The following is a 143,726-nucleotide window of genomic DNA, read 5'->3' as shown; positions in this document are numbered from 1 at the left end:
GGTCGCAAATATCAGGAAGCTTCAGGAGAAATTCCGTTGCACTGTGCAAAATGGCTGCGAAATTTTCGCAGCAAAAGGACAACATTTTCGCAGCAAAAGGGTGATTTCGCGGCCATGCAAAAATCTTCCTTCAGCTTGGAGTGATCGGATTCCAATGGCTATAACTCCTTCATTTCAACTTCGAATCGCAAACCGTTTGAAGCATTGGATTGTTGACTTCCTGAGCTTCGAAACGACATATAGCATGCATAAATTGGACTCCAGGAAGTGCTCCAAAAGTGGTTGAAATGACTGTCATCAAGAATGCTTCATGGCAGATTTCTCTTTGCTTCCCCTCCTTGCATTCCGGATTTGCCTATGGAAAAAGACTTCAAAGCTTCGGTTCTTCATGTTTCTGAGCTTTCCATTGCTTTTCCATGGATTCCAAATAACTCTCCTCAATCTCGGATTGCTTTGGTGATCAAAAAGCTATCAAAACACCAAAACTTAACACAATTTGATTAATTTTGATTGCAAAGGTCCTTAATATGTTAATTGGGTTAAAAGGTAATAACTACTACTCAAAAGTGTTTAAAAGAGTTAATTACAAGCTATCAAATAGCACTTTTTGAGTAGTAATCAATATTTAACCCATTTTTTTGGTCTCTTTATTCTGAAGCAAAGATGGTTTCATAAAACATAAGTGCCTGGAATAGGGGGATGCCTTCTACATGTATGAGATGCCCAAAATAGTTACCAAAATAGAGGGTCGGGGAAATGACATCAAGATAAACATGATTAACACGGTGAATATTACAAAATCATTTGCTAGGTCGGCCTCTTGCACTATAGAGTATTTTGGTGGTGGGCTTGGATCCCAATCTAATTTGATAAGGAAACTGAAGCTTTACACTGGTGATTATGACCAATATGTTCAAACTTGTGCTGAACTTATGAGAACATGATGTTAACAGAGACAAATGGACCTGAGTTGATTGCTGAGGTGGCAAGCCGCAAGACTGGCATTCATGTCACCAAGCTTGGACAAAGTGATAAAAAAATGTTAACTAGACTTGTAGAGAGGCTGTATCAAAGAGTGGAAATGGCGGCTGTAGCAGAGGCAGTCTTGAGATCAAGGGCCAAGTGAGGAATGTCACAACAATCCACTTGTTCGTTCCTCTTATTGGGTCCAACTGGTGTTGGTAAGACTGTGTTTGCCAAGGCCTTGGCTAAACAACTCTTTGATGATGAAAATCTTTTGATGAGAATTGACATGTCTGAGTACATGGAGTAGTATTCAGTTTCAAGATTGATTGATGCTCCTGGATATGCTAGACACGAGGAAGGTGGAACAGAGACTTTTTTTTTTTAGGCAAAGGACCCTGCAAGTGGTGCTTCATATTATTACCATGAAAACATTGGGTTTTCACCAAAATAATGGGATTAGTCTATCAAAGACTTTTCCTATTAATGCAACTCAACATTTTGGATCCTACCTGGCATGCGTGAAATGTTATTTTGAATGGCCACCTTCAACACACGCCCAGGTGGAAAGACATGTCTTGTACAATGAACATAGGCCAAGGAGGCCTCCACTGGACTTGTCTTCATTGCTTCTCCGTAGGGGGATAGTTTGCTTTGGCATGCCATTTATACCCACTACTAGCAACCCATACCCATCATCATACCCGTATCTCATTCTTTCCTATCTACCCAAACCCACTTCTTTCACTATCCCATTTGTCTTTCCCGCTCCAACCCTCTTGTCGATGTTTTTCTCATATGGGTTGGAGTCCACAAAGTTTATCTTGGTGGGTGGCGTCAAATTCATTGGTGGGTTGGTGGACATTGAATACAGGTTGATTGTTGAGATCTAAACCTCTAGTTTAGGTGCATGAGAGCTTTGTCTGCCGCTACTAGTGTATTCCATATCTGGGAATTCATCACAATGGTTGTGCTCAGCTTTATGCAAGGATAAATTTCACACGTTTTAAGTACATTCTTGTTTCACTTCTGACCTCTATCTTACCAAATACTTCTGGACCAAGGTTCAGACGCTGAAGCCACTCGGTGTATTGTGTTCGTTTCACTTCACCTACTGGGACCAACTTAGGCTAGTTGGGCTCTACAACCCGCCCCGCAGTTCGTCGGCAAATTTGTGGAAGTTTGATGAAGAAATGCTGGAGTTAAGTGAAATCGACATTACGCTTCAGGATTTGTCGTACAAATTGTTTGATGGTTATGGGGATGACAGGCTTGCAAGCTTAAAATGCATGAGGTTAAGGAAGTTGGTCTATGTGTTCAATGAAAAGATAACCCAATTGATGTACATGCTACCTAAGAAACCTATTGATCCTCCTCTTGGAAAGACTAGCAACAGTTTACCTTCAGCAAAAACTAATCATCCTTCCATTACTTCTGCTATTTTTTTTTATAATCCAAGGGGAATGAGAAGTTGCCATTAGGAAGAGTGTACTCTTCAATTGCAGAGATTGTTGAGGAAATTAGACCAATCAAATTAAGAAGGTTATCTTTAGATGTTTGCTCATCATCTTCCATTGGACTTAGCTGACGTGTTGTAAAATTGGAAAGGAGATCAATTCAGTTTTCATATGGAGGAAAGTATAGAGCTGCAGCGAGCTAGAACTTTGAGCATACTGGAAAAACTATGATTTCTTCAAACCAATCTCAACAATACCCACAAAACAATTCCACTTGCATCCCAGGCCCACATGTGTGACTTCGATTTGCATGGGCACCCTCCTATACTCATTTTCAAACCTCATGTGTTACTGTATCCATCATCATGCACGTCTTTAAAAATTGATTTTCAAAATAAAAATCTTGTTTTGATTCCATAGTTTCTCATCCTTATAATTTTTAGGTCCCAAAAATCCCATTTTCAATAAAATTTGTTGTCATTTTCTTGGGCAAGCAATTTTCACATGTTCCTTGATTTTTAAAATGTTTTAAAATAAGTATGAATTTAATTTTTTTTAATTCCAAGTGATGGAATTTACAGAATTGATTCATGCAAAAATAAATTGGGCTTTGGTGGGGGCCCAATAACAATGATGTCTTCTTAAGAAAAAAAATATTTGAGTGAAGTGCAATGTTTTCCATTGGTGGTTTCTCATCCTGTTTAGTGATGCATGTGACATATTTTATACTCATTATCGTACACTAACCCGATTTCATGATAGCGCATTATCGTTTGTCGTTAAGATATGCACGCACTCTCACTTTGACCATCCTCTATGCATGTTTGGATTCTAGTGTAATATCATTTTCGGTATCCATGTTTAATCATCAATTGCCACACTTGCTTTAATTTATTCAGTAGAAACCTAATTCTTAGGGCTTAGAGGGGTGCTATGGTTTATTCTCGTACCTTCCCGATAAGTAACCTGACCTTCGAACTCATCTCTGTTTTCACAGATCGTCTTTTCCAAATAAGGAGTCATACTTAGGGTTTTCTTTCTTATTTTGTTTTCCCTTTAAAAATAAAACAAAAACAAGTGGCAACTCCAAGTCATTTTCTAAAAAATAAATACTTTTCAAATAAAAAGCGAGTTCACTATCGAGTAGAAGCGCATGTGCAAAAATGCGAAGTCCACAAAATGGTGACTCCACTAGGGATCGAACCCAGAATCTCTGGGGATTCACGCCTCATGATAGCATCATCATCCTTATACAACCATGAATGTCATTCTATGGATCCTTCATCTTACAAGACTGTAAAAGATCTGGTGTTTACAATTTCTCCAAGTCATGAAAATCATGACCAGAATCTATGATTCAGAAACTGAAAATCTCATTAAGGTGATAGAAGTACTTAAGGGCAAGTTTGGTGCACAACCTGAGCTTTTCATCCATATAGTCCCATACAAGACCAACAACACACTCACTATCATTGACAATGGATTTGGAATGACCAAGACAGATTGAACCGGATGACCAGACTAAGCAAGCACCTCCATCAGCTGTGTTTAAATTGCGTCTTAAGGATATACATGGTTTCAAATTCTTAACCATCATAGTGGCATCTCATCTGACTGTTTCATGAAAACCTCCACTGGTAGCTTTCATTGCCATGGGGTTCAATCCTCATTTGTTGTAAGTGAAACATTCGCTACACCCCATTTGAGTATAGAAATACTAGTACCGACTTCAACTCCAGTTCCTACCCCAATTCTTATTCTCACCCCTGCTCCAACAGCCCACTACCAACAGTTGAATCCATCTTGCTACCTTCTCCCGTCTTTCAATACCCACTTCTCTCACTACCTTCCACCACCCCTTCCATCAAGTGGCAACCCACACTTTCCATACCCACTGAACTCGTCTCCATACACACTAACATGCGCACCACTTTCAGTTTATCCTCTCATACCATACTCATCTCCATTAACTTAACTTATTCCTTCTTATACTTGGCGACATAGTAAGCATTGGTGGAACTTGTACCTTCGTTCTTCGTTTTCATGGGCAGCAATCCACGAGCTCTTAGGATTCCAAGCTCTAAAACACCCACCATCGGCTTCCACAGTTGCTTTGTCGCTGGCCGAAAGTCGTTGCACACCTGGGTTGCCTCGTCCAGCACATGATACCCACCCTCCAAGCATAGTCGTAGATTGATTTGCCCGTAATAGGGCCCACCTATGCCCCCGCCATCCAATGGGAACTATTTGGATGCCACGTAGCACTCGTCTATTCGCTGCTCAATGGCACTCACCGACACTACGACATGGCCGAGAAGTAGGGCCTTCTAGGTTGTGCGGTTTTCCACCAATAAGATCAAGTGGCCCTCTAGAGCCTCGCCAACAACGAAGACGAGGTCCTTATGCCAGAAGAATGATGAACTATGACCAACTCATTTACACCCCAGACCCATTATCTCTCTCTAGCATGGCATGCATGGCCACCTTTGGTGGGCCACCCTTAAAACCTACGTGTCTCGCCCCTATATCTTCATGCATGTCCTTATAATTTGGTTTAAAAAAAAAAAATCATGTTTTGACTCCACAATTTGTCATCCTTAAAATTTTTAGGTCCCAAAAATCCAATTGTAATAAATTTTGCTACCACATTTCTTTCCGACAAGCATCTTTCATAAATTCTCCATGGTTCTTAATAATTTTCTAATTTTCACATTTTTAATAAGCATCAATACATTTATATAATTCCAAAGATAATGGAATTTATGGAATTAATTCATGCAAAAATAATCTGAGCATTAGTGAGGCCCAACATCTGTGATTGAACATTTGTTGACTTTGATTTGCTTTGTGATGCATGTGATTATTCTGTATTCGTTTACTAACCCTCGTTTTCCATAAAGCAATTAGTTTGCTACTCAGGTACGCACCTTGTCTTTCTTGCTTATTTGTTTATTTCTAGAATAATATTCGTTTGGTATCCATGTTTAACCTATCAATTGTCACACTTGCTTTAACTAATTAATAGAGAACTAATTCTTAGGGCTTAAAGGGGTGCTATAGTCTATCATCGTACCTTCCCATTAGGTAACCCGACCCCCGGACCTAGACTCGATTTTTCAAACTCGTTTTTCCTTTAGGAGTCACATTTAGGGTTTTTTTTCTTATTTTATTTTTTTCCTTTAAAAAAAATGGCGACTCCAAACACTTTTTCAAAAAACAATTTTCAAAATAATAAAAAACAAGTTTGCCATTGAGTGGGAACGCATCGTGCGAAATGCGAGGTCCACAAAATGGCAACTCCATTGGGGATCATTAGAGGGTCAAGCTTGAACATAAGTTGAGGCAAATGTGGCGTTTGATTGGTTGATCAGTGGGTACCCACCTTTCTTTATGCTTTTGTTTGTTTGACTGTTGATTACACATTGAGAGCTCTTGATATCATTATCCTTGATGCATGCTTGGTTATCGTATTCGTTTGAGGCATTGTCATGTTGATTATATTGATTGATCCTTTCGCCTATCCTCACATATTGACTCTTCTTGTTGTATGATTACTATGCTCACCTTGACATGTACATTCTTGTTGTTGCTTATCTTGTTCATCTTGACATGTTTGATTCTCTTGGTTGTATATTATCATGATTATCATGGAGCATGCTATCCTTGTTAGATATTCATCTCGATCATCATACTTCTTATTTAGCTTGTGTGTAGATTTAGATGATATACATGTGCTTTGCATGACTATCTATTGCATGACTTCTCTCATTTCGTGTGATTGCATGAGTTGCTTATCTATGTGGGACACACACCTATCCCCTTATCTCCAATTCCCTAGTCTTGTTCGACCTTATTTTCCTTGGTCTCGTATTTGATATGAGACTTGTTACTTTGTTTGCTCTTCGACCGAGCTAGTGATTAGGAGTAGGGTCTAACGATGGGCTATATCTATGTTTGGGAGCATTTTGGAGGTGGCCGACACATTGATGCTGATTGGAGTCCGACCTTTGAAGACTTGTATAGCCTAGAGCTAGATTTCGGGATATTTGTGTGACTAGTATGTTCTCTCCCTACTTAGTTTGATAGGATTTTCGGACGCACTCACACCATTCACTACGCACTCTAGTTGACTATTGAGTGCTGAGAGTTATGAGAGCTTTCATTATAGGAAACCCCTAAGGATGTCGAGGTAGTGCATGTGTGGAAGTGATGACCACCTTTCATGGAAGCGCCTATCTCTTTGGAGGCATGCAAAGGGTTGCGTACCGTCGGAGGGTATGATCGCTTCTGCTAGGGACCCTTGAAAGCCTACCTTTCTTCTTTTTTTTAGAGCCACCTTGACCTTATAGGATAAGCTTAGATCATTTGATTAGGATTCCTTCCTCATAGGTGGGTGCATCTGAGAGCCTTTAGGGTCGCCTTAGTCACCACTAGGTCCAATGCTTTGTTTTTTGATTTCCAGTAAAGAGTGCTCAGAGATCAATACAAGTTTCAATATCATTTAGATCACTTTTTGTCATGTTGCCTTGGATTATGTTTTTCACTCGATGAGTTTAGCATGTTTTTTCCCTAGGGTTTTCGTCTTCCTTTCTTGGCTGAACACGTCCTTTCACTTTATTGTCACCCACTTGATGTTTTGGGATATGTTCATTGATCATGATCATCTTTTTACAGTGTACACTTGTCATGGGCCCAATACCCCATTCTTTGTAAAATCCTTTATTCAATTTTCGACTTGATGCTCATATTTTCATTATAGAAAGGTGAAGGGCACGTTTTCACATTTACACTTTTTTTCGAGAGGTTCACTTTGATCACCTTATCATTTTTTTTTTCTCTTTTTAGAACTTGAATTGAAGGTTGAGTTAAGGATATGTGGTTATAGATGGAGTATTGATCTTGTGATAGTGTGTTTCTCACACCTCTTTCATTTTGGATTATTGATAGGGATTGTCTAGTCACATTTGTAGTCATCTCTCAGTGGACACCTTTATGACTCTAGAGTTCTCATCATACATCCAAATTTCGAATTGCCACCCTAGGACCATGTGCTTGCATGTTGTATGGTTGTCTTTTAGGGTTCTATCTTGTGTCCTCCATCCATTTTGTTTTCATTGTAGGGAGTCAGTTTAGGAGTTGGTTGAGTATGGAGTCACATTCTTGGAGGAGAGTTGGAGGTCGATTAATCAGAGCAGATTCACATCAGAGTTCAGACAGTTCAATTGAGATACGAGCTAGTCTCTACACTTGCTTCTATTTAGGAGTTCATGGCAGGAGTCAGTAAACGTTTGGATTAGATAGAGAGTTCTCACTAGGATCCTCATCAAGTTGGCATGGTCACTGATGAGATAGTTCCTCATGTATCTCAAGCAACACAGGCTCTTCCACCTGGAGCTTCACTTGGTATTGCAATCCATCTGGCAGATCATTATGAGACCATTCCACCACCCACTGTCACAGTGGCACCTCCCATTGTTACTACTACTGATGATACTAGATTGGTCGAGTAGGAGGCCAGGGTTGAGAGGCTTAAGTCCAAGATGAGACAAATCAAATTGCAATATGGAGGTTTGACTTGGGATGATAGGGATGGCATACCGGCGGCTTGCTTGCCCGCCAAGTTTTGCATGCTAGACATTGAGCGTTATAGTGGGATTGGTTGTCCCAAGATCCACTTGAGACTATACAGCATAGTCATGAGAGTACATGGGATAGATGATGCATAGTTGGTGGCCTTCTTTCCCATGCACTTAGTGGGGCAGCTCAGAGATGGTTTGCCTCAATTGAGCCTTCGAGACTTCGCACCTGGGAGGATGTGGCTCATGAGTTCCTGACTCAATTCGCTTTCAGTGCTGACACGTAGATTTGAAAATTATAGAAGGTGTCTAAAACGACACCTTCAATGTGGCAAAAAGTGTCATAAATTTGTAAATATTTTTCCAACTATCATTTTTTAGGGATTTTTTTTTTTTTTTTTTGTAGAAGTTTAATATATATATATATAAACCTAACTTTATCTATCCTCGACAATCACAACTTCATGCCAACTATTTCCTATAAATTCCTTATGTGAGCCTAATTTGACTTAATCATCAAAGATGTGTAGTTAGGGTATTCTCTCAGTGCTTCTATATGTAGGGTTCAAGCATTAGGAAAAAGCAACATAAACAATCACACTATCATAAGAGGAGAGGATTATAGGGCACGACCATTATAGGCTCGAGCACCAACAATCACGTTTTTCATCGACCTTTGAAAATAAGTAAATCCCTTGTAATATCTCACAATTAAGTCAAAATCATTTAGTAAGCTAAGACTAGTCCAAAATCCATATTATGGTGCATGAAGCAAGATTGTTTATTTTGTAGATTAAAAATTTTGCCTCCGAAATGAATTGGATGTTTCCAACCAATAAATTTAATAAATATAAGGTGGCCAATATGTCGCGTTTATGGGAGAGGCTAACCAGTAGGTGCCAGGTCAGATGCGTACTGTTTCTTTGTCAGATCTGATGTGGCGACACGCACTTTTCTCTACTTTTAAGTTGCCTCCGAAAAGTAGACTTCAAACTTGAATTTCCACCTCATACCCACGTGTGTTCCATTAACACCTCACCCACACTACCTGCGTCAAGCAGCCGACTCCTGTTGACTGGAAATTACTGAAAAGTCCAAAAAATGATAACCCTTTAACCTTGCCAGACATCAATTAGACGTTAGAAACCATATATTTTTACGAGAAACTTAATCCATTGTCACCTCACCCCATTCAATTCTAAATCGAAACCGCTCATCAAAGGCGGCGGGCCACCAACCAGTCCAAATCAACCTCATCTTGCGGCCGAAAACTGCAGTCGTTCGTGATGAAGGCAAGGGGTGTGACGCACCTGATTTATATCGTACACGCATCCCGAGGGTCAGGATGCTGGACATTTTACTATAAATTCCATAATGCTGGTTGTTGAAGATGAACTCATTTCCCGTGATCTTGATATCGATTTTTGTGTAGTTTGGGGTGTTGTTGATTTGATTTCTGTGGTGGGTTTGGTTGAAGAAAGATGACTGTGGGAGCTGGGATCACTGTGGCTGATGGCAATCTCGTGGTTCTCGGAAACGCCATTCTTTCCGATGTGCATGACAACATTGTTACAACTCCTGCCGCCGGAGACTCCCTTACCAACGGAGCTTTCATCGGCGTTCACTCTGACCGCTTGGGCAGTCGCCGGGTCTTTCCTGTTGGCAAGCTCCAGTATGCTCTTCATGACCCTTCCTTCCTCTTCTTCTTCCTTGTTTTCATCTCCTGTGTTTATTAATTTATTCTTTGTGATTCTCTGTTTGGTTGTTGAGTATGCTGACCAAAAGAGAGAGAAATAGGATTTTGAGGGTCTGTTGAGGTGCAGGTTTGGTTTTTGTGGGTACCCGAAGAATGAATGAGGAGTTTAAATTTTTTGTTTTTCTTCTGTTTCTTACGTTTTCCTCACAACCAAACGGATCATAGACGAGTAAAAAGAAGGTTTTTTGTGCTTGTAGGGGGGTTTAAGGCTTTTGATGTAGCTCTAGTATTTCTTAAAAAACTGTGACCTGATAAGCTGATCTTGAGCCACTGACGATCTAGTACTGTTCTTCGTTTTTAGTTGTTATCCATTTTGATTTGTGTCTTATAGTTGGGGTTACGAAGGTATCTACCTTGTGGGTGAGGGTTAAATCTTGGATGAATGCATTGTAAGGGTTGATTTTGTGTTATTGATTTGCAGGGGTTTGAGATTTATGTGTGTTTTCCGCTTCAAGTTGTGGTGGATGACACAGAGGATGGGGTCTTGTGGCCAAGACATTCCCTTTGAGACCCAATTTTTGATTGTTGAAGGACAAAATGGTTCTCATTTTGGCGAGGGAAGTGAGATGGGAGCCGGCCAATCTGCTCTGTATGTCGTTTTCTTACCCATTCTTGAAGGCGATTTTAGAGCTGTTCTTCAAGGAAATGAACATAATGAGATAGAGATCTGCTTGGAAAGTGGTACGAAAAAAATGAAAAGATAAATCTTCATATTCTGAACATTTTGCTTGTTCTTGATGACTAATGAAAAAGAATGGTGGTTTGTTGCAGGAGATCCGGCAGTTGATGGATTTGAGGGGAGTCATTTGGTTTTTGTGGCAGCAGGATCAAACCCATTTGATGTCATCACAAATGCTGTAAAGTAAGTTACAATTTTTTATTTTTTTTTTTTTTTCGCAAATTAATTTTAAAAATTTTAGATCATTCCCCATGTTTTGCCCATAAGAGGTTGAATGTAGAAGTAGTAGAACCTCCGCATAGTAGTTTTCTCTTTTTACATATATAAAGCTTTAAATCATTAACATTTTGTTGCATCTCAAAATGTGTACAGGACAGTTGAGAAACATTTGCAGACATTTAGTCATCGAGATAAAAAGAAGGTACCATCACTATCTTTTCTCAATTCTCCTTATGGTTTGTAAAGAGGAAAATTTTTCAGAAAGGAAGCCATTAATGACTTCCTTATTGTTTTTTTGTTTTTGTTCTTTTGTTTTTTTGTGACAACTAAACAAAAGCAAAGATCCTGCTTCTAAAGTTCATTTCAGTATAAATTCATTCTATTTTCATAAAATTTCACATGTTTACAATTTATTGTTCAGATGCCCAATATGCTGAACTGGTTTGGCTGGTGTACTTGGGATGCTTTTTATACCGATGTTACTGCAGAGGGTGTAAGACAAGGATTAAAGAGGTATAGCTCTTCACCTCTTGGATACTGTTGAGATTATATGTTTAGCATCACAGAGTGAATAAAGTATTAATTCTTGCAGTTTAGAGAAAGGTGGGATACCTCCAAAGTTTGTTATAATTGATGATGGATGGCAATCGGTCGGCATGGATACCACTGGTATCAAGTGCAAAGCTGATAACACAGCCAAGTGAGCACTTGAACTAGAACCTTTTTGTTTTAATTTGTGCCATCTTTTCCTTCACTAACTATCGATTTTTGCCATTTTCTTTTTCTTTCTGTCATTCAGCTTTGCTAGCAGGTTAACCCATATCAAAGAGAACCACAAATTTCAGAAGGATGGTAAAGAGGGTCACAGGGTAGAGGATCCAGCTATGGGACTTCACCACATTGTTACTGAAATCAAAGAAAAACACTATCTAAAGTATGACTTCCTTGTCTAAAATTGTGAACAGTAAGGTTGCTTTTACTTTTTAATTAGCCATTCGTTCATTGTTGTTCTGAATATTTTCTTTATTTGTAGGTATGTTTATGTGTGGCATGCTATAACGGGCTACTGGGGCGGTGTTAGTCCTGGGATTACTGAAATGGAACTCTATGAATCTAAGATATCCTACCCAATTTCGTCTCCAGGTGTTAACTCAAATGAGCCTTGTGAAGCTTTGACAAGCATAGTTACTAATGGGCTTGGCCTTGTGAACCCCGAAAAAGTTTTTAGCTTCTACAATGAACTCCACTCATATCTAGCATCAGCTGGTATTGATGGAGTGAAAGTAGATGTCCAGAACATCCTTGAAACACTTGGTGCAGGTCATGGTGGCAGGGTAAAACTTGCTCAAAAATACCATCAGGCACTAGAGGCATCTATCTCAAGAAACTTCCAGGATAATGGAATTATATCTTGTATGAGTCACAACACAGATGGTTTGTACAGGTAGCTGATCTCCTTTAATCGCTTTAACTCAATTTTTACTTCTTCAACTAGTTAGAATAGTAAAGTAAAGTTTTGTTTCGAGGCTCCTGATTTGGTACTACCATGTATTGATGTAGTTCAAAGCGTACAGCTGTAATTAGAGCATCAGATGATTTTTGGCCAAGAGATCCTGCATCACACACAATTCACATTGCATCAGTTGCTTACAACACTATTTTCCTTGGGGAATTTATGCAGCCAGATTGGGATATGTTTCATGTAAGCTGACAACAGTGATCTTTGTCTATTTGAATTTCCAAGAATCTCCTTAAGCTGATGGATGTTAATATATAAATTATTTTGCATTGTAGAGCTTACACCCAATGGCTGAATACCATGGAGCAGCTCGTGCCGTGGGTGGCTGTGCTATTTATGTCAGGTACAGTCTTTGTTCAGAAATTTGTATTATGTCTTCTTGGACGTTTGAAATATTTTTCTCACTGTCGATATCCATACGCCATGCAGTGACAAACCTGGACACCATGACTTTAATCTACTGAAGAAGCTTGTACTTTCTGATGGTTCTATATTGAGAGCCAAACTTCCAGGAAGACCAACAAGGGATTGCTTATTCTCTGATCCTGCCAGAGATGGAATAAGGTAGAGAATAAATTAATATGAATTATAAATGGAAGAACTCTTGATTTTGGACTTCTGCTTAATACAGTTTTCTTGACATTTACAGCCTTCTAAAGATATGGAATCTGAATGATTTCTCCGGAGTCGTGGGTGTGTTCAATTGCCAGGGAGCTGGGTGGTGCAGAGTTGGAAAAAAGAACCTTATCCACGATGAGCAGCCTGGGACAATAACTGGGGTTATCAGAGCTAAAGACGTTGATTATCTACCAAGAGTGGCTGACGATGGATGGAATGGGGATACTATCATTTTTTCCCATCTTGGTGGTATGTACTGCATGCTTACAGCCTTTGACATCTATTATTAATCACTTATCGATCGATATTTTACATGTCTCTCTAACTATCAAACCTGCAATATGTCGGGGCATTTTAGAAGCTATTCAAAGTGGGCTATGATATATATCAAGAATATTAGTCTTAGAAAGTTAAATCCCGATTAAGTTCACTCACTGAGTGTCTCTTGATGCCCATTGCAGGAGAGGTAGTTTATCTGCCAAAGAACGCGTCTATTCCAATGACACTAAAGTCTCGGGAGTATGAAGTTTTTACAGTGGTTCCTGTTAAGGCATTGTCAAATGGTGCCACGTTTGCTCCCATAGGCCTAATCAAGATGTTCAATTCAGGAGGAGCCATTAAGGAATTGAAATATGAAAGGGAGAGAAATGCAACTGTGGGCATGAAAGTTCGCGGGTCTGGAATATTTGGTGTCTATTCATCATCTCGGCCAAAGAGAATAATAGTTGACACAGAAGAAATGAAGTTCGAATATGAAGAAGGGTCTGGACTGACCACCATTAATTTGAAAATTCCAGAGGAAGAAATGTACCTTTGGAATATAACTATTGAATTATGAAGCCTTGGCAGATTTCATACAATTTATCAGAGGGATTCAGACTAGCTTGTTTTGTGGCCATAACTCAATTCCAACCTGAAGCAGAGTACTTCCCCAGGGATTATAGAAGGGAATGATATCTTGCAGCAGTTTCATTTCAAGGAAGTGAAAACACCCAGAAGAGGCTATAGATCTTTCCATTCTGCTGTTTCTTTCTTTTGTTTAGTTCCTGGAAATTAACCAAGGTTGGATATTCAGTAGTAGTAATAGACCATATAGATGGTGGTGAGCCAGATTTCTCTAGTGAAGTACTAAATTCAAGAAAAATCTCATGTTGCAGAAAATCTTATTACCTATGTAGAAAACTATGGAATAGATGAACATTGTGTATGTAGAAACTGTAACTTTAGGAATATGTTTGACAGTGATTTTAGGAAGTATTTCTAGCATCTTTAATATTTTAAAGATAAAAATTTTGAAGTATTAGAAAAATTAGAAACACTTCTTAAAATCACTGTCAAACACATTTTAATTATTCATCAATGGTCGAATAATTGAACCGCTTGTTATGGTTTAAATTAATTTGAACCATATTTTTAAAATATGGTTTATGTACAAATTAGATATAGCGGTTTGAAAATGAGGTTTCTAGATGTGTATTAATGTCACCTTTTTTTAAAATGATTCCTAAATTTGTACTAAAGCCTTGGTTTTAAGATGACTTTTAGCAAATATTTTTTAAAAAGAAAATTTAAAAATAAGATACCATTTGAACATTTGATTCCAAAGTAAGCCTAAGGGTTACTTTCAACCCAAACTCCAAAGGTAGTAGTATACTTGGAAAAAATGTGAAAGGAAAATTTAGACATCAAATGATAATCCATTTGCAATAAATACTAGAAATATTTTCATAAAAGTTTATTAGATGTAACATGAAATAAGTTAAAGAGAAATGATAACATATTTTATTTCATACTACCCTTTTTTTTATCTCTTTAAAATATGTTAATTCTAATACTTATTTTACAAAATAAAAAATTTGATTACAAATTAAATTTTTGTTTTAAAAAGACTAAGTAAAAAAATATTTATAAAATAAATTGTAAAATAATATTTCAAAGTGATTCTAAATAGCATTTTTAACCAAAAATAAAAAATAAATTATTGATAAAATTTAAGAAACATATTACAAAATTTTAAAAATTATTTATAGTATTAAAAAATTATTTATGATGTTTTTTTGAGGAAATACTTGATAAAAGATTTTTCTAAAAACACTTTCAAAGAAAATATTTCTACTAAATACTTATTGAGTTAATACATTGTAAAATGCATTCTTACATGAGATGGAACTTTAGAATTTAAAGTGCATTTGAAAGTAATTTTAGAAAATATTTATAACATTTTTAACACTTGAGAGATTAGTCTATTATGGTTAGGGGGCGATGAGAGAGAGTGAGAGTGAGCACGCGAGCGATGGCGATGAGGGTGAGAGCAAAGCGGAGAATCGTGGGAAAAGGAAGGGAAGTAGTTTTGTGGTGGAATTGAAGGTGTTCAAAATAGAAGCCGAGGAGAGAAAAGGCAAGATCCAAGTTACCATTGTGGAAAGCAAGGGAGGGGTCTCATCTTGGGTTCGCCTGGGGTCGACGAGCGTAAGGTTTTTTACAGAAGGTCTGGTTCAGTGCATAAGGGATGACAAAGAAGGAATATGGGAAAGGGGATGGAAGAAAAAAGGGAGGAGTTACTCTCTGGTGAGAGAGGCTAACAGGGCAGGGTGCTTCCTTCGTTTAGGGGTAATCAATATGGAGAAGATCAGATATAGCATTTGCATTCCGAAAGGCAAGGGGGAGAAGGGGGGATGGGCTTCCATGGTGAAGTCCTTACGAAATGTGGGATTTTGGTTTGATAATAAGGAGAATAATCAAGAAGAGAGGGCCACGGGCAGGTCGTATGTGGAAGTGGTAAAAGGACCGAGGAGCAGGGATGTTACAAGGGTCAGAGTGGAGGGAAAGGGAGAGGAAATAAGAAGTAATCTGAGTAGATTGGAACACTGCTTGGTAGGAAAATGGAACTCTAGTTCAGCACAAGAAGAGGATTTGGAGAGATTAGGATGGTCAGTGGCAAGTGCGTGGGGGTTGAAAGGAAAATTAGGCTTGGCAAGACTGGGAAATGGACGTGTTCTTCTGGAGTTTGAATTCGATGAGGAAGCTAGAAATGTCCTCGCCTCTGGGAAGAGATCAATGGGAGGGCTTCAGATGGGATTGGAGCGATGGAGTCCGAAATCTGGGTGTTCAACAAAGGGGGAAGCTCAGAACGAAGCTTGGGTAAGGATTCTAGGTATCCCAATTTCGCTATAGGTTCCGACAATTTTAAGAAGAGTGGGGGAAGCGTGTGGTGGGTTTTTAGGCTTTGATTCTCATAAGGAAAGGATGGAGGAACTTGAGTGGACTAGGGTTTTAGTAAAAACGAATGGCGATGAATTGTAGAGTTCGTTGGAGATCGGGGTTGAGGGGGAGACCTACGCCATGTCCTTATGGTGGGAGATCTCGTCGTCGCTGAGGAAGAAATAGGGGGACAATCGAGACTGGTCTGGGCGACAGAATGGGGAGGTTAGGGATGATGGTGTCACACACGTTGGGATGCGCGTGGGAGAAATGTTGGATGCTTGGCCCGAGGTGTAGCTTCGATTAGACAATGTGACTGGAGGACAGGTAAGAGGGGCAGGAAGTGAAGAGTTAGAAAAACGGGCCCATTTCGGGCCGGTGACTCGTCCCACTTCTAGATCTATGGGTGATGGGTTGATTTCATCTAGCCCGGCTAAAGGTCTCGTGGGCTCGAAGCGAGCCAATGGGCCCTCTACGCAAGGCCCTTTACTTTTAAAGGGGGCTACGCCTGTTGGTGTTAGGCCAGCGTGTGGGCCGTCTGAGGGGCAGGCCATAGATGGGTTGAAGCTTTTATCTCGTGGGCCTACAATCACGCTTGGGGGTAGTCTTGGGCCTTCTCAAGCCCAACTCCACGATAGAGGGCTCTTTGTGAAGTTTTGTGCCTCAACCCGTCTGGCTTACAACTTGGAGATGGAATTTATAAGGTGCCAAGAGAAGGATGAAAGGAGGAAGCAGCAGCCAGAATCCCAAAGTTTAATGGCAGATTGTGCGTTAGTGGAAGAAGCTTCAAGGTATGGGTCTGATTCAAACTCGTGGGGTTTAAGGGTTGCGAAGTTTTCTCATTCTTCTTCTTTTTCTTTTGGTCGGACTCTGGGGGGGAGTTTTACAACCATTCTGGGGTGATGAGGGAGAACCTTTAGGAAGGAAACATGCTGAGCTTGGCAGTTGTAGGGGGGTCCATAATGAGTGGCAAGGGTTGCTAGGATTTGGTTGAGGTTAATTGCGTCGCAATTGAGGTACAAAACCCGGAGTGGAATTCAGTTCGGGTTGAACCCCAAGATCTCAGGGGTGAGAAGGAGATAAATTGGGAAGAAAGTAGTCTAGCCAAATTTAGTAAGTTTTTGGGGTTTCCAACATAAGGCTTGGAAAAGGAAATCCATGGTTTTTTTTTTTATCAAGATTAGAAAAATGCAGGAAAGTATACACAACAAAGTATGTTGGAGAAATCGAAATTCGAAAGGGAGCTCAAGAGGCTGGAGTGATCAATCAATTATGAGGGGGAAATTAAGAAGAACTGTCATCTTAAAGGTAGAGGGAGTCAACTAACGATTGGATAATGAATCTCAAATTATTGAGCTGGAATGTGAAGAGTGCGAATGACAGTAATAAAAGGAAAATAATCAAGTCTTTTGTTAGAAAACAGAAGGTGGACTTGATTTGTATCCAGGAGACAAAAATCCAATTAATGTCTGAAGGAGTGGTGAAAAGTTTAGGGGCGGGGAGATTTTTAGACTGGAGAGCTTTAGAAGCTTCTGGATCAGCAGGAGGTGTTTTGATTTGCTGGGACAAAAGGTCTATAGAAATATTGGATTGGGAGGAGGGTCAATTCTCAATCTCCTGTAAATTCAGAAATGTTGAAAATGGGGTAGTCCGGGTGTTTACGAGAGTCTATGGCCCTTTCACCAAAGAGGATAAGGAGAGCCTATGGGATGAATTTGGGGCAATTAAAGGAATTTGGGGAGAACCCTGGTGTGTAGGGGGTGATTTTAATATTATTCTATCCTAAGGGGAAAAAAGTAGACAAAGGAGGGTTACCTCTACTATGAGGAGGTTTGCTCAGGTTATAGATGACCTCGAGCTTATTGACCTCCCCCTGCAAGGAGGATCATTTACTTAGAGTGGAGGTCTTCATAATCAAGCCTGAGCCAGGTTGGACAGATTCCTTGTGTCTCCCAGTTGGCTTGATCAGTTCAACAATGTGATCTAGAAAAGACTGTCTCGGCCCATCTCGGATCACTTTCCTATTCTAATTGAGGGGGGTGGCATAAGAAGAGGTCATTCACCATTTAGGTTCAAAAATATGTGGCTTAAAGTGGAAGGGTTTAAAGACCTCATGCGGAGTTGGGCAAAGGATGTTGATTAGAGGAAGGGCTGGCTATAAGCTGGCTACAAAATTGAAGATGATTAAACAGAATTTAAAAATCTGGAATAGGGAGGTGTTTGGGAGTTTGGAAAGTAATAAATTTGCAGATTTACAGCAAGTGGAATACTGGGATCAGGTGGAAAGTGAAAGGAGGTTGACAGAGAAGGAAATCTCTATTAAAAAAGAAGCCAAAGAGGGATATGCTAAGTGGGTAAACCTGGAGGAAATACACTAGAGACAATTATCAAGGAAGTTATGGCTAAGGGAAGAGGATAGAAACACGGGTTATTTTCATCGTATGACAACTGCACATCGAAGGAGGAACTCCATGGACAAAATAAAAGTCAATGGGATATGGTTGTCAAATGAGCAAGAAGTAAGGACAGGGATTGCAGACGCCTTTAAACAGTTGCTAACGGAAGACTCGGAGTGGAAGACAGATATAGGGGGGTTAAACTTGAACCAGATCAGTCAGCAAGAAGCGGAAACCTTGGAGTTTTCCTTCACGAAGGATGAAGTTCATTCGACCCTAATGGATATGAATTGGGACATGGCTCCAAGTCCAGATGACTTCATTGTGGCCTTTTGGCAATGCTGCTAGGAGTTCGTGAAAGAGGAGGTTTTAGAGATGTTTAAGGAGTTCCATGAGCAAAATTCTTTCCTCAAGAGCCTCAACAACACGTTTCTGGTCCTTTTACCAAAAAAATGAGGGGCGGAGGAGCTAGGGGATTTCAAGCCTATCAATCTTTTGGGGGGACTGTACAAATTATTGGCCAAGGTGTTGGCCAATAAGATTAAAAAGGTGATTGGTAAAGTGGTTTCCCCATATCAGAATGCATTCGTCATGGGTAGGCAAATTCTGAACACCTCCTTAATTGCAAATGAGGTGATTGATTCTTGGAAAAAAATGGGAGAGAAAGGCCTAATTTGTAAATTGGACATTGAGAAGGCGTATGATAGCGTTAATTGGCATTTCTTGATGAGGGTATTGCAAAAAATGGGGTTGCGGGTCTAAGTGGAGGAAATGAATGTGGAGTTGTATCTCAACTGCTAAGTTTTTAGTTTTGGTAAATGGAGTGCCTGTTGGGTTTTTCTCTAGCTCAAAGGGGCTACGTCAAGGTGACGCCTTATCCCCATACTTGTTTGTCATGGGAATGGAAGTGTTGAGTGTTCTTATTAGAAGGATTGTGGAAGGGGGATTCATTTCTGGGTGCAACATCTGGCGGGGTAGTGGGTCGGTTGCCAATATTTCTCACATTCTCTTTGCGGATGACATAATAGTGTTTTGTGAGGCAAAAAAGGAAGACATGACCTACTTGAGCTGGATCTTATGTTGGTTTGAAGCTATTTCAGGGTTAAGGATAAATCTGGCTAAAAGTGAAGTTATTCTAGTAGGGGAGGTGGAAGAGATACTTGAGATGGCTGTGGAGCTTGGATGCAAGGTAGATCAGCTACCCTCAGCCTATTTGGGGCTGCCCTTAGGGGCGCCCAATAAGGCCTCTTCCGTGTGGGATGGGGTGGAAGAAAGGGTGAGGTGGAAACTTGCCCTTTGAAAACGACAGTTTATCTCCAAAGGTGGAAGAATCACCCTCATAAAGAGTACGTTGGCTAGTATGCCTTTGTATCAATTGTCCCTTTTCTGTATGCCTAAGATAGTGGCAAGAAGGCTAGAAAAGTTGCAAAAAGACTTTTTGTGGGGAGGAAGAAATATGGAAAGAAAAGCCCACTTAGTCAATTGGGAGATGGTGTGTGCGGGTAAGGAGAATAGGGGGCTTGACTTGAGGAAGCTAGTCCCCTTGAACAAAGCCTTGCTTGGAAAATGTGTTTGGAGATTCGCTTGAGCCAAAGACAAGCTGTGGAAGCAAGTGCTTACGACGAAATATGGGCAAGAGGAACTTGGGTGGAGGACTAAGAAGGCAAATGGGGCGTTTGGCGTAGGGGTTTGGAAGGAAATTCTGAAGGAATCTTATTGGTGCTGGGATAATATGGCTTTCAATGTGGGAAAAGGCACCAGAATTAGATTCTGGACTAATCTTTGGTGTGGGGATGTGGAGTTGTCCCTAAGGTTCCCTCAACTCTTTGTTGTGGCTGCTCATAGGAAGGCCACAATGGGAGAAATATGGAACCAGAATTCTGGTCAAGGAGGCTGGAATTTAAGGTTTATTAGAGACTTCAACAATTAGGAGTTGGACTTGGTAGGTGAATTAATCCAAGCCTTAAGGGGCTAAAGAATTACCTTGGAGGAGGACTCGGTCTCTTGGAAAGGAGGAAAAAACAGGCAATTTGGTGTTAAGAATGTGTACAGCTTACTGATTAGCCCCATTGTCTCCATTTTCCCCAAAAATGGCATTTGGGTGGATAAAGTTCCAACTAAATTAGCTTTCTTTGCGTGAGAAGCCGCATGGGGGAAGGTTCTTACCCTTGATAAACTTCAAAAGAGAGGATGACAGCTTCCTAATCGATGTTTTTTATGTGGTAGCGAAGAGGAAAATGTAAATCATTTGCTCATTCATTGTACAGTAGCCAGAGTGCTGTGGGAGATTGTCCTTGGTTTATTCGGTGCCTAGTGGGTTTTTCCAGAAATTGTAAAGGATGTACTACTTAGTTGGAAGGGCTCGTTTGTAAGTAAAAAGAGGAAAAAAAATTTGGAGATCCATTTCGTTATTTATTTTTTGGACTGTTTGGAATGAGATGAATAGATTAGCTTGTAAGGGGGGGGGGGGGCGGGGGGGGGGGGGGAGTTAGCGATCTAGAAAATTAAGAATTCTTTTGTTTGTAATGTATGGGGTTGGGCAAAATTGTATAGTGGAGCGGAGCCATGCTCCTTTATAGGATTCTTGAAGTGGTTAGCCTCCATTTAAGGGCCAGTGGACATTTTGTCTCTTTTTGGTTGTGAGGCCTTTGCCGCCTTGTATACTCTACATATGTTATGCGGCTTTTTTACCTTATGTTAATATATTACATGTTTACTTATATAAAAAAAATATATTTAAGTATCATAATAATTAAAAGCTTTTTACAAAGTAACTAACAAAAAAACTTCCCTCCCACATGGCAAAACCCAAAACGATGCGTTTTGGAAGAATCAGAGGCGATTTAAATTCTGTCGGCAAATTTTCACTCTCTTAAACTCTTTAAGTGATTTCTGCCCAAAAACCCTTTCTAAACCCACAGGTAGGGAAGCACAGGGGAAAGCCATGTTTGGGAGGCAGCTGGTGTCCATTCTCAGGAGGAACAAGCTTCAAAATTGCTTTTTCAATGAATCTTCTTCTAGGGTTTTGAATGGACGGCCCAGATTATTTTCTTCTGAACTTGGTGGTAGTTCTGGCGCACAAAGAAACGCCTTGTATGGCTTCAGATCATTGATCAAGGTTCAAATTCTCCTCATTTCTTTGACTTTGTAATTATTTATGAATGTTGAATGCTAATCGGGCATCTGAAGCTTTGAATTTTCGGAATCTCACGTTTTTGGATGGGTTTTGAGTTGATTCTTATGGGAAATTTTCTATTAGGTATGAGCTGAGAGTGTGTTTGTGTCATTCATAAGATAATTCTATCTGGGAATTATGAACTTTTACTGAAATGGAGATGACCATTTCAATATTTTACTCAGTACAAAGAAAATCATAAATGACATTAGTTTTACATTGGAATCCTGATGATAGCTTCAAGATTTGATGCAAGCAGAACACTTTGTATTTGTGTTTTCTCTTCTATTGAATTGTAACATCTTTAACAACCATAAACTATTGGCTTGGTATGTGCCTTTTTTGGCAATATGTAATTGTGTTTGAATGAATGAACTTGAAGCTTCCTGCTTTGGTTTCATACGGCTGAGCACATTGTTAAGGATAAGTTTGTTATGGGTTTTCTTCTTCTTTTTCTCTTTTTTTGTAGGATTTTCATAAACCATGGTTGAGGAATATGTCCACCACTGCAACTGCTACTGTAGAGAATAAGGAGGGATTGAAATTACTTGTAACTGCAGGGCCCCGTGCTCAGAAAATGGTTGGGATATGGCTTTTTGGTTCTGCTGCATGGGTGTTTAGTATGGTCGTACTTGGCGGTGTTACACGACTGACCCGATCTGGTCTTTCAATGACTGACTGGAAATTCACTGGTAACCTCCCTCCCCTATCAGATGAGGACTGGTTGGCTGAGTTTGAGAAATATAAGCAATCTCCTGAGTACAAGCGGTTAGTGCAAACTCCAGAACACGTATTTGTAGTATCTATATTTGTTTTATTTGCTAAGCATCTGTACTTGGTAGCACTATAGGAAAATTCTTGTGTTTGCAACTTCAATTTTGTTTGTTTCCAAAATCTTCTTGGAAGCTTTCTGAGGCTTGCTTTTAAATATACTGTTCTTTGATAATTCCTGGTAGAAAAAAATCCTTTGTGTCTTAAAGGGTGATTATATTTTTTGACTCTAATATATGTCAGTTACACCTTTTAATTTGAAGTTTCTATGTATTGCAAACGGGAGTGGAAGTTCAATTGGTCTTTAACCTCTTGCCTCTTGCAGTGTAAACAAAGGGATGAGTATTGAAGATTTTAAATTCATATATTGGATGGAGTATGCACATCGTATGTGGGGAAGGGCATTGGGTATCATGTTTGCTCTGCCATTTTCATATTTTCTTCACAAGGGATACATTACCTTGCGACTTGGACTGAGACTCTCTGCTCTCTTTGGCCTTGGTGCTGGGCAGGGACTAATTGGCTGGTGGATGGTTAAAAGTGGTTTAGAGGTAGGCAGCACTTAATTTTCTCTTTTATTACTGTTATTTTGCATTAGAAGTTTTTATTAGTGTTAAACACATTTTTTTTCAATTTTTTCCTTGTAGGAGCCAGCATCTGAATATGCTCAGCCAAGAGTAAGCCCTTATCGTCTCACGGCTCATCTTACTTCAGCATTTGTTATTTACTGTGGCCTTCTCTGGACCGCTCTTTCTGTTGTTATGCCTGAACCACCTGCTGAATCAGTAGCTTGGGTTCGTGGGGCTGCAAAAGTTAAGAGGCTCGCCCTTCCTATAAGCATCCTTGTCGGCATTACTGCTGTTTCAGGAGCATTTGTTGCAGGAAATGATGCCGTACGTAACCTTTTTCCTTTATCTAGAGGATAATACTACTTTGTGTTTCCTTTAGAGCATATTGTGATGCGATGTTCAATTGCATGCTAAATTGCCAGGGCCATGCATATAATACTTTTCCCAAGATGGGTGACAATTGGATTCCAGATGATATTTTTAGCATGGAGCCATTCATACGCAACTTCTTTGAGAATACATCAACAGTGCAGGTATTGTTCCACACTTATTTATTGGGTATATATATAAATATTTGTTTGGTAAAACAGGAAACCGGAAAAAAAAAAAATTATAATGGGGAGAGAGGAAGTAGTTGGAACTGAAAATATTTCAAAGAATGTAGAGGAAAGTTTAAAGGAGAAAATTGTGTTTTATTTTTTCTTCAAACCTCTTCTTCTAGCATAGAATTTTGGATTAAATGGAAAAAATTTGAAGGATTTTCTCTTATTATTTATTTTTCCTATCTTCACAAAGAAATTAGGGAAAACAAGGAAGACCCTTATTATTCTCTTCCATCTGTTCCTGGAACCATGTACACAGTAAAGAACCATGTGTTTTAAACTGTTAGTTACAATGATTTTTGTAATTGCTGGCATTCTTTTGATTACCTTGACTCCTCATGTGATATATGATTTCAATTCATCGAACAGCCATATCAACCACTGTTTTAAGGGCCAAAGTTTTGGCAATTGTTTCCTACAATTTCTCGACAACCAAATGTAGGTTTTGGTGGAAATTGGTCCTAGGTTCAGCAGGACATCAGATAAATCAGTATGTAAATTTTTTTGTTTGGATTTGAAAGTCAATTTTTATTAGTTTGTAAAGAAGCACAATTCCATAATTTTTTTCTTGTGCTATCTTACAATCGAATGCTTTGCAAACGATTAACCCTGCCTGCTAAATTTCAGATGTTTCTAGAAAGTCATCTTTTCTGAACTTTGTCATTTAGAGTGAGTTTGGTTGTGTTTCTATTTGAAATGTTTTTAGCGAAAATGTTTTCTCTAGAAGTGTTTTTTAGAGAATTACCTATCAAGTGTTTCCCAGTAAACATCACAAGTGATTTTTCTACTTTTTAAAAGTGTTTTCTAAATTTTGCCAAACACCTTTTTTTTTTTTTCTAAACATGTTTTTTTATGCTAGAAGTGTTTTCTAAAAACACTGCCAAACAGGCTCTTAATCCCTATTCTGTTTCCTGTCTCATGCAACTAGGATTATTACTGAGATCACTTCCAGAAACAACCAATAGAACATTAGTGGGAATGATGATGCAGTTTAAATCCTATAATTACTTGAACTCCTTAAAGATGCAGACTTAATGTTGAAATTTTACTCATGGAAAGCCAACAGTTGTGATTTGATCTTTCGCAAATTTTCAAACAGTAAATTGTTATAACAAATATTCATTTTCTAATGTTTACAGCTTGACCACCGTATCCTTGCGACTGCAACATTAATGTCAATTGGCATTTTGTGGTGGTCAACAAGAAAATTGGACATACATCCAGCAGTACGATTTTTAATTGGAAACACCATTGGCATGGCTGCTCTTCAGGTATTTGTGTGCCATTGAGTTATTTGCCCCATTAATCTTAGGCAAATTCTTTCAAATGCTGGTTGCTTCTTGAGTGTAATATTCTTTTAAGTAATAGTTAACTCCACAATTATCACATGGGTTTTCCAAGATTATTAAAAAGTCCTAGTAGCTTAATACTTCAATTTGATTCGGTCTTGCAGGTCACTTTAGGGATATCAACTCTCCTATCATATGTACCTGTTTCACTCGGCACTGCACATCAGGCTGGAGCTTTAACTCTTTTGTCGCTCATGGTCCTCCTTAATCACACTGTACGGAGGCCATCAATGTTCCTTCTCAAATCTCTGCCTCCGGTCACAAGGACACCTTGATCATTTTAGGTTTTGATTTTGGATTGAATGTCAGGCATTTGAATTGTCATATTATTATTTTTAACCTCTGGTTTTTCAAGATCAGGCTCCATTTTTCCTAATAATTGAGGGGAAATTTGTTAATGAAGGTTGACCTTCATTTGCACTCATGAAGCGTTTACAAGAATAACAAAGCTGTAGCTCTATGTAAGGCCATTTATCCATTATCAATTCAGTAATTCGTCCTTTAATTATGGGTGAAGCTTTTCTTGTTTTTTTTGGGATAGGAGTCGAGGATCTTCATCTGGTAAAATGTGTGATACATCCTAGTCTATCACATAGACAAAGAGAGTGTTTGATAAATTAATTTAATGACTTTCAGTGACTTAATAACTTAATTTAAATCAGCTTCCAGATGAAGCTGTTTTAGCCAAATAGCATGTACTTGTTAAATAGAAGCACTGCTTCAGGTCGTGGGGCTGAAAGCATGAAGCTCTGCCGGTTGCAGCAGAAAAGAAAGAGCCATGACATTCTCTAACCTGAACCGAGTAATCGTTCTGAACTGAGTAATAGTAGAATGTTGTTCATTCTTGAAATCATTAAATGGACATGAAAGATCAAACTGATCAGCTAGGTCAACCTTTCGCACAATCGCAGTAATAAGACTATACCACAAAATTCCAATAATATTTGTCACCCTGTTCTCTGGGGGAATTCAAAATCAGAACAGGGAAAAGCAAAGTTGTGCCACTTTTTAGAGAGAACAAAACTTATCAGGTTCCCTCAGATTATTAGACATAAAGGACCAGATGATATGGACTACCGGCTGCTTTAGCATCTTTAAGCAAAAAAAATAAGAACCCTGCAAAGAGATAGCTCATCATAAAAATTCACATTGATCCTTTTAAATTCCAAGGAACCCAAAAAGATGACTTTTTCCCATTTAAAGCCTCCAAGTAACAGAGCAAAGACTTCAAGTTAATTGTAAAGTACAAATATCACTAGCAATCTGCTCCTTTCGCTCAAAAATGAATTCTCTACAAGAAAGGATTTTCCATAACCAGAAGTGACAAGAAATTTGAACTACAAGGTAACTAGCGGCCTCGACCACGTCCACGTCCACGCCCACGGCCCCGACCACGCCCCATAGGCCGTCCTGGATTTATAGAGGCATTAAAAAAAAATTTTAAAAAGTATTAATCTATCACAAGGTATATAAGTCAAAAGGGAAATATGCAATACCAGCAGTTGGCTTCTTGGGCTTGACCCTAGGTGTCTCTTCCACCAGCAATGTCTCCAGATTTATGCTGTCGGGAAGTATATAATACCGAATATTGTTGCCCCTCACACTCAGGTGATCCATAGTCACTGGATTTTTCCCCTTCAGAGTCAGTTTCACAGTCTTCAAATGTGTGTTCATACTAATATCCACACCTATAACATACAAAGCAATACCATCAGCAATGATCTCTCCAATCATCTTTGATTCTAAATAGTTTTTGTCATAACATGGACTTACCTACTTCAAGTTACTAGAAAAAATCATCAAACATAAGCAAACAACTAGAAATACAGGAAAAGAATATCATATCATAAAATTTCAAGATATTAAATATTAGAGAGAGTATCATACATCAGCATTGTGCCACATTGAGATATGCATGAAATACATCCATGTGAAACTAGGGGCGGCATCAATAGAGGAAAAGATGAGGAGTGATCAAATGCAATTTTGTCATGTGTATCAAAATGGAAATTATAAGGGAGTGATTTAAAGCAAGCTGAAGGCACTCCAACAAGAAGAGGAAGATCATAAAGAACATGGACTGGTGCAATAAGAATATGGTCTATCATTGAACAGATTATATAGCCTTAGAACTGAATGGCAGAAAAAAATTTCATAGAACTAGCACCAAGCATGGACATCAAGATTTTGGTGATCCCAGCTCACCAAATAAAAAATTTATTTGGATCTTAACAATTGACATGTGTAAACATTAGGAAGACCACAAAATGGAGTTTTGCAAAATAAAATAAATAAAAGTCAAGCAAATCAAAGTTAAAAGGAGAATTATAAAAATATATTCTCCTAGTGCCAAATCTCACAAAGGAATAAAACAAACTTCTTAAATCAAGACATCAAATTCCTTTAATAAAGTCCTCTTTTTGCACCACTTTTAAGAAACGAAGAATGTTCCAGGAAAAAAAAGGGAATTCCTACAAGATGAAAGGGGGGAAAGGCTGATTTGGGGTAGATTCAAAATCTATCGAAATCTTGGTAGAGGTCGTCAAAGAAAGGGTCCGTATAGTTCTGGAAAGGGGTTGTGGGTTCTCTAGTTGGACCAAGAGAGAAGGGTCCTTCCTTTGTGTTGGAGGGATTGGAATTGTGATGCCAATGGAAGAGGGAAAGCCCTTAATGAATGGAAGGGGGCATTTGGTACAGGTTAGAGCTCCATAGCAATGGAGCAGGGGGGTATATTCTATACTCAGCTTGCTATGTGAAGGCAAGGTGGTTCATCCTAGTGTTCCCAGAAGGTAGGGGGGTTTCCAAAGGGTTGGGCAGTTTTTACCAACAAGTCAAGAGGTTTCCTGGGGGTTGGATGATTTTACCCACAAGTGTTGAAGCCTTGGGGTGGTTCCTCTTCCTTCAGGAGGTGAGGCAGCCTTTTCAAAGGTTTTGAGGAAGTCTCGCTTTGAAGTGGGTGATGCTGTGTGGTTGGAACTAGGGGAAGAGGATGTAACAAGATAAAGGTTATGCAAAGATGTTTGGTGGGCAGATGGGGGACTTTTTTACATAAAGCTCTGAATATAAAGATGCTAAAGAGGTGGGCTTAGTACAACTAGAATCTAAAAAGGGATTTACAGGTGGTTGCATTGGGGGGATCCTTGCTTCTGTTTGAACTTGAATTAGCTACTAATACTGAGATGATCCTTAAACAGGGGTTGAGGAGATATAGGCAAAAGGACATGTTCTTAGATAAATGGGTCCTAGAGACAAGTTGTCATAGAAAAGGAATTCGTGTGAAAGAAGCCTAAGTGAGAATAGAAAGGTTGCTAGTGCATTTTTAGGATAGGAATTTGTTCAAAAGGCTGGGAGACTCTTGCAATGGCTTTGTTGCAATAGATGAAAATTTTTGGCGAGCAAGCATTCTTGTGAAAACTAATGGGAGAAAGTTGTTAGGAACCATATAGGTGGTTGTGGGTTGCTGGAGTTTTTCTATTCAATTATGGTGGGGGATTATGCCATGGATGCAGTAGGGGGTTCCAAGTACTGCAAACAGAAGGTTGGAGGTCTGGGAAGGAGTGATGGAGGATCATGTGCCAATGAGAGTGGGGGACTTCATTCTTCATGCCATGAGTAGAAGATGTGTCTTCTTCTCGTGCAAAGGAGGCTATGAAAAGCATTGGTTTCTTAGTGGGATGAGGTGGGAGAGCAGGGTGGGGTTCATAGGAGGTCTTGGGTAATGTTTGACAATGGAGTGGAGGCTGGTCATAAGGGAGAGGTGGTGTGTGATAGCAAAGCCCAACGCTTAATGGACTCCACTAGTTTAGAGGCCTAAGCTGAGAGCGACAAAGTGATGGTTTCGGATTTAGGCAGCAAAGAGGCTAGTGGGCTGGGAAATTTTGATCGCAAATGCTGAAGTGGGCAGGAAAGCTTCTAATGGATTAGGGCTTGTGGGCTGAAGGAATAAAACTAATAGCCCAAAGGTGAGCTTTTATATTTTGGATAGGGTGGAGCGACCAATTCCTTAAGGCCCTCAAGGAAGGAAGGGCCAATAGGATGTGGGAGATAAGGGCCCCCCAAAGCCAGCTTAGGGAAGCTTCTACCCATGAGCTTTCCTGCAGACCGTGCAACGGAGGAGGATGGTGTACATTAGTAGAGTGCTATTACGGAGGCAAGGCTATTTCAATAGTCTAAGGTGTTTCACTGATGGCAATGGAGCCTTCTCCAACCTGTTTTGCCAGTTTCCTAGGTGTGTGCTCTTCCTCTTGTTATAGCTTGGGGGGTGGGGTTTCCCATTTTTTTCTTTCTTTTGAGAGTGGGTTTTGTCCCTTCGGAGTGTTTAGGAATGAAGAGGGGCCAAAGGAATCCTCTAGGGGGCTTGCTATCTCTACCTCCCTTTGAGAATTGTCCTACAAGATAATAATTCAATGGAGTTCCTTGAGAATAGATTGTGTCACCATGGGGCCTCAATGGGTGGTGAGTTGCATAAGGGCAAAGCGATAGTAAGGGGAAGACCATAAGCTTAGAGGCGGGGATGGATTTTTGTGCTAACTGGCCAAAAAGCAAGCTGATTATGTTTAGTAGGTTTGTGGGGCTACCAACAGAGAGGTTATTTTGCCTTTTTTTTAAATGAAAATTAAGGATTAAGGCAAAGAGGAAGAATGTCCCTTTTGCAGTGAAAGGTAGGAAGACAAATGCTACATATAAAACTAAGAGGGAGTTTTTGGAATTTTTTAATTAAATATAACAACATAGTAAGAAAAGTAGGGAAAAAAGGGAGAAGTGGCAAGAAGGGTAGGAAATAGCTCCTGTCCCTCAATGAAGGTTAAAACTTTGTGGTGAAATGTTAGAGGAGTTAATGGTAAGAAAAAGCAAAAGGTAGTTAAATCCCTAATAAGAATGGAGAAGGCTGACGTGATTTGCTTGCAAGATACTAAGGTGCCAAAGATGTGGTTGCACCTAATACGGAGTCTAGGTGTTGGGAGATTTCTAGTGCAAAGTTGCAGAAGCAAGGGGGTTAACTAATGGTATAGCACTCTTTATCTTGTTATTAAAAATGGAAGTGGGAGCATTCTCTGTATCTTGTATCTTGTTGTTTTACAAGCTCTAAATATGGCTTTCTCTAGGTGTTTACTAGTGTGCATTTTGATGAATGCACACTAGTAAACACCTAGAGAAAGATGCACACTAGTAAACACCTAGAGAAAGCCATATTTAGAGCTTGTAAAACAACAAGATACAGGGAATGCTCCCACTTACTAGTGTGCATTTGTCTGCCCTTGGGGGTGAAGGGATGATTTATGGCATAATTGGGGGAGGAGATTTTCAGAATAATTGAGGATTAGAAACTGCAAGAGCTCCTATAGAATGGAGGGCCTTCTACTTGGTGTGGAGGCATGAACAACTAATCTATGTCAGGGTTGGATCATTTTCTATTGTTCGATGATTGGGAGAATCATTTAAGTGGGCTCTTGCAAAGTGTTTTGCCGATATCAATCTCTGGTCATTCACCTATATGGTTAGATCAAGGAGGAGTGAGCGAGGAAAAATCATGCTTTAGATTCAAGAATATGTGGCTTAAAGTAGAGGGTTTCAAAGATCTTATTAAAAATTGGTGGTTGGGCCATAGGTTCAATGCCTCTAGCAATTTTATTTTGGCTTCCAAATTGAAAGCGTTGAAAATGGACTTAAAAACTTAGAATCGGGAGAGGTGTTGGGAATGGTGTCAATCAGGAAAGTTGATGCCCTCAATCAATTAGGTTTTTGAGATGCAAAGTAGAGGGAAGCTCCGCTAGTTGAGGAAGAGGCTAAGGCCAAAATAATGGGTGTAGAAATCTATAATAAGTGGGCAAAGCTAGAAGAAACCTCTTGAAAGCAAAAGTCGAGAGTTATACCTATGGGAAGGAGACAAAAACACAAAATGCTTCCCCAGGACAATAAATGCACACAAAAGAAGAAACTTTATTACTAGAAGAAGAGTGAATAAGCTTGGTTAACCAATGTCAAGGAGGGGTTACCTAACTCTTATTGAAGCCATCTTGATGATTTTAGAGATTGGAGACCTTGTATTAGTAGGATGCCCTTTGCTTTTTTGAGAGGGAAGGAAGCTAGAAGCTTAGACTTGACTTTTTCAAAGGACGGTATCTTTGCTTTCTCTGCTTTGAATAGGGATAAAACCCTTTTTTTGATAGGTAAATAAGAATTGTATTTGAATAGGAATAAAACCCTGGGACTAGATTGGTTTACTACGGCCTTTTGCTAGTTGTGTTGGGACTTCTTGAAGAGTAATGTGTTGGGATTCTTTGAGGAACTCTTTGAACAAGGGCTCTTCGAATGAAGTTTATATGCTATTTTCTTGGTCTTAATCCTTAAAAAGGGAGTAAAAGATTTGAAAGATTTTAGGCTAATTATGTTGGTGGGAAGCCCATGCAAATTACTAGCAAAGGTGATAACAAATAGACTCAAAAAAGTGGTGGGTAGGGAGGTCTCTAGCTCTCAAAATGCCTTTGTAGAAGGAAGACAAATTTGGACACCACTTGTATTGCAAATGAGGTCATTAATTCAAGGTTGAAGGGTTGTTCTAATGTCGTTTTATGCAAACTCTGCATTAACAAGGCCTATGATCATGTAAATTAGGGTTTCCTACTTGTTGGTTAAAAAAAAAAAGGGTTTTGGCCAAAACTAGATTGGGTACAATGATTGATGTATTTCTACAGCTAGGCACTCAATGCTTGTTCAATGTAAAAGATGCCAAATTAAAGCCCCAACTCCACCTATAAATAGGTATTCAATATAGGGATTTTGGAAAAATAAGAAAGAAGACCTTAAGTCTAATCTACAAAAGAAGTTTTGCAAGCTAAAACCAAACCTTAAACATTCTTCAACAAGCTTATGGAAGAATATCAAGTACAACATCTTTATCATTTATCCAACTCTAAGATCAAAGATGGATTAAAATATCTCTAAATTTCCTAAGACTTTCTAGAGAATAAAAATAAATTCTTCACAAGTTTACTCAAGAACAAGCCTTTGTTGGGACTCAAGTGAACACTGGATCAAGAACATGCATTTATTGCCCTTGAATCAAAATCAAGATATGTGGTCAAATCAAAGGAAGATATTCTCTTTGTTATCACAAAGATTGTATACATACTATTTGTATTATAACTAATGCAATTAATTTATTTTCTTGCCCACTTGATTTGCAAAGCATGAAATTTCTATGTACAAAGTTCTAACATGGCTAATGGAACATCTCTACCTCTATCGCTTTTGCCAATTTAGAGTTCCACCAAGCTAAATGGCCTCCAAAAGCACTTAAGCCACATATGTCAACAAGGGAAATGAAAAGATCAACACTGTCCAATTGATACATGACACCTTTATAGGTCCATGACCTACAACAAATCAAAGACAACCATCGCACTTTTGACACAAAATGGAAATGTGCAAACTCAATTGATAAAACCAATGGAAGAGCACAACAAACGCCAATCAACCATAAATTTGGCCTCGTTAAGCGCAAAGAAGCAAATTGTCCCTTGTGTATGGATGTTCACCAACATCAAGGGAAACAAAAGACAAATCCCTTCATTTCATCTCTAACACTAGCTCCAACACATTAGTCTCTCTAGGGGTAAAGAAATAAGTCTCATACCAGGGAAAGATCTTCATTGACTTCAAAGGAATCAAGAGATAAATCCACTATATCAATTCTGACACCAACTCCAATATGGCTTTTTGAGAACAAAGGGCTGAGGTTCCCATAGTAGGGAGAGACATTCAGTGGCCTTAAAAGTCTTGAGAGATAAAACTTCTCATTCCATATGTAATACTAACTCCAACGCCAACTTACATTTTGAATCACAAACTAGATTGCCAAGGAAAGAGATCTCATCAAATCACTCTAGCTCTTTCAGTTCTTCCTACTCTATGGTTATGCCAGTTATGACAACTAGGACCACCTCAATATTTGAACATTGGTTAAGATGACCCATCTCATCACCAAGCCTAGGAGACTACAAAGGATGACTTGCAAATCGCTTCTCTCATGAGCTAGCTTAAGGTGCCAAATGTCATTGAATTAAGCCAAGAACTTACTCACCATTTAGGTTCTACACCTTACAATGGTGCACCACTTGTGTCCTTGTCAATGCAAGTAGGAATTCAAAACCTCAAACCTATTTTGGAGGCCTCATTATCTATCCACCTACTTAACACCATCAAGGCTTAATATCATGGTCCGTCACAAAGTACAACTACAATCATGTACTCTAAACCTTACAATAAAATGGCTGACAACTTGCACATGCCCTTAGGCTATCAACTTCCGATATCTAACAATCGGATAAAAAGGGAAATTCAAAACAGCATGTTATCCATTTCATTGAGACTTGCAACAGGTTGGCACTAAAAAGAAGATGCCGCTCAAGGTAGACAAAACTCACCTATCAGCAGATGTTGCACTTGCACATTTAAGGCTAAAAAGTGTGCTACAACAAGCTTGGGCTCCCCAAATTGACATGAAGCCCACATAGTCCAGCCAACTGCACATGGCTCTACAACTCAAGTCCCATCCTCATGTCTATGCACAAATTGTCATTCTTCAAATTCCAATGCCTCAACGAAATTCATATTAGAAAAAAAACCGTTCAAAATCCACGACCCAGTAGCAGCAATTCATCGCATTTAAAACTATAAAATTTCAATAGCATAAGCTCAGGATTCCTCATTATGACACTAGACAAACGAAATTGAGACACCTGAACATGGTTCCGAGCATTCAAACACAAAACCAAAAATTCCAGTAAAGTGATCATGAATCACAGCCCGAAACCACTAAATGACCTCGATTAAAATCTTTTTCATTCAATAATGAACAGCATATATCAAACCAAAGGAGAAAAGCACACCAAAGGGTTTGAACAAAACCCTAGAGACAAGCACAGAAAATGCTGGAAGTTGAAAGGAAGAGAGAGACCTGTGATGGTGCCATGAACAACGGTACCGTTCTTGAGCTCAATTGACACAGTCTCGTTGTTGAGCTTCATCAAAAACCTGAAATTTCGTATCAAGCTAGGTCAACAATAGTTAATGAGAATGAAAACAAGAGAAAAACTGAAAAATAAGCAGACCTGACGAGCTTCATGTTGGCGGAGAAAAGGATTCAAAAGCTAGGGCTCAAAGCAAAGCAAAGGCCTGTGAGCAAGGAAGACGGTTCTCCGCTCGGCCTAAGGGATTTTTGAATTTGCCAAACGACGCCGTATTATACTTTGAATCCTCTCTATTTTTCGTTGTCTTTTTCATTTTTTCCACACATTTCTTTGTTTTTGTTCATGTTTAGTTGTAAAATAACCCTAGGTTATGCTTGGTTCACAAAAAGTAATAAAGAAAAAAATATATTGCTCAGACTTAATTAAGATTAATTACAAATTTAAATATTTTTAAATTATTTAATTTTTATATTGAAAACTTAAAATAAGTTAAATAAATTTAAAGCAACATATAAAAATAATTTATTTAAATTTAATTTTTTATTTTTTTTTTCACTTTTTCTCTCTATTTTTTCTTCTCAAGTTTTTCCTCAAATGTTTGAAGAACCAAACATAACCTAAAAAAAATCAAATATAATTAAAATTATTTAAAAATTTACATATTTTCAAATTATTTAATCTTTATATCAAAAAATTAAAATAAGTCAAATGAATTTAAAACATGATATAAAAATAATTTATTGACTTTATTTTTATTTTTATTTTCACTTTTTCTTCCCTTCTATTTTTCCTCCCTATTTTCTTTCTCTCATATCTTCCCTCAAATTTTTCAAAACCAAACATGGTCTTAGTATTCCTTTTTTATTACATAGAAAAACATTAATTGATTAATTAACTAAGGGTGCAATTTGGGTTTAATGACAAGGACTTGAGCTTAATTTTATTTGAAATTTCAAAATTGGAGCCCAACCAAGACTAGAATCTACTAGAAAATCAAAGTGAGATCATGAACTTAAAATCTCACCCAAAAGTTGACATAGTGGTTAGAGGATTTGGAAGTTTTAAGTCTTTAAATTATGAGAAAATACCTAATAGCTTCTCTCTAATTCACTAATGTGATATAATCACCTATGCATGCTTTATCATATCAAAACTTAAATATATATATATATATATTTGGATTTGAAATGACTATTTGTTTTTTTAACTATAATCTACTAATAAAGACTTGGTTAGGCTCCAATAATAGATTATTTAGAGGAAAAAAAAAAGGGAGCAAATGGATGGGGATATCGGTTTCAAGTTTACATAAGGTTTTATTTTATGCTCTTATTTCAATTTCTAAAGAAATTTATTAGTAAAACATAAATATAAGATAATGATGATGATGGATTATTAGTAGATTAGAGGCTTGGTGAGGCTCTAACTTTGAAATTTCAAATAAAATTGAGTTCAAGTTGGGGTCATTAAACCCAAATTGCACCCTTGATTAATTAATGTCTCTCTATGTAATAAAAAGGGAAAATTAGAGCATTTGTTAATAAATATGCTATGATAAAGGGCTTCTTTCAGTGATTTTAAGGCTATCTATCAATTGCTGGAAGTTGGAGAAGATATCTCTTTTTGCCATACTAAACATAAAACATTTTTCACTCATTTTTGACTCAATAACTTTGAATTATTAAACACTTTTTAATTAAATTTATATAAAATTATTAAAATCATTAAGTACATTTTAATTAAAATTATAGAAAATATCTATAATTTGATGCATTTTGACGCCATTGTTCAAGGAGTTGATGCATTTTATAATCAAGAAGACATATAATGACCAAAAAAAAAACTGTTGTTTACATTCCACAACAAAATAGTATAGCAAAACGAACAAGTAGAACTCTCGTAGAAAGAATGAAAGTCGTTGAAGACTACAAGACTACCTAAAACATTGGAATGAAGCAACCAAAATTGTATGCTATATAATTAATAGGTCTCTATCAATAGCAATTGAGATGAAGACACCTATAAAGATGTGGACTAGTAAGCCAAGAGACTATTCCTCCTTACACATATTTGGGTATCCCACTTATGTGATATATAATGACCAAAAAAGAAAAAAATTGAATCCAAAATCCAAAAAATGTATATTCTTAGGGTATGCTAATGGAGTAAAAGGGTATTACTTGTGGGATCTCATTGCTCGCAAGGTTATCATCACTAAACATTTCACTTTTATAGAAGACATGCTACAAAGTGAATAAGGAGATAGCACATTAATGAAAAATGCATATACTACAAGTTTCATTGAAGATGAATAGTTAGAAGAAAAACAACCAAAATCTTTTGAAGTAATTTCAACACACAATGAACAAGTACCTATCGAGTTTGAGACACTTGAAGTGTGACAATCAACTCAAGAAAGAAAAAAACCTTCTTAGCACTCAAAGTTCATTATAACAACTAATGTTACATAGTGTCTCCTTATAGAAGATGGAGAGCCTTCATATTATTAGGAGGTCGTAAACAATTCAGATTCATCTTTATGGGTGACAACAATACAAGAAGAGGTTGAAGTCTTGCATAAGAACCAAATATGGAAACTTATGCCACTACCACCTAAAGAATAGCTATTGGAAACAATGGGTTTATAAGATCAAATGTGATAAAAATGATTAAATGGAGTAGTATTGTGCAAGACTAGTGATTAAAGGACAAGTTTAGAAAGAAGGTATTGATTTCAACAAGATTTTTTTTCTAGTTGCTTGACTTACATCAATTTGAGCAGTCATACCTATGTGTGCTAAATTTGATTTACACCTTGAATAGTTAGATGTGAAAATTGTGTTTCTTCACAAATAGCGTAAAGAAGAAATTTATATGCTCAAATGGGAAGGTTTTGAAGAAAATGAGGAAAAAAAAACTTGGTTTGCAAGTTAACTAAATCTCTATAGATCTAAAACATACACTAAGGACTAGAAAGGTATTCATATAGTAATGAAGGGTTCTTCAAGTTCTTTTAGCCAAAAGAACTTCAGGTGCTTTTAGCCAAAAGAACTTCAGGTGCTTTTAACCAAAAGAACTTCAAGTTCTTTTAAACAAAAGAAAAAGAACACTACAAAGTCTACCAAGCACAAGGAAAAGTTCATGGGCAAGAGAAAGAAAAAGAAGAGCAAAAGTCAGAACAAGTGTTTCCATTGTGGTAAGAAAGACCACTAGAAGAAGGAATGCCCTAAATGCTTGAAAAGACAATCAAGTATGCATCATTCCCTTCTAGTTAAATCATTTTTGGTATTAGATTCCACTAAATCCTAGTGGATAGATTTTGGAGCCACTAATCATATATGTAATTCATTATAGGGGTTTCAACTAAGGAAAAAGTTGAATGATAGGAATATCTACCTAACCTTAGTTTTTGAAGTGAAAGTTGTTGTATAGGTAGTGGGAGATGTTACCCTTATCTTTTCCTATAGTAGTTTTTTTAGTATTAAGAGATTATATTTATGTTCCTAAGTCTATGAAGAATTTGATTTCGATTTCTAGTTTATGTAAACTAAATTATTCATTTTTTTTTTGTAATAAACAAGTTTTTATTAAATTGCATGATTTGTTTATATGCTCAAGATCATTGATATATAACCTTTATTGTGTTTCTTCATCATCTATTTTTCCAAGTAATGAGATTTGTCATATCTCACAGAAAAAAAAAAAAAAAAAGAACCCGACACATACACCTAGGTCATATTAATCTATACAAGATCCAAAAATTGGTTAAGTCTAAAATTTTACCATCCTTAATTCCAAAGGATCTTTCAATATACAAATACTGTATAGAAAGAAAAAGGACTAAGAGACCCTTTATTGCTAAAGGATATAGAGCCAAAGAGTGTTTAGAGTGCATACTAACATGTGTGAGCCTTTTAATGTCCATGCACGAGGAGGGTGTGAGTATTTCATTATCTTTATGGTTGATTACTCTAGGTTCATATGTGTTTACCTAATGCATAAGCAATTTGATGCCTTGAAAAAATTCATTGAATTTAAAGCGAAATCAAAAAACCAATTGGATAAATGTGTCAAGGCTTTTCAATTTGATCGAGGTAAGAGTACATGTCTACTTAGTTCAATTTTTTCCTTAAGGAGCACGAGATTATATCCCAATTGAGTGCACACAGTAAAATTGAGTAAAAGAAAAAGAAATCGAACATTGATGGATGGTGAGATCTATAATGAGTATTTCATCACTTCCTATATCCTTTTAGGTATATGCCTTGGATACTAGGACTTATCTTCTCAACCTTGTGTCTTCCAAGTCGATATCTTTAACTCTTATAAAGACGTAAAAGGTTGCAAATTTAGTTTGCAACACATTCACATTAAGGGTGCCCAACACATGTGTTGAAATCAAAGATAAATAAATTAGAAGTAAGGTATGAGGTATATCAGTTTGTAAGTTATCTAAAAGGAATTAAAGGGCATTATTTTTATGGTTAGGTCAACTAGAAGGTATTTGTTAGTACAAATGCCAGATTCCTAAAAGAAGACTATATGATGAGTAACAAGGCAAAACGTGATATAGATTAGAAGACACTTAAAGATACTCCCACATTACCACAAGAGATTATGGGCAGGGGTTCCAACACCTACCATTCTAGTCAATTCTAGTACACTAATGACTCACTGTAATAGGGGGGTTGTTATGCAAACAAATAGGTTTATGTATTTGGGAGAGTCTTTCAAGGGGATTCTAGAGGAACATAAGACCGATGCCACAAATTATGATGAAACAATGAGTAGTGATAATATTATTCTATGGCAAGTAGCTATGAAGACAAAGTTAGAATCTATGTATTCTAATAGAGTTTGGGATCTTATAAAAACACCTAAAAGGATAAACCTCATAGGGTTCAAGTGGGTCTACAAGAGGAAGAAATGGGTAAATGAAAAGGTTGAAATGTATAAGGCTAGATTGGTAGTGAAGGGTTATAGTTAGAAACTTAGTTTCAAATATAAGGAAACCTTCTAACCAATAGTTATGCTCAAATCCATCAGAATACTTTTATCCATTGTGACACATCTCAATTATGAAATATGGAAAATAAATGTCAAAACAGCGTTCTTAAATGGTGATCTTGAAAAGAGCATCTATTGATGCAACCATACATATTCATAGCAAAATGTTAAAAACACCTCGTGTGCAAGTTACATAAATTCATTTATGGATTAAAACAAACATCTCACTCATGGAATAGGCGTTTTGATCAGACTATCAAGACTATTAATTTTGATTAGAATGAGGATGAGCCTTGTGTGTACCAAGAGACATAGGGAAGCATAGTCGTGTTTTTGGTCTAGTATGTCAATGACAGTCTACTCATTAGGAATGATGTAGAGTTATTGTTATCAATTATAATTTGGTTACTTACTCAATTCCAGATAAAAGATCTGGGCGAGGCACAATATATTATCGGGATTAAGGTCCTTCAAGATCATAAGAATAGAAAGATTTTATTGTTTCAAGCCACCTACATTGACAAGTTTTTAGTCAATTATGTGATGCAGGACTCCAAGAAGAGTATGCTACCCTTCAAGCATGAAGTGCCTTTTTCTAAAGATCAAGGTTTAAAATATTGGTAAATATATATATATATATCGGTACTTGAATTTTATGGATATATCATAAATATCGGTGGATATTTTTACACAAATATCGATTGAATATAAATGATTCAAAATTAATGGAAATGCTTAGAAAACTTTAAAAAAAATGATAAAATAAGAAATAATACACATATTAAAGTTATTTTATAAGTGTAATTGACATAAGTACGATTAAAGGTAATATTTATCAAATTTTTAAAAAAAAAATAGCTTAAATTCTTTTAATATATTTATATTCATTTATTTTAAAATTTTTAAAATACTTTTATGAAAACATGTTTTATTACATTTAAATGAAAAATTAATTAATTTATATAAAATATTTTATTTGAGATTTAATTTCTAAAATTGTATTAAAAATATGTGGTAATAACTTTTTTATTAACATTAATTTATTTAAACAATTAAAATTATTAATAATTTGTCTTATCAAATTAATTTTAATTTATAAAATATTAGAACATCCTTAATTTTTTATATTCTAGCAATTTTTTTTGGGTAAAATTATATTTTTAATATTTTAAAATAAAAACATTTAAAATTAAATAAAATTGAAAGGATAAATATAAAAGAAATTTAAGAGTGGAGTGATGATAATTTTAAAAAATAGGATTAATGAGATAAATATGAAAAGTAGTTAAAAATAAAAGGATAATATAAAATAAAATGATAATATAAATTTAAAAGGAAAAATAAATTGAAAATGGATAATTAAAAAATAAAAATAAAAAACATCGAGAAAAAAAATGGCATTACCAAAAAAAATCTGCGATTTTTAAGAGAAATCGCCAATAAATCGTGAAAAAATCAACAATAAAATCACGAAAAAATGGTGATTTTTTAGGAAAATTTTCTTCACGCACACGTGCTCCCCATTTTTTATTTTTCAACGAATTTTCGGTTTTATACCGAAATATTGGCAATATTTCTAATTTTTTGCTAAAAAATTCCCCAATCAATAATCGGTGGCCGATTTCATTACGACCACCTCCGATATCCAAAATATTGTTGATATTTCGACAATATTTTCCAATTTTTTCATCACTGCTAAAGATCAGTGTTCTAAGATGATTAAGGAAAAAGATCTTATGAAGGCAATATCTTATACTTATGCAATAGATAGTCTTATGTATGTGATGCTATATACTAAACCAAATATTTGCTTTGCAGTAGGAATGGTGAGTAGATATCAGTCTAATCTAACCATGGAACATTAGACGACAGTTAAGGATATACTCAAGTATCTTCGAAGAACGAGAGATTATATATTGGTGTATCATTACAATGAGTTGTTACCCCTTAGATATACGGATTCAGACTTTTAGTCTGATAAAGACTCTCATAAGTTTACCTCCGAGTTTGTATTTACTCTATGTGGTGGGGTTGTTAGTTGGAGAAGTGTGATACAATCTTGTATAGTTGACTTCATTATGGAAGTCAAGTATGTTGTCACTTCTAAAACCGTAAAGTAAGTTATTTGGCTTCAGAAGTTCTTGATGGGATTTGGGATAGTACCCTTAGTTGTATCACCCTTGATACTATTTTGTGATAACAATGGAGTAGTGGCATAGTCTAAAGAACCAAGAAACCACTGGAACAATAAACACATTGAGATGAAACATCACTTGATATGTGAGATAATAATGAGAGGAGATGTGGTTACATAGAATATCATTTGCAGAGAACCTAGTGGATCTCTTCACGAAAACTGTCTACTAGTCTTTGATGGTCATAGGGATAGTTTAAGTGTTAGATTTGTTCCCATCATACTTTAGGGCTAGTAGGATTTGTTGGGATTGAGCCTTAGAAAGCATAACATGATGTAATATATAGAGATTTATTTATAAATTATTTATTTATGTTTCTTAGTTTCCCTTTACTATCCCTTTTGCATTAATCAATTATTTGAGCAAAAATGTCTCACATTTCTTGTATTGTATATGACTTGGGTGCATTAGGAGTTCCATAAAAGATTCAAATCATAGGTTCCTTACAGAGTGATGAATTGTTCACAGTCGATTAATGGATTTGGGTAATCCATTTGAAACTATAGTTTACCATCTCCTAATTGGAGGAATAACATGTCTTGGCTATTAGGATGTTTTTCTTATGATGAGTGCACTAGTTTATATGACATACACTGAATAAGATGTATGGTGAATCATAATGTAAGGCTATCTATTGTCACGATTTACCAAGCTACTATATTGCATGGATTGGAATACTAATGAGAACAAAAGGCAATAAAGGGAAAAAAGGAACTGAGTACTAATGCTACAAACTTTAAAGGATATTGAAACATAAAAATTCAAAAAAAAAAAAAGTTTTATACTCATGAAATTGAACACACATAATTAGTTAGAATCTCTCTTTTAAGAGTAGGAAAAACATAAGATCATTGACATATTTGAACAAAGAATGAACAACTAACTCTAAATTTGATTATCTAGCTATTAGGTAAAAAAAAGACTTGGTGTGAGGTAGTCAAACATGAGGACATCAATTAGACCAAGAAAAAACTAGAATTAGCTCATTTTCTTATGGTCCTCCTCCGAGTATGGCATTCTCAATATCCCCTCTGCTTAGTGCATAATTGAATATCCTCTCTACATCCTTCTCCATATTTCCCTGTCCACTTTCCAAGTACATGCAAGTTAAATATAATATTCATGATCCACATGGTGGTTGCAAAAAACAAAAATAAGAAGGAAATCCAAAGAAAAATAGATTGTAACCCAAGTGTAGAAACAACACAAAACAACCTCTTTAGGTAGTACAAGATACTTTCATTACGTACTATGTCTTTTGACTGAAATTTTGTTTGGTCTAGGTTGGGTTTGCCATCAAACCCTAACAAGCAATAGTTTATGGCATTGGCAAAAAAACTGTGCAACCCAACCCACCTCCCACACCCTTTCTCACCCCATATGCATGCTCGTGGAGGGAACAAGTCGAGAATTGATATATGCCACAGTTTCCAATCCCAATTATTTGTCTAGGAAAATGCTTATTGACACAATATGAACTATACAATTTTCTTAGTCGAATAAACACAATGGACAAATATAATTATCTGCAAATCCATGGATAGTTAGTTACAATTTATATCTATTTGAAGAAGTCAATTGCAGAGCCCATTCATGTTATTTAGCAATACACTTTTGTCTATACAATCTTTTCCAACAATGAAGATGACCTCAAATTTCAGCCATGAACTAGCAAGAGTGAATGACATAATCACAATGGGCATCTCTTTTCTAAATTCCTCAATCCTCTCTCATTTTTTAACCAAATGTAGTTTTGTAACCTTCCAACATCATAACACCAACAACATTCTCATTTCCTCTTCTATGATTTATACATATTCAATTAAAATTATTTTCCTCATGACCAACACGCATCAAGAAACCTCCTCCAAAATAGCCCACCTATTCATTTGCAAAGAATCCAAATATAGAGGAGCTTGATTTCAAGCCTTATTTTAAGCCTATTTTGATTGAAAATTCACTTCTAACTTTTTTATTTTGTTCTCATGCAAGTTGCAAAATCATTTAGGCTATGTTTGGTTTCTAAAAAAAAAAAAAAATTGCAAGAAAGAAAAATAAAAATAAAAAAATAAAAAAATAGATCAAAAGTTGATAAATTATTTTTATTTTTTATTTCAAACTTATTTTACTTATTTTAATTTATCAATATAAAGATTAAATAATTTAAAAATACATAAGCTTCTAACTAGTTTTAATTATAGTTGATTTTATCTATATATCTATATATATATATATATAGATAAAATCAACTATAATTAAAACTAGTTAGAAGCTTATGTAATCAATTATAATTAAAACATGTTAGAAACATATGTATTTTTTGTTGTTTTATATATATATATATATATATATATATATATTTCATCAAACAACCAAACATGAGTAAATTATTTTCCTTTACATTTTTTTCTTTCCTTAAAATATGTTTGGTTCCTAGAAAATACTAAGGAAAGAAAAAAAAATGTTAAAGAAAATGGTTCTCTCATGTTTAGTTTCACTATAGAAAAAATATAAAAGAAAATCAAATATAATTAAAATTAATTTGAAATTTATATATTTTTAAATTATTTTATCTGATATAATAGAGAGAAATAAGTAAAATGAGTTTGAAGAAATATATAAAAATAATTTATTAAATTTAAAATTATTTTTTATTTTTCTTCATTGTTTCTTTCCTTCTATTTTTCCTCTCTATTTTCTTTCATTTGCATCTTCACTTAAAATTTTCAGTTCTCGGAAAATTTGAGAGAAAATGTGAGGGAAATAAAATTGAGAGGAAAAGTAATAGGAAAGAAAAAGTGAAGGAGAATAAAAAAATAGGTTTAAACTCCATAAACTATTTTTACATCCTTCTTTAAACTTATTTTACTTATTTCCATTTATATATTAAATAATTTAAAATATATATAAATTTTTAACAAATTTTAATTATGTTTATTTTCTTTTATATTTTTTATGGTGAAACCAAATATATATATAAAAAAACATTTTCCTTAACATTTTTTTTTATTTCCTTAGCTATGTTTGGTTCCCGTAAAATCCGAGGGAAAATGCAAAAGAAAGAAAATAAAAAGGAAAAGTAGAAGGAAAGAAAAAATGAAGAAAAATAAAAAATAGATTAAAAGTCGATAAATTATTTTTATTTGTTACTTCAAACTCATTTTATTTATTTTGACTATTGATATAAAGATTAAATAATTTAAATATACATAAAATTTTAATTAATTTTAATTATATTTGATTTTCTTTTATATTTTTCATAAGACAACCAAACATAAAAAAATTCATTTTCCTTTGTATTTTTTTCCTTTCCTTAGTATTTTTCGAGAACCAAGCACAATTAATACTTTCTGAGAACCAAACATTAGTATTTTATGAGAATCAAACCTAACCTCAAATTTTAAAAACAGGATATTCCGACTAAATTGTAATCAAATTATTTAGAAAACCAATCTTAAAAAGTATTTTGCAAAATTTGGCCAAATTATTTAAAAATTAAACATTAAAAATTTTCAACTTCAAAGTCATGAATATAATAAATGAAATAATCCAAACCCACATTATAAAACCACCAAACCACTTCAAAAAGCCACCAAAGGCCTGATACAGACATTGGTGACAACGAGTGAGAGCTGGGGGTGCCACTTAGGCTTTTCCACTAGCCAAATGGCTCGATCTTCTTTGCTAAAAAAAACCCCGAGATTCTTCAACCATGTCTCCGCACAAAGAAGGCTGGGAGTGTACAAGGGCTACTTCTTCTCCTAAAGCTTTTTAAGCCTTGCATCTTCTATAGCAAAGGAGAGCACTGCACCAAAGAAGCTTGAGAACTAAGGTTAGGGTTTTTATGGATATGGAATTTGGAGAGAATTTGGGAAAAAAATAAGGCTTTATAGTGGAAGATTTTGGCGAAAACAATGTGGTATCAACACTAATGAACTTGGATTCAAAATAGTGGGCATTCATTTTTGGATTTTATATATATATATATATATATATATATATATATTTTGAATAGAAATCTTTTGTGGATTTTAAGAAAAATTTTGGTGATTTGGACGGAGCCTATGTAATGACCAAGTATTTTAGGCCACTTTGGAATTGCAAGTTTGAAAAGTCTTCTATTGGACGATAATCGAAAAGTAAAAAAAATAATTATTAGAGAATGTGTGTCAATTTCTGATTGACAAAATTCGAAAGATTTTATTGATCAATTAAGTGGGTTGAATTTTTTGTACCACGTTAGCTTTATGGTAGAAGACTTTTTAGGATCGTAGAAATTGAAAATTTCCAAAAATGAAAAGCAAAAAAAAAAAAAAAAAAAAAAACGGAAACAAAAAATGAAAAATGAATTAATTAAAACTAATTAAGTAAAAAATAAATTAAATTGATTAATAATAAATTTGAGAAAATTAAAATTATTTGTGCTGGTGTTTGATAATTTATTGTGTTGTTAAAAAATGGATTAAGAAGTAAAAACGAATTGGATTGAAAAAAAATACAATATAATATGTTATAATAGTGGTTTTTTGGTCTCTAGGGGGATTAAAAAGCAAGGAAAATTAAAATTAAAAATAATAAAATTTAAAAAAAAAAAAAAACTTGTATTGTCAGCGACTGTGAGATGAGAACACGCATTTTGCAATATTATAAGATAAAAACATAAATTAAAAATACAATATCTATATCATACAAAGTTTACCATATAAATGTATTTTATATATCTATACCATACAAAAATAATTTAGTTAACCAATTTATTGTTTTGATAATTATTGATTTCCTATTGTAATTTAATTGTAGAATATTATAAAATAAAAAATCTACATAATATAATGAAGTAAAATTGATTCAAATGTAAATGTAATTTTTTTATACCATGTAAATGCATATCCTTCATTCCGTATTATTAAATCATTTATGATTATTTGAAAAAAAATGTTTTAAATAATTATTAATTTTCTAATATAATTTAATTTTGCAATATTATAAGATAAAAACATAAATTAAAAATACAATATTTGTACCATATAAATGTATTTTATATTTCTATACCATACAAAAAGAATTTAGTGAACCAATTTAATATTATAAGATAAAAAAATCACATAATTTAATAAATTAAAAATATAATCTCTATATAAAATAAAAACATTACATATAAATATATTTAATATCATCATAATATTATCATTATAAATTCTCCAAATTCATATAAACATTATTTTTCAATTCTTCAATTTCATAACATTAGATCTAAACATTACACTGCATACATGAATTTCCTAATTTTACCAATTTAAATACATGTAAATCAGTTTAATATTATAAAATAAAAAATTACATAATTTAATAAATTAAAATATAATCTCAGCATAATAAGGTAAATCAAAATTTAAATATATTTTTAATTGATTCAAATTATGTACTTTTTTAATATAATATCAAATTATAAATCAAATTAGCCAACAAAATGTAATTTATCAATTTATATAATTAGATTTAGTAAATTAAAAATATAATCTGGTGTGACTATGGCAGTATGGGTGTGTTGATTTAAATAAAGTAAATCAAACTTTACCTTAAAAATATAATCTTCACTATGGCAATGTAGAGGTGTTTTGATTTAAATAAGGTAAATCAAACTTTACCTTAAAAATATAATCTTGACTATGGTAGTGTAGGGGTGTTTTGATTTAAATAAGGTAAATCAAACTTTACCTTTATTATCTATTGGCTTCTTCCCCAAGAACCCTTGCCCGCTATCTTCTTCCCCAACACACCATGCCAACCATGATCTACAGCCTCTTAGATGACTCGGACTTTCCCACTGCTACCACATAACCATAATCGGAGGGAGGAGGGTTGCCTTGTTGGCGTCCAATCACTGTTGTAGCACTAACAGTGCACCAAAGATGAAAAATCTACACTCCAGCAATGGTGGATTTAGGGTTAAGTAAGTGATTCTTCAATCGTGTCTTTTTTTAAAGGTTTTTGAAAGGGTCACGGGTTTGTTTCAAATTTTCACGGGTTTTCTTTTGTAGAGGAATCTCTAATTTCTTTGAAAATTTTGATTCTTGTTGTGATGGGTTTCTTTTGTAGGGAATCTGTTGATTTTTATTTTTTTTATCGAGTCGACTGAGTTAACTCGAAATATCAGTCGAGTCATCCGAGTCCAACTGATTCAAGATTGAGTCTAGGTATAAATTGTATCTGGTATCGGAATCGTCACGGCCGACGTCGAGGCGGATACGACTTGGCTGAGTCGTACCAAACTCGACAGAGTTTTTGAACCCTAGTTTAGCAGCATACATGCTAGTGGATAAGGCGGATATTTGGTGGGAGACCATGAAAGATGGTATACGACACTAAGGTGATGACTTTGGAGGAATTTGAAAAAATCTTCCTAGACAAATATTTTGGAGAGGTGGCTAAGCATGCTAAGATGATGGAATTTGAGCACCTGATCCAAGGAACTATATCAGTACTAAATATGAATCTCATTTTTCAAAGTTGTCTAAATTTTCCATGGGAATGATTAGTGAGGAATGAGAGAAGATCAAGAGATTCCAATAGCGATTGAGGCCGACTATCAGAATAAATTGGTCTCATTGGCTATAAAGGATTATTCTAAGCTAGTTAAAAGAGCTTTATTGGTTGAGTAAGACATAGAGAACACTTATCAAATTCGGGAACAAAAAGAAGATAGAAAATGGAAGCAAAAAGTGGGAAAAAGTTCCTAGAAGAGATCTTAGAGCCAATAGCAGAGGCAAAGAGGTCAACAATTTGAGAGACATTCTTCGTTCTATACAAAAGGTGAGCATGGTGCTCAAAGGGCGACTACTGTTGGAGTATGTTATGGTTGTGGGGTAGGAAATCATTTATAAAAGGCATGCTCATTAAGGGGCGAGCCTCAAAGAGGCCCCCAGCAACAACCAACATTGCATTTCCAGTCCCCTTAGTTTCACATACCCTACTATCAGATTCCGCAGTTAGCCCTAGCAATGTAGAGAGCCAAGACAACCACTATGACTAATTAGACTTTATCTTCTTAGGGATTGAGTGCTTAAAGTAGGAGAAAGCAAACAACAGGCAGAGTTTTTGCCTTAACCCCAATAGGGCCATAAAATGATGCCATTTTGGTGGAAAGTATGATTTTGATCTATAGTACTTGGGTATGTGTTTTGTTTGATACTGGTGCAATTCATTCTTTTATTTATGCATCTTATGCTAATGCATTGGGGTTGAAAATGGAAATGGTAGAAAATTTGTTACTTACCGAGTCTCCTATGGGTACAAATTCTAGAGTTGATAGAATATGCAAGGGGTACGTTATTACCTTGGCGAATAAAGCACTTAAGGTGAATTTGAGGATTTTGGATATGACTGGGTATGATGTTATACTGGGAATGGATTGGCTGATAGTGTATAGAGCGCTTATTGATTGTCATCACCGCAAGATAATATTTTGTCTGCTAGAGGGATTTAAGGTTTACTTTGTTATGGGAAAGTGTGCCAATTTGCATTTTTCGTAGTTTGATTCGTTTTATCAGTTTGTGTTGAGGAAAATATCAATAAATTTCCTAGTTTGCCTTCGTAGTAAGGAGAAAGCCCAGAAAGACATTATAGAAATTCCAGTGGTGAGGAAGTTTTAGGATGTATTTTCAGATGGGCTACTAGGTTTATCGCCACATAAAGAGTTTGATTTCTCTATTGAAGTATATCCAAGAACGGATCATATTTCAGTCGCTCCCTATAGGATGACCCCTCTTGAGTTGAAGGAACTGAAAACTCAGTTTGAGGAATTGTTGAGTAAGGGTTTTATTCGTCCAAGTACATCGCCATGGGGAGCCCAAGTATTGTTTGTGAAGAAGAAATATGGCACGTTAAGGTTATTTATTGACTATAGGAAGTTAAATAGAGTTACTATGAAGAATAAGTATTTTAGTAAGATTGACTTAAGAACTGGGTATCATCAATTGAGGGTTAGAAAAGAAGATGTCCCCAAGACTGTCTTTAAAACGAGATATGGGCATTATGAATTCTTAGTCATACCTTTTGGGTTAACTAATGTCCCTGTTGCTTTCATGAATTTAATGAATAGAATATTTCGTGCTTACTTGGATCAGTCTGTGATTGTTTTTGTGGATGACTTCTTGATTTACCCAAGGAGTTTGGAAGAACATAAGCAGCATTTGGTGACCACACTTAGAATTTTAAGAAGACACCAGTTGTATGGAAAGTTGGACAAAAGTGAATTTTGGCTTACTGGAATGAATTTCTTAAGCCACGTGGTTTCTGAGGTAGGAATAGTAGTGGACCATTTCAAGGTGGAATTTGTGCATGAGTAGTAAAGGCCTACTAATGGGTTTGAAGTTAGAAGTTTCTTAGGTTTGGCTCAATTCTATAGGAGGTTTGTGAAAGACTTCTCTAGAATTGCAACATCGATGACTCAGTTGACTAGAAAAGAAGTGAAATTTGATGGAATGATGAGTGTGAGAATGTTTTTTAGGATTTGAAGCGAAAATTGACCACTGCTCCAGTGTTAACTACTCCTATTAGTAGAGAGTTGTTTATGATTTATTGTGCTGCTTCTATAGTGGGGCTAGAGTGCGTGCTAATGCAACAAGGTGAGATGATAACTTATGCCTCAAGGAAATTAAAACCACATGAGCGGAACTATACAACACATAATTTGGAGCTTATAGCAATGATGTTTGCCCTTAAGACTTGGAGTGGAGAGAAGTTTGAGGCGTTCTTTGATCATAAGAGTTTGAAATATATATTCACTCAAAAAGATATGAACTCTAGGTAGAGAATATGGATGGAGACATTGTAAGATTATGATTTTGCTCTTCATTACCATCCTGGAAAGACAAATGTTGTAGAAAATGCCTTAAGTAGGAAGAGTTATGGCCAGTTGTCTAACTTGTGGTTGAGAGAGTTTGAGATGCATGCAATTATTGAGGATTTTAAGTTATGTCTTGGTTGGGAAGGACAAGGTCCATGCTTGTACAATATATCAACTAGACCAATGATTATCCAAAGAATAGTGGAGACCCAAGTTCATGATGAGTTTTTAGAAAGAGTTAAAGCCTAGTTGGCAGAAGTGAAGACGAAAATTGGTTTATGCATGTAGATGGGAGTGTGAGATTTAAAGGAAGATTGTGTATGCTAAAGGATGTGGAGTTGAGGAATGAACTTCTAGTAGATGCTCATAGAGCAAAGTATACCATCCACCTTAGGAGTACCAAAATGTATCAAAACTTAAAGAAACAATTCTGATGGAGTGGGATGAAGAGATACAATGCTCAATATGTAGCCAACTGTCAAATATGTCAGCAAGTAAAAACTAAACACTAGAGTCTGCAGGGTTGTTGCAACCTTTACCTATACTTGAGTGGAAGTGGGATTATATCACTATGGACTTTGTGATAGGGTTATCAAGAACTAGACATAAGAAAAATGGAGTTTGGGTGATTGTGGATTGTCTTACTAAGTCAGCTCAATTTCTAGCCATGAAGATTACTAACTCCATGAATTCTCTCACTAAGTTGTATATACAGGAGATTGTGAGGTTGCATGAGATACCTTTGTCTATAGTGTCTGACAAGGACCCTAAGTTCACTTCTCAATTTTGGTAGAGTTTACAAAGGGTTTTAAGCACCCAATTAAATTTTAGCACCGTTTTTCACCCTCAAACAGATGGTCAGTCAAAAAGAGTAATCTTGATTTTTAGAAGACATGTTAAGGGCTTGTGTTTTGGACTTTGGAGGAAATTGCCCTTGTGTTGGACAGAATTGGGTGAGAGTAGTTTGTTGGGACCTGTGATTGTCCAAGAGACTACAAAAAATATACAATTCATCAATGAAAAGCTTAAGACCGCTCAAGATAAATAGAAAAGCTATGTAGACCAAATGAGAAGAGCTTTGGAGTTTGAAGAAGGGGATTAGGTTTTTATTAAGGTGTCCCATCGAAGAGGCATATTTCGATTTGGGAAAAGGGGGAAGTTAACCCTTAGATTTGTGGAACCGTTTCAGATCGATAAGAGAGTAGGCCCAGTGGCATACAAGTTAATCTTGCCTTAATAATTGTCCCACGTACATGATGTCTTCCATGTGTTAATGCTAAGGAAGTGTACTCCAGATCCAACTTGGGTAGTTGACTTGCAAGATGTTCAAATTATCGAATATACTTCTTATGTGAAGAAACCTTTGCAAATTTTAGAAATTGGAGAGCCTAGGTTCAGGAACAAGGTAATTCTTGCAGTCAAAGTGTGGTGGCAACACCATGGGATGCAAGAAGCCACTTGGGAACCTAAGGAAGAAATAAGGCGACACTATCTGCAACTCTTCTATAATTTTTTAGGTAAGCTCGTTTAAATTTTAAAATGAAATTTCTTTTAGGGGGGTAGAATGTAATGACAGGGTAGTTTAGGTCATGTTGGAATTTCAAGTTTGAAAAGTCTTCTATTGGACGGTGGTTGAAAAGTAAAAAAAAAAAAAAAAAAAAAGTGATTGGAGAACATGTGTCAATTTTGGATTGACGGAATTCGAAATATTTTATTGGTCAATTAAGCGAGTTGAATTTTTTGTGCCACGTAAACTTTATGGTAGAAAATTTCTTAGGATCGTAGAAATAAAAAATTTCTAAAAACGAAAACGAAAACGAAAAATGAAAAATGAAAAATGAATTAATTAAAAATAATGAGAACTAATTAAGTAAAAAATAAATTAAATTACTTAATAATAAATTTGAGAAAATTAAATTTTTTGTGTTGGTGTTTGATAATTTATTTTGTATGTTGTTAAAAAATTGTTAAAAAAATGAAGTAAGAAAGAAAAATGAATTGAATTGAAGAAAAAGAAAAGAAAAAAAACAATATAATATAATATGTTATATTAGTGGTCGTTTGGTCTCTGGGAGATTAAAAAGCAAGGAAAAGAAAAAAAAAAAAAAAAAAAAAAAAAGCTTGTAGAGGGCGTTAGTGACTGTAAGAGGAAAACACACCACTGTTCTTTGGCTAGCCATTTCGACGGCCAAATGTGCTTATTTTCATGTGAAATTTTGAGGGAACACTTTACTCAACACAAAGAAAATTCGTATGATGTCGGATTTCGTTTTCAACAGTGGGATTATTAGATCTGTGGTAAGGAGACTTAACCCTAAAACTTTTATTTAATGTCTTTTTCTTTAAAAAAAAAATTATAAATCTCATTGTTGAAAGTTAAATAAGTAATATTTATGATACGAGAAATTTTATTGGGTGATTTAGGAATTTTCCTTGAAATTTTTGTGTTATAAATAATTGTGGAAAATAATTGCATTTGGTTACTGGAATTTATTGGGATTGTTGAGAAATAATACAATTTTAGTATAAATTATGTTTAGTTGATATTTGAATTATGGAGGATTTATTTGGTTGTTTTTGGTAATTTAATTGTGGAAAAATAATTTTATTTGATTATTAGAATTTATTGAGATGGTTGAGAAACAATGAAATCATGGTATAAATTGTAATTTTATTTATATTTGAATTAGTGAGAATTTTATCTAATATTTGTGATACTTGTGAATGAGGATAATTAATCTCATTGCATGTCATATACATTATGGTTGTGTGAAATGCATATATATATTGGAAAATTGAGAGATGAGAGAGAACGAGGGCGATCCTGTGAGCGAAGGCGGAGAAGGGGAAAGCAGGGCGGAGAATCGAGGGAAGAGGAAGAGAAGTAGCTTCGTGGTGGAATCAAAGATGTTTGAAGTAATAGCTGAGGAGAGAAATGGAAAGAGCCATGCCATTATCTTGGAAAGCAAGGGAGGGGTAGTGTCGTGGGTTCGGCTGGGGCCAGCGAGTGTGGGGCTACTCATAGAAGGACTGATCCAGTGCGCGAAGGATGGAAAAGATGGAAGATGGGAGAAGGGATGGAAAGAAAAAGGGAGGTTATATTCCCTAGTGAGAGAGGCTAACAAGGCCGGGAGTTTTATTTGCTTAGGGGTGACGGACATGGAGAAAAGGAGATTTGGTATCTGTATACCGAAAGGGAAAGGGGAAAAGGGATGATGGGTTTCTATGGTGGAATCCTTATTGTGGGTAGGGTTTCGGCGCGAGGAAGAGGTAGTTGATCAAGGGGTAGGGGACTCCGGGAGGTCGTATTTGGAAGTGGTCAGGGGCTCAGAGACCAGGAATACCTCAAGGGCAAGAATAGAGATAAAGGAGGAGGAGATACGAAACAATGTAAGCAGACTAAAGCAATGTCTGATCGCTAAATGGAACCCTAAATCAGCACGCGAAGAGGAATTAGCGAGTCTGGGGTGGTCAGCGACAAAAGCGTGGGGATTGAAAGGCAAATTAGACCTGGCTAGAATGGGAAAGGGTTGTGCTTTGCTGGAATTTGAGATGGTGGAAGAAGCTAAGAGGGTTCTTGCCGAGGGGGTGAGAGCAGTTGGAGGGATCCAACTGGGCTTGGAGATGTGGAGCCCGAGTTTTGGATGCTGTGCAAAGGATGAAGATAGGAATGATGCTTGAGTGAGGATCCTGGGTCTTCCTATCTCACTGTGGGTGCCGTCAGTCCTGAGGAGAGTGGGGGAAGAGTGCGGCGGGTTCCTAGGCATCGACCCTCTAACGGAAAAGAAAGAGGAACTGGAATGGGTAAGGATTCAGGTAAAAATGATCGGAGGGGCCTTGCCGAGCTCAGTGGAGATTGGGGTAGAGGGGGAGATATACGTCGTCTCCCTGTGGTGGGAGATTCCGCCGACAATAAGGAAAAAACAAGGGGATACTGGAATGGGCAAGGATTCAGGTAAAAATGATTGGAGGGGCCTTGCCGAGCTCAGTGGAGATTGGGGTGGAGGGGGAGATATACGTCGTCTCCCTATGGTGGGAGATTCCACCGACAATAAGGAAAAAACAGGGGGATGGTCGTGATGTTTTTGGGCAGCAGAGAGGGGAGGTCAGGGATGATACTGATCCACGCGCGGGATGGCGTGTGGGAGAAAAATCGGGCGCTGGAACCAAGGAACAGCACCGGTCAAAGGAAGTGACGGGGGAGCAGGTGGGGGGGATGTGTTTGAAAATCGGAGCCTTAACGGGCGGGTGGCCCGACAGTGCTATGGACCCATGGGCGATGGGTCTTGTTCGTCTGGATCGAGGCTTGGCATTGTGGGCCGAAAGTGGGACTGTGGGCTAGTTATGCAAGGCCCGACTCCCTTAAAAGGGGATGTATGGGTTGCAGATGGGGAAGGGTGCGGGCCGGCTGAGGGACGGGCCCCCAAAGGGCTGGAGCTCCTATCCCATGGGCCTGCTATCTCGGTTGGGGACCATTTGGGCCAAAGGCAGTCTAATAACATGGGCATAGGATCTGAATAGGACTTGGGCCTAAAGATAGAAATGGAGTTCATCAAGTGTCGGGAGAAGGAGACTTGGGATAAGCAGATGCCGGCTCCCCAGTGCTCCATGGCTGAAAGAGAGATCGTGGATGAAGCCTTCAGGTATGGGTCCTATTCTAATCTAAGGGTTGGGGAATCCTCTTCTTATTCTTCTCCTCTTTTTGGTCGGACTCCGGTGAGGGAGCCTTCCGACCACTCTGGGGTTTTAAGGGTGAGCCGCCAGAGAGAAAACATGGTAGAAGGTGCAGCTACATGGGGGGATATAGCGAGGAGAGAGGGTTGTTGGGACCTGGTTGCGATTGACTGTGAGGCCCTAGAGGTTCAAAACCTGGATTGGACTCCAGCCATGTCTGGGCCCCAAGTTCAAAGGAGCAAGAAGGAGTCTGATTGGGAGGAAAACAGCTTGGCCAAGTTTAGCAAGTTGTTGGGATTTTCAATAGAAGGTCTGGAGAGGGAGATTCTGGACTTCTTGTCCAAAATTAGGAAAAGATGAGAAAGGATACATAGCAAAGGGTTACTGGAGAAAACAAAATTTGAGAGGGAACTCAAAAGGTTGGAATGCTTAGTCAAATACAAGAGGAAGGAAAAGAAGAACAACCTGTTGAAAAGCAGATGGGGTCAATTACTGTTGGGTTAACGAATCTCAAGCTGATGAGTTGGAATGTGAGGGGTGCAAATGACGTTAATAAAAGAAGGATTATTAAGTCTGTGGTTAGAAAACAGAAGGTGGATTTGATGTGTATCCAGGAGACAAAAATCCAATCAATGACTGATGGGGTGGTGAAAAGTTTAGGGGTGGGGAGATTCTTAGACTGGAGAACTCTTGAAGCTGCTTGAGTAGCTGGAGGGGTGTTGGTTTGTTGGGATAAAAGGTCCTTGGAATTGCTGGAGTGGGAGGAGGGCCAATTCTCAGTTTCTTGTAAATTTAGGACTATGGAAAATGGGACAGTCTGGGTTTTTACGAGTGTATATGGCCCCTTCAAAAAAAAGGATAGGGAGTGTCTTTGGGATGAGCTTGGAGCAGTCAGAGGCCTTTGGGGTGACCCATGGTGTGTAGGGGGTGATTTTAATGTTATCTTCGCTCAAGAGGAGAGAAGCAGGTAAGGGAGGGTGACCCCAGCTATGAGGAGGTTTGCTCAGGTTATGGATGACCTGGAGCTTATTGACCTCCCACTTCAAGGGGCTCTTTCACGTGGAGTGGGAGACTTTATAATCAAGCCTAGGCCAGGCTAGATAGATTTTTGGTATCTCCCAGATGGCTTGATCAGTTCAGCAATGTGACTCAGAAGAGATCATCTCGACCTATCTCAGATCATTTTCCAATCACAATCGAGGGGGGTGGTAAAAGAAGAGGCCCTTCACCTTTCAGGTTCGAGAACATGTGGCTGAGAGTGGAAAGATTTAAGGACCTTTTGAGGAGTTGGTGGCAGGAGATGGTGGTCAGTGGTAGGGCTAGCTATAAGTTGGCAACAAAACTGAAGGGGATGAAGCAAAACTTAAAAATCTGGAACATGGAGGCGTTTGGGAACTTGGAGAGTAATAAATTGGCTGCCTTACAGCAAGTGGATTATTGGGACCAAGTGGAAAGTGAGAGGAGGCTGTCTAAGGAGGAATTTGCCAGTAATAAAGAAGCGAAAGAAGGCTATGCTAAATGGGTCAAGATGGATGAGATCCACTGGTGACAACTATCAAGGGAGTTGTGGCTAAGAGAAGGGGATAAAAATATGGGGTATTTTCATCGAATGGCAAATGCGTATCGAAGAAGGTATACAATGGAAAGAGTAAAAATCAGTGGGGTCTGGTTGTTAGAGGAGCGTACAATGAGGACCGAAATTGTTAACGTCTTTCATCGGTTATTAACGGAAGACTCGGAGTAGAAGGCAGACATAGGGGGTGTCAATCTGAATCGGATTAGCCAGCAAGAGGCGGACATCTTGGAGCTGCCATTCATGGAAGAGGAGGTTCATTCAGCTCTAAGGGACATGAATGGGGACAAGACTCCAAGTCCGGACGACTTTACGGGAGCTTTTTGGCAATTCTGTTGGGAGTTTGTGAAAGAGGAGGTTATGGAGATGTTCAAGGAATTCCATGAGCATAATACTTTCCTCAAGAGTCTCAATGCCACGTTTTTGGTTCTGATCCCTAAGAAAGGAAGAGCGGAGGAGCTAGGGGACTTCAGGTTGATCAGTCTGTTGGGTGGATTATACAAACTCTTGGCTAAGGTGCTGGCCAATAGGATTAAAAACGTGATTGGTGGAGTGATTTCCTCAGACCAGAACGTGTTTGTCTCGGGTAGGCAGATTTTGGATGCGTCTCTAATCGCAAATGAGGTGATTGACTCATGGAAAAAAGAGGAAAAGAAGGGCTTGATCTGTAAGCTAGATATTGAAAAGGCGTACGACAGCGTCAATTGGCAATTTTTGATGAGGGTAATGGAGAAAATGGGCTTTAGGACTAAGTGGAGGGAGCGGATATGGAGCTGCATATCGACTGCCAAGTTCTCAATTTTAGTAAATGGGGAGCCAGTCGGGTTTTTCCCTAGCTCTAAGGGGCTTCAGCAAGGCGACCCTCTATCCCCATATTTGTTTATCATGGGAATGGAGGTGCTGAGTGCTCTTCTTCGGAGGGCTATGGAAGGGGGCTGCATCACGGGATGTAGAATACAGAGGGGTAGGGGGCAGGCTGTTAATATCTCTCACCTTCTTTTTGCGGACGATGCAATAGTTTTCTATGAAGTTAAGAAAGAAGATATGACTTTTTTGAGTTGGACCTTATGCTGGTTTGAAGCCGCTTCTGGGCTGACGATTAATTTGGCCAAGAGCGAAATTATTCCAGTGGGGGAGGTGGATGAGATCCTTGGGATGGCTGTGGAGCTGGGCTGCAAGGTGGGTTAGCTGCCTTCAACCTACCTGGGGCTGCCCCTGGGCGCTCCTAATAAAGCGGGGTATGTGTGGGATACGGTGGAAGAACGGATGAGGTGGAAACTAGCCCTATGGAAGCGGCAATACTTGTCTAAGGGTGGTAGAATCACCCTCATAAAGAGCACACTAGCTAGCATGCCATTATACCAGCTGTCCCTATTCCGTATGCCTAAGGGAGTGGCGAGAAGACTTGAAAAATTGCAAAGAGACTTCTTGTGGGGAGGGGGAAGCACGGGAAGAAAAGCACACCTAGTCAGTTGGGAGAAGGTGTGTGTGAGCAAAGAGAAGGAGAGGCTTGGCTTGAGGAAAATAGTCCAGTTGAACAAAGCCCTTCTTGGAAAATGGGTTTGGAGATTTGCTCGTGCCAAAGATGAAATGTGGAAACGTGTTCTTGTGGCAAAATACGAGCAAGAGGAATTTGGGTGGAGAACTAAAAAAACAAATGGGGCATTTGGGGTTGGGCTTTGGAAGGAGATTATGAAAGAAGCATATTGGTGTTGGAACAATATGACTCTTAAGGTGGGAAAAGGCACCAAAATCAGGTTTTGGAAAGACACTTGGTGCGGGGATGTGGAGCTGGCCCGGAGATTCCCTCAACTCTTCAATGTGGCTGCCCAAAAAAGTGCCACTGTGGGGGAATTATGGGACCAGAATGCTGGCCAAGGAGGCTGGAACCTAAGGTTTTTTAGAAGCTTCAATGATTGGGAGCTGGCCTTGGTTGACGAATTGTTGCAAATCCTAAGGAATCAAAGAATTACTTTGGAGGAGGATTTGGCCTTGTGGAAGGGGGGAAAAAATGGGAAGTTTGGTTTCAAGGATGCGTATGGACTGTTGACCAACCATAGTACATCTCTGTTCCCCAAAAAGGACATTTGGGTGGAGAATGTGCCTTCCAAGTTAGCGTTTTTTGCGTGGGAAGCTACTTGGGGGAGGATCCTTACTATTGATAGGCTTCAAAAGAGAGGATGACAAATCCCTAACCGGTGTTATTTATGTGGTAGTGAAGAGGAAAATGTTAATCATCTTCTTATACATTGTACAGTGGCTAGTGTGTTGTGGGGGATTGTTTTTAGCCTGTTTGGAGCCCAGTGGGTCTTTCCAGAAACTGTAAAGGAGGTGATTATCAGTTGGAAGGGTTCTTTTGTGGGCAAAAAGAGGAAGAGAATATGGAGATCCATACCGTTGTTTATTTTTTGGACGGTGTGGAAGGAAAGGAATAGATTAGCATTTAGGGGGAAGGGGAGGGAGCTAGCTATACAGAAAATTAAGTATTCTTTTGTCTGTAATATGTGGGGGTGGGCAAAATTGTATAATGGTGCGGAGTCCCTGTCCCTTATAGGTTTCCTGGAGTGGATAGCCTCCAGTTGAGGGCTGGTGGGTTTTTTGTTGTTTTTTTTTTTGTCCTTTGTTGTGAGGCCTTTGTCGCCTCGTATACTCCCTGTATGCTTCGCGGCGTTTGCCTTTGCTAATATATTGGTGTTTATTTATTGAAAAAAAAACATTATGGTTGTGTGAAGGAAAAATAAAAATTGTGAAAGGTGCATGAAATGAAAAAAATAAAATAGTAATGAAAAGTAAAGGTCCATAAGAAGCGAATTAAGAAGGAAGTGAGATCCCTAGGGTGAAAGACCCAAAAATCTACCTTGGAAAGACTTCAAATGGGGAGTGTATTTGGGTACGAATGCGTATCCTTCGGTGAAAGCTTGAGAACGACAGTGCACTGTATGATTGTGTGTCACATATCCACATACATTTTATTTAATTGTTAAAAATTGTTAAATTGTTATAATTATATAAATTAAAATATTTGAGTTGATCAATTATGATGAAATGTTTATTTTATGTTAACTTGAACCTTAGTAATTTCAATTAACCCCTTGGGTATAAGACACCCTACTAAGCAATGTGGAATACTCACCCCTTTCTTCTTAAATCTTTTTAGATGCAGATGTAACTCTTGATGATCAGTGGATGGGATAGAGAGGGCTTGAAGATGCCCCAATAAATTTTGGAGCAACTTAGAGGATTTTGTTATCATTGGTTGTGTTAGGTTAGTGGAACATGTTCTAATAGATTTTTTTTTTTTTAAATTATGTAATTGTTTATGGACTATATTTTGAATTAAACTTGCTCTATTGTGAACACTCTTGTTAGACTCTGGTTAGAGATCTTATTGATATTAAATTGTGTTGTTCTTGAGTAGTTGTTGTATTTTGATAAGTTGGAATGTTAGTTGGAGAGAGCTCTAATGTGTTTATGTTTAGAAAAAAAAAATTAGAGCGTTTTGATTGACTGCTAATTTGGATTAGGAGGAACCTTTAGGGTCAAATGATGTTGTTTTGAGTGTTATTTTTTATTTTACTTTTTATCCATGTGGCAGATTTAGTTGGCAAGAGAAAAGGGCAAAATGGTAAATACACATGGGTCAAAGTGCATGAAACTCTAATATTTTCTTATGATAATATGATATTTAAATATGAAAAGTTTTATTTTTTAAAAAAATTAACTAATAATTTTTAAGAACAATTTTTTTTAAAAAAATAAAAAACCTTTACTATATTGCATTTTAAAAAATAATTTCAAGGTAAGTTCATATTTGTTATAACTCTTAAAATTTATTATTATTTTATAAACTAAAAATGGAAATAGACCAAAAGGTGCATGTGGATTTTTTTTTTAATATTCTTAAAAATAAAAATTATTAAAATACAATTGTTTAAAAAATAAATACAAAAAATACGATCGATTTTTTATTTTTACACTAAACTCATCTTTTTAAAAGACGAATTTACTTTTTATATTGAACTTGTTTATTTTAAAATCAGTTCAGTTTTTGTATTGAATTCATCTTTTCAAAAGATGAGTTTCCCTATTAATAAACTTGTCTTTTCAAAAAACGAATTCACTTTTTTTACATTGAACTCATTTATGAAAAAACGAATTTATTTTTATGTTGAATTTATCTTTTTAAAAAACAAATTCTACTCAAAATTGAAAAGTACCATAATTTTAAAATTATGTTTTATATTACGACTTTTTAAAAAATACACTATTTTTGCATAAAACCAAGAATGTGTACTTATTTTCATAATTTCTACAGTTTAAGTACTTATATAATTTAGTATGATCGCATACAAATGAAAAAATTATACTTATAAGTAGCTTTATTTTTAATTGTTTAAATTAAGATTAGAATTATATTATGAATTTGTCGTCACCACCCTTTCATTAAAAAACAAATATTGAAAGTAAATATAAAATATAGTCAAGAAGAATATGCAAAGGGTTTTTAGATTAAAAAGTTCGAAAAAAAATCAATTTTTGAAATTTAACTTTTTATCTTTGTTTTTATATTTCATTTGGACAAAAATATTTTTATTATTTTTTTAAAAAATAACTAAAACTTATATATAAATACTTTTATAAAAAGACATTTATACCAAATGAGTTCGTAAAGCATGGGAAGGGTGGGAGTCACATGTAAATAACCGAAAATGGGGTCCATCCCATAGCCCAGATCAGAAACGGTAACTGAAATCTGTAAAAAGAAATTCTAAAAATGGTAGGCAACCGCCGACTTTGCCGGGAAAATTCTTCACCTAGCGCCTCTCGGCTCCTCTCCAACTCTGTCTCATCTCCTTCTTCATCCAAAAACCAGACAACCTTCTATCTCGCAATTGGGTCTCACTCGGCCAGTACAATTCAATTACGAGTTTGACCTCCGTTTCTTTAACACTTACCTTTATCTTAGATCTACTGTCACCTCACTTTGGAATTTTGCGTTTGAATCAAGGCAATGAATGTCCATCAATTCATTCGTGGGTCAGATCAACGTCAGTTTTCTCTCATAATTTATTGCATTTAATTCTGCCAAATGCCCAAGAGAGGAACAGGAGACTCATAAATTTCTGAATTGCTTTTAATGATTTGAGAAACATTCTACCAGGAAAAAGGAAAAAAAAAACTATGGGTTTCTTGTTGGGATTTGTGATTTGAGAAGTATTTGTGCCTCATAAGTTTTGTTTCTTCGGTAACAAGAAGTACCCAGGTGGATTTGTCCTTGGGTTTTACATAAAGAAGGATGGACTACAGGTTACAGTTTGTTGGGCTCCAATCAAATCCAGAAGTAAGTATCTCGAAAAGCCAACCTGGCGCAGTAGAATTTTGGAGACCCCCTGTTTTTTGTTTGCTGAAAGGTATGAGACTGTGAGTGGTATGATGATTTCTAATGGAAGGGTGTTTGTTATGACAGATGGAGATGGGATCATTAGAGGAGAGATCAAATCATGAGCTTGAGGATGAGAGTCTCATAAGTCCAGCAAAAATTGGGCAAAAGACAAACTCTTTTCACGCACCACAATTGGGATCTTCTTGTCGAGATTGGCGAATTTGGAGCAGTAAACTTTTGGGGAATGCTGTATTTATGAGCATCCGGGTTGTTGTTTTCTCCAGCAAACTCAACTTGCTTATGCCTTTTGGGCCTCTAGCAGTCTTAGTCCATGGTTTGAGTGACCATAATGTGAGTTTCATATGTTTATATACTGTCTCTTGCATATATTTATTACATATGGAATGAATTGAGTGATTCTTTGCTGATTTGCTATGGTGGTTTACAGGGCTGGGTCTTCTTTCTAACCTTGTTAGGGATAACACCATTGGCTGAGCGTTTAGGTTATGCTACAGAGTAAGATCTAATTCTATTTCCCCAATACTATCTCTTTGCATAATACAGGTTGGATTGCTAATATGGCCCAACCATTACTTTCATACAGGCAGCTGTCTTTCTATACTGGGGATACAGGTAAATGTTCTGTTATATCTTAATTTTGATAAATTATATTTGGCATTCTCTTTTCTGTTCTCAAAAGTGCCATTGCTAGATGTCATAGCTTGATAACTTTTTGCTGGACAGTATAGTTGTCTGCAGTATCAGCTGAATCTTGGTTGGTAATGCTGTTTAATCTATTTGTTTATTTGTCTTCCGCTTTCCATTGTGCCCTTACATGGTAAAAAATAAATGGGTAGCTTGGATGCTCTTGTAATTGACACTGTATTACCAATTGTAGCAGTAACCAATGAACGGGTGAATTATGAGAATAGGTACAAAAGACGTGTTGTCGGAAAGGAGTGCCTGTGGTTTCATCTTTTACAGTAGTTTGCCTTTTGGAATGTTCTGGTGACTTTTCTGTTATTTGTCAACTACATTTTCTGATCTTCTAATTTCTAAGCATTTTTTAAACCTTTCCAAAGGACACAACTAGCTACTTCAAGTAGAAATGGCAAGTAGTAAATCACTATTGCTTTAATTGTTGGCATTGAACTTATTAGTTATTACTTTACCTAGTTGCTGCCTCATAATGGCCATGAAAGTACACTTCATTGCTTTTCTTTTCTGTTTTCTTTTCTGCATTTCTTACATAATATGCATATGTGTGCCTGTTTGAGCTTGTGCTTGGAACATTTAGATTTACATTTATCTACAAGCACAGCCAGTTATATTGATTATTTTCGTCTATAGAATGACAACTTCTGCCTGAGTTCATTTTTAATCAATTAACTTGGAAATTGCAGTTGGGGGTCTTTTGAATGCTACTTTTGGAAATGCAACAGAACTAATTATATCAATTTATGCTTTGAAAAGTGGTATGATACGTGTTGTTCAGCAGTCATTACTGGGCTCAATTCTGTCAAATATGTTATTGGTGCTTGGATGTGCATTCTTTTGTGGTGGGATTGTTTTCAATAACAAGCAGCAGGTGTTTAACAAGGTAGATATCTGAAGAATTTTTCTTTCATTTTTCCAGGGCTCTTGTTGCTTCTGGTATTGTATCCTTTATGCTATAGCTGATTTAAGTTGCATGCAGGCAATTGCTGTTCTGAACTCTGGGTTGCTATTGATGGCAGTCATGGGCCTACTCTTTCCAGCTGTTCTACACTTCACACACACTGAAGTTCATTTTGGGAGGTCAGAGTTGGCTCTTTCAAGGTTTAGCAGCTGTATTATGCTTCTGGCATATGCTGGCTACCTTGTTTTCCAGTTAAAGAGCCAAAAGGATCTATATATGTCTATTGCTGAGGTTGGTCCCTTTTTCTTTTAAATGTTTTCATAATCAAGTTTCTTGCTGTGTTTTTTTCTTTTACTAAACTATAGAATATGTTATATTTTCAAAACTTAATAGATGTAACTAAAACTGGTGCCTGCAAACTACCAAATATTTTGAACCAATTAATACCCTCATTCCAGAAAGTTTATCATGTTTTATAATTTGTAGGACCAGCGATTTTACATACCATATATACTTTGCAATTTCTGGATTCTAGTTTTGTACATGCTTCTTGTAATTTAATCTTCTTAGAATAATTTAGGAAGACATATGAAGAATCAAAAAGTGGCTCCCGCAACATTATAAAAATGGACAGAGTTTGGATTGCACCTCTCATCTTGTCAAATTAATTTGAAATCAAAAGTCATCAGCTCCTTGTTGGAGATCTGTAGGAAGGCTTTGGAGGACTAAATCTCACTTCTAGTAAATTTTATTTTGCCTTCATTTCTCCTTAACTTTCTGGAGAATGTGAATGCTTTGTGTCATCCCTGCCTCACAAAGGATAAAGTTTGGCCAATATGCGTCTGTAGGTGGTTGTGGGTGAAGGAATCATAAGCCTTGGTCTTACATTCAAGTGCTCTGTCCACCTTGTTACTAAAGATTTTCTTTATTAGAATCTGTAATTGCCAGAGAAGTAAAGCAGAATTGTGAAGAATAGTTTTTCTTCAACTCAAGAAAATTTGGCCACATGTAGTTGTATATATGGCTCAATGCTATAGCTCAATAATTTATATATTGAAAAAGATCACTTAGCTGGTTTGTGCAACTTGGCTTTGCCTTTTGATGGTTATTTCCTTCTTCATATCCCTTTGTTATGTTATTTAATAAAGTTCTTTGCAGTTTGGATTAGTTCCATCAGCTCATTCATTAATTGTATGAACTCAGGGAGGGACTCTGCCTGAAGAGGGCTCAGATGATGATGAAGGTCCAGAGATCTCTAAATGGGAATCAGTAATTTGGCTTTCGATCTTAACTGCTTGGATAGCAATCCTATCAGAATATCTTGTTGATGCAATAGAGGTAATTCTTTTTGCCTCCCAACAATTTCATTTCCTTCATTGATTATATGCATAAAGACATTGAATAAAAGTGGGCGCAACCGTGGAATAGAGGAAGGATACAAGACATCTAATAAAAGGGGGCATAAGATATATATAAGGGGGGCACAACTTACATTTCCTTGGTTGATTATATATATAAAGTCATTCAACAAAAGGGTTGATGTAGAACAATTGAGAGAAAAATAATATGGGGGAGAGAAATAGAAGGAGCAAAGAGATAGAAGTAGGAAACAGAGATCCCAAAGAAATTACAAATATTATTACTAAAAAAAGTTCGAAAGTATTTAATATCATTGGACCTAGATATAGATAGACAATCCTAACTCTAGTACTAATTTTAATAATCTTAACTCTAATAAAACTTTTATCACTAAATAACAATCTTAAAATAAATAATAAATAACAAAACCTGTCACATATTATATTTATGCCTAATAAGTGCATTTAACATCTTTATGTCCATCAAGGGATCACAACCCTAGCATAGTGAAAGTACACAAGGATATCCAAGAAACAAAATGAAAGATAAAACATGAACTTTTAGAAGGATTGAGCTGGTCCTAAGGAATAAAGTATTGATTTTTATTTACCTCTAATGCTTCAAGGAGCTATTTATACAAAAGTAACTTAAAAAAATATATGTTTTACATGGTACAGTTCAGTTCATTATGATTTTTTTTCCTTGTTTAAACAAAATGTTAGCTTGGAATATACTATTAGACCTTCTATCAAACTTATGAACATCAGTCATTGGAAAAAAACTATATAAGATGATTTGATGTTGGTCACATTCAATTTCATTTATCAACTAGCAGTCCCCTTCCCTCCACCCAATGGTTTCTTTGAGAAAGATTACCGTATTATCAATTGTTATAGAATGGAAGTTTTACACAGCCACTTTATGTTTGTCTTTGTGCTAGTTTACAACTTATGAGCTTTCTGGTTGCATGTTTATAATGCAGGGTGCATCGATTGCGTGGAAAATGCCTGTTTCATTTATTAGCGTGATTTTGCTTCCAATTGTAGGGAATGCTGCAGAGCACGCAAGTGCTATTATGTTTGCTATGAAAGATAAGCTTGTGAGCATTTTCCTGGCTTGCATTTCATGTGTTACTGTTCTTAATTTCCTAGAACTCACCTCAGCTTTTCTGCAGGACATTTCCTTAGGAGTGGCAATAGGGTCATCAACACAGATATCTATGTTTGCGGTAGGTACTCAGCATTGCATAGGTCCAAGTACATTCCATATCTTATTGACAGTTCTTTTCCAGGTTAATCACATGGAATTTTTGCTAGCACTAGACTTTCTTCTGGGTGTGACTCTATAATATGATATACAAATGTTAACAAGACTTGGGAAGATAAATAATTTATGGGGTAGGAAGGTTGCTGATTAAACGGTGGGTATCTATATGTATGTACTCATGAATGTATTATGTGTTATGCATGTTTGTAAGTGTATAATATACTTATTTATCGTATAAATTTGTTCACATGCAATGCACATGATCAACAAGTAGTCTTCTAAATCTATACTGCTGTAATTATTGCAGATTCCCTTTTGTGTGGTTATTGGGTGGATAATGGGCTGCCCCATGGACTTAAATTTTCAACTTTTTGAGACAGCAACACTTTTTATAACTGTTTTGGTTGTGGCCTTCTTGCTTCAGGTTTGTATTCAATGAAGGAACACAGATCTATATACTTTGATAGTGGTGTCTTGTAGATATTCATCATTATTTCTCTGTTTGGTTATTTCACAATAACTTACATATTCCTCTTGTTTTGTTTGCAGGAAGGCACTTCTAATTACTTTAAAGGACTAATGCTCATTCTTTGCTATCTAATAGTTGCAGCAAGTTTCTTTGTACATGTCGATCCTACTTTAGTAGGTCAGTTTTTAATCAAAATTTTTAACTGGTGTCCATGTGGACGAATTAAACCCAAATATATTCCCTGTGATTCCAACAAAGTTCTCAGCAGTTATTGAAAAATTGTACATAGATGTCCTTGCTAGCCAGCATGGGGGATGGGGGAAGAACTAGGCACTAGAGAAGTAGGATTTAGAAAGTCTAGATTACTCTTGTTTTTTGTCTGATGCCTTTGGTTTTTACTAGTCAATAAAGGTTGACCTAATTGACTTGAACCATCCTGTAATTAAGGTAACTTTTTCTGTTACTATATTGTTTGCAAGAGATTAATGTAGGAGCTTTTGCTATGGACTACTATTATTGGTAACACTTATTTCTGTTTCATCTGGGTGGCCTGGATTAGTTGAACCATCCAATCAAAATGGGGTTCCTTCAGTTGATTTAATAATTTCCACATTCTATTCTCTCTGCTTGAAACTTGTTATAGTTTTTCCAGAATGTAACGTAATGTGATTTTGCAGAACATAAAACATAGTGAGTGAAGCTGTGGATTCGTGAGGTGGATCTCCTAAAGCTGCAGCCCTTCACTCCTCTGTATATATTTCTGACAAACTGTTCCACCTGCATAGCTTTCAGTTTCAAGCTTCTAATTGAATACATTCTTTGCCCTTGGAGTTTGTACTTTGATATTAGTTTTTCTTCGGTAAACTCAATTGACCAGGTGTTTGGTTGATTCTATTGTCCTTAAGCCCCTACTCTGATTAAACATTCACTTAGATAACTGAAATTGTGTATCTTGTATAAAATACTGAGAATTTTTGTCCATCTACAGGCAGTTTAGAGGTCTGATAGGAAATTGATTGGCTCCAGAGTTCTGTCGCATTAAAGGATAAGGGAGACATAACCACAACTAAAACTGATGGTATATGATTGGATTTAGAACTTAATGAAATGACACTTTCTTCTTCTTCTTCTGGTAGTGATCTAGTTTCCTCGTCGCTATCTAAAAATGGCTGAGCAGTTTCCTTCACATTACTGGATGGTTGACTTGAATTTTTCAGTTTCAGACCCTTAACATTGAGTCCACATACCACATTAATATGTTTACTGTGGGACGCTCGCAGGTCTCATAGGCCCATCTGGATCATAACCTGAAAACATAAGGCCAAGTACCTTTGTCCATCTGTCCAAAGGGAAGTAGACGACACAAAACCAACTGGGGAAATGTGCCGCCTGATAAGCATTAATGGCAACAGACATTAAGTGCCTTGATCAACACAACAGTTATGGAGCTAAAGCGTCAGTCTTTAAGGATCAAAGCTTGACAGCCTTTATGAGCCAACAATCATTCACTTAAGGAAGATAACACACGATCAAGAGCAATTAAAGGCACCATTAAGACATCTGAGAAGCCATTACAATTGAGCAAGAATAAATAGCCACTCTTGAACCATAAGAGGGGGTATGCTGCCATTTTAAAAAAAAAAAACTCTTTTCTTGCTCCAGTTCTTTATCTCTTTAACTTAAGCTTCAAAGGGGCGTGCCCAGAAAACCCATCTGGATATTCCTGTGTGCAGGTCAAACTTTTCGTCTACGTTTCAAAGGCTAGCTAGAAAGTCCTCATTGGCCAAGCACCAACATACTGGATGTATGTTCTGTTGTGATAGTTGTATATACTCCATGTCACTTGGATTGAAAAGAATATCAGCTCTTTGTCTGTTTTCAGAAGTGTATATTGGTGGGGTTTCTAGAAGGGTTTTTGTCCAAGTGATCGTAATAACGAAGTTGTTAATCAGGAACTTTCGAGGCAAGAATGATTATAAGACAAAGAGAAGAACATAATTTGAAATGGTTGGAAGCAATTCAGAAAAGTTAAGCATATAACTATATAAATAAGAAGTGTGTGTTGTAGATTAACTCTAAGATAGTTATTATTCACAAAGTCCAATTCTTGGAGGCATAATATTAGACCTTTGTGAATATGGGAACTCTAGCTCTTTACGGTATAGAAGATTTTTCAAATGGTTTGTGTACAAGCTACAAACTCCTGATAAGCCCTTCAATCCCGTTGACAATATGGTAGCCTCCAAGAAAAAGCCAACCACCTGTTTTCGACCATAGTGATAGGGGGATGGATTTTCAAAATGGACAAATTGTCTAGCGGTGGCAACAAATAATACCAGTGACTCAGATGGCTTTTGCTCCTACCTACCCAAACTTAACCGAATTGCAGTTGCCTAATATTTAATTCTTGAATTTTCTCTTATCTTGCCTGTATTTCACCAAGTTCTTTGATTTTTTTCTTTATGTTTTTACTTGCTTCTTAAGGAACAATCAAATCTACAAGATGACAGGCATTGGACTTTATGGGCTTGCATATGAACAATGGCTTGAAGTCGGCCCCTAGGAAGAAAAAAGGAAAAGTAAGTTTACATGCTTGGTGGTCCAACGTATGAAAGTCTAAACGATGATGTCACCACTTGGTAATATATACCAATAACAAATGGTTTTCATTAGGTGTAACAAAAGTTTCAGAATTTCTTTTGCCTTCTTAGTTGTAATTTTTTTTTCCCTTTAATTGGTATATATTACCTATAAACCAAAGACCAGAAAAACTTAGTGGGCAAAATGATACGGTAACGGGGCAGGATAAGAGCGACCCAATTAGGGAAGGGCACGTTTTAACCATCCATTTTGTGATTTGATGGGCCTCCTCATTTTCATGTAACTATAAACTTGGCTGTGTTGCTTATGACATAAGGGACCTGTTTTTCTGTTAAAACCTCCTTTGAGAAGTTGGATCCAAAATTGCTAAATTTTTTGAAGGAGAGAGATATGGGAAGTGAAGGAGATGATCAACAGTCTCCATTACTGGGAAGCTACGCTTCATCTTTTGATCCAGAGGAGTCTTTCCAAAGAACAGGTAAACTTTGAGCTTGACTCTGCTCATGAAGTTGTTGTTTCCATTTCTTACTTTCTTCTTAGGGAAGGAAGCCATGTCTTCAGATTCTATTTAGTCTTCAGAAACTCTCTGAAAATGCAGGCAATGATTGTTGAGTCCAAAATATTGTCTCTGTCTTGAAATATAGGAAAATGAAATGATGGGTGGAAACCAAAATTTATGTTTGTAAAGTTGGATGTTGGGATTATGCTGGTAAAGAGAAGTGCAGGTGTTGAACAGGGGTTTCTCAGAAAAACCAGGTGTGCTGCACCACCTGGGTAGGAGGTTATTTTTAGAAGGTGCCTGGATAGTGGGTACACCACTATTAGAGGTTACAAATCAAGGTGGTATGTATTATCTAGGCAGGGGAGACTAGATAGCAGCAGTTGCAGTGAGATAGAGGAGGGAGGGTAGTGGGAAATGGGAATCCAAACCACAAATTTAGGCGGTATCATCTAGGCAGGGGCGTGATGGGGGGTCTGCAGTTGGGATACAAAATACTCACTTAGGAGGTAACATCTAAGTGGGAGAAAGATGGAGGCTCTGTCCAAATGGCAATCGCAATTAAGGGGGGATACAAACACCAAATGATGCCAACTCTCTTACAGTTGTGACTGCACTCTCTCTCTCTCTCTCTCTCTCTCTCTCTCTCTCTCTCTCTCTCTCTCTCTGTGTATGTATAGATCTTGTGTCTCTTTTGTCTTAGGCAGAACCCAAAAGATGATACAAACAGCAAGTTGGCCCCAACCCCATGATGCAAACTTGATTTTGTAATATCTCTGTGTTGCACCACAAGGAGGCTTTTCTGATTATGGAAAAAACTGTTACAGACTCCCTTACAATTTTCCAACTCTAGCCATAAATTTCTTCATTGACTTATATTCAGAAACTCATTGTGATTATGACTTAATTTATTAGAAATAAAATAAATGATCGGACCAACAATGAAAGTGTACTATATCATATTGGCTATATCTATATTAATTTAGGTTGAAATTTGATGTGAAGGGACCCAATGGACTGCAATGGCACACGTGATAACAGGAGTGATAGGGGCAGGGGTACTGTCTCTTGCATGGAGCGTGGCTCAGCTTGGGTGGATTGCAGGTCCACTGATGTTGATAGTATTTGCAGGGATCACCGTTCTTTCTACCTACCTTCTCTGTGACTGCTACAGATCACCTGATCCTGAACATGGCCCCACCAGAAATAGCTCTTACACCCAGGCTGTTAAATTCTATCTAGGTGAGCACCCACAGCTTTGGGCTCCTCCATAAAGACCACTTGCTACCCACAATGAGAATAGGCCCATTTTTATTTTCTACTTCAAACTAAATACATGCTAAGTTTGAAATTTCTTCGTATAAATAAATAAAAATTAAAAATTAAAAATTAAAATATTAACCCATTAACATGCAAGAAAATCAATACATCCTCTGTTTTTATTTTTTATACATAAGATTATTATTTTTAAAAAAAAATCATTTTCACATCCACTGTTGAAGCAAATAATCACTATACCCAATTGATTGCCCGTCCCCTCATTTGGTAACACTTTCTCCCTCCACAAGCCTTTCCTATGCGTCCCAAACTCTTCCCATTAATCAACCACTGCCTAACCTACATGGGTTGCTTTCAGTGAGAGGGTCCATGTTGATTAAAATTTTCTTCTGCTTTGAATAAATTTTGCCTCTATTCAATTAAATATACACTTCTGACCTCAAATCAATTAAACCCAATTAAAATCAAGCGTTATGTCAATCTATATGGTCCACTAAAAATATTTTTTAAATTTGATTGGCAGTAGACTTAAAATAAACCATCCGATCTTTCCCTTCCTTCACCAGAAACACCTATGGCTGGCCAGCAAGCAAACAAGAGTTTTGGCCTGGCACATGGGTGATGCTGATGCCAAATCTGCGAAAAGTTTAACGAAAAAGAGTGCTACATGTTTCAGGAGACAAGAACCAACGCTGGTGCGGACTCTTCGCCAATGAGAGCCTCTACGGAGTTGGAATCGCCTACAACATTACTGCTGCCTCCAGCGTCAGGTATATTCATCTCCAAACCCCACATCACTTCTCCATACTCCAAATAATGCTCCCCTACTGCAAGAGCTTTGTGTACGGTAGGAGAGTTTCCCTTTATTATTATTATTATTATTATTATTTGTTTATTTAGCCGTTAGTGATTAGTCGCGGTTGCAGTCAACCGTTACTCATTTTCGGTTTGTGGGCTGGGGCTGGAGAAAATCAACCACGTAGAAGACAAGCCAGGCCCAAATATGATAGGACATGGGCCTGGAACGGTCAATACTAAGCCCACTCTACCCACTCCATTCGGATATGGGAAAACGACAAATTGTAGGCCACGAGGCGAGTAATAGTAGTCGACTAGTCGTAGGCTGTGCAGAGAAAAGTCAAAAATGGACAATAGAGAGGATGGCCCATCTGGATGACTTGCTTTCATCGCCATCTTCCGAATCCAGGGAGTGATTCCGGGGACATGTAGAGGATAAGAAACGTCAAGGTATGTGATGGCACATGGGTGTGAGTTGTGTCATGGTGGGAACACTACTGTCACCGTAGTCAAAGTATGTGTAGGCACTTACTATTATTGGTTTCTTTCCATAGAGTTTTGACTACTGTTTTTCATCTTATCGAGTTCCTGCAGTCAACAAGGTAAGTCAAGCCTTGAATCTATTCTATATTGTTCCTGAATACATGGGCTACAAACAAATACTTTAGAACTGCTCTTAAAGAAAGATTGATGGAGGGTTGGTCTGAATTATCACTTGGGAGGTTAGCCACATGTTGGAGGACGAATAGTTGTTGATGTCTATATGAAAGCAAGACAACAGTATCCTCAATTGAAAGCTAGAAACTGACAAACAATATCTGCCTTTGTAAATGCATAGTTGCATTCTAAGTTTGTGAATCTCAAATGCTTCAGGAGAAGATAAACAATATTTGTGCCCACCTTTAGCTTCCCTTTTATTCATAAAGGTAATAGTAATATGATGATCTCATCATAAAGATATTTCATGAAGAAAAGCTTCTCAAAGGCAGAAATGTAAAAAGGGGGCATGGGCAAGTTGATAAGAGAGAAAACTGATGAGGGATGTTTTCTATTCAAATGATATTGTATGCTGGAAGAACTCATTAACCTATTTTAAGGTCCCTTTGTTTTTAAATAGAAAAAGTAAGGCCTTGAAGATGGTAATAACAGAGTTTTCAGAATGCTAAAGACAAAAGGGGAAAAAAATCAATGAAAGTCAGTTGCAAAGAAGCTAACCTTTGCAGTGATAGAATGGAAAAAATGAAACAAAAGTATCAATTAAGAGGAGGTTCTAACTTTAGGGAAAGAAGGAACCTCTTATGGTCCTTGGACATTGGAATGCTTGCAAATGTATCAGACAAAATTTTTGCATTTTTTCAAGTGGATTTCTTTGTCAGTGAAGGAGACTACTCACCAACCCACTAGGATCCAGTGGCATGCTTCTAGCTTTTCACAGAAAAGCAGAGGCAAGAAAACAATCTCAAAGAAAGGCGAAAGGATAAATCTCAAAGAAGAACATGATAATTGATCCTCCTATCATTTGGAGGAGGATCTTGTTGACTTGGCACCATATATTCTTGTGGACTCTAAGTGCAAAAAGCCTACTAAAGTTGGATCCATAGAACTTTGTCTTTAAAAAAGCCAAACTTGTGTAGATTCCCTTGAAAAGGCCTCAAAAAATCTCCTATGATGAAGAGAAATTACTTGTAAGGGTATGATGAGATTTTTTTTTTCTCCCCTTTCTCCATAAGTAATCAGTATCACAACTTAGTAATTGATGAAAAATAATTAAAACAATTTCTTTATAAAATTGTTTCCTTTAGTATATGTCAATCTTCAGGATTGGAATCAGAGTGGAAATAGCAGCCATCTTCTCAACGATGGTAAAGACTTTTAACCTTGTATTATCATTTTTGGTGGGTTCTTTTCATACTACTATGCCATTTAGTTGGTAAATGTCGTTTTACAAGTACTAAGTAAGTTTGTTGGTCAATGCTGCCTTACGCATTCAAGAGTCGGTAGAATTGGAACATTATAAAACTAAAGGAACCTATGCTTAGTTTCCCATGCTGATGGAGGAAGCTTACACTACACTGAGGATATAGTTCCACACATAAGGTGAGAGGGAAATTAAAGCTGGTGTTATCCTGCAGCTGGTGCAGGAATAGATTCAATTTCACTGAAGTATGTATAGCATAGTCTTTTTGTTTAATTATAATTGGTCTTAGGTTGTTCATATTGGATATACAGGTAGCAAACTTCATTGTTTACTCTGAATTGGATAAACATGGCAGTCCAGCACTCATTCGAACTGGCTAAAGGTCCCTGTGATGATGATGGGCGTCCGATGAGAACTGGTAAAGGCCTTCTAGGACTAGTTATTGGCTTATCGCTTGTAATTCAATATTGAATTTAGTGCCAATGGGCAAGGATTTATCAACCAGGAACTTTATGGAGTTGCATCGCTCACATAATTACTGCTGTTATCGGAGCTGGGGTTCTGTCTCTGGCATGGAGCACTGCACAGTTGGGATGGATAGCGGGGCCAATTTCCTTGTTTTGCTTTGCAGTAGTCACCTATGTTTCTGCATTCCTCCTCTCCGATTGTTACCGATCTCCTCATCCTGTTACTGGAACTCGGAACTACTGTTACATGGACGCTGTTAGAGTGAATCTTGGTAGTACAAAAAAACCAACCTTGTCTACTTCTTTTAGAATCTCTGTCTCATCCTCATTTTAGGCTTTGTTTCTAATAGATTTGTCTCCTTTATATGCCTCCTGATTCGGTTTAGTGGTAGTTCAGGCGGAAAAAGGCAATGGTTCTGTGGTTTGCTTCAATATGTGAACTTGTATGGGACTGGTACTGCTTATGTAATTACCACAGCAACCTGTATGAGGTATTTCCTTCAGTGAATGCTGGGATTTCTATATTTGTTTTTCAGCCCATGATTTGTAAATACTGTTACTTGGATCTCACCCTAATCAAGCACACTGAAGCATTATCCTGTATCGGAAGATCTAGATAACACACTTTTTTAGAAGGATCTTTAGAGGCTGCACTAGTATTGTGTGCATACACTACTACTTTTTCCCTTGTTGGTTTCTAGTTGATTTCATATTTGACACTGTCCCTATAATTTTTCTGTTCCTGGATTGATGCAGAGCAATTCAGAGATCAAACTGCTACCACAAGGAAGGGCATAATGCTTCATGTGCATATGGAGATACTTTCTATATGTTGCTATTTGGAGTTATTCAGATTGTAATGTCTCAGATACCAGATTTCCATAACATGGAATGGCTCTCAATTGTTGCTGCAATCATGTCCTTCTCCTACGCTTCCATTGGATTAGGACTTGGCTTTGCAAAAGTAGTAGGTAACATTGTCAATCAATTTGTTATTTTTGTGAAATTACATGATGCTACTGTCAAGAAAAAACTCAAACCTGTTGATGACTTGTATCAAGATCAGATAGATATTCCATTATTCATCACCCAAAGTTAATGAAAAGTATGGTTCATGGAGCTGGCCGACCAGACATCAGGTTCTTGTGCGTTTAATTGCAGAAAATGGGATGATTAAGGGCAGTATTGAAGGAATCTCAGCTTCTAATACAGCTGACAAAATATGGTTGGTCTTTCAAGCGCTTGGAGACATCGCCTTTGCCTATCCATACTCATTAATTCTTCTTGAAATACAGGTTTGTCTTTGGTTGACATCTAGAATATTTTTTAAAACAACATAAAATAACTTTGTATTATGAAATTGGTGGAATGAAGGATACTTTGAAGGCCCCTCCACCAGAAAACAAGACCATGAAGAAGGCCTCAATGTCTGCAATCCTTATTACCACTTTCTTCTACCTTTGCTGTGGATGCTTTGGATATGCAGCCTTCGGGGATGATACACCAGGAAATCTCTTGACAGGTTTTGGATTTTTCGAACCTTACTGGCTCATCGACTTTGCTAATGCTTGCATCATTCTTCATCTTGTGGGTGGTTATCAGGTACACTACTATTTTATGTCAAAACTAGTTGAACTTCAAAAATATGACTTAATCCCCTGTTTTCTTTATGGATGGAAATACTTACTCACATATTCCTATTCCCAAATATAGCTTCATTTTAGGTAATTCCACCAGAAAATTTTATGAACTTACAGATTAGAATTTTGCTTCCTTTTTCTAATAGGTATTGACCTTTCCACATTATTTAATATGTTATTTTTCTGTCTAGTGGTACTCTACATATTTCTCATTTGTTTCCACAATTCAGATTGGTAATTATTACAAGTCTTTTTTGTTGATACACCTTTTTTTTTTTCTTCTGTTAGGTGTATAGCCAGCCAGTGTTTGCATTTGTGGAAAGATGGGTTACCAGAAAGTTCCCAAACAGTGGATTTGTGAATAAATTCTACACCTTAAAACTCCCATTGCTGCCAGCTTTCCAGATGAATCTTCTCAGGATATGCTTTCGAACTACGTATGTTATATCTACAACTGGAATTGCGATGATTTTCCCTTACTTCAACCAGGTTTTGGGATTGTTGGGGGCACTTAACTTTTGGCCTTTGGCTATATATTTTCCAGTAGAAATGTACTTAGTGCAAAAGAAAATAGGGGCTTGGACAAGAACATGGATCATTCTTCGGACGTTTAGCCTTGTGTGCTTGCTTGTATCAATACTTACCCTAGTTGGGTCTGTTGAAGGAATAATAAGTGCCAAGGTAAGCTAGAAACTAGTTTATGCTAGTGGCTAATGATTTATGGGAAGTTCTGCTGTCCATAAAATGAAGGAAAAGCTTGAATACATAACCATTGGAAACAATGTCAATGTAGTATAGTATTTCATAGAATAGGAGCCTTCTATTTGACTGGGATCAGAAGGAGCCTACCATTGTAAAATTTCATATTGGAATACAAATGTATTGTATCATTTGTCTATGCTCTTCTTAACCCAGTTTACAGCTAGCAGAGCCTGTAATCTAGCATTATTAAAGACCTTTGTTAAGTTCAAAAATCAAAACTGTAAAATGGATTAAGACCGTCAAATTGAATAGGCTACTGAATTAAGCTATCACATTTAACCCAGCATCAAACTTGACCATTAGGAACAGTCCGTCTGTATGACGGATTAATATGAATAATTCTGCATCAAGGGTCACCATTTAGTTGATGGGCAAGATTGCCATCAACCAGTCCTCATTCTAATGTTCTTCTACTCTACCTTTATGAGTGATCTAGTAAATTTCTAGAATGTCTGAAGATACAAAATATATTTCAGTTGTTTCATCCCTATTTACCCTCCTTTGAAGCCAAATTTATTCAGCCTAAGATCATGAAACCAACACTGATAAACAGGTGGCTTTGAACTTCAACCAACCAAAACTGAGCCTCGTCATCGATCATCTCTAAAACAAATGATCACATCGTTGAAAAAGCATATAGCTCTTCTTTACGTGTTAGCAAAACAAACCATGTCATACATCACAATCTCATCACGTTTCTAACTTTGACCTACTAAACTTCACATTCATATGACTAATCAGAGTCCAAACTTAAACGGAACACCAACTTTAAAAATACATAAATGAGGGCTCCATCTTTATATTTCCTTATAAAAAATGTTATAGGGTTGCATGTTAACTCACTATTTCTATATGATTTTCTTGTCTGTTAGCAACACCACTTCTCTACCTTATCCTCTCCTCTACAATCCCCTCAAAAGTGATACAGGCCCTTCTAACCCTTCTCCATCCTTGTTCAATGTTAAAAGATAAAAATAACTCCTCCCCTAGTCATGATAACGTAAATTGTGAAAAACCAGCATCTAATGTTAGTTATAAAAGTCAAAAAGTAGGATGTGGGATTACTCTGTGTTCCTGGGAAATTATGAATTAGGCTTGAGCAAATCTATTTCCCTTAGTTGGAATTGGTATTCTGGACGCAAAATTATCAAGGACAAGGGAAAGATGTAACATCACTTTCATTTTCAATGGGCAGAATTTGGACGAAACCTCACTGCTGTTCTGTTTTGAAATGGATCAAAAATCTAATCATATTCATTACTCTGATGCTTCCTATGACCAACTTCAAGTTGAAGACTGATCAATTGGACCAAAAGGAGGATCCGGGTCAAATTAGACAAGGATGAGTCTGAACTTTCTGGTTCTACTTTTCTTCCTCTTGGACTATTCGGTTGGGTGGCAAGATGGTTAATAGGACACACAAACTCGTCTCTTTCCTAATTCATCCCTGTTTGGGGTCCAAAACCAGGCCCCATTACAAATTTTCAGTGACAAGTCATCTGATTTTGTTGATAAAGTCAAAGAACACTTGTACATTGTTTAACTTTCTAAGATCAACTATGCCATTATGCACCAACACTGCATTCATAATGGCTAGATAGGACTGCTTTTCTATCAAGGAAAAAAACTTGTTTTCTCCACTTAATGATTCCAATTAATCATTCAACCTACATAATGGCATGTCATAATTTTTTTTGCTTGAACTCTGTCATTATGTCTCATCAGAATGACTTTCTTGGAAGATACAGCAAGACATGGAACTCATCCTTCATTCAATTGTCAATTTTGATGTCTAGAATCCAATGTCTGCAACTTTGTACCTGTGAATCATCCCTTGTTTCCTTCGGACAGTGTGTGAGCCTAACAGTCAGGGTGTGTATCTGTCACATGAATACAAGGAGGCCATGGGGTAGTGGGATATGGGTTGATCTTTAGGTAAGAGGATTAGTCGACCTAACTATGGCTTGTATTATTGCATAGATCCTATATTATTACATAAAGGAAAATAGATGGTTGTTCTAAGTTCATATTATATTGGTGGATTCTCATGTCATGTTAACAATGACGAAACAAAACTTAAATTTTTTTTTATTAAATTTACTTTCTGCGTCAGAATTTGTCAACTAGTCTTTTTATTGATAGAACACAATTAAATAAAGCCCTAACCTAAGTAGTGGGTCTCAAAATAGCAAAGCCTGGCAAATGGTTTCAGAACTCTAGAAAGCAAAGAGGAAACTTGACATTTTGACAATAGTTTACTACCACTTTGGGCAGAGCTTACCACCCAAATTTCTCTCCTCTCTTCTCTCTTGAAATTTGTTTCTCTGGAGAGGCTGGGTTCTTCACAAAGCTGATCATCAGGGATGTCTCTGAAGGCAATGGAGGAAACAGCTGGAGATCATGAGACCCCATTACTGAACTCAACCTATGTTTCAGGTGTTCAACCAGTGGAATCTCCTACCAAGAGAACTGGTTGGTATATGTTCATTGCTTTTCCCCCTTTAGATGATATAATTCAACTTCCAAAAGGAATGATTGAAGACCCTGATTCTGTATACTTGTTTTTGAAGAAAGGGGCTTATAATGATTCTGAATTTGATTGAATTTTTAAGGGAGCCTGTGGACAGCAGTTGCCCATATCATAACTGGAGTGATAGGGTCTGGAGTCCTATCCCTTGCATGGTGTGTGGCTCAGCTGGGGTGGATTGCAGGTCCTGTGTCCATGCTGTTATTTGCATTTGTCACCCTTCTTTCTACCTTCCTCCTTTGCGATTCCTACAGATCTCCAGATCCAGAATGCGGCCCCGGCAGAAATCGCTCATACCTGGAAGCTGTTCACATCAACTTAGGTAACTGCATACTCCTGCTACTCCATTTCCCATTCTTGATTTCAGGGAAGCTCCATTTTAGTTTCTCTTTTGCCAATTTTCCTGTTTGATCACCCAACAACAATCCACTTTAGGCGAGTTAGTTTAAATGATGAAAATTAGGTTGGAAAGGACAGTAAGGTGGGTGCAAAGGGGGGATGAACGCACCCACCTTTCAGGGAAAAGGTCAAACCAAAAAGAAAGTGATACCTATTTCATCCTAAAACATTCGACCAGATCCCCCTAAAAACCGTACGTGCGGGTCTCCTAATAATCAGGAAGTATCAAACTTTTAATTTTACCCTGCAAAGTTTATTATATAGATTATTAAATAAAAGTAAAGCTACAAAACAACGAGACTCGGGTATAAAGCATTTAAATTTTATTTGCATACATGAAGTATTTCGATTGATTATGCATTTTCGATAATGAACATCTCTTATGACAATACCTTTCACAAATACTTGGCTGTGATTCTCCTTTAAGTGTTTCTAACTATGGCTGGTCTGAGATTAAAGACTAGTTGATGCTCATTTTTAATGTTCCATTGTTGGTTCACATGGGTTGTGTGGTTTCAACTTGTTAATTTCTAAAAGGGTGGGTTGCTGTAGTAGCAATTCAAACTTACAAAAATGGTAGTAGTTTCAAAGTTGTATGGTTTCTTCTCGTTTGACTGACTGAAATGTATGGTAGTGAAGATTCCACGTCCTTTGTTAGAAGGAAGTGACTGAGATAAGGTGATGCCAAACCCACCAGTCACTGCCAAAACGCCAAATCCAAGGACTTGCAGTTGTATACCTTGCACTTCACCATGTCATTTCCACATATCAACTCCACCTTAAAGCCTTTGATAAAATTTAAAAAGAAAAAAAAAATTATACAAAAAAAAAAAAAACCTATTTTTTTTTATATCTTGACCTTAATTATTTTTATATATAACTCTTATTTCTTTTTTTTTTCCCTATTTTTCATATATGTAGGCTATGTTTTATTCTAAAAAATGAGACGAAAAATGTAAAAAATAAAACTAAAAAATAAAAATATGGAAAGATAGAAAAAGTGAAAAAAAAAAATTAAAACTTAATAAATTATTTTTATTTGGTACTTTAAACTCATTTTACTTATTTTGACTAATTGATATAAAAATAAAATAATTTTAAATATATAAGTTTTTTAATAGTTTTAATTATTTTTTATTTCTCTAGTATTTTTTTTATAAGATAATGAGAAAGTTATTTTTTTTAACATTTTTTTTATTTTTTTAATATTTTTCGAGAACCAAAACATAACCATAAAAATATCCTCTATGCAATGAATATTTTATAGGATGTGCATATGAAACAGTGGGTTTTAAATAATTTCTTATGAAAGAAGAAAGGCCAACAAGAGCCAAGGAAGCAACACTGAACCAATAGATTGTTGGGCCCAAAGCCCAGTGGAGTAGTGATGTGTACAAAAAGAAAAACACCCACATACACACACAAAATGCAGCTGAGTCATGTTCTTAGTTTTATACCTTCTGATATTATATGGTATTTGGATACATTTTTTGGTGTTTTTAAAATTAAAAAATAATAAAAATTCTCCTGCCTTAAAAGGAGAATAATTTTTATAAATTATTTTAAAATACAAATATAAAATTTTTTTATTGATTTTGCTAGCATATTTAAAAAATATATATATAAGTTTAGTTCTTTTTTAAAAATATATATATTTTCTTTTCTTTTTTTTTTTAATTAAAATTTTTTCTTTGCTATTTTATATGAGTCCCATTGATTTTCAGTTATATATGTTAGAAGGAACAATTTATAAATGAAGCTAAAAAATCCTCAGCATCTTGAATCAAAATCACCCTGAATGTTATGAATGTTTAGTAATTCTCAGGAGTTCTCACCCATCTTGATTCTTGAGGATTTCTTCAGCACTGCCCAAAACAAAATTCCAGAGTATCTGGGTTTCTACAATGATCAATGTACATTGATGTTGATCATAGGATAATGGAGTCTATCATGAAATTCATTATTATGAAAATGAATGAGTGGGTATGGCAGTTTATGCTTGAGATGGCATTTCAGGAAGCAGGAGTGCATGGGTGTGTGCCCTGGTGGTGTATATAAGTTTATATGGGATTGGAATTGCCTATACTATTACGTCTGCTATCAGCATGAGGTATGTTCATTGTTCAAGGGGCTCCTGCCATTCCCAGTATGATTTCCCATCTTCTAAACAGTGAAGATTCTTGATGCTTTCTCCTTTTTCTCTGTCAAATGGATGCAGGGCAATTAACAAATCAAATTGTTATCACAGAGAAGGGCATGATGCTGCTTGTGCATATGGAGATAATTCTTTTATGCTAGTATTTGGAGCCATTCAAATTGTAACATCTCAAATACCCGATTTCCATAACATAGAATGGCTCTCAGTTGTGGCTGCAGTCATGTCATTCTGCTATTCTTTCATTGGATTGGGACTAGGCCTTGCCAAGACCATAGGTGAGGTTGCTGCTGTTGTTTGTTCTAGGCTTGTTGGCCTTGGAATACCACTTTCTGCGTGCTTAATCATTCAGCTTTTCTGGCTATGTTGTCATGCAGGAGATGGGAAAATCAAGGGAAGCATTGAAGGGATCTCGACTTCCACTGTAGCTGAAAAAGTATGGCTGATCTCCCAAGCCCTTGGAGACATTGCATTTGCCTATCCCTACTCCTTAATCAGCATTGAGATTCAGGTGCTACACAATTCAAATTCCCAACTTAAAACAGCATTTAATCTTTTAAGAAACTGAAACCAATGATGAAACTTGCAATTTAAAACATGAAGGACACTTTGAAGTCACCCCCACCAGAAAGTGAGACCATGAAGAAGGCATCAACTCTGGCAATAACTGTCACAACCCTCTTCTACCTCTTCTGTGGAGGCTTTGGATATGCAGCCTTTGGGGATGACACACCAGGAAACCTCTTGACAGGGTTCGGGTTCTACGAGCCATACTGGCTTGTTGACTTCGCAAATGCTTGTGTGGTGGCTCATTTGGTTGGAGGGTATCAGGTACTACTATCAAACAAGGCCTTGTTCATTCTTCTAATCACCAAAACAACAGCCTGTACAAGCTGTAAATGCTTGTTTTTGTTGTTTTCAGATATACACCCAACCACTATTCGGAATGGTGGACAGATGGTCTGCCCAGAAGTTCCCCAACAGTGGATTTGTAAACAACGATTACGTCTTCAAACTGCCATTGTTGCCAGCATTCAGAGTGAACTTGTTCAGACTCTGTTTCAGAACAGCTTATGTTGGAACAACAACTGGAATAGCCATGATCTTCCCATACTTCAACCAGGTTTTGGGGGTGATAGGAGCCATGAACTTTTGGCCCTTGGCTATATATTTTCCAGTGGAAATGTACTTTGTGCAGAGGAAAATTGGAGTCTGGACAAGAATGTGGCTTCTTCTTCAAATATTTAGCTTTGTTTGCTTGGTTGTCACCGTTTTTGCATTCGTTGGATCAGTGGAAGGACTTATAACTGCAAAACTAAGCTAAAAAACACCTAGAACAATTTTTTCTATACATGAAAAATGATCAATAAGGCTGGCCGCTGTTGATTTGTCACTGCATAGGCCCTTGATACACAATACAAATTGGGGTGGTTTCTCTAAGTTTTAATGGAGGAGCCTTCTGTTAGTTGGGATTATTGTAATTAACCCCTGGTTTGAAATAAAAATGAACAAGAATTCTTGATTAATCCTTGTCATTTTTATTTTTTTTTTGGTAATCTGTTTTCTTTCTTTATTCCCTGTTTGCTGCATGGTTAAAATATTTTAGCTTTTGCAAGTGCCATGAGAAGTTGGTATTGGTTTAAAAGAATTCATTAAGATTTTTAGCTCAAGTTTGAGTGATGATGCTTCCGCATTCGTTTCTATTAGATTTTAGATCAATTTAAACTTACTTATAATTTTCCTTGTAGAAAATAAATGTCACCTAAGAGACAACCATAACATTCAGGGAAAACATTCTTCCAGAAGACTTCTAATCTTAAAACTTTCTCAACAGTTCTTTCATGCATGATACCTTCTTTACCTTCTAGTTGTAACTAAAATTATTACTAAGTTCTTGAAAAGAGAGTTATATATGGAGATTGAGATTTGGGGTTTAACTTTGGACCCAAGCCGACCCAAATTGAGATTGAGTTTCAACTCAAGTCTAACCCAGTTTTGGAAATTGGTTTTTAAAGGCCGTCCAAAGGAGCCAACCAACAGGATCAAATTGCACCCCTAATTATAATTAATTTACCTTTTTGTTTTTTCCCTCTCTATTAGATTTGGACGGAACCCCTGAAAAGGAGACTCTAAAAGAAAATACCCCAGGCACCTAGTGGACCAAATGGGAAGAAGAGGTACTTGAGAGCAACACAACACCATGCCACCAGCCACTCTTGTCGCCCAAATATATAGAATTGTATAAAGTCCCAAACGTAGAAAAGAAAACAAAGAAAATGAAGATTGCCTACAAGAAACAGGGGTGCCACCCACACGTGCAACAACCTTAAACTTCGGAATTTGATAAAAACCAAGAGGAGCGTCCTCCAGTGGAATTGTGAATTGTGTGAGCGAAGCAGCATGCCACCCAACCCCTGCACAACCAGAAAACAGTCAACCAGAGAGAGATGGAGAGAGAGAGGGTTGACCAAGCGTCTTGTGGGTGAGCTACCGGCCCATCTCTCACACGCTCAGCGGCGTTGAATTCTTTAATGCCCTCATGCACCTTTGGTGGCATCTCTCTTCACTTCACATTCCATGCAATGCACCCCATTCTAAATTTCTAATATATTATCTCCTCCCCCTCCATCACTCACCTCACTTCCTATCTTTTTTATCACTTGAAAACATACTCAAGGGTTTTTTCTTTTTACGATATTCTTAGTTTATTATTCCATCCCATTCTCTGCTTTCTCTGCTCAAAACCCAATTAGAGTTTTTTCTTGAGGGCTGAGAAAATAAGGAAATACCCGGAGATGGGTCGGATCCCGTGTTGCGAGAAGGACAATGTTAAGAGGGGGCAATGGACACCGGAGGAAGACAACAAACTCTCTTCCTATATCGCCCAGCATGGCACCCGCAACTGGCGCCTCATCCCTAAGAATGCCGGTTTGTGTTCTCTCCTCTTTACACCTGTCTCCGAGGGTTAGTGATTCAAATGTGATTCTACTAAAAATGCATTTGATTTTCTGTTTCTCTTTTTTCTACTCATAAGGTCTCCAGAGATGTGGGAAGAGCTGTAGGCTGCGATGGACGAATTACCTTCGTCCTGATCTGAAGCATGGCCAATTCTCGGATGCAGAAGAACAGACCATCGTGAAGCTTCATTCAGTTGTTGGCAACCGGTACATGAATTGCTGTCATTCTATTTTCCTATTTTCCTTATTTCCTTAGGTATTTTACTTACCTCTTAAAATGGGCATTGCAGCTGGTCATTGATAGCAGCTCAGCTGCCTGGCCGCACCGATAATGATGTTAAGAATCACTGGAACACCAAGCTGAAAAAGAAGCTTTCAGGCATGGGAATTGATCCGGTCACCCACAAGCCCTTTTCCCATCTCATGGCCGAGATTGCCACCACGCTGGCTCCTCCACAGGTGGCTCACCTTGCTGAAGCGGCCCTCGGCTGCTTTAAAGATGAAATGCTCCACCTGCTTACCAAAAAGCGTATCGACTTCCAGTTTCAGCAATCTGGCGCTGCACCAGGAAACACTGCAGCCACTTACACTGCCAACAAACAAGATGAAAAAGATGATACCATTGAGAAGATCAAGCTGGGATTATCAAGGGCCATGCAAGAGCCTGCAATGCTACCCTTGAACAAGCCTTGGGACTCCAATGGAGCCACTTCCGCAAATTTTGCTGGGGCCTGCAGTGGCTTCCCCATATCTGTCCCTGGATTTCAGTATGGCCCATCACCGTTTGGAAACGAAGGCGATGGATCACCATGGAGCCAGAGTATGTGTACTGGGAGCACATGCACAGCAGGGGACCAGCAAGGGCGGCTGCATGAGAAACTCGAGGATGAAAATGGGGAAGAGACTGGGGGTGGAAAAGAAATTAGACACTCGTCCAGCATATTCAATTCAGACTGCGTCCTATGGGATTTACCATCTGATGATCTGATGGACCCTATGGTTTGAGAGAGCTTATACAACAGCAGAGGGCAAGAAAACCTACTTTATGCAAAATAATATACTTCTTATGGCAATGATAAGTGATAACTGATGCAAATGTAAATAAAAGTTCATTTTATGGATTATGATCAAATTATCAATAAAGGCATAATTTCTCAACATTATTTTCAATCAATGTGTTTCTATTATTTTCCTCTTCTACTCAATGGTATAAGGTGGATCAAGCAAAATATGAAGATGATGAAGATGTATCAGCCAGAACCTGCAAGTAACGAAGTGAAGAAAAATTAAAAACTAAGGCATGTGACTAATTTACTAAAATACAAAGTACAGCATGTGTAAAGTCCCGTGTGAAGATACCTCAAGCTGCTCTTCAGAAAATGAATCTTTCTGAACATTCCAAGTATCAGCATGGGTCCGACGGAACTCTGCAACTGCTTTTGTAACAGTAGATTTCACAGGTGATGGCTCTCTAACAAAATGAGCCAGTAAAGTAACATGTTCGGGCAACCAACTGAAACAAAATTATGAATACCATTAATGATCGCATAAAAAAAAAAAACAAAGAATATCATTTGAGAGAAATCAGCAATTAAGCAATTAAAAGGTCTTAGATTTGTAGTTTCACTCAGTGCACCATATCTTGAAGAGAACATAGCATAAATTCATACCAAAAGATTATTTTGAGCATCCAACCAAGAGCTAAAATTTGGATAGGCAAATATTAATATTGTTCAATAAAATTCAAGCCTCTGCCAAGCAGAATTGGATAAAAAGATGTCTGTAGTACATAAAACATCCCAATTTTATTTAACATAATTGTTCAGAGGCTGCTTCATAGTTGAAATTGCAGACATCCTTCTTAAATCTTTGTTTGCTGGTTTCTGACTTCTTTTGAGAAGGAAGATTCTCTTGTATGGATTTCATTGATTGTTTCATGGAGACTCGAGGCCTATTGTTAATACCATTACAGTTTCTTTTCCTTTTCTTTTCTTAGTAGTTAGTTATGTACCTTCCCATGTATGTGGTTGACACCACCTTTTGATTTTCTTGAATAAATTTTCTTAATACCTATTTTTGTCTGAGCTAATGTCAGAGCCTTTGCACAACATAGTTTCACTAACTGTTATTGTCATTATAAGCAATAACAATTTCCTCCTATAAAAAAGTAATACAAATGTTTAACCATTATTGTTGAAAAAAAAAATGGTCATCAATAATTTCTCTTTCCCAAAAAATTTTGGAATCTTTTGATTCATCATCCCATAACTAATTTGAATTTAAAGTAATACACCATAAAAATAAAATAGGCAGTAAGACCTGTTATGTTTAACATGTACACACCTGGGCATGTCATAAGGAACTGATAAGACTGAAGCTGCCAAAGCAAGTACAGCACCATGTATAGAAGCTATGGACTGACCAGGATTCAAATTTCTGCATTTGTAAATTTCCTCTATCAGAATATGTAGTTACAGACGAAAATTTTAGTGCTAGGAAAGAAAAATGCATTAAGTATCTTATGCATGTGGGATGCGCATGTACAGACTAAAAAAGCAAATTTAAAATCTCATACAGATAAAAACCAAGAATCTTCTATTAATGTTCCACATGCACAAATTGCATAAAAGACATGCACCTGACAAATTTCATGTGTCATAACCTATGATGTTAACCAATTAATTTTATGCAACTATAGAGCAAAACATTCAGATGGACCTCAGTAAAACAAACAGAAAAAAAAAACAAGAAGGATCTCAGAAATTGTTTCACCAAAAAGGTGGGGTACAAATAATGCACCAGAAAGAGGTCCTTTCCAGAAAATAAATTTCACAATGCAAAAAAGTTAAACAAGATTTGCAAGCTCAAAACTTGGGCACAGATCATTTCTTGCAAAAAAAAACTTGTCAGCTATGACAATATCTAACTCAAGCCTCCCAGAATCCTGGTGGCCAGAACAGCACTGATTATGTCTTGTTTAAAAAAATGAAGGATGAATTTTGACTCAAGAAGAGGGGTAATGATGACCAGATATGTTGGAATTGAAACATCCACTAAGTGGAAAGAGTGAAGTAACCAACTAAAGGAACTAAGAAACATGGAAACTACCTCTGTTTTCGCTTCCTCTGGATATTCTTTGCCTCCATGTAAGCTCTATCACGAAAATCTCTAGCTAGATCTTCATCCCCACCCTTCAACAAACCTGCTAGAACTGCTGCCGCATGCTCTCTTACCTGAGTCAACAATTAGCAATTTCAGCTGTAAGTGACCAAATCCCATCTGTTGCCCAGGGACTCTGGTGTGTCACAAAGAGCCATAGACACCTAGAAGTGATTTAAAGTACTCTCTTTCTGGGTTCTATGGCTTCTGATCAAGGATTTCAGTCCATCAGATCATCACTGTTAATAATGCTACAGTGCTACCATACCATGAAGAAAAAGAAAGAAAGAAAGAAAGAAAGAAAGCAATGTACATTATCAAGTAACAGAAACATTTAAGATAGTTAGGAACTTGATTAGTAGAATAACATGGTACAAATGGCCTGTAAAATGAATATTTGCAATGTCTCGCACAACTATGTAACCATACTTAGTAACATTTTGACTGAGAACAGATCACAAGACCATTCTACATCAAAATTTAACTAAGCACTCAAGCCAAGAACTTGCCTCCACTTGATTGTCAATCAGTAGCTCCTCGACCGTTTTCCATATTTGTTGTTTCTCCACCCTTGAGAGAATGAAAGTGTGCCTGTCATAAAAAGTGAGTACAGCATTATTTGATCCACATTATAACAAAAATATTCTTAAAACTACATGCTAGAATTAACATCCATAAAATAAATCTATAATCATAATAATATATCAAATAGAGTTACAAGGTAAGGAAGGAAGCAAGATATGTGTGACTAAAAAAGTCATTTTTTTCAACAAAGGAAATTTAATCATTTTTTTCAAGGAAATTTAGGCCCTATTTGATGAACGTTTTTTAAAACAATTTTGAAAAGCAATTTTTGAAAATTGTTCTTGAATATTTTGTAGAACAAAAGTCTATTTGAGAAATTGAAATGTTTGTAACCTCTTTTTAATGTTTTTAAATATGTTTTAAAAATAATTTTTATATCTAGTGTTTTATGTTTAATCATTCTCCATGTTTATATAATTATTTTTTAAAACAAACCTTAGAAAATAAGTGAAAACAATTAAAAACAACTAAAAAATGTTCTCGAAAAATACCTTGTTTTTTATTTTTAAAAACAGAAAGCAAAAAACAATTTTCTTGTTGTTAAACATGTTATTCCCATTTTTTGTTCTAGAGAACAAAAAACCATTCTAAAAAACAGTTGTCAAGCATGACCTTAGTCATTTCTTCCAAGGAAGGAGATTCACACTGATACAAAGAACCTCTTTCAGACTCACTGACATACTCAATATAAACCTTACCATCCAAATCTCAATGAGACCAGAATTTGGAAAACACACAATGCCACAATGGAGTTTCCTGTTCATCTGTGTGGTAATGAGGGATTGACAAAAGGTGGTATATTCTCCAAAATGAGGGTATGTATGAGTGCTTTTGGAGAATGAGGAGGAGAGGAGAGAGTTTAGGTTATATGAGGACAGAAGCTTAATAAGGCACTGTTTGGGAATGCTTTGGAGGCTTGAGGCTGAAGGGCAGCTAATGAGGATTAGGAGAGTGGGAAATGATCTCTAAGCATATATTCTACAAATAGGAGATGAGCTAAGATTGAAATTTTGGCATGATGTCCATGAGGAGCCTTCTTGAAGGCAACTTTCTTGGATATATTTAGGATTGTGAAAAAAGGATAGGATATGGTGGCGGAGTATGCTCTAAGACAGGAGGCTGTCAGAACCCAAAATTCATCAAGAATTTCCAAGATGAGAAATTCGAAGACATGGACTCTTTTTTGGATGCAGTTTGATGGAAATGTGCTAAAGAGAGAATAATTACAATTAAATAATTTTTCAAGGTGTTGATGGAGAATGAAGAAGTTTAGTTTTGGGGAAATGATGTTTGAGGCAGCATTGCTCCTTTCAAAGTGGCATTCTTCATTTGGATGGCCACCTGGGAAAGGATCCTGAGCACTGATCAGCTGGTGAGGAGAGGAAGGGTCCTCCAAAGTAGTTTTGTGTCTGTAAAAAGGGATAAGGAAACAACCAATCACCTCCTGGTCAACTGGCTGATGACCCACAATCTTTGGTCCATGATTTTTTATACTCTTTTGAGTTGTGTAGATTCTTCTCAGGATGTGCATGGGGTTCCAGCTAGCTACCATAGCAAGTTTGTCAAGAAAAACATCAAGTGCAGCACTTTGTTTGGTGTGTTGTACTTGTAAAGAGGGTAATAGAAGAACATTTGAGAGGTGGGTGGAATTACTACAATGGAAACTAAAGGATCTTCTTGAAACCATTCATTATGGAAATGGTTGACCCTATAACTGAGGGGAGTAGGTCTTTTTGTTAGATTCATCACTAATGTGTATTGCCGTTAGAAAAGAGAGGCTTTTTTTCCTTTCTTTATTCTTCTTATTTTTTTCTCTTTTTCATTTTGAGTATTGTAAGTGCTTCACCTGTACTTGGGATGTGCTCCTCAGAATTCCTCTATAAATGAACATGTTGGAAAACCAAAACTGATATGGAAAGAAATAATTTTGTAAAGCTGTAAATTATTTATTAGTTGTCAATCTTTGTATTTTTAGGAAAGTAATTGTTAGGAGTTATTCTTTCCTTTCAATCAGTGATTTAGTTTCCTAATTTGAAGGATTTGTATATGTTGTAAACTCTATAAAAGAATAATCTCAATGAAAGAAAATTATTCCCGTGAAACCCTATTCTTCAACTTGGTATCAAAGCTAGCAATTTGCTTACCGAAATCCTTTTTCTTCCTCTCTTTCAATCCCTGTTCTCTGAAACCATGTCAGATATTTCAAACGAGTCCACTACTATTCCTCAACCTTCTCTGAACAATCCCATTATCACTGATTCGTCAAAAATCAGTCCTACCACCTCGGAATCTCACTCTGTCCAAATCACCACAATTCGCTTGAATGGTGACAACTTTCTGAGATGGTCTCAATCAGTTTGGATGTACATCAAAGGACGAGGAAAGATGGGCTACCTGACGGGTGAAAAGAAGGCTCCTGCAGTGGATGATCCGAACTATGCTATATGGGATGCTGAGAATTCCATGGTGATGACATGGCTTGTGAATTCTATGGAAGAAGACATTAGCTCTAATTACATGTGCTATCCAACAGCACAAGAGCTTTGGGAGAATGTAAATCAAATGTATTCTGATTTAGGGAATCAATCACGGATCTTTGAATTAACCCTCAAACTTGGTGAGATACGACAAGGGGAGGACAACGTCACAAAGTACTTCAACTCCTTGAAGCGGACCTAGCAAGACCTTGACCTCTTCAACACCTATGAGTGGAAATCTGCCGAGGATGGACTTCATCATAAGAAGACCATGGAAGACAATCGGATCTTCAAGTTCTTGGCTGGCCTTAATGTCGAGTTTGATGAGGTAAGGGGGAGAATCATTGGAAGACAACCCCTGCCTTCAATTGGTGAAGTTTTTTCAGAAGTTAGAAGAGAAGAGAGTCGGAGGAATGTGATGTTGGGCAAGAAGGGACCTGGAGTTGCTATTGAAGGTTCAGCCTTGGTTACCACGGGTGGAGGCTATAATAAAGCTGCTGCGTTTCAACGTAAATCAGATGAAAGACCACGGGTTTGGTGTGATTTTTGCAACAAACCTCGCCATACTCGTGAGAACTGTTGGAAAATCCATGGGAAACTTGCAAATTGGAAAGGAAAAACAGGTGACAAGCCAGGCCGAGCCATTATTCCTACTGCTAATGAGGCTGAGACCAGCCCCTTCACCACTGAGCAAATGGAGCATCTTCTTGCGCTGCTGAAATCCAACTTGACATCCGGTACTTCTAGTGTTTCTTTGGCACACACAGGTAATGAATTATATGCTCTATCTTGTTGTTTTAAATCTACTCCATGGATAATCGATTCTGGAGCATCTGACCACATGACCAATTCCTCAAACATGTTTGAATCCTATTCACCGTGTCCTGGAAATAAAAAGGTTCGGATAGCTGATGGTAATTTCTCACCTAATGCAAGAAAAGGTCTAATAAAAATCTCTGAGGAAATAGATCTTAAATCTGTTCACCATGTTCCTAAACTTACTTGTAATCTCTTGTCTGTTAGCAAATTATCTAGAGATTCTAATTGTTGTGTTATCTTCTATGAATCCCATTGTATTTTTCAGGACCAGAGCTCAGGGAAGGCGATTGGCAGTGCTAGGATGATCAATGGTCTCTATTATTTCGAGGATAATTTACCTAGTAATAAAATTGCTCAAGGACTAAGTAGTATTAGTTCTCTTTCTGTTCGTGATCAAATAATGGTTTGACATTGCAGATTAGGCCATCCTAGTTTCTCTTATTTAAAACATTTATTTCCAGTGTTATTTCAAAAGGTTGACCATTTATCATTTCAAGGTCAAGATCTAAGTTAGACCCAAGAGCATAAAAATGTGTTTTTGTAGGATATACTCCTAATAAAAAGGGTTACAAATGTTTTAATCCCCTTACAAATCGTTTTTACACAACTATGGATGTTTTCTTTATGGAAAATGTCTCATATTTTACCAAAAATTTACTTCAGGGGGAGAAATTAGTGTAACCAAATTTTTGGGAAATTGTTGAACCTTTACCTAGTGTAATTCTTGATATCTCTCTTGAAAAAGAAAATAAGGAAACTAAGTCTACCGAATCCAAATCTGAAATTGGTCTATCAGAAGAAGAAATACTACGAATGAAAAAAAAATAGAAACAATCTTGAGCCTGTGGTTTATTCAAGGAAAAAAGTCTCTAGAAGAAGTAAAGACCAGCTGATCATCCCAGCACATGGTCAACCGAAAGCCTTGGGCCATGGCTCTCTAAATGTCTCAGGTAACCCTCCTTCTATTCCTACTCATATACATGCTTCTTCTTCTTCTGTTACTGATCTAAGTTTACCATCACACTTTGGTCCAAGTCCAGAAATATCTGCACCCGAACCCGGTTTAGGATTAGCCCCAATTGTTCCTGCACAGGACCTTAACCTTGATCTCCCTATTGCTCTTAGAAAGGGGACCCGAGCCTGCACTAGACATCCCATTGCCAAATATATCTCCTATAGTAACCTTTCTGACAACTATAGAGCATTCACTACAAATATTTCAAAACTTGTGGTACCTAGAAATATTCAAGAAGCACTAGATGAACCGAGTTGGAAATTGGCAGTGTTTGAGGAAATGAATGCCTGAAAAAAGAATGGCACTTGGGAGGTTGTAGATTTACTAAGGGAAAAGAAAGTTGTAGGGTGCAAATGGGTGTTTACAATAAAGAGTAAAGCAGATGGAAGTGTTGAGAGATACAAAGTCAGACTTGTGGCAAAGGGTTTTACTCAAACCTATGGGATAGACTACCAAGAGACTTTCGCCCCCGTAGCTAAAATAAACTCGATTAGAGTTTTTTTGTCCCTTGCAGTAAATTCCAATTGGCCCTTACACCAATTGGATATTAAAAATGTCTTTCTTAATGGAGACCTAGAGGAAGAAGTGTTCATGAGTTCTCCACCAGGTTTTGAAGAAAGTTTTGGAGTTGGGAAAGTGTGCAAATTGAAGAAGTCCTTATACGGACTTAAGCAGTCACCTAGAGCTTGGTTTGAGCGCTTTGGCAAAGTAATAAAGCATTATGTATATACTCAAAGTCAAGTTGATCACACGATGTTCTACAAACATTCAAATGAAGGTAAAATAGTCATCTTAATTGTGTATGTTGATGATATTGTGTTAACTGGGGATGATTGCAATGAACTAGAGAAGCTAAAGGGGAAACTTGCTGAGGAATTTGAGATTAAGGACCTGGGGGCATTAAAATACTTTCTTGGGATGGAGTTTGCTAGGTCCAAAGAAGGTATCTTTGTAAATCAACGGAAGTATGTTCTTGATCTTCTTGATGAGATAGGTATGTTAGGATGTAAGCCTGCTGAAACACCTATAGAGCTTAATGTAAAACTGCAACCTACAAAAGCCAAGAATGTGAAGGACCGGGATCGTTATCAGAGACTTGTTGGGAGATTGATTTACCAATCCCATACACGCCCTGACATAGCATTCTCAGTGAGTATGGTTAGTCAGTTTATGCATGCGCCTGGACTAGAGCATTTTGAAGTTGTTTACAGGATTTTAAGGTATCTAAAGGGGACACCAGGTAAAGGTCTTTTGTTCAAGTCACGAGGACACCTACAAATTGAAACCTACACCGATGCAGATTGGGTTGGAAGCATAGTGGATCGAAGGTCCACCTCTAGGTACTGTTCATTTGTAGGTGGCAACTTGGTTACGTGGCGAAGTAAAAAACAAAACGTGGTTGCTAGAAGTAGTGTTGAGGCTGAGTTTAGAGTTGTAGCTCATGGTATTTGTGAGATTATGTGGATAAGAAGATTACTGGAAGAGTTAAAGATGACAAGTTCATCTCCTATGAAGTTGTATTGTGACAACAAGGCAGCAATTTCAGTAGCTCACAATCTGGTTCTCCATGACCGCACCAAACATGTGGAAGTGGACAAACATTTCATTAAAGAGAAGATAGACAACGGATTGGTCTGTATGACCTATATTCCTACTGAGGAACAAGTGGCTGATGTATTCACCAAAGGATTACACAAGAGGCAATTCGATTTTCTAGTTGGCAAGTTGGCTATGGAAGATATCTTTAAGCCAGCTTGAGGGGGAGTGTTGGAAAACCGAAACTGATATGGAAAGAAATAACTTTGTAAAGCTGTAAATTATTTATTAGTTGTCAATCTTTGTATTTTTAGGAAAGTAATTGTTAGGAGTTATTCTTTCCTTTTAATCAGTGATTTAATTTCCTAATTTGAAGGATTTGTATATGTTGTAAACTCTATAAAAGAATAATCTCAATGAAAGAAAATTATTCCCGTGAAACCCTATTCTTCAACTGAACATTTATGACATACATACATGATATAAATAGATCTTCAAATTTAAGGAGTGGTTTTCAAATACAATTTTGCACATACAGAAACCAACAGCAGGTTAAATGTCGAAAATCATTATCCTCACACTGTGAAAAAGGATCTGATGCATGAGAAACTCATGCAGGAATAGCATACCTGTACATAAAAGTCCGAAGATATGTAAGAGTTGCAGATCTAGTCCTCCAGTTAAAGTCATTGGCTGAAGAAAGAATCACAGATACAGCCTTCTGGAGATGGGGTTCCCAAAAAATCCTCCACTTTAGTAATTCAAAAGCTGCCTTGGCCAATGTTGACAAATCTTTATTTGATGTTTCCTTCAAAGAGCCAATAATCTCTTAGAACAGAGCTGTATGCCCAATCAACATCATAGTGCAGACAGAAAAATGACAGAAAACCAGAGGCTCGAAAACATTTCCGGTGGATTCCTTCTTTAGCAAATTTCTTCAGGGAATTAAAATATAGTTACAGAGAAACACACTAAGCTTGGTGAAGTAACAGATCTTGGCCAGGTAAATAAAATTCATAAGTGACCAAAAATCCCCACCAATTTGTAGAATCATAGAACCAAACAAGAAAATGAAAAGGAAGAAGCAAAACAAAATTAGAAGTTCAACGCAGCAAAGCTGTTGCTAGAATAGAATCTGCGAGCCAAGTGCACCAATGCAATAATAGACACCATATCTAATAAGTTGACCAAGTAGAAGTTGAAAAAATATATTTAGAGGGTTTTATCTAAAATGAATTCCAGTGCTTGAGAATGTTAGCTTATATATATACACACACTTTTTCCAATTTATTGGCTGCATAAGGGAACACTATAAATCAAGTCAAGCATGTTATGAAAGAAAAACTGTTCTGAGCAGCAAACATAGTAGAAAGTTATATTTTAGTGAACCTTTACAGTTTCCATATAAGGTAATGTAGTACCTCGCTCTTTAATAAAGTTTAAAGGCCTTGGAGAGTGAACTTTCTCTTGAAGTTTAGAATTTTAAAATTAAGGGAAACTTTTGGGCAACATTTAGGTACTATAGTAAATTTTGACTGTGGCCATAGAGTGGTTGTGAATAAGCAACAAGCATCCTCTGAAAGGGTAATGCAAACTACAAATTAGAAGATATTGGCACTGTTATTTTCTGTCAAGATTTTCGATATGATATGCTTATATATGTCAGTTAAATATTGATGGCTTTTAAAATGTCTTCTTTAGCAGTATGTTAATCACCCTCGATGATTTGATTGTTATCAACTAGTATGGAAATATATGAAAGTGGTAAGATGCCATGGAGATGTTAGATCCAAGATGATTCCAAAACCAAACAAACCAATTAAAGAGACCATAACCAAAATTTTACGCTACATACCTGCAAGGAAATTACAGGATAAAGAAGACCCACAATTACATCCAGCAAATATGAAGATCTTCCAGACTTCAGAGACGAGATAATAAAATGGAATAACTACATAATTCAAGAAAAATGAGTTCATTAATAGAAGGTTATAAATATAAAAGCAGCTTTCATCGAAAATCACATTATAGTTAGTACCGTTTCCATCCATTTAATGTCATCCTGTGAGTTCCCATTTGAAAGCCCATTTTCAGGAATTGAATCTGTCGGAATCTCCAAATTGTCAGACTGACTAGTTTTCTGAATGTTCATAACCAATTCCAATGCTTGTTCTGTTAAAAATTGAACCCAACTTTCTCCTTTAACTTGGTTCACCACATCACTATCTAACCCTTCGTGTGAATAATTATGAGCAAAGGATCTATAAAGCCGAATGTTAGAGCATAACACAGAAAGGGTAACACCAATAGCTTCCCTTACCTGTGGCAAAAAAACCTTGCATTAAAATAAAATATGACTTAAGGAACAATTTGCAAATTGAGGGGAAGCCAATCTTAAGATTGTTTGTAATTTTCTATCAATATCTGTGAATAATTATTTTCCTCTTCTTTAATATACTGATAGCAAGACCCATCAGAGATTCCAAAAAAATGTAAATAAAAAATAACACATTGAAGAAAGCTAAGATAAAATTGTGAAAACTTCAAATGTATCCCCATTTTCAATAGACAAATGCCAACAATAACATTCAATGTTAACAACCAAGCTTGCTTATTTCCAGATCACAACAAACCACCATCCCACCACCACCACCACCACAAAAAATTGCAAAAAGGTAATGCTAAATATATAAAAAAATTCATCTATTTGTGAACACCATCTTACCTTTTACAGTTTTGAAATATTGCAGCCAATTGTCAAAATCTTTGTATGGAAATCCAGATTTTTTCCAAGAAAAAAAAAATATCCTGTTTAGCATATTTTTTTTGTTCTATTTTATAGGATGCACAATTCTTATTAGCCCTTTCTTTCATACTCTTATTGAGGGGCATGCACATTGTCACATTTTGGAGTTCAGCTTTGGCTAACAAAATTTTCACAGTTCCCCTGACTTTTAGTGGTATTGCTTATACAACAGATTGATGATGACCATTCAAATTCACTCCTTTACTGGATTACTGAAATACTAGGTAAAAATTTTCAGAAACAGTTTTTGTAAAAGTGGGAACCTCAGTGCTCATTTCTTTTGAGCAATTTATTTGCAGGCAAAAAAGAAATTATATTAAAAGTTGTAGGAAAAGGTGCACCAAAGTACACACGAGTATGCAAATAGCACCAAAAGGCAAGCAAAAGGAGAAACAAACTACCACCCAAACAAAACCAAAGCCCTCAAGACCTAGGAACAAGCATCCCTCCAAGCAATTTATGATGAATCTACAGCTTCTCGTCCCAAATTGGTATCCAACAAACTGGATGATACTGTACCATCAGAGTTGACCCAATTCTTAAGACAATCAAGAATTTTTTGAGGAAGTACTGGAAAGATTCTTCAATGAAAAAGGTCCAAGATCATTTGATCATAATGAGCTTTGCCTAGAAAATAATCCAGGTGGGATCCATTTGATGAGGGTCTAACAACTGAATAATCAACACTAGGAAACTTCCTTAGTTTTCCATCATTAGTTCTTAGGGAGATGCTGAAAAAGAAGTGTGTTACATAATTTACACAGGAGTGATAATGAGATTTTCCACACATACACACACAGCGGGGAGAGAGAGAGAGAGAGGCAAACAATAATTAAAAAGTATGACAGTATAAAAACTGAAGAGGCACACATGAAGCTAATATCCCCTTGAAAGAGAGGTTTTCCAGAGAGGGGGTGATGCAGCAGGGGTGATTGGGAAACAGGGATGCTAAAGAAGCAAGGTTTTTTCAGTTATACAAAAGAAAATTTATCTAAAAAATGGCCAAAATTATGAAAAGAAGAGCACTTACTTGGGCAGATGAGTGACTCATATTAGCCAGCAACTCCTTGAGTAGTTTGTTATGGAGCTGTATTTCAGTCACTGGCATTTTTTGTGGAGACACTTCTATGAGTGCAGCAGAAAGAAAAGCATAGCGCTTGGCAACTACAGTGGTAGTCACCATATGAGGTAAAGGTGTTACCAGGCAATCCAAAATTTTTTGCCTCAGAAGAGGAACTTTTGTGCCATACTTTCCCTTGCCTGTAACAGCATAGCGTATACAGGCAGCCCACTCAGGTATGGATTCCACTGTTGGTGCTAGTATGATATTCTGCAATTGGACCATCATCCAGCTGTCCCATGCACCTAAAAGACCATTGACATCAGAATGTAATACTCCAGCGAATGCTTCAGCAGCAACACACTGTTTAGACCTCTCCTTAGCATTTGCAAACTCCTCCAATGTACTTTTGAGCGCCAGCAATACAGACATACCACATTCTTGTGTTAATCGTTTAAAAATCCGTGCAAAGCTCGAGTAAAAAGTATCACTTCCTAATAAAGAGATCCAACTAGGAGTCCGTGGCCATGAAGCCGAAAAGTCAAAATAGAAACGGCTGATTGATTTGTCTGCTAGGCTCTGAAAGGAAGAATTTCCATGATTTCCTCTTGAAGATGCACTTTCAGTATCAGAGATGATATGAACATGTGAAAGACTATTCAAAGTCTCATTAAAAAATCCCTCTTCCTGAAATATTTGGCTTAAAGCTCCTTCAAGGGAGGATTTGGGACTTTCTTTGGCCTTTTCCTCGGCTGACAGCTTATAAGGTGATTCTTTCAATAATGTATTTAGGGCTGAGATTGCAAGTATTCTTGTCTGAGGAAGTTGACTTTTTAAGTTCTTTAAGAAATGACCTGAAAAGGAATAAATCTTGACATTAAAAAGTTTTAGAACTTGAACTGTAACAACTACACTTGAATAATTGCAAGATTTCTGTAACAAAGCAAAGAGGCAATGATTTTAAAAGTTTAAGTGAAATAACTGCACTTAAAAAATGGCAAGGCAGCAGCTTAATTTCAATTTTTCAACCAAATCTGTCACCCAAAGTCAATATGGACTAACCAGCAGTTTCACTCAAAATGCTTGGTGAGAAATGTGGATCATTCCTCAATGCCATAGCCAACAATAGTAGAACTCTATTAGCCATCAGATTATACCTGAAAGCACCCCAAGGTAAAAAAATCAAAATAAAAGACAATATCTAAAACATTTCCAAAATTTTAGTCTCAAAATACTTTTTTTTTTCTTTTTTTTTTCACAGGCTTAGGGTCTAGGAATTATGATTTTAAAAGACATCTGAATTTAAAGGTAAACTATTTGTGCATCAAAGCGAAGTTCTTCCAGTCAGGTGTAATTTCTAAATCCATTAATTAATGACAAAAAGGCAAGCCAATTCATAAGATAGGTGAGAGAATAAAAAAGCAGGTGTGCAAAAAGGGAAGAAAAAAAAAAGGAAGAAGAAGGAAAAAAAAAATGATCCTATCAAGTTCCAAACAATTATATATTTACCGCCAATGCAAACCAGTAGAATCAAAACTCATAGAACCAATCTGAGAAACCAGATTCGTAAAATCAGGCCCATCTGAATGATTGTCCAATGTTTTGAAAATGCTTCTAGATACTCCCGCAAAGTGGATGTTGTATTTGACAAAAAGCTGTCAAAAACACAAAACATTACACCACAGGGAATTCAAGAATATGACTATCAGCCTCTAAAGCCAACAGGACATTTTACCTCATTTATCGCCTTTTGAGCTTTCAGTGATTCATGATGAGAGCTTCAAGTGGAAATAAGGCAAGCAAAATAAGAGTCCATATGAGATTATTTTATCATTAAAAAGACAAAAGCTACCTATCAAATATATACATATATTATCATTAAAATGCTCAAACCAATTCAGATATTGCGAAATGTCTGAAAATAAGGTCACCTTGAAAGAATCCCAAGGAGAAAAGATGAGAATGCCTTTGGGTCCTGATAAAGTGTTAATAAAAGATATATCAGAAAAATTCACTTTTTGAAATGAATGTAAAGTGCTTTTGATCAAGATGATTACCATAGTCAAATGTTTCAGAACAGTTTGCGTAGCAAGTACAGCACAAGAACCTAGGACCGCATATTCTGGTGAATTGGGGTTTCGTATGTTTTCAGTAAGAGTGAGCACACACTTCGAAATCATAGATGGCCATCGCTTAATCATCTTCAAGAGAGCTTTTCCAGCAAGTCTGGACACAGAAGCCAACAACTTAAATCAGATATGATGGACATTATCATAAAATTGTAGAAAAAACACCAACTACCATTTAATTTTTTTGATAGGTTACACCGACTACCATTTAATAAGAGTCATATCATAAAAATTAAAATAACCAAGGAGTGATAAATATAGATTGGTCACGGAAAACAGCAAGCCTCAGCCAATAGTCATGGTTGCAACTTTCATGCCACCAAGTTTGCCCCCAGGAATTCAAATAGGGCATGAGATCAGGTTAAGAGATGGTAGTAAAATAAGCTCATGCTGGTGGACTGTACTTCAATTTGAAAATCTGACCATAAATAGTCCAGTGAAGATGAGCAGATTGTCATTCTGGAAAAAGAGCAATGACTGACAAGGGATCAAAAGAAACAATAAAAAAGCTTACTGCTTCCAAAGATCCCTCACTACTTTCTACCATCAAAAAAGAGGGAATTTCTATTGCTCCTTGATATTTGCTCCATACTTTATTGAGTTATTAACTGGTTAAGCAGATCCTACATCATTGGCAGCATCATGGAACTTCTCAAATGACTAATTTTAGATCACATTTTCATTTGGGGTCCACTAGGAGACGATAAATAAGAGTTAAATCTATGGTAGTATATGATGGTAGTGTATACTGCCCTTAATCCTTGCCCTTGAGGCCAGGCTCAAGTGGTAAAGGGATGGGGAGGGTTTGTGGGAGGTTCTAGGTTCAAGTCCCAATGGGGCAAAAATTTACCTATGAAAGAAAAAGGAAAAAAAAAAATACTGCCCTTAATTCTTAAAATCATTATCAAACTAGAACATGCATAGCATTCTTGTGTGCAATGTATTTTCATGGTTTGCATTTAAGGTAACCATCTTATGGTTTCTTTATTCAATACGATCACAGAAGATCAGATGACTCACCCTCGAACAGTTTCATATCTATGTAAAGAGAGATTTAGGAGATCATCCATTAAAAGAATTGCATGGTCTGATGGAGATATATTCCCACTCGTACGGTATAGATGATATGATGACTGTGATGATCTCCATGTACTATGCATGTATGCCTTGTCGGTAAGTGCCCACCTAGGCCTGGAATGAAAGAAAGAATTCAGGGATTACAGATCAAGAACTTGATACCTTGTTCAAGTGAACATAAAAGGATATCTCAAGATGGGAATCTTTACCTTCTCTTTCCTTTAGAATGAGATGACACGATAAAATTTATCGGAGGTTCTATAATGGCAGCAGATTCCAATTTCCAAGCTTGTCTGTGATGTGACCACTCATCATATTCTAAATTGCCTGCATAGCACAGGTTGGAAAATGAATGATGTGAGATCTAATGCATGAAAAAGGTTACTGTAAATAGCTCACATAATACCAATGGATTTACTTCTTCTGGATGCAGTGTCCATTACCATAGTTTCCTAAAGCATCCATTATACGAATAATAAGTATCAATAAAATGCTGTCATCCGATTTCTCCTCTATTAAATATCTGTCAAATGTACAAATACTGATGAGGTTCAAATCACACTAGCCATAAATGAATAACAGACCACTGAAAATTGAACATTACTTGCAGGCTGTGTGGATGATCTCAGCAGCCTTTTCCCGCAGTTCAGTGCTGCCAACACTCGAACCCGTTGACCCAGCTATTAAGAAAGAAATATGACCCTGATCTTCAACCATCCCATTCCTGGATGGTCTAAAATCAGGCAAGCATGACAAAACACCTTGCAATGAAGAATCAACACGCAACAGAGTCACTTTCAAGTGCTCTTTCTCAATTCCTGGGTAACAAGTTTCATATAATTGTCAGACACTGTACTATTGTACAAGAAAACAGAATGAATTTTTGTAACAAACAAATACATGTCAATGTGAGCAAGGTATGCATAACTAGATTTGAAATTAACCATGGTAGCAGGGTTAACTCATAATAAAAATTTAAGGATTGAATAAATATGAAATCAGGATAAGTTGGTGTCAGTGTTGTGTAATTTTCCAAAAAGGCAAAACTTATAACTATTCCAAGCATTCAAAAATAAACTCTATATGAGATATTGCTCTACTACAAATTGCTACACCTGTCCAACAAAGAAACAGACATTTCACTTGAAGAGAAAAACTACTGAAGAGAGAAGAATTTGCATATCACCTGGATCAGAGTGCATTTTAGTTTGGCATACTCTCAAAAGATCATCTAAAGCTGATTGAAAATGCAAGTTTAAAAGTTCATTTGCAAAATGAACTTCTTCTTTACTAGGCACATGCCACTTTGGGCCAATCAACGGTTCATCATTTACATAATCTTTTGTGCTGATCCATTCCTCGAGTCCAGCAGCATCAGGATGATGCAAAATACACCTGAGAGCCAAAGTGTAATTATTTTTCTGTTATTTTAGATTGGAAAATTAAGAAATTATTGAAGAGCGTTATATACATTGTGGGTCCAAATCCTACAAGCTTAAGCATTTAGGAGAATTGATTATTCAACATGATATCAAAGTCTCATTTGCAGGAGATCATGTGTTCAAACCTTATTGCATGTTTATTTCCCTAGTTTATTAAGCCCAAGTGGAAGCCGAAAGGAGGCTGTCTATGATTTCAATGCCCACGGGCCTATGTGTCTCTCCACATGCGTGTATGGAGTGCATGTTAGAGAGGGTGTTGAAGAACATGATATGCATTATAGGTCCAAATCCTACAAACTTAAGCTTTTAGGAAAATTAGTTGTTCAACAGAAAACATAAGAATGTAATACAATTATATATGCTACTGAACATGAGTTAGACATACTTGTACTGATCAATAGGATAATAAAGAACCAGGCTTCCAAGAAGGGAACGAAGGACATGATCACCAGCTCCATTAACCTGTCATGCAAACAAGTTCCAACAAATAAAAACACAACAAAACTACCTATCAAAAGATAAAAATAAAAACACAATCAAACCAAAATACCATTGAAAGTTTTTGATGATATTCAGTAAGCATCATATCACACAAAATTTAATTTATAAATTAATTCTGTCAACCACAAGAAAAAATAAAAATAAAAAATAAAAAAACCTTCCATGAGGGGGATTCAAAGGCAGAAATGATGGCTTCTTTAAATTGATCCCTATAACGAAGAAGTGCAGGACCTCCATAACTGATGGCAACTGATAGTATTTTCAATTGATAATCAATTGCTGTTTCAAGAGCTGGGGAAATTGTGGGTTTTGCCTGAGAAGAAAATTAATTTTCCCAATAAGTCTCTGGGGAAAACATATAAGCATATAATAAAACCATTTACAGAATTAAATACCTTGGCTGAAACTGAGGGATCAGAAATTCCACTTCCTCCAAACCCCGTCACAGGAGTTCCTTTTAAAGAGGATATAACAGATGATAGAATAGGTTCAATAAGGCTAACAACTGCTTCTTCTGGATTTGAATGAACACATGCACAACAAAGCAGTCCAACCTCTGCAATGGCCCCAGGAAGAATATTTGTCCTGACAAACTTGGAAATTTTCTTCAAAGCCTGTAGATAATAAGGGGAGAAGTTGACAAAGATATTTTTGAACAAAAAATTAGAATGTTTCAACAGCTGAACTGAGTATTTGAAGTGAAGTATAACCTGGTTATACAGTGACTTTGAAAGTCTCCCAAGCAAGATTTCCAGCATACAAAAGTAATAAGGGCCATCCTCAACCAGAAAAGTTCCTGATGTTGCTGATGAATGAAGGCCTTCATTCCTGCAGCACCACCAACAACTTAATCCAACTCTAAATGATTGATAAGAATGTGAATCTAACATTAACTCTTAGATGAGCGTCTGTGTGTGAAGAGAGAGAGAGAGAGAGAGAAATATGCAATGAGATAAAAGAGAAGGAAAATAATTGGTGTCTGAATGCCATTACTCACAGAACACTGCTAGGTTCCAAGTGTAGAAGTAAGGAAAATAGCCGACATAAGAACTCATCAAGCCACTCAGAAAAACAGATACTTGGCATGAATGAACACTCTTCTGTATTGTCTTCCAGTGTAGCCATCTGCAATTTCAGACAGATGAGCAGAACTGTTCTTCACAAATTATGCACATACCAGCTATATTTAATATACACATTAGTGCTTACATTGGAAAATATGGAACCAATTAACTGCATGGTCGCCAAGGTTTTAGGAGGATCATTGGCATCCATACCAAGTAATGCATTGGATAATGAAATTGATAGAAGATCAATGAACACATCAGCACCAGCAAGATCATCCGATTTTGCAGAAGTTGATAAGGATGTCAGAAACAGCGATCGCCCAGCAAATGCTACAGATGTCACAGCAGTTTTCAACTGGTGAGTGGCTGTCATCTGACTAGACACAAAATTTGGAAAAGGTAAATTAATGTAATGTAACAAGCACAACTAAAAGGAATTACACTTCTAATTTGACATATGAATTTGATATGCTTCCTAAACAGGTGATGTTTGAATGGAAAAACTACTTAGACTAAATCTAAATTTCAAAAATCCAAAACTTAAGGGAATACATAACACTACTAACCGTCTCCAAGGCCAGATGGAATCGAGAAGCTAAAAATGGAAGAACCAATGAGGGCTCAACATAAGACAAAATAGAAGTTGCTGCAGCAACTGTCTCAGAAAGATGTTCATTTTTGCTGTACTGACCACGGTCAATTAACTTCAGCACCACATTGACAAAAGACATCCTTTCTGATCTTCCTAGATACAATTCAGCCTGCCTATTGTTATCAATGTCCCTGTATCAATAGTATTTTAGTAGGAAAGAAACATAAAATATACCAAATCATAGGAAGAACACATCTGGTATCATTTTGCAGGTAAAGACTTACTGTTGTTCATACTGTAGACGTTTCTGGAATGTAATTACCAAATAGAGTAAAAACCGCTCCAAGGAATATGTCCAGCGACCCCCATTAGAGGGATGGTAATATCTACAATAATAAACATCAGTTTAAAGCAACGAATAGCATTTATGAACAACTCAAATGCATAAAAACAAGAGGAAGAGCATTAAGATGTTAGGAATTAACTGTTCTAAGAGGTTGACCAATTTCTCAAAGTGCTCTTGTGCTGAACTACCAACTTTTAAGAGATACACCTACATTGGAAATTATAGAATATTTGTGTAATGAATCATTAGGGACCATCCAAGGTAGAATTAATTAATAAAAACTGCAGGTTAGGTGCCATAATTATCATTCTTACAACTGATTTCGCAATGGCCTTTGCTGGGGTGACAGCTTTATTTGAAAACAAGAACCTCGTATTTCTTGGAACATCCACAGAAAAAGGATATGATCCATTTCCATTTGCCACAGGAACCTGTAATTTCAAGATAACTGCATGAAATTTCATCATAGAAAAAATTCACACAACACGGGGAGAACTGTTAGATAGATGCACCAAGAATATCAGTTCCCATTCACATTAGAAATTGAAAGAAATAAAAATGGAAAGAAAGAAAATGAGACAAGGCACATATGAAATACTGACCATAGGATAAAGCCAATTATACTGTTAGATATTCTTCACTTCACTCATTCCTTTTTTCCTTTTCAATTTGACCACTTTAACCTATTCTTGTAGCCATCATCATAGCCGTAATTCCATGTTCATGACACCTTGGAATTGTGAATTCTCAGTTAAATCATAACCCTTTAAAAACCAAAGATTCTCTTCAAATGCAATATAAAGCTGATTGGAGACTGGTCAATTCCTCCTCCAGTTCCTTCCGTTTTGTTCAACATCTCTACTTCTGCTTCTTTTTCTACTAGGAGAGATGCTCGGGTCCCAAATGATAGGACTTATATTAGCATACCATTGCTTCATCCATGACAGACCACAAACAAAGCACCAGCAGCCAATGAGATGACCCCCAAACATCTTAATCAGAAAGTAATTCTTAATCTCCTATTCTTCTGGTTGTACTTGTCAAAAACATCATCTGGCACATGCATGCACTTATAGGGGAATGTAGCACACACTATCAATCTAGGGATATGGAGGTACCTTTCTTGTGCAAAGTGCAGTAAGTCATACGTATATATTTATACATACATATACATACATACATACATACATACATACACACATACATACATACATACATACATACATACATACATATATACATATATACATATATATATATATATATATATATATATATAAGGATATTAAGCTATATATTAGGATACTAGGATTACCCTTGACAAACCCCAAATATAAGCTACTATAGAGAATGATGCAGTTTCCCAACTCTTCCCAATTTATTCTTTTCCACCTTTTGTCTTTGATCCATTATTTTCATAAAATCCTAATCCTGAAACACAAACCTGCTATCGCAACTCTAAGCAACCAATATCCCAACCCAAAAACCAGCACCAATGGTTGAAGCTAGCTAATGCTTCTTAATTCAAGTCCCTGGAACTAGAAGCTAGAACACCAGGCAGCAAAATATTGTAGCTTTAATTTTTTTTTCTTTCAAGTAGGGCATATAGTCAACCAAGCCTCATCCAAGTTAACTGAGGCCAGCCACACAAATTCCATTCCACCAACTAGTTTTTTCCTGGCTGAAAACTAGGCCAAGCTAATTGGATATCCACCCTTTGGCCTGAATTTTTCAAGCTAAACGATATTTATTATTGGTGCCGAGCTTGGTGAAATTTTGACCTTGACTAAGGGTGACAATTGGATAAGTTAACCATGTAACCTGCACCACCCAATCAGAACAGGTGTGGAGAGTACTCAATGAGGACTATTGCTAGAGATGAGACAAACCACAACCCAAGTTTGAAGCAGGGATAAGACAGACCATCCAGCCCTGCCCTGACACCATTATGCTTTAGTACCAAAAATACCCTAATTTTAATGCACTAGTGATAGTGGCCATGGGCACATAAAACAAAACAATCTAAGCCTCTAACATATTTCATTCATTACCTTAAAGCACTTGAGAGTCAATTTCATAGTTTACATAGGTTCCTTGTTTGATTATAGTGTTAGATTTGCTTTGGTGAACGAGAATGATTCTTACTATACTCCAATATATCATATTCAAGTGAATGGGATCCATGACCCACAATGAAATATACTACAACCTTGCTCCTTCTCAGGATCAAGATAAGCTTGGGATGAGGCTTTTCATCCATCAGGATGGAGTCACGTGTGGATGCCCCATCTCACACAGGTTCGTTGCCATCCCTAAGCTGGAACCCGAGTTCATGTCAAGTGTTAAATATAATGTATTTATAGTATATTATCTTTCCTTGTTAATATAGGTCACATGTATGGTAGTTAGGACTCCTAGCCTTGTATATATATATCTCTCAATTGTAAGTAGATATTACATGAATGAGAAATAAGGTTTTTTCTCCTTTCTCTCTCTCTCAACATGGTATCAGAGCCAAGGAAGAAAACCTAATTCTTTCCTATTTCCCGTGTCATCAACTCCGGGAAACCTTCCGGTGACCGTGTTTCATTCCGGTCACCTTCCCCATCTCCCAATACTTTCGGATCGTCGTCAGAAACCACTCACCGCCGGCGAAATTTTCCGGCGAACTTTCCGGCGACGTCTTTTTCCGACACCGACCACACCAAGAGGAGCGCCTGGAGGAGATCTCCAACTTTCTCAAAAGCATCGGAGCCAGAAAACCCTCCACGCGCCGGCCATGCGCACTTCTACGGCCAGCGACTGAATCTCACGCGCCGGCGCGTGAGGGCGCGTGAGGCCTTTTCCGGCGACGCGCCTCCTCCTCCAGCCTCGCCTGCCGCCGACCAGCATCCCTACCTACCTAGTTCTCCCATCCGAGCCCTGCACATACCTCTTTTGGGGATTTTTGTCTCCGTCAGCCCTCCAAACAGCCTTCCGGCGAAGTTCCGGCTACTTTCTCTCCACCCCAATCCCTGCACGTGCCTTGGGAAGTGTTCTTCTACCTTTCTGGTGGTACCACGTCGCGATCTGAGGCCGTCTCCCTTTTTCGGTGGTGCCACGCCGCAATCTGAAGCCGTATTAGGGCTCTCTTCGATCCAAATACGTGAATATGACCACCAAAAATCAGATCTTTACCTCTGTTCTCTCTGGATCTCCTCTGATTACCTCAGAGAAATTGGTTGGCAGTGAGAATTATCTCTCCTGGTCTGCCTCTGTTGAACTTTGGTTTATGGGTCAAGGATATGAGGATCACTTGGTTACCCAGGAGGCAGATATCCCTGAGGTTGACCGCGTACAGTGGAGGAAGATCGATGCACAGTTATGTAGTGTATTATGGCAATCGGTTGATCCCCGGATTCTTCTTCATCTTCAGGCCTATAAAACTTGTTTTAAATTTTGGACTCAGGCCAAAGGATTATACACGAATGATATCCAGCGTCTTTATAAGGTGGCTTCTGCTATTGTCCATCTCAGCCAACAGGACTTGGATCTATCTACTTATATTGGTCAGATTGCCTCTCTTAAGGAGCAGTTCTTGACTGTGATGCCTCTTACTCCTGATGTTGGGGCTCAACAAACACAGCTTGACAAGTTCTTCATGGTCCTTACTCTTATTGGCCTCCGTCCGGATCTTGAGCCTATTCGTGATCAGATTCTTGGTAGTTCATCAGTTCCGTCCTTGGATGATGTGTTTGCTCGCCTCCTCCGTATCTCGTCCACTCAGACTTTGCCATCTGATAGCGCTTCAGATTCTTCTGTGTTAGTTTCTCAAACTACCTCTCGAGGAGGACGCAGTGGTACCCGAGGTAGAGGCCAACGTCCTCATTGCACCTATTGCAATAAACTTGGCCACACTCGCGATCGTTACTATCAGTTACATGGAAGACCTCCTCGCACTGCCCATATGGCCCAGTCCTCTGATTCTCCGCTGCCTCAGACTCCGAGCTCCTCCGCATCTCAGACATCTCAGGCTTCTATTGCCTCTGTTGCCCAGCCTGGTAATGCCTCTGCCTGCCTTACCCACACATCTTCTCTTGGACCCTGGATTCTAGATTCTGGAGCATCTGATCACCTATCTGGTAATAAGGATCTTTTCTCCTCTATTACTACTACTTCTGATTATGTTGAGAGAGAGAGAAAGGAGAAAAAACCTTATTTCTCATTCATGTAATATCTACTTAGCTAATGGTTCTCAAACTGTGGCTAAAGGTATTGGTTTGGCCCTTCCTCTGCCTTATCTACCTCTCACTTCTGTCCTTTATACTCCTGAATGTCCTTTTAATCTTATTTCCATCAACAAAATCACTCGTACTCTTAATTGCTCTATTACCTTTTCTGATAAATTTGTGACCTTGCAGGACCGGAGTACGGGGAAGACGATTGGCATAGGACGTGAGTCTCAAGGCCTCTATCACCTCACCTCAGATTCATCTCCTGCAGTTTGCATTTCCACTGATGCTCCTCTCCTCATTCACAATCGTCTGGGCCACCCTAGTCTCTTCAAGTTCCAGAAGATGGTTCCTCGTTTTTCCACCTTGTCGTCGCTTCCGTGTGAGTCATGTCAGCTTGGGAAACATACTCGTGTCTCGTTCCCAAAGCGTTTGAATAATCGGGCAAAGTCTCCTTTTGAGCTTGTCCACACTGATGTTTGGGGTCCTTGTCGGACTGCGTCTACTTTAGGATTTCAGTATTTTGTCACTTTCATTGATGACTATTCTCGATGTACTTGGTTATTTTTAATGAAAAATCGAGCTGAGTTATTCTCTATTTTTCAGAAATTTTATACTGAAATCCAAACCCAGTTCAATATTTCTATTCGTGTGTTACGCAGTGACAATGCCAGGAAATATTTTTCAGCCCAATTTACTTCGTTTATGTCTCATCATGGGATTCTTCATCAGTCTTCTTGTGCTCATACTCCTCAACAAAATGGGGTAGCTGAACGCAAGAATCGACATCTTGTTGAGACAGCTCGTACTCTCCTCCTCCATAGTCACGTTCCTTTTCGCTTTTGGGGGGACGTTGTTCTTACCGCTTGTTATTTGATTAATCGTATGCCCTCCTCTGTCTTACACGATCAGATTCCTCACTCCCTTCTTTTCCCTGACCAACCACTTTATTTCCTTCCTCCTCGTGTCTTTGGTTGTACTTGCTTTGTTCATATTCTCACTCCTGGACAGGACAAGCTTTCCGCCAAAGCCATGAAGTGCCTCTTCTTGGGCTATTCCAGGCTTCAAAAGGGTTATCGTTGTTATTCCCTTGAGACTCATCGATACTTTATCTCCGCTGATGTCACCTTCTTTGAGGATTCACCGTTCTTTTCCACCACTTCTGAGTCTCTTCCTGTTTCTGAAGTCTTGCCCATTCCCATTGTCTCCCCACCTGATGCTATGCCCCCTCGACCACTTCAGGTTTATCATCGTCGCCCTCGTGTCGTTGCTCCTCTCCCTTTTCCTGAGGCACCTGCTGACTCACTTCCTATCCCTTCGGCTTCACCTGCCCCGGCTCTGCCTTCTCCTAATGACTTACCCATTGCTGTTCGGAAAGGTACTCGCTCTACTCGTAATCCTCATCCTATTTACAATTTTTTGAGTTATCATCGATTATCTTCACCCTATTCTGCTTTTGTTTCTGCTATATCCTCTGTTTCTCTTCCAAAGAGCACCCATGAAGCTCTTTCCCATCCAGGCTGGCGACAGGCAATGGTGGATGAAATGACTGCTCTGCACTCTAATGGCACTTGGGATCTTGTTGTTTTACCCTCTGGTAAATCTACAGTTGGTTGTCGTTGGGTCTATGCAGTTAAGGTTGGTCCTGATGGTCAGGTTGATCGCCTTAAGGCCCGCTTAGTTGCTAAAGGCTATACTCAAGTTTATGGTTCTGATTATGGTGACACATTCTCCCCTGTTGCCAAGATTGCTTCTGTCCGCTTGCTTCTCTCCATGGCTGCTATGTGTTCTTGGCCTCTTTATCAGTTGGATATTAAAAATGCCTTCCTCCATGGTGATCCTGCCGAGGAAGTTTATATGGAGCAACCTCCTGGTTTTGTTGCTCAGGGGGAGTCTGGTTTAGTGTGCAGGTTACGCCGTTCTCTATATGGCTTGAAACAATCTCCTCGAGCATGGTTTAGCCGTTTTAGTTCTGTTGTTCAAGAGTTTGGCATGCTTCGCAGTACAGCAGACCATTCAGTTTTTTATCATCATAACTCCTTGGGGCAGTGTATTTATCTGGTTGTTTATGTGGACGACATCGTCATTACAGGCAGTAGTCAGGATGGTATTCAGAAACTAAAGCAACATCTTTTTACCCACTTTCAGACCAAAGACTTGGGGAAACTCAAGTATTTCTTGGGAATTGAGATAGCTCAATCCAGTTCTGGTGTGGTCCTTTCCCAAAGGAAGTATGCTTTAGATATCCTGGAAGAAACCGGTATGTTAGACTGTAAACCGGTAGACACACCTATGGACCCGAATGTCAAACTTGTACCAGGACAGGGGGAGCCTTTAGGAGACCCCGGGAGATATCGACGGCTCGTAGGTAAATTAAACTATCTCACCATTACTCGTCCAGACATTTCTTTTCCTGTGAGTGTTGTTAGTCAATTCCTACAGTCACCATGTGATAGCCATTAGGATGTCGTGATTCGTATTCTTCGATATATCAAAAGTACACCAGGCCAAGGTGTATTGTACGAGAACAGAGGTCATACTCAAGTTGTTGGTTACACAGATGCAAATTGGGCTGGCTCACCCACAGATAGACGTTCCACTTCAGGGTACTGTGTTTTTATTGGAGGTAATCTAATATCTTGGAAGAGTAAGAAACAAGATGTAGTGGCCAGATCTAGCGCTGAAGCCGAGTATCGAGCTATGGCTTTGGCAACATGTGAACTCATATGGTTGAGACATCTTCTTCAGGAGTTGAGATTTGGAAAGGATGAACAGATGAAACTCATCTGTGATAACCAGGCCGCATTACATATTGCATCCAATCTAGTCTTTCATGAAAGGACCAAGCATATTGAAGTTGACTGTCATTTCATTAGAGAGAAGATCGCATCAGGATGTGTTGCTACAAGTTTTGTCAATTCAAATGATCAACTAGCAGACATCTTCACTAAATCTCTCAGAGGTCCTAGGATTAAATATATTTGTAACAAGCTTGGTGCATATGACGTATATGCTCCAGCTTGAGGGAGAGTGTTAAATATAATGTATTTATAGTATATTATCTTTCCTTGTTAATATAGGTCACATGTATGGTAGTTAGGACTCCTAGCCTTGTATATATATATCTCTCAATTGTAAGTAGATATTACATGAATGAGAAATAAGGTTTTTTCTCCTTTCTCTCTCTCTCAACATCAAGCTTTAACTATAATTTTTCAGCCTAAATCCTAGCTTAATATGAAGCAAGGTTCAAAGTATCAGCCAAGACCGATACGACTCAATTGCGACAAAACTAATATTCGAGTTTGATTCGAAGATGGTCTGGATTGATTCGAAATGAGAAGCAGTCTGGAACTTGCGCCTTGAGGAGAATCAATGGCAGATGGTTTTATTCCCATTCACCCAATTGCAAAGAAAGAAAAAAAAAAGTGTTTGAAAGAGAAGAAGAGGACGAGGAGGATTGTTTTATTCCCACTCACCCAGTTGCAAAGAAAGAAAAAAAATGGGTTTGAAAGAGAAGAAGAGGATGGGAAGGATGGTTTTATTCCCATTCACCTAGTTGCAAAGAAAAAAAATGGGTTTGAAAGAGAAGGGGACGGGGAGGATGAAGAAATGGGTCTCAGGTAATGAGGTAATGGGTTTACCCATGGGTGTTTGGGTATTTATAAAATGAGTAATGAACATAGTGGTATTTATACCATAGATAATGAATATAATAAGATAAATAGAAATGTAAATATAATTTATTAGAATTTATTTAATTATATTTTAAATAAATTATTAACTTTTTTAATACAATTAAAAAAGATGTATAATTAAATTTTGTTAGATAACATATTACTAAAAAAATTAACAATTACTTATATTAATATTAACAATTGAAAAATTTTATAATTAGTTAAATTTAACATGAAGATATTAAGTAAAAGAACTTTTAATATTAAAAACTGATAAACATATTTTTTATATTTATTTAAACAATATTAAATATAATTAAACTTAAAATTTTATAAAAAGTATATTTAATCATAAATATTTTGTGTATCGTATAATACCGACCCGAGATATCAAGACCGATGTGCCTCAGGACCTCCCAAGTTAATGACCGAGACCGTGACTTTGAATGATGTGAAGTTAAGGGCACATACTGCATATCTATAACATGCATAGAAATCAACATAATTAAGATTAGTGGAGTATTAAGGTGTGAAACCTAACATGAGCATTGCATCCAACCTGCCCTTTGGCAATGCAACATAATTATTTTGTTTCTATAGTTGTTTTTATTGCAACAGTGATCAACTATTAAAGTTAGCCTGGTGCAAATCTGGTCAAAAGCTGCTCCAATAGCATGGACTGAACCCAAGTAAGAGCTGCGGTTTGACATCAAACTGAATGAAATGCAAACCTCTCTGCCTTTAGGCTGAACTCAGCCTGGACTCAATGACCCAACTTGTGAACCTAAAGTTGGATTAAATTCGTACAAATTCCAACACATTTTCATCTCTGATAATATTGAATACCTATAACTTTTAGAAATAATTTTTAGACTTGAACTACCTATAAATAAAAGCATCTAAAGAATTTGACACTAATGCATCCCTAACAGTTTTGGCAACAATGCTCATTACTTAATGACATGATGTATAGTAAAACTGACCAGAGCTATGAAATAGCATCGTCAGCAAAAAGAAGAAACCCAAATCCACATTGGTATCATGGATTTAACCTAGGTGCCATATACTGGCTTTATGACCATAGGATCAACTTAACTGCAACAAAGGCAAGCAGATAAAGCCAAATACAAGGGTAAGCAGAAAATGATCAAAATCCAAATTTACTATCATAAACAAATGGTATGTACCTTGAGAAAAAACTGATATATAATAGTTAATCATGAACATATCATTGGGTCTTCATAAACTGTATCCAAGACTTTATTGACTTACCAGTATAGAATAAATCCTAAATACTCCCGCAACATATACTAAAGCAAAAATCTCTCTATGGAAAAAGGGTCTTAAAGGGAAGAGAGCAAAAAGTAGTACCATAACATGAATGTTTAAAATGTTATATTCTAGTAATATTACATGATTTCCTGAGGACAAAACCAAAAACAAAAAACCAAAGGAGAAGAAAACAATAATAAAAAAGAAAAATACCCTAGGCTTACTGCAACTTGCTACTATGACAACAAAAGTTGGAAATAAGTAGCTACAAAACCTACAAAGTGGCATATTATACAGAAAGAACAAGGCTAAGCATCAAAATATCGTATAGAAGGTGTCAACATCTCAAATTCAGGAAAAACTGTCATGAAAAACCCCTTTATAGTAGAAGGCTCCACAAAAGTGGTTAACCAGTTTCTACATTCCTCACCCATTCACAAAGATGGCTGTTGAAAGAACAGCTGTATATTTAATACACAGCTAATATGTAGCTACGCTTACTTCCATTCTGTCAAGCTTCACATAGAACTGAATCATGTTGAGCTTCAAGACCACTACCAGGCTAGTTGGTTGAGAACACAGTAACTATAGAATGCAACATAACAATATCGATCAACAGTACTTGAAGAATTCATGCTCACCTCAAACATGTTTAAGTATCTAGTGAAAAGCACGGGTAAGAAACACTCCCAGTCAATGAAGTTGTAGTTTTTAATAACACGAGCTATAACAGCTGCCCATTGACTGTTCCAAAACTGGCAATTTGGTATTGAGGCCCACTGGTCTAGACACTCCTTAATCCAATCACTGTCATGCCAATAAATCATTTGGTATTCATTGCTCTATTAAGTCATGTCAAAAATCATGAAAATAAAAATCCTTAAGTTCTTGTGGCCCTTACTGTGAAAAGAAGTCCTGGTTATCCAAGTTTGTTGGAAGAAACAGTCTCACAAAACCAGAGCCTTCAAAGGAAGAGTTATGCCATGGATTTTCCAGCAGAGATCTGCAAGTTCAACCCATTCATTAACCAAGCAAGCAGAGTAACAAACAACTTTCAAATTGTTAAGGAGGTTTGGTGGTAGTTCAAATGACAAATTTGACCCTTCTTTTTCTTGGATGCTTAAGAGTTAAAAAACAATAGAACATTAGGGAATTTTCATGAAGTACTAAAAATGATATGATTTTTTTTTTCTTTTGATTATAAACTAACTATTCATTGATATCAAATTTAAAGACACGCGAAGGATGAGAAATCTTTCCAAAACACAAAGGATGATCAAAATAGAAAACAAGAGCTGCAAAATAACTATACAGAAAAAGTATGAGACAAGAACATATACAAAATATACAACAATGTACAACTCAAGGGGAGTGGAAAATCCCTACAAAAGAAACCATTTGCTTAGCTTCAACAATCTCATTAGCTGAATGAGGAAAATAAGAGAAGGAATAACCCCAAGCTGCCAGTCAAATCTAGGATTTAATGGAGCCATATGTCATATTTCCAAAGACCTCTCTCCAACTTAGACAACCATGAGATCACTACACCAAAATCTACTTCCACTAAAAAAATGGAGAGATTCAAAGCCTAGACTTGCAATAGCCAAAAAGCCCTCCAAAAGTTCTAAGATCCCTACCTCAATAGCCAAAACCTCTTATGTTGACTTAGAGAAAGCCCTTAACATTGTACCATAGTGATCCCTAATCACAAATCCAATCCCCACATAACTTGTGTTACCTAGAACATGCCCATTAAAAGCTAAATCAAATCCAATGAAGGTAGAGTCCATATTGAGAGCATCTTACAACCTACCCTCTTTGAACTACAAACCATATTCCAATCAAGCTATATAATATTCAATGGAGTACCCTCAAAAGCTGAAGGATTAAGAAGCTCAAAAGGATGAATAGAAATGTATTAGATCACAAACAGATTCTACAAACCACCATTTATCTTCAAAAACTCCAGCATTCCACTCCCCCAAAACTCTCCATAACAATGCAAGGCAAATCACATGCCAAAGTAGCCTTCCTCTAGGAGTATCCCCAAACCCCCTAAAAAGAATAAATGACATATCTGTCAGTCTTAGGGGAAACCCAATTTATCTCAACAATGCCAAATAGCCTATTCCATAGGCTCAAAGTAACTAAGCAATGTAAAAACAAATGTTCAATTGATTCCCCAATCCAAATTGAGATCTCTAAAAGGCCTCCTCAACTTCAACAAATCATTGGGCTTGTCTTTCTAATTGGCCGCTAGCCATATCAAGGGCTTAACCTTAGTTTGGACTCTAGAGTTCCAAATGAAGTTCGTAGGAAAAGGAGTGCTTGGAATAGTAGAAAGAGCTGAAAAGAAAGACATTATAGAAGTTTGAGGAATTCTATGATCAAAGTCTTTCATCTGAGAAGGAAGACCATAAATAAAGGTGAGAGATGACATAAGAAGTTCATGCTCTTCAATTCCTAGATCAATGAGGTTTCGACAAAAGCTAAAGTTCCAATCCAGAGAGGAAGAAGGAGAATAATGGATGAAATAGAGAAGCCTCTCACTTCACAATATTAGGAATTATTAAGCTATACAAAAATATAATGAATTTCCACTACACCGTGTTTTCACTAGATGCATTCGTTATGTCTATTGGTTAATAAACGGTTTCAAAGAAGGGGAAAAAGGGAGAAATGGAGTGGAAATATCTAACATACTTTTTGTAGATAGTACTATTTTCCTCTGTGATGCAACATAGAGCACTTGAGATATATGACATGGATCATTCTTAGTTTTAAGTTGCTATTGGGGCTGAAAATTAATCTTCAAAAGAGTGAGTTCACCCTTGTGGGTGAAGTATTGGAGGTGGAAAGATGGCCTTTGACATTTGGATGTGAAGTGGGAAGTTTCCCTACTACTTACAAGGACCACTTCTAGAGGCCCCTTTTAACTCAAGCATAGTGTAAGATTTGGTGGAGGAGCACTATAAGAGCAAGTTATCAACTTGGAAAAAACAACATTGATCAAAAGGGGGTAGATTGACTCTTATTAAAAGTACTTAAGCACAATTTGTCAATTTACTTCATGTCCTAGCCCATCATGTCCAAGAAAGTAAGGATCGAGCTAGAAAAGATCCAAAGAGGCTTTCTTTGAGGGAATTGTCAGTCAAGGAAAAACCTGCACTTGGTAAGGTGGCCTTTAGTGTGCTAATGTAAAAGAACTGGTGGTTTGGGGATCAAAAATCTTGCTGCTTCAAATAGCACTCTGCTAGAAAAATGGTTATGCAGTTTAATGAAGAGAGATCTTTGAAGGATGTTATTGATTGTAAGTCTGGTGAGATGGTGGATGGTGCTCTAGAGAGGCAAGGGAGACTCATGGTATAAGGTTTTCAACAGCTGTAAGAGGAGATCAGCAGGAGTTCAAACCCAGAAACTGAATCCTTGTTAGTAATGGTCGCAGGACAAAATTTTGGTTAGATAGTATAGGGGAATTCCCCTGAAAGAGGCCTTTACTATCCTCTTTTGCTTCACTTCTAATAGAAATGCAAGAGTCACAAGTGTTTAGATGAGAGAGGAGAACCAAGAAACATTTGAATCCTCATTTCAAAGTGCATGATTGGGAGATAGAGATAATGGAGAGTTTTTCAAGGCAAATATGGTCAGTTTCTTTGTAGAAAAATATTGAGGATAGACTGGTTTGGAGGGGAGCAAAAGATTGGAAATTCTCAGTGAAATCTAATCATAACCTCCTTTCTATGGAGATAAAATGTCAGTTTCCTACCGAGGAGGTGTGAGGGGTCTGGTACCCCTCCTACGATTTATTTCTTTGCTTGGGAAGTTGCTTATAAGAAGATCCTTGATGAGGATGAATCTTCAAAATCCACTCACGGAAGGAAATGAATAGATAAACTTTAAGTGACTCAATTTAGTTGGAATTAAATTAGGATTTAATTTGTTGTAGTTAAACTAAGAGTAGCTAATTCTTAGAATCATAATAGGAGAATTAGAAACTATGGTCATGATAGGTTATAGGAGAATTAGAATTAGAGTCCTAACAAGATAAGTTTAAGCTTTTATAAAAATATATTAGGCAACATATTAGAATCCTAGTAGAATTTTGATTCTTAAAAAGGCTTATAACTAATTGTTGTAAACCAAGGTACAGTAATTAAATAATATTAGTTCCTTTTGTAGACTTGGCAATTCTCAATGGTGAGACTCAATTGATTTTCTACTATAGAGATTCTTAGAAGGCCTTAGTAAGATTCTAAGGTTTCTAACTCTTCTTATCTTTCTTTCTATTTATTTTGTTTTACTTTTCCCCCATCACCACAAAATTTTATTACTTATTCCTCTCCTTAACCCTAAAACAATAAAGCCCTAGCCTACATATTTGATGTAGGAGAACCATTACAATTTTCTTATGCAACAATTGGTGAACATACCAAAGGCAAACAAAGAGGAAGATTGGTGACATACTAGCATCTTCCGAACACATGTTGCTTACCAAGGGAAAATATGGACTATGATTATCGATTGAGGTAGTAGTTCCAACATAGCTTTAGAGAAACTTATTGAGAAGCTCAATCTAAAGACGAAGAAGCATCCAAATCCCTACCAAATAGGCATAGCATGGCTAAATGAAAAAATCTATTTTGGTAAGTTCTCGTTGTCTTGTAGCATTTAATTTTAGTAATAACTTTCAGTTGTCAATATGGTATGATGTTTTGCCGATGTTGCTCGTATTGCAGTTGGAAGACTGGATTTTTTATGGAAGGGTCCAACATGATGGCTATGAGAACACTTACACACTTACATGCAGCGGGCATGAGAATATTTTTATCCAATAAAGGAAATTCCCCCACCCAAACAATCAATATAAAGGAAATTTTAATCCAATTTGGACCCTTGGAACTAGAAGAACTATCATATACTCCCAGTAAGAAGCAATTCAAAGTTACTAGTAAGAAGGAAGAAATCATTAATGATGAATATAGAATGTGAGATGTGAGATGTGAGATGTGAGATGTGATTGAATGAATCCCAAAATAGCCTATAAGCGAGCACAAAAAAAGTACTAATTGATGGCCTTTGCCTGGCTTGTGGCACACAAGAAGGTAAATACTAATGACTTGCTACAATTGAGGAGACCCCACAAAGCTTTTAGTCCTGACATTTGTAAGTTGTGCATGAAGCAAGGAGAATCAGCAGATCATCTTTTCTTACATTGTTCTGTGGCGTTGGGGTTGTGGCACAGATTATTTCTGCTAGCCAAGATGGATTGGGTTCCTCCGAGAAGCATTTCAAACATGATGTCCATCAACTATAAAGGTTTTGGCAACTCCAAGAGAGGGATAGTTTTGTGGCAAAATGCGTGCATAGCTTTAATTTGGGTTGTGTGGCGGGAAAGAAATGTCAGGATATTTGAGGACAAAGCTAGGAATTCAAATAATCTTTGAGATTCCATTCATTTCCTTGCTTCTCATTAGGCTTTTTGTTCCGCGGTTCTTAAGGGCATTCCCCTTAACATGTTACAACTAGATTGGCTAGCAGTGTGTAGTTCCAATAGGACGGTCTAGTCAAGGGAGATTGTTTGTAGTTTTCATAGTGTAGTGTCTTGTTTTCTTTTTGTGTTGTTTAGTTTTATCTCTAGTGGGAGGATTCCTCATCCTTCTATTGTACTTCTTTTTCTATCAATATATACATGTGTTGTTTCCTATAAAAAAAAAAGTACTAATTGATTCTAGTAACCCGATTCCCTTGGTGCTAAAGAATAAATCATAACCTATGCGAAATTTAAAGCATAATATTGATCTAACTCCATATTCTTTTTTCCTAAGTTTACCTACCTACCCTTTACATGACAAGAAGCACATGAACTCTAAAAGAAAAGTTATTAAGTTGTCTATTAAATACTCTATTCAAGAAAGGTTAAGTCTTTATGGAATTTCATCTTTATTAGCTTTCGGGAAGGATGGATTATATGAATGATTAGTCATGATCTTTGAATTAACCAATGCATTGAGTAGATTTATGCAAGCATCAACATGGGTTTTGATTATGAAGTTCCAACATCATGTTTCATTCAAAGGGACTTTGAAAACAACTATTGCATTAGCAAAAAAGAAACTTGAGGAACACTTGGAAGATCTCACTTAGGAGTTGCATCTAGTAAAAGTTTACAAGGTTCCAATGAAGAGATCTTAAGATCCTATCTTAACATGATAAAGAGTCGACAAAGAAAGAAAGGATGGAATGCATTGCTTAGGATTTCAAAACTCAAGGTCGAGTTTATTTTCCAAGTCAAAGGGAATTGATGAGAATGAATCTCCAAGACCTACTCAAAAAAAGCGTTGAAACAAATCAATAAACTTTAAGCAACTTAGTATTAATTGGAGTTAAATTAGGAGTAGCTAATTATTAGAATTAATTGGAATTAAATTAGGAGTAGATAATTATTAGAATCATAATACGGGAACTAGAATCAAAGTCATACTAGGTTATAAGAGGATAAGAATTAGAGTTATAATGGGCTATTAGAATCCTTGTAGAATTTGGATTTCTTAGAAAAAGCCTATAAATAAGGCTAATCGATGTAAAACAAGATAGACTAATTAAATAATATTAGTTTCTTTTGCAAACTTTGCAATTCTCAATGTTGAGACATCATTGATTTTCTTCTAGGTTAAATTCCTAAAAGACTTTAGTGAGATTTTAAGGTTTTCTATCTCTTCTTCTTATCTTTCTTTCTCTTTATTTTGTTTTACTTTTCCCCATTGCCATAAAATTTTATTCCTTGCTCCTCTCCTTAAACCCTAAACAATAAAACCCTAGCCCACCTATTTGATGGTAGGCAACCATCCTAGGGTTGTCCTACATCAATCCTAACTATTGATCAGCTCATGCAAAGATGATGGAATTAGCTAATCAATGCGCTTTGTGCAAAATCAGTGAGAAGACAACAAACTACATCTTCATCCATTGTTTTTTTTTTTTTTTTGATAGGAACGACAAAGATATAATCCTCATCCATTGTGATAAAGCTCAAGTTCTAAGGGGGTTTTCTTGCTTGCTCTATTAAGCATACCATAGGTATTCCACAGTTCATGATGAATCTTTTGGGATAGCATTTTTTTTTTTTTTTTGATCAGAAATCTTTTGGGATAGCATGGGCAAGGCCTAGGGAAGCAGTGAGGGAAGGATGGTGTTTGGCCCCTCTTTGCTTGTTCTGGATCATTTGAGGAGAGAGGAATGTAGAATTTTCAATGAGGAGCTCTCTGACATGAAAAAGACAGAATCTTTTCTTAAGTCCCTTTGGGAGTGATTGAGGGTTCCCTTTGCATTTGTAAATTTGGGTTTGGTAGATTTTGCAGATGGCTTGGCCTTAGATTAGGGAGTCTCCTCTCTTCTCCTTCTTTCTTCCTTTTTTATTCCTTTTAGATGCTGTATGTATCAATGCACATGGGTGTTTCTAGGGGCCCTTTAATAAATTTCTTTGCCTATATTTAAAAGAAAATCGGAACATTCCAGATTGATCTGGTAACAGAGCATTTGGAATTCCCATCCAATGGAGAAAACCAAAATTCCATCTAAAAAGAATTAAATAGTTACTGATCTGATATATGTTTAATTGTAACTAAAGCAATTGGAACACTATGTAATTCTCGAGAAGAGAGGAGCCATTGTGGTCCCCTCCCTTTGATGTTGGGTAGAAAAAATTCTACTACACAAATGTCCTAATGAAAAATAGAGAACAAATCCAAAAATACAATTATGGATCACAAGATTGATAAAACTGGTAACAGATAGACTCAAAATACTTACTTAAACTCGGACCATATCTCGAAGGCAGAACCTGGTGGGAAGAACCTCCGGCACGATCGAACAAGAGATGTCACAGTCTCAAAATGTCGTTGTCTCAGTCTCCACCCTTCTGGGCCGGTATTCCTGTGTCAGATACATAATTTAAAGTCACAGCCTCCACCGTCATACAGAGCTTTCAAAAACAAAAACATGGATAAAGTATCACTTAAGCAACTTGATTGTCACGACTGGTAAATCATCAAGAGACCATTGACAGGTAAAAAAATGGTAAACTGCTAAGCCAAACCTCTCAAGAGGCTACAGAAATGTAAACAAGTATAGCAAGATATTAAGACAGATTTCAATTTGGACACCATGCATCAAGGAGGGTTCACAATATATAGATTTTGTGAACATTCTCCATGAAAACAAACTGAAATACTCGTGATGAATGATGTTTAATTACTCAATTTACATAGCCAATGCAGTGGGAAGGTGCAAATAAAAAACTAACCTTGTGAAGTGTGTCTGGATCAAAGTATCGTAGAAAGGTCGCCATTGAACTTTCAAGGCCAACTTCTTTCGGTACTTGTTAAGTAACCTGACTAGAATGTTCCCCCATCTAACCTAATCAACACAAACAGAACCATCATTTAGCAAAAATCAAGAATATATATATATATATATATAAAGGATAAGACAAAAATTTTAAGATACGATGTAACACCTGGGCATAAAGTTTATTATGTGATTTGTGAAACAATTCTAAACCAATTTCCGTAAGTGCACCCACGTCTTCTAAACATACTTCACTTTTCGCCTTTATGAAACTGCACAACAAATGGATAAAAAGTAAGATTGCACTGGTGTCCCTGACTCACCAAGCCTATACGTAGAAAAAGGAATCAACTACTAGCATCCACTTCATCGGCAAATCATAAGTTTAGCACATTAACAAATACCAAGTGATAAAATGCTAGTAAGAATAGGATAAACATTAAGCACAGCAATGTAATAACACAAGAAGCAGAATTGTAAGACTCACAGAAAAGGACCATGTCATTCAAAGGAAACAGTATCTGCATTTAATACATATTCTTTTGGTACATAAACATCTAACCAGATAAACCATGAATTGTTTTACTATCTATCCATTTGATCAAGATTTTTCAGGAACCGAAGATCCAACCAGAGAGGCAGTGACCATTACCCCCCTACATACAAGTATTGCTCCTTCATGTAATACAAGCTTCAGCTACACACTGTTTTCCCATGAATATGCATGCATGTGGTCAAATATGAACCCAAATAGAAGTTAGCCATTAGTATATCTAGAGAAACAAACTAAGAATTGTATTAGGAGTTACAGAGTAGGAGTGGAATCTCAATGCTGATGGGTTATCAATGAATAAACAGCTTTGAACACCACATAATTGGTATTGTTACTTCTATGGATACTGGGCATGTTTCAAAGGTTGGAAAGGACATGAATTTATTTCCCCTTCTAGCAAATGTCATATAAGGCTCCTCTGTGTGTGAGGTTTCAGCTGTCCAGAATGATGGATATTAAAAAGTAATCATGAGTTTACACAACTCTACAGGTTGTGCACCAAAAGGGCATATGTATAAAAATCCACTTCATTTGTAGAATAGGGAGAGTGATTACATAGGCGCAGGACAAAGTGGCATCAGAGAAGCAGATGGTGCAGAAGCCTATCAGGTAATATTCGGAGTTCTAAAATACTTACAAACTTTAATTTATGACTAACTATACAACAAAAATCGTTTTGCGCTTCCAGTACACAGTTCCATACACCGCACATATCTGAAACATCAAGGAAACCTATAACCCTAGTGGGGGTGGCTCTTGATTGCTAATAGAGAGTGCACAGCCTCAATAAGCAGTACCTTCCTACATGAAATCTATAAGAACTTCATTTTTTGGTAATACATACATACATACAACTGTTACCTTAGCTAATGGTTCTCAAACTGTGGCTAAAGGTATTGGTTTGGCCCTTCCTCTGCCTTATCTACCTCTCACTTCTGTCCTTTATACTCCTGAATGTCCTTTTAATCTTATTTCCATCAACAAAATCACTCGTACTCTTAATTGCTCTATTACCTTTTCTGATAAATTTGTGACCTTGCAGGACCGGAGTACGGGGAAGACGATTGGCATAGGACGTGAGTCTCAAGGCCTCTATCACCTCACCTCAGATTCATCTCCTGCAGTTTGCATTTCCACTGATGCTCCTCTCCTCATTCACAATCGTCTGGGCCACCCTAGTCTCTTCAAGTTCCAGAAGATGGTTCCTCGTTTTTCCACCTTGTCGTCGCTTCCGTGTGAGTCATGTCAGCTTGGGAAACATACTCGTGTCTCGTTCCCAAAGCGTTTGAATAATCGGGCAAAGTCTCCTTTTGAGCTTGTCCACACTGATGTTTGGGGTCCTTGTCGGACTGCGTCTACTTTAGGATTTCAGTATTTTGTCACTTTCATTGATGACTATTCTCGATGTACTTGGTTATTTTTAATGAAAAATCGAGCTGAGTTATTCTCTATTTTTCAGAAATTTTATACTGAAATCCAAACCCAGTTCAATATTTCTATTCGTGTGTTACGCAGTGACAATGCCAGGAAATATTTTTCAGCCCAATTTACTTCGTTTATGTCTCATCATGGGATTCTTCATCAGTCTTCTTGTGCTCATACTCCTCAACAAAATGGGGTAGCTGAACGCAAGAATCGACATCTTGTTGAGACAGCTCGTACTCTCCTCCTCCATAGTCACGTTCCTTTTCGCTTTTGGGGGGACGTTGTTCTTACCGCTTGTTATTTGATTAATCGTATGCCCTCCTCTGTCTTACACGATCAGATTCCTCACTCCCTTCTTTTCCCTGACCAACCACTTTATTTCCTTCCTCCTCGTGTCTTTGGTTGTACTTGCTTTGTTCATATTCTCACTCCTGGACAGGACAAGCTTTCCGCCAAAGCCATGAAGTGCCTCTTCTTGGGCTATTCCAGGCTTCAAAAGGGTTATCGTTGTTATTCCCTTGAGACTCATCGATACTTTATCTCCGCTGATGTCACCTTCTTTGAGGATTCACCGTTCTTTTCCACCACTTCTGAGTCTCTTCCTGTTTCTGAAGTCTTGCCCATTCCCATTGTCTCCCCACCTGATGCTATGCCCCCTCGACCACTTCAGGTTTATCATCGTCGCCCTCGTGTCGTTGCTCCTCTCCCTTTTCCTGAGGCACCTGCTGACTCACTTCCTATCCCTTCGGCTTCACCTGCCCCGGCTCTGCCTTCTCCTAATGACTTACCCATTGCTGTTCGGAAAGGTACTCGCTCTACTCGTAATCCTCATCCTATTTACAATTTTTTGAGTTATCATCGATTATCTTCACCCTATTCTGCTTTTGTTTCTGCTATATCCTCTGTTTCTCTTCCAAAGAGCACCCATGAAGCTCTTTCCCATCCAGGCTGGCGACAGGCAATGGTGGATGAAATGACTGCTCTGCACTCTAATGGCACTTGGGATCTTGTTGTTTTACCCTCTGGTAAATCTACAGTTGGTTGTCGTTGGGTCTATGCAGTTAAGGTTGGTCCTGATGGTCAGGTTGATCGCCTTAAGGCCCGCTTAGTTGCTAAAGGCTATACTCAAGTTTATGGTTCTGATTATGGTGACACATTCTCCCCTGTTGCCAAGATTGCTTCTGTCCGCTTGCTTCTCTCCATGGCTGCTATGTGTTCTTGGCCTCTTTATCAGTTGGATATTAAAAATGCCTTCCTCCATGGTGATCCTGCCGAGGAAGTTTATATGGAGCAACCTCCTGGTTTTGTTGCTCAGGGGGAGTCTGGTTTAGTGTGCAGGTTACGCCGTTCTCTATATGGCTTGAAACAATCTCCTCGAGCATGGTTTAGCCGTTTTAGTTCTGTTGTTCAAGAGTTTGGCATGCTTCGCAGTACAGCAGACCATTCAGTTTTTTATCATCATAACTCCTTGGGGCAGTGTATTTATCTGGTTGTTTATGTGGACGACATCGTCATTACAGGCAGTAGTCAGGATGGTATTCAGAAACTAAAGCAACATCTTTTTACCCACTTTCAGACCAAAGACTTGGGGAAACTCAAGTATTTCTTGGGAATTGAGATAGCTCAATCCAGTTCTGGTGTGGTCCTTTCCCAAAGGAAGTATGCTTTAGATATCCTGGAAGAAACCGGTATGTTAGACTGTAAACCGGTAGACACACCTATGGACCCGAATGTCAAACTTGTACCAGGACAGGGGGAGCCTTTAGGAGACCCCGGGAGATATCGACGGCTCGTAGGTAAATTAAACTATCTCACCATTACTCGTCCAGACATTTCTTTTCCTGTGAGTGTTGTTAGTCAATTCCTACAGTCACCATGTGATAGCCATTAGGATGTCGTGATTCGTATTCTTCGATATATCAAAAGTACACCAGGCCAAGGTGTATTGTACGAGAACAGAGGTCATACTCAAGTTGTTGGTTACACAGATGCAAATTGGGCTGGCTCACCCACAGATAGACGTTCCACTTCAGGGTACTGTGTTTTTATTGGAGGTAATCTAATATCTTGGAAGAGTAAGAAACAAGATGTAGTGGCCAGATCTAGCGCTGAAGCCGAGTATCGAGCTATGGCTTTGGCAACATGTGAACTCATATGGTTGAGACATCTTCTTCAGGAGTTGAGATTTGGAAAGGATGAACAGATGAAACTCATCTGTGATAACCAGGTCGCATTACATATTGCATCCAATCCAGTCTTTCATGAAAGGACCAAGCATATTGAAGTTGACTGTCATTTCATTAGAGAGAAGATCGCATCAGGATGTGTTGCTACAAGTTTTGTCAATTCAAATGATCAACTAGCAGACATCTTCACTAAATCTCTCAGAGGTCCTAGGATTAAATATATTTGTAACAAGCTTGGTGCATATGACGTATATGCTCCAGCTTGAGGGAGAGTGTTAAATATAATGTATTTATAGTATATTATCTTTCCTTGTTAATATAGGTCACATGTATGGTAGTTAGGACTCCTAGCCTTGTATATATATATCTCTCAATTGTAAGTAGATATTACATGAATGAGAAATAAGGTTTTTTCTCCTTTCTCTCTCTCTCAACATAATCAGAAGTAGTAGTAATAGAGGAGAAAAGATCCTTATTACCAGATAGGTGATCAGATGCTCCAGAATCTAGAATCCAGGGTCCAAGAGAAGATGTGTGGGTAAGGCAGGCAGAGGCATTACCAGGCTGGGCAACAGAGGCAATAGAAGCCTGAGATGTCTGAGATGCGGAGGAGCTCGGAGTCTGAGGCAGCGGAGAATCAGAGGACTGGGCCATATGGGCAGTGCGAGGAGGTCTTCCATGTAACTGATAGTAACGATCGCGAGTGTGGCCAAGTTTATTGCAATAGGTGCAATGAGGACGTTGGCCTCTACCTCGGGTACCACTGCGTCCTCCTCGAGAGGTAGTTTGAGAAACTAACACAGAAGAATCTGAAGCGCTATCAGATGGCAAAGTCTGAGTGGACGAGATACGGAGGAGGCGAGCAAACACATCATCCAAGGACGGAACTGATGAACTACCAAGAATCTGATCACGAATAGGCTCAAGATCCGGACGGAGGCCAATAAGAGTAAGGACCATGAAGAACTTGTCAAGCTGTGTTTGTTGAGCCCCAACATCAGGAGTAAGAGGCATCACAGTCAAGAACTGCTCCTTAAGAGAGGCAATCTGACCAATATAAGTAGATAGATCCAAGTCCTGTTGGCTGAGATGGACAATAGCAGAAGCCACCTTATAAAGACGCTGGATATCATTCGTGTATAATCCTTTGGCCTGAGTCCAAAATTTAAAACAAGTTTTATAGGCCTGAAGATGAAGAAGAATCCGGGGATCAACCGATTGCCATAATACACTACATAACTGTGCATCGATCTTCCTCCACTGTACGCGGTCAACCTCAGGGATATCTGCCTCCTGGGTAACCAAGTGATCCTCATATCCTTGACCCATAAACCAAAGTTCAACAGAGGCAGACCAGGAGAGATAATTCTCACTGCCAACCAATTTCTCTGAGGTAATCAGAGGAGATCCAGAGAGAACAGAGGTAAAGATCTGATTTTTGGTGGTCATATTCACGTATTTGGATCGAAGAGAGCCCTAATACGGCTTCAGATTGCGGCGTGGCACCACCGAAAAAGGGAGACGGCCTCAGATCGCGACGTGGTACCACCAGAAAGGTAGAAGAACACTTCCCAAGGCACGTGCAGGGATTGGGGTGGAGAGAAAGTAGCCGGAACTTCGCCGGAAGGCTGTTTGGAGGGCTGACGGAGACAAAAATCCCCAAAAGAGGTATGTGCAGGGCTCGGATGGGAGAACTAGGTAGGTAGGGATGCTGGTCGGCGGCAGGCGAGGCTGGAGGAGGAGGCGCGTCGCCGGAAAAGGCCTCACGCGCCCTCACGCGCCGGCGCGTGAGATTCAGTCGCTGGCCGTAGAAGTGCGCATGGCCGGCGCGTGGAGGGTTTTCTGGCTCCGATGCTTTTGAGAAAGTTGGAGATCTCCTCCAGGCGCTCCTCTTGGTGTGGTCGGTGTCGGAAAAAGACGTCGCCGGAAAGTTCGCCGGAAAATTTCGCCGGCGGTGAGTGGTTTCTGACGACGATCCGAAAGTATTGGGAGATGGGGAAGGTGACCGGAATGAAACACGGTCACCGGAAGGTTTCCCGGAGTTGATGACACGGGAAATAGGAAAGAATTAGGTTTTCTTCCTTGGCTCTGATACCATGTTGAGAGAGAGAGAAAGGAGAAAAAACCTTATTTCTCATTCATGTAATATCTACTTACAATTGAGAGATATATATATACAAGGCTAGGAGTCCTAACTACCATACATGTGACCTATATTAACAAGGAAAGATAATATACTATAAATACATTATATTTAACACATACATACATACATACATACATGAGGAAAAAATTCTTAACCCCATTCCTAGGCTGATTAAAAGAGTCCAATCCCATCCTATTATGGGCCAGGCAGGGGCACGTCTCTAAATATGCTGGTTCCATTGCCTTCCTGTACATATATGAAAAAATTCTTATCCACATCCCTAGGCTGATTAAAAGAATCCAATCCCATTCTAGTCAGGCAGGGCAGAGGCAGGTCTCCAAATAAGCTGGTTCCATTGCCTCCCTACAATAGACTATCCCATTTGTACATTTTTCTTGATCCAGTATGAGGACTTGATTCTGCAATAAACTCTTCTTTGTTCAATTCCATTTCAAGCTCATGAATGTCTTGGTTGCCTATCATCCTCTTGTTCAACTCCCAACCAAAAATCAAAGATCAATTAGTTCAATATTAATGTACCAAACACATGACTTGGAAAATGATTGCTCCTAGACAGTGGACGTTATAGCCAACTTCCAAATGAATATTGCCTATGGATGAAAAGGGAAGTTTTTCATCAGGCTTTAGATAATAATAATTGAGTTCAAAAACAGGTCCAGGGTCTTCCAAGTGTATTCGATGTTTGTAAACAACATGCCAAAAGCACCCCACTGGCAGTGGACCATGGTGACTAATTGTGGGCTATGTGACAATTTAGAAAACCTGGCTTGGTGGTTGGGTTGCAGATGCTTGAGGCAGATGTGGCTTGTATGTCAGGAAAACACCTGCCAGTAATGCCATCCTGAAAGTGGAAAATGGAAAACAGTTGACGACAGGTTGCTTGTCAGTTATTGTACAAGTCAGATGCTGTCACCACTGACCTTGCTATCCCTAGAAGAAGGCCAAGCTTCAGGAAGGGAGAACCTAACTGTCAAGCCTACAGACCTTATATTAGATAATCATGGTGGTGGATTCTGGAGCTAACTGGAAAGCTAGCCTAGCTACTGGCCCAAAAGATACCACCCCCAAGGAGCAGTCCAAGGCTCAATACACCCACATCACTACTCCTCTCTTAATTTCAGACATCTTGACCCCACTGATTTGTTTCGGACACATTCTCCCCTCGAGATAATTTTTTTATCAATGTTAGAACAAGACCTCTTGCATCCTCAATATTTATAAACATTTAAATCCCTGTACTCCACCCATGATCTCTTGACTAATATCAGTATGATTTTCATACCAAATCATGGTCCAATTCGACAGAGAATTATATGCTCTTCCGCATAATTGAGGTCCAAACCAAAACTAAAACGGCACTGGCATATTTCTTCCAGATTTATAGACAAAGAAAGTAGAGAAAAATCCAAACAAACAACTTCACTCTCGACTTCAGAAATAGAAATACAAGGAAACACATAACAAAACAACAATTACATTCAACACTGCGTTTGGCCGAAGGGAAATGGATTTAATTCTTGAGGTTCAAATTCTGTACAATTCAAAAAAATAAAAAATAAAAAAGAAAGAATATGCTCTGAGTGACGAACCGCAGTTGTGGATTTAAGGTTCATTGAGCTTTAATTGAATTCCAAATCCAAACAGAGGAGCTACAACAATAAAGCGCAGCATTTTAAACAGAACCAAACAATTCGAACTCACAGGTCAATGACTGAAATCCATTTGAGAGTGGAATACACAGATTCAGGATCCTCCGGCCGCCACGCCTCCTTCACTGCCGCTACAACGCGGCCGAAGGCCTCCTTCTCTCCCTTCGTCGCCTCCGCCACAGGGGGTGGAAGCCAGGCATTGTACAGATGCATCTCTACAACTTCTGTATCAATCCTTTACCCCTCCCCTCCACTATTTATACCTGAATCACCTTTCTTTTGGAACAAGAAACCATTCCATATATTGACATATATAGACGACGGAGACGCTTGACTGGGCACCGGCAGCAGCGGTGCGAAATGGAGAAGAAATGAACGGTCCGAGACGGGATCGGGCGGTGGTTGCTAAGTTGCTGGGTTGGAAATTGGAGAAAAGAAAGAGTGGACTGGAGGTGGCTTGGGGCTGAGCTGGGCGAGGAGGGTACCGGCGATGGCCGGTTGCAGATACACGTGGGTGAGGATTCAGCCACTGAAATGGAAAAGGGTTAACCTGTAAAGTAGAGAAGCCTCGTTCATATCTAGGTGGCAGCAACCAAAGTCGAAGTCAGAGTGTGCCCAATCTGATTCCGGAATTTGTTGGATGGCCGGGAGATCACCCGTTGTCCCTTTTTCATTTATAATAATATTTAGTGTAGTACCTTTATACTACATCAAAATTTTGGACCGTCTATACCCTAGATATTTTTTCTCATCAACAATTTTTATTTTTAGAAATTTGGCTTCAATCAATTGCTGGGAATTGTTTGGGCATGTGGCATTATTGGGGATCTGGACTTGGATTTCTCCTCTCTCTCTCTCCTTAATTATTTTTGAAGTGATGTGAGTACTCTCTCTCGGCTCCCAAAAATATGGCCCTGGCTACCAAAATAATGTATACACAATTCCATCACCTTATGGTTTACCATGTAAATTGCTAGGCATCTAATGAAAATTCACTAATAATTTGCTTCATGATATAATTAGGAAATAAAATGAATAATTTATTTTTATTTTTTAAAATAATCATAAATTTAATAATTTTAATTCTTGTGTTTGGATATATAATACAAGATGTACCAAATGTGACGTCATAGAATTGAAATGAATATAATTTTCGAGATATTTTTTATTTTTATTCTATTTTTAATAAACATTTTGGTTATTGTAATATAGATTTTAATATTCCAAGTATGTTGCATGCTCATATCAATGAAGGTAATCGCATAGACTTGGGGCATGTTGCCACCATCTTGATGTCGTCTAATTGATATAAATCTATTTTCATCCTGGTTTTAATAAAAATAAAATAAGATTTTAAAGAAAAAAAAAATATAAGAATTTTTCATAGATGATATCATAAGGTAATATTTGAATTACAAAATTTTTAATAAAAATAAATATTAATATATTTTTATAATTTTATATTTTAAAAGGACTTGTTAAAACCCTTAACATAAGTAAATATTATAAAAATAAAAACTTAAGAAAATTTAAAGGCTTATTTGGTAACTATTTTCGAGAATAGTTTTATGTTATTTAAAATAAAAAAATCTTAAAAACTTATTTGACAATCAAATATTATTTTTTTTTTATATTTTTAAAAACATAAAACATGATGCTTTTAAATATATGAATATGTATAATTAAAACAATAAAATACTATATATAAAAATTATTTTTAAAAATATTATAAACAAATTAAAAATATTTTAAATTTTTAAATATATTTTTATTTTACAAAACATCAAAAATCCGTTTTCAAAAACTATTTTTTAAAAACAGTTGTGAAACAAACCATAACTTATCAAATTAAACATATGATTCGATAAAAATTTTAAATGTACAAATATCTAAAAATTTTGATAAATTTTTAATTTGATATAATTAATTGTTTAAAAAAATTAATTTGATAAAGAAAAAAAATATAAATGAGCTTGAATAATCTTAATAATAGAAACAAAATACAAATAAAAAAATTTAAAAGAAAATCCAAATAAAATATATTTTATTTAAAATACAAGAGAACTAAAAAAAATTAATATGTGAGTTAATTAAATTGAATTAGGTTAAGAAGATTTTGTGTAATTTGGATTTAAAAATTATTTACTAGCGTGTAAACTTTTTACCATTAAAAATTAGTTAAATATCCCAAACCCATCCAATGAACGGGAACAGGATGGATGGGTATCGTAAAAAATGTGCTTATTCCCTGCCCTACGTCTCCAAGCTGGTTGACCATCCTTGCCACACCCAGCTCCTTTTAACGTAATCTGATTGTGACAGTGGTAGGGTCTATTACATAAATTTTCATTACAAAAACAAAAAAGACTAAAGCATACGCCAAGTTAATTTCATCATCCTTGTCTAACTACTTTTGTGTTCCAATTTGTAATGTACCACTGAATTCTTCCTAGAGAACATGCACATCTTAAAATAAACTATTATAAAGTGTTTTATAATTGAGGTCCTATTTATTAAATTTGACAACACTTGCGGGAGAGAGACTATTTTAGAACTCTTGGCAAACAATACATTGCCCGATCGTGTAGATATTTTAAAACGTGTCTATTTGATTAAGAGAAACTTATATATATATATATATATATAGTCTCAATAATTTTCGCATCTATCCAGTGTGGGACATTACATTATTAGGTATGGGTCATTACAACGATCTTGTCCAAAGTCTATGTATTTACAAGCAAGCACATATTTTTTTTTTAGTACCATAATTTTAAAACCTATTTTTTTAAATATTGTACTTTCAAAAAATATTTTCAAAACTATGGTACCTTGTGCTGGTAAGGCGTTGCATAGATTTTTTTTTTTTTTTTTTTTTTTGTGTTTCGTTAAAGCTATGACTTGAAAATATGATCTTAGTAAATGGTTAATTTCATTCACCTTCCTTGAAATTTTAATTAAGTACCACTAAACCCACAAGTTTGAAAATTCATTAAAAGTGCGTTTGAAAGTGATTCTTAAAAGTATTTTTAGTTTTTTTAACACTTGAAAATATTTATTTTTCAAACATTAAAAATGTTGAAAATACTTCCCATAATCACAGTCAAACACACTCTAAGTACCTATCTGTAGACCCCCATTTTGGGAGTCATTCTTGCAGCTGATGCTTGACAAGTGTCACCATCTTGCATGGCCACGTGTCACTCCCGGATTAGTCAATATGGGATCAAAATAGTGGAATTGATGGACCAATCAGAGATTGACACCTGGAGGGGAGCTGTAGAAGAGGTACGTTTCTGTTATGGGGGAGCGTCTCCTGCAGGTGGTGGTGCTTCCGAAGAGAGGGTGCGTTTTTCTGGAGGTGGAGTGCTTTTCAGGTGGTGCTTTTCCATTTTAGAGGGGACTGCAGAGATCTTTTTGGTGGTGGAGCTTTTGTTTAGGTTTTTTGGGAAGGAAGGATTCAGAGTGGAAGCAGAAAAGCTGCTTTTGTGAGAGAGAGGTGAGTTTCTGGAGAGCTTAGAGAGAGAGCTTTTGGTGGAGGGAGAGGTTTCGATGGACGACTGTGAGAGATTTTGAAGAGCTTTTTGGAAGTTGCTTGGGCATGAAGGGAGGATTACTGAAAAGATTTTGGAGAGAACTCTCAGGCTAGAGACAAGCTCAGAGACGGAGGGACTTTCTGGGGTCATTCTTTTTCCTTTTTGCTGGTGAAGAAGCTTTTCAGGCAAACAAGTTACAGAGGAAGGTTTTGACTTAAAGAGCAAGCTAGAAACAGAGCAGTGGATTTGAAGCCCCATATATTTGGTTGAGAAAGAGATTTTCAGGTACGTTAGTCATTCTTCTACATCTTTTTTTTATATTTGGATACTCATTTGGTTTGTTTAGGGGTAGATAATGAAGGCGGCTTTGTTGCTTGTTGAGATTAAATCTTGCATTCACATTTATCCACTGCTGGTTTGAGTATGATAGTCTCTGTTATGCTGAGTGCTTGTAGTCGTGTTTGGAGATGGGTCTTTCTCACCTAATCAGAGGGTTCATGGATGATTCATGAAATGAAACCTCTGAAAATATGCTTTCCTCGCTTTATTTTGTGTCATCCTTTCAATCTTTTCTCCTCTGTTTTTGGTATTCTTTTGGAGTGTTGGTTGTTTTGTTTGGATCGGCCGTTTGAGATTGGGCATTTCTAAGGGAAATCGGTACTAGAGTCTTTGGGAGGATTCGAACCAAGTTGAGCAACCATGGCTTCTTTGGTACCTGTTATGGTCATCCAAAAGAGATTGAGGTGAAACCGATGCTAGCGAGCATGTCTTTCGTGCCAATCCAGCATACTTTGGGCCTACTGTAACTAATTAAGTGGAGCTTGGAGCACACATGCAACCCTTTCCGTTCAGAGCAATTCATCAGTGTCAAGGAGGACGCTATCAATAACTTTGCTTGTGGCCATTATATCATTGGGAAAGTGAACATCAATCTCTGTTCAAATTGCATCAGAAACCTGGCTAATAACCGTATCGATCTTCAAGTTATTCAGGTCTTCAGTGTTGTTGGAAGTGGTATTGGTTCTGTCTTTGGGTCTCTCATGTTGGCACGACCCTATGTTGATTATGGCAAAATATCAAGTTCAGATTCATAGTTTACTCCTCTCTTCAAGGCAATCCCTAGTGCGGTTGATCTGGATAATCTTAAGATAGCTGTTGAAGTATGGTTCGAGCCCTTCATCTTCATTCTCTATGCCGGCATACCCATCACGTTATCCCATACCCGTACCCTGCTCACTGTCTGTAGCCTAAATCACTTTGCTCGCTCCACCATATCCCATATCCACACTGTCCATACTCATTTTTCACCCATCATGCTTTATCTCACTATACCATATATCCTCCACGCACACCATGTTTTCACGGATCCTCACCAATCGTCACCCCATCCTCCATACTCTCCGCCTACAACACCCATGCCTCATGTCACCACTTATTGCCCATTATTCCCACCACCTTTTCTCTCTCTAGATTTTGATACCCATTTCTTGATACCCACTTCATTCATCCATCTCTCCTTTCCATCATACCCTTCATTACCGATTTCTAGACCCATTGATACCCTCACACTATCCCACTCACCCATGTTCAAAAGAATGCATGGCTGAAACACTGAGGATGTTAAGGAGTTCCAGAGAGTGCCAGGGTGCAGATGTATATATTTCCTTGCAGTGAACAGCTTGCAAGATGCCCACGAACAGATCGGTACAGCCGTCTCAACAGTCTTGAAGGCAAGCCACCTACTTCTCATATTTCTGGGGTCTTCGGAACGGGGTCTGATTGGACACTTTTCTAGTATCCAACCGAATTTGATGCTGGAAGTGGGAGAAATTCAAGGAAGGCCTGCGAAGACTACCTCTCATGCCTTTGATAACGAGAATCATTCCAGCTTGGATTGATATTATCCCAGAAGCTCCAGTTTTGCTAAAAGATCCGAGAATAAACAAAGCAATGAATGCTAGAATCATGGTACAAACTTTCAAACGAGTTCAAGGTGCAGTTGCAATGCGAGTGTTCATGCTTCTGTTCAGTTTCAGCAGCCTCCTGATGGCAAGTGTTAGCAGTTACCACCATCACTCAAGGGATCATTCTTTCAATACCTGAAAATCACAGAAACCGGTTCATGGAAAGAGCAAGCAAAGCGCCGCCGGCGGCGAAACGCCTCCTCCATACTCCATCTCTTTCTGCATCTCTCAAGTGCAGTCAAGCTTCAGCAATGCTAGGCCTCGGAAGTCTTCTCTCAATCTACCTGTGGCTGAACTTAATTGTTTCCTTCAAGGGCATGCATGATGGGCCCGCTTGCGACGTCAACTTCCATGATGACGATGATGATGTGCGCAACGCCTCACTGGTTATGTGGTGGATCAGTGGGGTCTCCGTTACTAGGGTTGCATTAATATGTGACTGAGATCCCTATCGGCATCGTTCAGGGAAGATAAAGATACATTTGGGCCGATTCTCATTCCTTCTGACAACTTGTGGGCTGCATAAATTCAAATGTCATTGCATGAAGAATAACTGTAGCCAAGGAAAGGGCTACTCTCTGGTTAGAAGAGTACTTGTGCAGGTGGAAGAAAATTCTTCTTGTCGTCTCGCATGATCGGGATTTTCTTAACAGGAAGCAGATGTTGCCATATCTTGTTGCACACGCACCCAACTGCAATAGTGCAGTCCATAATAATGCAAGTGGTGGGCCATCAGCTAAGGATAGTGCCCAGGTTGATTTGTCTTCACTGTCAGTTAACTTCTCCCTGAATCCAAGGTGACAATCCCAGCTAACACCATACAAGCTGAAGTGCGCTAAAGTCAACTTGCTCAGAGGAGACTCTTACATAGAAATATGTTCAGCACGGATACAGGGTGATTGATGTGGAACTAAGGGATGCTTATTTCAGTTATCCAACAAAGACAGAACAACTACTTACATGTAATGAGGAGATGTGGTGACTTAGTATCCTGCAACTGTTCATCCTAGTGATAGAAAGACAGTTTGTTCTTCATTGAGGTCAATAGTGACGTCTTGTTGACTCCGAAGGAAATGTGGTGATAGGTAGCATGATCAAGCATGGTGTAAAAGAACAAGACTTCCACGTGGTACAGGCAGCTTTAATGTTGAAGTTCGAACTCCCGTAGGCGGTTGAAGGTTGTTTCAACACATAGTTTCCAATTGAAGCCCTTGCACCTGCTTCAGTTACAGTTGTACCCAATTCAGAGGGTGCAAGTGGTGCTGCAAGCAATTCAATTCAAGAATCTACTCACAGAAAATTTGTTAAGGCACCCTTCATTGATAAGTGCAAATTCCTCCTAAGCGTGATATGAGAGATCACGAGCAGTACCTCGGCACCATATTCAGCAGTCCATCAGATTCAAAATTGTAGCAGAAGCTCTTCAATGCCTCTAGAAATCCATGGGAATCTTGCTACATATCGCCAGCAGCTCATCATTCAGACTGTCTGCATGGATCCCTCGAACTCCCCAGGGATTTAGGATACTAAATGAGCTGAGGATCAAGCCTACATGGCTGAGATGTTGATGCAAGGGAAGGATGGTCGCTACAGTTTTCCAGCAATATTAGCAGCAGACCGAGTTATTCATGTGTTCATGCTTGGGAAAGGGTGTTAGGGACATACAGGAAATTACGAGAAATCCTCTTCACAGGCAGAGATGGAATAATATGCAGTCAGTGCTCCAGGTGCCCCAAGTTTACGCTTCTAGTCTGCATGGCTTGCTTAGTCACTCTTATGCCACGTGTCACCTCCCATTTCATCAATCTTTTGGCTTAGAAAATAATTTTCTAACTCCTTTCTTGCAAATAACTTTTTAAACATCAGTTTTCAAATAATTCCAATATTTTCCATCTTTCATCCTTAGGTTTTCTTTAGATTCCAAAATTCTGTTTTTAATAAAATTTGCTGCCATCTCTCTTCGGCATGCAACTTTCATAACTTCTCTAATTTTAAAATGTTTTAAAATAAGCCAAAAATCAATTCCGTAATTCTAAGTGATGGAATTTATGGAATTGATTCATGCAAAATAAAAGGGCTTTGGTGGGGGCCCTACATCAAATAATCTTCTTTAAAATAAAAATGAATTTGAATGAGATGTCATGCATGCTATTAGTGTTTCTTTATATGGTTTGATGATATGAGTGATATACTTTATGCTTATTACTATGCACTAATCCCATTTTGTGATAGCGCGTTGCCGTTTGCTGATCAGGTACGCATCCACTTTCACTTCGGTTATCCTCTATTGCATATTCTGATACTCATATGTGCATGATTGATTCGAGTATTCATTGATTTTCTCATTGATTGTCATGTCAGCTTCATCTCATTAGTAGAGACCCGACTTTAGGGACTTAGAGGGGTGCTACGGTCTTTACCGTACCTTCCCGATAAGTAACATGACCCCCGAACCCGATCCGGTTTTTCACAGACCGCCTTTTCCAAAATAAGGAGTCACACTTAGGGTTTTTCTTTCTTATTTTGTTTACCCTTTAAAAATAAAACAAAAATAAGTGGCGACTCCAAGTCAATTTCTTTTTAATAAATAAAAATCATTTTCAAATAAAAATCGAGCTCGCCATCGAGTGGGAAATGCATTGAGCTCGAAATGCGGGGTCCACACTATCTTATTTTGAATTAGAGATAAGTTAAAAAAAACAAATTAGAAAAAGAAGGAAAGTATTTGATCGAACAGCTTGCACCATTGAAATGAATGAGAAGACCTTATGGTGGCTTTGAAAAAACCTATATTTTATGTTTTTAATAATAGAAAATTATTTTATAATTATTAAATGTGTTTTTTTGTTTTTTTTTTTAATGAAAAACAAAAACTTGTTTTTAAAGATAATTATCAAATAGGGGCTTAAGCTCTATATAGAATCTAATTGCAATATTCACACTACTTTATTAAAGGGAACCTAGAGTGGTGTTTGTTTTTTGGCTGAATAGAAAAAGTTAAAATATTTGACTTTCTATTCAGCTAAAAGTACCTTGTTGATATTAACTAACATAATTAAAGTGAACTTGTTATTAATAAGTTTAGTTTAATTATGTTGGTTGATGTCAATAAATTACTTTTAGCTAAATAGAAAAAGCCAAATATTTTAACTTTTTCTATTCAACCAAAAAACAACACCACCTTGGTTTCAATGAGAGCCCCCTCTTATAAGCATAGGATTGCACAAAGACCTTTGGATTGAATGTTTTGCACCATTGGGATGAATGGAAAGGCCCTATGGTGGTTCTCAAAAAACCATAGTTTATGTTTTAAAAAATAGAAAATTATTTTCTACAAGAAAAACATAAAATTACTTTTAAAAAATAGTTGTCAAATTAGGTATTAACCTCTTCAAACAATCCAATTACAACATTCAACTGCTTTTTACACTTTTTATATATATATATATATATATATATATATATAATAATTATAAAAAAATTTAAATTATTACTAGGGAATAAAGAGTGAGAATAGACATGTCATTTATTTCTTCTCTTATTCTCATATTTGGATAAATTTTATGAAGATATGAATAAAAGAAAAACTTATTCGGACATAAATCAAATTTCACTTATAAGTGAGATTTCAAGTTATCACAAATAGTAGTATTTAGGTTTATTCATCTCACCTCTTCATCCTATAATAAGATTATATTTTTTAGTCTTATCATTTAGTAACAAAAAAAACTCCCAAAATTTATTTTTTTTAAATGAAAATAAAAAATATATTTTAAATCATGTGTAAGGTGTGGACCTCGCATTTCTGCTCATGTGCTTCCACTCGATGGCGAGCTCGCTTTTTATTTGAAAAATGATTTATTTTTTTAGAAAATGACTTAGAGTCGCTACTTATTTTTGTTTTATTTTTAAGAGGTAAACAAAATAAGAAAGAAAACCCTAAGTGTGACTCCTTATTTTGGAAAATGTGGTCTGTGAAAAACCAAATATGGGTTCGGGGGTCAAGTTACTTATCGAGAAGATACGGTAAAGACCATAGCACCCCTCTAAGTCCCTAAAAAAAAAACGGGTCTCTACTAATAGAATGAAACAATCATGACAATTGGCCAATAAATTAAGAGATACCCAAAAATAATCATGCACATGTGAGAATCAAAACACTCAATAAAGAATGGCCAGAGTGAGAGCGGGTGTGTACCTTGGTAACAAGCCATAATGCGCTATCAAGAAATGGAGTTAGTGCACAATTAATGAACATAAAATAAGACTCACATGTCACTAAATCGAATATGAAATCACCAATAACACACCTGACACTTCGCTTAAGTTCATGTTTATTTTAAATAAAACTTCTTTGATGTTGGGTCTTCCTACCAAATCCCATTTTATTTTGCATGAATCAATTCCAATAACTCCATTATTCAGAATTACGGGATTAAATTCACACTTATTTCAAAACATTTAAAAATCATGGAAGTTGTGAAAAATGCATGCCGAAGAAAATGACATCAAATTTTTTTGGAAAATGTATTTTTGGCGCCTAAGAAAAATGCTAAGGATGAAAATTTTGGAGATTTAAAATTATTTAACCACCAAAATTTTGAAGATTATTTACAAAAGAGGGTTTGGGAAATCATTTTCAAAATAAAAAATGATGAAACAAGAGGTGGCACGAGGCCCAAAGGTGGCCATGCATATGGTACACCATGCAGTGATCATTTTCTTCTGGATCCGTTTTGGAGGAGTATTCCCTATCTTACTTATCTTCTCAGTACAACAAGTTCAATTTGAAAAGCTGAGTTAACTTCCGAATTTGTGGTTTTCAGCATCTTGACCACTTCTGACATTTTGAGGTGGTGGGCAAGCAGGTATTGAGTGTATGGAAAAGCCATTAATAGCATCTTCCCCACATCAATCCCGTCATAATTGCAGCCTAACTGGAGGATAACAGTTCATCTGTGGAGATAGACAAAAGGCAAGCCTCAAAGGGTTGTTACTTGTTTTGTGTCCACCAGTTAGGAACTTTGTCTCTAGATAAGTCCACAATTAGTCTTTTCCTCTGTTCTATGGGTTCCTAGCTACTTTGATAAATAGCTAGCTCTTTGAGAAGATCATGCAGCATGACATAGGTGTCATTATAGCAGCTATCAACATCACTTTCATCTTTCATTGCATTTATAAGACTGAGCAGATTCCAGAAGGAGAGTTCTTGGAGGTCATTAATGGCGAAGACACCACATGTATAGAGTTTGTACAGTTCTGCCCACATATCTATAAGAACAATGGCAGGAAACGAACCTAAGTCTATAAAACACTCTTTTAGTATACCTTTGTCAGCCAAGTGTCACAAGTTGATTCAAATGAGCCTCCCCATAGGCTTATATAGAGCCAGGAAGCTTCTGGAGACTCCTTGAGTTGGAAGAGTGTGGAAGGTTCTAGAGACACCTAGAGAAATCCACACAACTCTACACTATGGTGGAAGGCATGAGAGGGGTCCAGGGCTTTCTAGAGAATTCCAAAAGTCTCTTGTATATACTTGTACATAGGCTTGTACCTAGAATGATGTAGGACATTCTAGAATAGTCTTGAGTTGTAAGGAACCCTTCAAGGTTCTAGAGAGTTCCATTGGTGCCTATAAATAGGTGAGGGCCTCATTTGGCCAAGGCACCAAGCAAGTGAGCTTCCAAGCATTTGTAAAGGCTTCCTTGAGTTAATAAGAGCTTCCATTCTTTAAAGAGTTGCCTACTAAGCTTATTAAGCTTTCGAGTCGTGAGCGTCTTAGCCTAGCAAGCTAAGCATCGGGAACAAGGCTCACTTAGCAAGATCAAGCGTCTTGACTTGCCTAAGTGTCGCACGAGCTTAGTGAACGACTAAGTCCGTGACACAAGGCATTGATGCTACTTTGGAGGCAAAGAAGTAGATCGCTATATGAACTGAAAATGGATTGGTCGTTTGACTATGTCAACAGTCTACTTTCCCATGCTTCTGCAGGCTGGCCACATAGTGATTTACCAACGACTCTGAGGGCCAGAGAAAATTCGTTGTAACCTTTCACAATCCTTTCCACAAGGTGTTCATCAAGCATATAAGACCTCCTATCTTGCTGGAATGTTGAGCTACGAAAAAAATTCATAGCATCTTCATCCTTCAACAATGGCAAATTATAGGTAGAACCAAATCTTGGAAATTCATATCTTGATGTAACCAGAATCTCGTGATTTGGTATTTCAAACACAAAATTGTCAAGAAAGGATTCTGATCCGCTCCAAACATCATCTAGAACCAAAAGGATAGGAGATAGTGCCATTTGCTTCAGTAGTTGTTCCAATTGGTTGACTGCATCTTCATCATTTTAAAAAATTAGGACCCCATGGCCACTATGTTGAAATAAACTTTGTACAATGACATTCAAGTTGAACACTTTTGATACGGTAACATAGAAGATGTTGTTCTTGAAATTTTCTTTAACTTGATGATCATGACAAACCATTTTAGCCAAGATGGTGTTCCTACATCCTCTGGAAGCTGAAACCACAATCACCGATGCACCATCCCTAAGCAGCCGCATCTTCAACTCTTGCAGGGGTATATTTAGTCCAACTGTAAAATGAGAAGGATCAAGAGCCTGGCATGGACCCAATTTCAAATGGTATGGACCTCTCTGACCCAACTTAATCTCCTTGATATCCCTGAATCCCTGCACTGCCATGTCCACCTCCATTATTTAAGGGTGGCCTCTGGATTCTCACCCATAGATCACTCTAAACATACCCATAAATTATTCCCATTCCAAGTCACCAAGTCAGTTTTATGCATCAAATCTAAAAAAAAAACTTTGTGTGTCAGACAAATGCTCACAAGTTCAAGTTATTCTTTGCTTAACAATGCCCTGATGCATTCCTCTCTCATTACGGAAGCCTCGACATCTACAAATCACATGTGTCTCACGAAGAATTATGACTTTCAAATCTATACATGTCAACATTACTGTGCCAGAATCTTGTTGGGTCAAGTATCATGTCCACCATGAAACCCTCTTTTTTTTTAGACAACCAAAAATAACCAATACACATTTAAATGTCCTTGATCTAGCTAAAGTTTCTTAACTATTATCTCCATTCCAATGTGCGTGCACACAAGACCGACACGGCTGAACTTGGCAGATAACCCATGCCAAAATAAATAAATAAAAAGAAAAAAAACCTCACTAACACCTTTCATTATGTTCAATCCAATCCCCTCAACAACGCCACCTTACATGAATTGATACGTGCAGGATAGAGTGCACGTTACGTGACCAATTCTATATTTTACTTGAGGGTTCCCCAGACCACGTTCCACCATCCTCAATATATGGGTCCATGCCATGTGTTCGAGTCTAATCATAGCGAACGAAATCAGTCTGCCTACCAACCAATTCAAATTCAAACGAGTCGACGTCTTGGTGGTCAGCACGATACCCATAATGGGCGGTGCACCTAAACAAATTTTCCCTCGCAACCCTTGAGAGTTTCACCAGGTAGCGTGCCCGTGGCATTGACATTGGAGCCCATCACAACCAGCTTCCCACACCTATTGAGTAAGTTCTAGAACTATAAGAGCATAGTACTACTAGGACCCACGGGATGTGAAAAGAGCAAACCCAACCATAAAAAATGTGGCCTTGGGAAATGAATGAGGTTGGCTGCTAACTCGCAAATACCCAAATTCAGTTGGCCAGGAAAGCTAAGGTCGTATGTGGCTCCACGCATTGTGGTAGAAATTGGATAGTTCAAGTCACCAAAACTGGGCGTGGTGAACGTGAGTGTACGGAAGCAAATACCGTTGAGCTTCGTCATCCAGAAACATTCATTCACTTGCATTTTTAGGAAGCTAGTGAACAAATAATGTGGCGTTGTAAAACTCAACCACTGT

At 37.3% G+C, this 143,726-nt stretch overlaps 7 protein-coding genes across 16 annotated transcripts; 5 read left to right on the top strand and 2 right to left on the bottom strand.

Annotated features, from left to right (window-relative positions):
- Window positions 1-9,310: 9,310 nt before the first annotated feature.
- Window positions 9,311-14,002, top strand: LOC100253252 (probable galactinol--sucrose galactosyltransferase 1). The gene is made up of 13 exons (XM_002275793.5): window positions 9,311-9,668; window positions 10,174-10,433; window positions 10,524-10,614; window positions 10,804-10,852; window positions 11,072-11,163; window positions 11,243-11,350; window positions 11,450-11,584; window positions 11,684-12,094; window positions 12,211-12,352; window positions 12,445-12,512; window positions 12,599-12,733; window positions 12,819-13,036; window positions 13,249-14,002. The coding sequence occupies exons 1-13, from the start codon at window positions 9,478-9,480 to the stop codon at window positions 13,623-13,625; spliced, it is 2,277 nt and encodes a 758-aa protein (XP_002275829.1). The 5' UTR covers window positions 9,311-9,477; the 3' UTR covers window positions 13,626-14,002.
- A 7,197-nt stretch (window positions 14,003-21,199) lies between these two features.
- On the top strand, window positions 21,200-25,358 carry LOC100251414 (cytochrome c oxidase assembly protein COX15). The gene is made up of 7 exons (XM_002269195.5): window positions 21,200-21,502; window positions 22,029-22,327; window positions 22,656-22,881; window positions 22,978-23,223; window positions 23,322-23,432; window positions 24,641-24,772; window positions 24,955-25,358. Exons 1-7 carry the CDS (start codon window positions 21,329-21,331, stop codon window positions 25,123-25,125), a joined length of 1,359 nt encoding a protein of 452 aa, XP_002269231.2. The 5' UTR covers window positions 21,200-21,328; the 3' UTR covers window positions 25,126-25,358.
- Window positions 25,359-26,013: 655 nt separating this feature from the next.
- LOC100258386 (small nuclear ribonucleoprotein SmD1a) lies at window positions 26,014-34,164 on the bottom strand. Its single transcript, XM_002275700.5, has 4 exons — window positions 33,964-34,164; window positions 33,810-33,886; window positions 26,347-26,538; window positions 26,014-26,260 (listed from the first exon to the last, which is right to left on the bottom strand). The coding sequence occupies exons 1-4, from the start codon at window positions 33,975-33,977 to the stop codon at window positions 26,199-26,201; spliced, it is 345 nt and encodes a 114-aa protein (XP_002275736.1). The 5' UTR covers window positions 33,978-34,164; the 3' UTR covers window positions 26,014-26,198.
- A 26,653-nt stretch (window positions 34,165-60,817) lies between these two features.
- On the top strand, window positions 60,818-67,195 carry LOC100249832 (vacuolar cation/proton exchanger 5). Of its 5 annotated transcripts, XM_010646348.3 has the most exons (12): window positions 60,818-61,460; window positions 61,587-61,853; window positions 61,951-62,018; window positions 62,107-62,135; window positions 62,906-63,102; window positions 63,199-63,411; window positions 64,324-64,458; window positions 65,462-65,578; window positions 65,654-65,707; window positions 66,053-66,169; window positions 66,295-66,391; window positions 66,892-67,195. In XM_010646348.3, the coding sequence occupies exons 1-12, from the start codon at window positions 61,416-61,418 to the stop codon at window positions 66,903-66,905; spliced, it is 1,353 nt and encodes a 450-aa protein (XP_010644650.1). In that variant the 5' UTR covers window positions 60,818-61,415; the 3' UTR covers window positions 66,906-67,195. The 5 variants fall into 5 exon arrangements, with proteins under 5 accessions (XP_010644650.1, XP_010644651.1, XP_010644648.1 ...); XM_010646349.3 differs by lacking the exon at window positions 66,295-66,391; XM_010646346.3 differs by having other exon boundaries at window positions 66,295-67,195.
- A 1,925-nt stretch (window positions 67,196-69,120) lies between these two features.
- Window positions 69,121-82,784, top strand: LOC100254980 (probable amino acid permease 7). 6 transcript variants are annotated; one of them, XM_019217077.2, is made up of 9 exons: window positions 71,522-73,252; window positions 73,383-73,487; window positions 73,620-73,726; window positions 73,814-74,047; window positions 74,173-74,266; window positions 74,532-74,746; window positions 74,937-75,070; window positions 75,150-75,377; window positions 75,704-76,313. In XM_019217077.2, the coding sequence occupies exons 3-9, from the start codon at window positions 73,657-73,659 to the stop codon at window positions 76,103-76,105; spliced, it is 1,377 nt and encodes a 458-aa protein (XP_019072622.1). In that variant the 5' UTR covers window positions 71,522-73,252; window positions 73,383-73,487; window positions 73,620-73,656; the 3' UTR covers window positions 76,106-76,313. The 6 variants fall into 6 exon arrangements, with proteins under 6 accessions (XP_010644645.1, XP_059591070.1, XP_059591071.1 ...); XM_059735087.1 differs by adding exons at window positions 78,790-79,026; window positions 81,120-81,213; window positions 81,322-81,536; window positions 81,636-81,769; window positions 81,862-82,784 and having other exon boundaries at window positions 71,521-73,252; window positions 73,620-78,649; XM_059735088.1 differs by adding exons at window positions 78,790-79,026; window positions 81,120-81,213; window positions 81,322-81,536; ... (1 more) ...; window positions 81,862-82,089; window positions 82,181-82,784 and having other exon boundaries at window positions 71,521-73,487; window positions 73,620-78,649.
- Window positions 82,785-83,419: 635 nt separating this feature from the next.
- Window positions 83,420-85,385, top strand: LOC100265285 (transcription factor MYB80). The gene is made up of 3 exons (XM_002268861.4): window positions 83,420-84,186; window positions 84,293-84,422; window positions 84,506-85,385. The coding sequence occupies exons 1-3, from the start codon at window positions 84,054-84,056 to the stop codon at window positions 85,218-85,220; spliced, it is 978 nt and encodes a 325-aa protein (XP_002268897.1). The 5' UTR covers window positions 83,420-84,053; the 3' UTR covers window positions 85,221-85,385.
- On the bottom strand, window positions 85,314-130,982 carry LOC100263530 (proteasome activator subunit 4). Its single transcript, XM_010646342.3, has 35 exons — window positions 130,365-130,982; window positions 122,502-122,604; window positions 122,289-122,401; window positions 121,796-121,918; window positions 114,888-114,989; window positions 114,628-114,793; window positions 105,141-105,257; window positions 104,966-105,033; window positions 104,765-104,866; window positions 104,455-104,671; window positions 104,031-104,261; window positions 103,819-103,946; window positions 103,532-103,649; window positions 103,217-103,435; window positions 102,979-103,134; window positions 102,706-102,782; window positions 102,065-102,273; window positions 101,483-101,696; window positions 101,322-101,401; window positions 101,088-101,205; window positions 100,822-100,992; window positions 99,730-99,898; window positions 99,604-99,647; window positions 99,408-99,450; window positions 99,182-99,327; window positions 98,735-98,829; window positions 97,643-98,526; window positions 95,845-96,126; window positions 95,662-95,757; window positions 94,436-94,614; window positions 87,884-87,965; window positions 87,324-87,448; window positions 86,559-86,651; window positions 85,575-85,728; window positions 85,314-85,476 (listed from the first exon to the last, which is right to left on the bottom strand). The coding sequence occupies exons 1-35, from the start codon at window positions 130,523-130,525 to the stop codon at window positions 85,435-85,437; spliced, it is 5,427 nt and encodes a 1,808-aa protein (XP_010644644.1). The 5' UTR covers window positions 130,526-130,982; the 3' UTR covers window positions 85,314-85,434.
- Between the last annotated feature and the right edge of the window lie 12,744 nt (window positions 130,983-143,726).

Source organism: Vitis vinifera, chromosome 19, assembly GCF_030704535.1.
Source record: "Vitis vinifera cultivar Pinot Noir 40024 chromosome 19, ASM3070453v1".
In the NCBI taxonomy this organism is placed as follows: Eukaryota; Viridiplantae; Streptophyta; class Magnoliopsida; order Vitales; family Vitaceae; genus Vitis; species Vitis vinifera.
The sequence above is the reverse complement of the archived record's forward strand: the minus strand, read 5'-3'. Positions and strand labels throughout refer to the sequence as shown.

What these genes read in the sequence shown, in the direction of transcription:
- LOC100258386 (XM_002275700.5), bottom strand. An exon ending in TGTTCATGGCACCATCACAG is followed by an intron (nt 26,539 to 33,809) that starts GTCTCTCTCTTC and finishes TGTATGTTATAG; the next exon opens with GTGTGGATATTAGTATGAAC. An exon ending in GCCCAAGAAGCCAACTGCTG is followed by an intron (nt 26,261 to 26,346) that starts GTATTGCATATT and finishes CTATAAATCCAG; the next exon opens with GACGGCCTATGGGGCGTGGT.
- LOC100265285 (XM_002268861.4), top strand. Translation starts at nt 84,054, where the DNA reads ATGGGTCGGATCCCGTGTTGCGAGAAGGACAATGTTAAGAGGGGGCAA. An exon ending in CCTCATCCCTAAGAATGCCG is followed by an intron (nt 84,187 to 84,292) that starts GTTTGTGTTCTC and finishes TCTACTCATAAG; the next exon opens with GTCTCCAGAGATGTGGGAAG. An exon ending in CATTCAGTTGTTGGCAACCG is followed by an intron (nt 84,423 to 84,505) that starts GTACATGAATTG and finishes TGGGCATTGCAG; the next exon opens with CTGGTCATTGATAGCAGCTC.
- LOC100254980 (XM_059735087.1), top strand. Translation starts at nt 78,541, where the DNA reads ATGTCTCTGAAGGCAATGGAGGAAACAGCTGGAGATCATGAGACCCCA. An exon ending in ATCTCCTACCAAGAGAACTG is followed by an intron (nt 78,650 to 78,789) that starts GTTGGTATATGT and finishes TGAATTTTTAAG; the next exon opens with GGAGCCTGTGGACAGCAGTT. An exon ending in AGCTGTTCACATCAACTTAG is followed by an intron (nt 79,027 to 81,119) that starts GTAACTGCATAC and finishes ATGGCATTTCAG; the next exon opens with GAAGCAGGAGTGCATGGGTG.
- LOC100251414 (XM_002269195.5), top strand. Translation starts at nt 21,329, where the DNA reads ATGTTTGGGAGGCAGCTGGTGTCCATTCTCAGGAGGAACAAGCTTCAA. An exon ending in CAATCTCCTGAGTACAAGCG is followed by an intron (nt 22,328 to 22,655) that starts GTTAGTGCAAAC and finishes TGCCTCTTGCAG; the next exon opens with TGTAAACAAAGGGATGAGTA. An exon ending in TGGTTAAAAGTGGTTTAGAG is followed by an intron (nt 22,882 to 22,977) that starts GTAGGCAGCACT and finishes TTTTCCTTGTAG; the next exon opens with GAGCCAGCATCTGAATATGC.
- LOC100249832 (XM_010646346.3), top strand. Translation starts at nt 61,416, where the DNA reads ATGGACTACAGGTTACAGTTTGTTGGGCTCCAATCAAATCCAGAA. An exon ending in CGTTTAGGTTATGCTACAGA is followed by an intron (nt 62,019 to 62,106) that starts GTAAGATCTAAT and finishes ACTTTCATACAG; the next exon opens with GCAGCTGTCTTTCTATACTG. An exon ending in ATCTTGTTGATGCAATAGAG is followed by an intron (nt 64,459 to 65,461) that starts GTAATTCTTTTT and finishes TTTATAATGCAG; the next exon opens with GGTGCATCGATTGCGTGGAA.
- LOC100253252 (XM_002275793.5), top strand. Translation starts at nt 9,478, where the DNA reads ATGACTGTGGGAGCTGGGATCACTGTGGCTGATGGCAATCTCGTGGTT. An exon ending in AAAGAAAAACACTATCTAAA is followed by an intron (nt 11,585 to 11,683) that starts GTATGACTTCCT and finishes CTTTATTTGTAG; the next exon opens with GTATGTTTATGTGTGGCATG. An exon ending in CCTGCCAGAGATGGAATAAG is followed by an intron (nt 12,734 to 12,818) that starts GTAGAGAATAAA and finishes TGACATTTACAG; the next exon opens with CCTTCTAAAGATATGGAATC.
- LOC100263530 (XM_010646342.3), bottom strand. Translation starts at nt 130,525, where the DNA reads ATGCATCTGTACAATGCCTGGCTTCCACCCCCTGTGGCGGAGGCGACG. An exon ending in GGATGCTTTAGGAAACTATG is followed by an intron (nt 101,206 to 101,321) that starts GTAATGGACACT and finishes TGTGCTATGCAG; the next exon opens with GCAATTTAGAATATGATGAG. An exon ending in TCTACTGGTTTGCATTGGCG is followed by an intron (nt 98,830 to 99,181) that starts GTAAATATATAA and finishes GGGTGCTTTCAG; the next exon opens with GTATAATCTGATGGCTAATA.